This window comes from Mugil cephalus, chromosome 21 (genome assembly GCF_022458985.1).
Source record: "Mugil cephalus isolate CIBA_MC_2020 chromosome 21, CIBA_Mcephalus_1.1, whole genome shotgun sequence".
NCBI classification, from domain to species: Eukaryota; Metazoa; Chordata; class Actinopteri; order Mugiliformes; family Mugilidae; genus Mugil; species Mugil cephalus.
Genome location: NC_061790.1, coordinates 12,803,745 through 12,947,923, shown reverse-complemented (window position 1 = coordinate 12,947,923; position 144,179 = coordinate 12,803,745). Strand labels below are relative to the sequence as shown.

At 43.8% G+C, this 144,179-nt stretch overlaps 5 protein-coding genes across 11 annotated transcripts; 3 read left to right on the top strand and 2 right to left on the bottom strand.

Annotated features, from left to right (window-relative positions):
- The first annotated feature begins 75,312 nt into the window (after positions 1-75,312).
- dll4 (delta-like 4 (Drosophila)) lies at positions 75,313-85,149 on the top strand. Its single transcript, XM_047573875.1, has 11 exons — positions 75,313-75,767; positions 75,962-76,222; positions 76,601-76,658; positions 77,302-77,565; positions 79,573-79,633; positions 80,789-80,919; positions 81,134-81,303; positions 81,409-81,628; positions 82,121-82,859; positions 83,209-83,317; positions 83,774-85,149. The coding sequence occupies exons 1-11, from the start codon at positions 75,714-75,716 to the stop codon at positions 83,777-83,779; spliced, it is 2,073 nt and encodes a 690-aa protein (XP_047429831.1). The 5' UTR covers positions 75,313-75,713; the 3' UTR covers positions 83,780-85,149.
- Positions 85,150-88,944: 3,795 nt separating this feature from the next.
- chac1 (ChaC, cation transport regulator homolog 1 (E. coli)) lies at positions 88,945-90,678 on the top strand. Its single transcript, XM_047573876.1, has 3 exons — positions 88,945-89,586; positions 89,705-89,740; positions 89,865-90,678. Exons 1-3 carry the CDS (start codon positions 89,416-89,418, stop codon positions 90,249-90,251), a joined length of 594 nt encoding a protein of 197 aa, XP_047429832.1. The 5' UTR covers positions 88,945-89,415; the 3' UTR covers positions 90,252-90,678.
- A 2,010-nt stretch (positions 90,679-92,688) lies between these two features.
- On the bottom strand, positions 92,689-129,088 carry ino80 (INO80 complex ATPase subunit). Of its 7 annotated transcripts, none has more exons than XM_047573870.1 (37): positions 128,910-129,088; positions 127,632-127,692; positions 127,065-127,256; positions 126,626-126,783; positions 126,426-126,493; positions 126,076-126,222; positions 125,846-125,966; positions 125,557-125,762; positions 125,373-125,426; positions 125,042-125,245; positions 124,736-124,940; positions 124,413-124,480; positions 124,125-124,328; positions 123,686-123,766; positions 123,130-123,225; positions 122,264-122,323; positions 122,007-122,149; positions 121,410-121,494; positions 121,206-121,323; positions 120,483-120,568; positions 119,398-119,565; positions 119,136-119,269; positions 118,716-118,783; positions 118,450-118,543; positions 117,394-117,610; positions 115,149-115,289; positions 114,443-114,668; positions 106,543-106,670; positions 101,580-101,674; positions 101,019-101,091; positions 100,445-100,603; positions 99,992-100,094; positions 99,786-99,874; positions 98,768-98,920; positions 98,164-98,374; positions 96,138-96,353; positions 92,689-94,279 (listed from the first exon to the last, which is right to left on the bottom strand). In XM_047573870.1, exons 3-37 carry the CDS (start codon positions 127,214-127,216, stop codon positions 94,065-94,067), a joined length of 4,746 nt encoding a protein of 1,581 aa, XP_047429826.1. In that variant the 5' UTR covers positions 127,217-127,256; positions 127,632-127,692; positions 128,910-129,088; the 3' UTR covers positions 92,689-94,064. The 7 variants fall into 7 exon arrangements, with proteins under 7 accessions (XP_047429826.1, XP_047429824.1, XP_047429827.1 ...); XM_047573868.1 differs by having other exon boundaries at positions 98,768-98,923; positions 128,910-129,087; XM_047573871.1 differs by having other exon boundaries at positions 98,768-98,923; positions 126,632-126,783; positions 128,910-129,087.
- A 555-nt stretch (positions 129,089-129,643) lies between these two features.
- Positions 129,644-135,359, bottom strand: vps18 (VPS18 core subunit of CORVET and HOPS complexes). Its single transcript, XM_047573624.1, has 9 exons — positions 134,904-135,359; positions 134,644-134,785; positions 134,423-134,514; positions 133,814-134,064; positions 132,809-133,162; positions 131,410-132,672; positions 131,119-131,328; positions 130,676-130,912; positions 129,644-130,451 (listed from the first exon to the last, which is right to left on the bottom strand). Exons 1-9 carry the CDS (start codon positions 135,004-135,006, stop codon positions 130,155-130,157), a joined length of 2,949 nt encoding a protein of 982 aa, XP_047429580.1. The 5' UTR covers positions 135,007-135,359; the 3' UTR covers positions 129,644-130,154.
- Positions 135,360-135,755: 396 nt separating this feature from the next.
- On the top strand, positions 135,756-138,744 carry rhov (ras homolog family member V). Its single transcript, XM_047573625.1, has 3 exons — positions 135,756-136,112; positions 136,271-136,329; positions 136,933-138,744. Exons 1-3 carry the CDS (start codon positions 135,908-135,910, stop codon positions 137,377-137,379), a joined length of 711 nt encoding a protein of 236 aa, XP_047429581.1. The 5' UTR covers positions 135,756-135,907; the 3' UTR covers positions 137,380-138,744.
- Positions 138,745-144,179: the final 5,435 nt, after the last annotated feature.

Below are 144,179 nucleotides of genomic sequence, written 5' to 3'. Positions count from 1 at the left end.
ACACAATGGCGAGGTGGCATTCAAACGTTGTGGTAGTAAACGTTTCTTTCATATCTGTCGTGGCTGCTGTCAGAGCCATGTAAAGCATTATTTACTCCGGATGACTGTTCAGTGGTTAACAGCACCAAGCATAAACTGTAAAAAAGAAAAAGGAAGCAAACAAAGTCTACTTCTTTACACTGATTTGTCTAACCTTAAAATGATGATCCTCTCCATATATGTAAACGTCTTAACAACTATCTATTACTATATCACTGATAACTATATGGACAATCAAGTACCAGAGATATGTGATCAAAATGACTGAAAATTTGAATCTTTGTGCAACTTTTCCACACCCACGACCATCCTGAGGAGATCATGGAAGCCTCTAATGTTCCCGACTACACTGTAAAGTGAGATTAAAGTAAAAGGTTTTAAATTGTCGTGAAAAATGTCACGAGAATTATGCAAATCAAACAGCAAAAAAAAAAAAAAAAAAATCAAAGGTTAATGAAAAATGTTCACCCAAAGCTCATGTGTGCATTCCACTTAATGACCTAGGGCTGGGAGTAGATGAAGACTGTTGGGGGGGCGCTCTCAGATCATACATTTAATCAGTGACAGAATGTTAGGAATTGAAGCGTGAGATATTAAGGAGGACATTGTAATTGCCCTGCATAATCACAAACCATACCAATTTTTCTGACTGTTATAGACTAATATATATGTATTTTTTTAAGTTTCTCTTTGAAAGATAGACCTCTACTGTCGACTTTGTCCTCCGGTCTTGGGTTTTATTTTTCTAAAAACCAGACACACAACATCACTCACATTACTTTGGACGTGTCAGTTGTTTTTGAAAGTGTATCCATGGTACCTCCTTCCCAAGGACAAAGCTCAAATGAACCCAGTGTGGTTTGTTGTACCTTTATGAGTCAATAATCAAATCCAATCTAAAATCGTTGAGAGCTCTTACAAAGAGCAGAGGCATTTCATCATTTCATCTATGACTCTTTTTTTTGGGGTTCTTATAAACATCTAAATTCCGGAAATGATTTACATACAAAACTATTATACAAAATCTACACGCCACTTCCACGGAAAGAGCACAAAAGCGTTGCACTGCCAAAAGCAAACTTGGTATGTTTACTGTGCCTGTGTAGCAAAGTTTGTTATTCTGTTTGCCATCCACAGAGGGTTGTTATCTGCATGCAAGTTTTTACTTATAAGAGGGTAGGCGGGGACATTTTAACTCCAGAACAGTTAGCAATTAGCAAAAAAAATTGACAATATCTATTTAGAATATGTGAGGGTGTTGATGTAACTTTGCTGGTATGTAGGTAATCCACTTTACCAAAGCATCTGTTCAGTACCATAAGAAGACTATCATGCAATACACCTAAGCGATTATTGGAGGCAAAAAAAAAGGCTGTAGTAGGTTAAAGCTAGGCTGAGGTAAAGAAAAAAAATTATAAAGAAGGCCAGATTGTGATAATACTGTCTTTCTCTTGCTGCTCTTTGTGTCTGTCATAAGCCCTTCCATCCGGCCATGATTAGATCTCTATTATAACACTATTATATCATTATCCTTTTATATAGTAACACTATTATATCATTATGCTATTATATAGTTTGATAATACTTATTATTTATAATGTCAGCATTATATAACTAGAATTACCACACCATTTTCTTCGCAAAATTGTGGCCCTTTAAAGCCCTTTGAGAGGACCTACTGTGATTCAAGTTTATAACTACATAAAATGAGATGGTTCACTGATACCAACACATTTATATATTTATTACTGATAATCCCATGTTTTTGGGATAATTTCTCCATTTCTCTGCATTTGCACAGAGCATTGTTGGATCTAATCCTATGCTATATATGTCTCAATGTTGTCATGACATCTGAGATATTTTAGTGCATTTTATTGGTGAGATTATCTCAATTTTACGTTTTTGATGTTTAAGTTTTTGATTTTCATGTGCTTTCTTCTAGAGTACAAAGCCTCCCTGGTAGCACAACCAGAACACTGCTGCCATGGTGTGTGGATTATTTTTATAATGATAATGAGTTTATATTTATATCAAATATGAACATTCATACATTAAAATAACCCAAATAATATTGCTGCATGTGCTGCACAGAATTAGCAATACCTACAGGTTCATCTAAGCAGAGGAAGAACAAGGTTCAACAGCGCCACAGTATTTCTCTAGGTGTTAATCAAGTCCTCTTATCTTGTCTGTCCTGACAGTTATGGCAGGTGCATGGCAGCCATCACACATTCATAGCTTGCCCTTCTGTGTACGTTCCCACAGAGCTATACTTGTCTAAAAGAGAATACAACGGATATATGGCATTTTATATGTTATTAGCAAAGTGTCTCTTACACAGCAAAACATCTGTTTTAATTTGTGTCAGAAAAATGGCCCTCAGAAGGCTCATGTCCATTCTCTGACCTACACAATACTAAGAAGGTGGTCATATTGTTATGACCGATCAGTGAATAACTGTAACATAACCATAGAAAGTGTGTATATTCTTGTAACATGATTTCAAAAAGTTCAAGGAGAGATGCATTTACTTTCATGACACTACGAAACATCTTTGATGATTAAGCTCCAGTGTGGTTAAAAGCTGCTGGTTGTGATGCAATAAGAAACTAATCGTAAGCCTGACACGGCATGAATTCCACTTCTCTTTCCGTCGGATGAATCCAAAAATATCTGTCAGGAACATCTCATAAATAATTTCTAGTTCAACCACAAAGTTTAGACAGTTACACAATTAGTGACATCCACAGACATCAGGGCTTGTGTTTTCTCAAAATCCATTGTAGTGTTGACTGTCAAAACACAGGGGCTAATGAGGCTTAAAGAATTATAGTTCCTGTAGAGAGATCATCTTTTTTATTTTATTTTAATCAGAATTTGAACTGTGGTAAACCACAGAGAGAAAACCTCTGTTAGCCCAGCGTGTAATATACTATGCAGTATGGTACACCAATTGTGTGTGATATGGAATCATTTCTGTTAATTTAAAAAGGAAATACTGCAGGAAAAAACGTGGCACCAGTTGGAAATTGGTGTCATTTAAATAAGTGTAATTCTAACCTATCATTTTCACCTTAAAAAGCACAGCATGCTGAAATGTTGCTGCCCCAAATCAGCACCGGCCCATGTGTTAGAAAATATTCTTAGAGTGGACTTTAGTCTTTAATGGCAACATTTCAGTGAAAATCAAATCTCTCTGGGCAGAACAACAACTGGCGACAGAAACGTGTGCTCTTTTTGACAAAGACCCTGCTGATATAATAACAAGGCTTCATGAAATCCCCCCCAATTTTCATTTCCTTTATTTACACTTGAGGGTTTTGAGCTACACTGTAAAGCAAATCCTTCCAGAAAAGCTCTCAGGTGGATGTACTAGACTAACATGAAGGTTTTTTTTTTATATATATATATATATACACATATATATAGTACATGCCGTTGATATATCTGACAATACTTCTTTCCCTCTGCCTCTCAAACAGTCCGTCTCTCTTCTTTCACCTTTCCCCTCCACCTCAAGTAACACCAATTATGAGAACGAGAGAGAACAGCAAGAGGATCGGAGAAATATTTCAGAAATCTACTTCTTCCATTAGTGTCATAGAAATAACGCAGCACACTGCTGTGAAATGTGTCCAGCGAGAGCGAGAAGACTCAAGATACATCTACGAGTGAATGTATGTCTAGCAAATTAATGAACACAGATTCAGACATGCTGACGGACAAGCTGCCAGAAGGGTTAAAGAGCACTTTGATTCTTCTTAATCTGTTGCTTCCTTCGGCAGCACGCTTGGCTAAATTGATTATTAGAAACAGTGGAGAACATGTACTCGGTGCAGATATTCTTCCGTCTCTCAGCAGCCCTGCTGGGAGCCACTCTGACACCTGGCTTTTCTCTGCAGACTGTAATGTTCCAAATGCTAATTGTCAGGAAGGAAGCGGTTCATAATCTATAGACCTTAAACCAACTGTGTTCATTTACAGCTGATCCCACAGCCAAGGCAGACAACACTGCTGAGAGCAGCAAACGCGTATTTTTGCTGCATAGAAGGATACGCATCGTACATTTACCCTTGCTGGTGGAAAACACATTAGAAATGAAAGCGGCATCAAAGTGTAATCTGCAGTTCAGCCTTGGTTGGTACAACATAGCATTTGTTGCAGTTTATTTGCTTCAAAACAATATCAGTATTTTGCAACAGTGACCCGCATCCCAGTGTAGTACAAAGCACATTTAAAGGTCATCAAACCGTTCACGGGGCTGACATAAGAATCAATTGCACGCCGACAGTTTAATCGCTCCTCGTGTTATGATATATTAATTATGCAGACCATGTGTGCTCCCCGGAGGATTCCCGCTCACTAACCTCGACAGGTTTTACAGGCCTGAACGATCACAGAAAGGCCAGTTCACGGTTTCTGCATTCACAGGCATCTGCTGACTTGACTGTGGGCAGGCTGCAGTGCAACATGCACGAGAATATGTAGGGAAAGTGCTTGAAGTACATTACATGAATGAAACGTGCTTGTATTGCATATAAGGAACCTCGTGGCAAATAGAAACCCCACATGGACACAGGAATCATGAACTATGTTGAAACGGGCTTCATGTAATCTATGGGCTGGTAGAAGGGTTACAAGACCATGCCAGAAAGCAGCAACAAGAAAGTAGTTTGTGTAAAAAAGTAATTGCAGGATTGGTGTCATAGGGCTACTATCAGGGCTGGTTGGTGAACAGATGTCGCTACCAAGCTGGCAGCTAAATCACATGCTAGAGACATGCTACTAGCCAGTCACAGTTCAGTGGTTGGAAATTCTTTCTACTGACCTTTTTGAAGCATTTTGTCATTGCAGGAAAAGAGTAGGAGAATGAATTGAAAGATTGTTGCAATCTACTGGTTATTGGGAAACCTGATAGATCTGACTCATGATTATTGCTATCAATACAAAATATGTTTTTCCTGTTGTGCAGCTTGGTACCATCTAACGCCATATTAACGTGCCAAGTCATGCTGCATTTTATCAGTGCACATTTTCTGGCTCTGGCATGTCATTTCACGCTGTGTAGGCTCCACAAAGAGCCGCCTTCCCCCGTCCTTAGCGCTAATATAATCTTCTTGTGTGCCTCAAAATGACGCCTGAAATCTCACGGTGCACAGTGTGACACGCCACACATGTTGGTTTTACACAATGTCATGACATCAAGTACTGTGGCAGTGAGAATATCAGCGGTAGCCAACTGAACCTTTCTGTTCATTAGTGTGCATCACGCGGGCAACAAGAACAGGCCCATTGTTTCCATTTGTATTCTTTCCATTTCCCCAAAGATCTTGACTGTCGAGACAGTTTGCGACACTTCATCAACACAAATTCACCAACTTGCTGCAAACAATTTCACAGATTTACACTTCACAGCACACTGGCTGATGCACTTCCACTAAAATTAACTACTTTCACAAAGCTATTAGTTTAAATGCTGGTGTGACAATAGCTGAATGTCCTATCGCTTAGTGCTTTGCTATTTATAACCACAGGATCTAGTTTAGACGCTAATGTCGCTAATAAGTTCAGACAGTTCGGATCATTTCTGTGCTTAGACTGTATTTCATTTCTGTATTTTATGGTTAGCTTTCAAGTTGCTCAGAATGACCCACAATGTGTATTGTTAAGTTCATACTATGACTGTATTTATGTCATGTCGTTGATCTCACAGGTTCTACTCCGCTGATATATTGTGAAGGTCAATTACCTTCATTCTGTCTTCTTACTAGATATAACTTCAAGTTTTCTTTTTATCAGCAGGTAAGAAGACATCTCTATTAATCCTGTCGGATAAAAAGAAAACTCAAAGCGACATATTTTGAAAAAGCAATGTGAAGAAATGTGCATCACACTTTTGTTTTGTACGGTCTGGATTACACTTTGGTGTGACCGTGTAATAAAAGCTCATGTAGCTGTTCTGTTATAGCTGTGTAGCTGTGTGTTTAGTCTTGTGTGCATTGCTAACTGAGTATAAGCCCTTTCTAGTCCATCCCTAGAAATTGCAAAGGTTTAGAGGAGGTATCAAATGTCTGTGTACCCAGTGTGTTGTATCAACTTCCTCTAAATACTCTGCACCCCCCCCCCAAACAGACGTCTTTCTACTTCTGACTGGCTGTGCTGTGGGCTGAATGGCTGATGTATCTGGGTTTCACTTTTGATGACAGCTAGGCGGTTAGAGGCAGCTGAAGCCGGCAGAGCCCAAGGGTTAAGACAGGAGGGCCCCCACACAAAGGCTCGCTTCTCTCAGCGGGGCACAGCAAATGTTTGCCTCACAAATGAAGAATTCATTTCAAAGTCCTGGTGAAAAACCTCTCAGACCCAATTACTATAGCTGTCTGATGCACAGTCTCTGGGGACAGGGGGTGGGAATGGGAGCGGGGGATGTATGCGCTATGCTTTTTCTATTTTTAGATACTTAAAGTGTCCCCTTAGACAGGTATTTTAGAAGAGCCGCGGGTAGATATGGATAGTAGGATCCGTTCTCTCCCCCAGTCAATTTAAATGCTCTCCTCCATTTTGTTTTCTCAGTTCTCCAATCATTTCAGCCTCAACTGTGTTGTTGAATTATCACCCCCATGTGTCTGTTTCCTATACTATACTACTACTATAAGGTGCAGCTCCTTAACATAAAATAAAGCTGTTAGCTGGGGCTTAGTCTGACCAGTATCAGTATTATTGGGCTCCCATTCCTTTCACAAGGTCCTGGGTTTCTGTTATCTAAAGCCAGGCATTAACACGTTTTTTAATAAAAGCTACATTTAAGATGCACAGCTAGTTTGATCATGTGGTTTTATTAAACTAAATCTAGCCTGCATTTCAAAACACACCTTCTTATTAAATGATATGCATCAGCCAGATAATTATTGTTAATAGCTGATATGAAATTGCGCTAAATGGTGTTTTACATGATGGGATTTTTTTTTTTTTTTTAAAGCGTCTTGTTCAGGTCAGGGGCCTAAAAACATGTTGGAAATTAGTTCAAAAATCAATTAAAGCATTGAAAAGGAAGCTTTGTTAATATCCGTGACCTGATCTTTTCAAGCGTTTAACCTCACATGAATTCACTAAGCAATACATTAAAAGTTAACATTCCCCGCTGCGACTAGGAGCATAGTCCCATGGAAGCGCCCCCACATACGCAGTTAGCATCATCTGCCTCACTGATGTAAACTATACTGCACATTGTATAAGATAGTTCTTCTGTACTATGTCAGCAGCACAAAGCCTTACTGCAAATACCTCTGCACAATGCATCCACGAGCTGTCAGCGGCAGTCACCGCAGGGGGAATAAAAGATGAAAATGATTCATGTGATGTTATGTTGTGCTCCTCTGTAAATCAGCCAGAACAAGTAAACAAATTTATGTTTCTTACACAGCAGAGATGGTGACAACTAAGGGAAAAATATGAGTGAAAGGTTTTATTTCATCCCCTTTGTCCTTCAGGAGTGTGAAAGGGGCTGATTTATGGGTCTGCTGTTAGTGTTCGTGAGGCCATGTTGATATGCTGCATGTGTGTGTGTGTGTGTGTGTGTGTTGTCAACTACCGTACCAGACAGCAGGGCTAGCACTACTCTGTTCTGGCCATTCAACCCAAACAAGCAGGCTCAACAGTGATGGATGGAGGTCAGACTTCAGTACAAATCAAATCAGAAGCTACAAAAGACGCATGAACAATACATAACTGACACACACTCAAACACCTGGATCATCGGGGCTGTACGTCTCCAGCCTTCCACATCAGCTGCCCAGACCGTGTCTCCCCACTCTCATTACGCTCCTCTGCTATTTTTTATTTTATCACACCATCTTTCGTGATGCCGATGGGCTCCAGAGGCTGCACCTGTCACTGTCAAACCGGACGTGTGATTAAAATCCACTATGAATGACCTGCCATCGTGATTCGACCCCACATCTGGAGGAAGGGAAATACCATCCACTCCTATATTCCCATTTAATGCTCTCACAGTCTCATACTTTCCCCAGAGTAGTACTGACGTGCTGATATTCACTGCCCCCCACTGACTCTGCCTAGAACTACATACCACTGTGCTGCCTGCTCAAGCATACTAAAGATATGCGATATGATTTATGTGTTGTCATATACTGTAATATCCATACTGCCACAAGAATTTGGGAACTGTTCATAATTGTGATAAAGTCACACTGAAAATAACTCTGTAGCAAAATGGATGGGGTGAACTGCCATACATAGGAAAGCAGCCTTTAAATCTAAAATTGGTGCAGAAAATGTTTTATTATTTATGAGTAATTCCCTTTTTGGGGGACCAGAATTAGCTACTATGGGCTTTTTTCCACTGGAGGAAACATAAGCATGAATGATCCTATAAGCTTTCAGGGTTGAATCTTCACAGAGTTTATGTTGAAGCCCTCTCAAGGGGTCACTTATGCACTGGTGTGTTTGCATCAGTAATTACACTACCACTGTACTTCAAACAACGGGGACTGAAGCTGAGCGGATCATGTTGAAGTCAGAGAGGAACAACAAGTGCTTTTACTTAAATCACCGGAATGCAGAGAAGACATAGGAGGATATGATAGCCACTGAACCGACCTCAGGCAGAGGGAGGGTAGATTTTCTGTGCTTGTCTGGGCGAGGACCACATCGACCTGAGGATTTCATCGTGTCTCAAGTGGGAAAAGACAAAACAAGGACATACAACCAATAGTGGTTTAAGCAGAAAACTTCAAAAAAGGCACTTGGTGAGTCTAATTTATTTTAATATAAATAGAATTGATAATGTAGTTTACAAAGTGTTTGAATTATAATGGAATTTGTGTAATGCGTTACTAGCGATACGAGTGTAGGGGACACAACCTCACGGAGCAGTGTATCTGCCTGTGGAGGTGAAATGTCTGTTTGACTGTGGTATATTGTGTGTGTGTGGTGATTTGTATATTGATTGCTGTGTATTGGGTGTGCGCCATTCACGCCATGAACCATATTCTTTTTTTATTGTTGTCACGTAATAGTAAAAGTATTCGACATTCGAGATTTTTAACACTACTGTTTGGTGGAGCTATTGATTGATATGATATTGTCAGATTGGCATTGTGTGATGGCATTATTCAGCTGCAATTTTGTTGCCAGGTGCAATTTTGTCATCACTTGTTTGCTCTCAGGTGCTGTAGTCCCCTCTCTCACTTGCTACTGTCTTTTTTGTTGTTGTTGTTGTTGTTTTTTTGTGAGGGTATTGATCATGATATTTCTGGATTGCATTATTGGACTTTACTGTATGGCCCCACCAGAATTTCCAAGCCACAATTGCCACTGGTCAAGTCACAGCATTAGTTGCAGCAGCTACATCATATGAGTTGACCCAGAGGTATAAATTAAGCTTTAATATGCCTTTTTTGGGAGACTTCACTGTTTCCTTTACCATGGTGGATCCCCCAGATTCATAATAATTTATTAATAGCACATCTGTGAGGTCTTTTGTGAGCATGAAACACAATTAGTTTAATCAACCAGCATAAAGTCATCGCCTACAGTTTTATATTTAACCCCCCAAAATGACCCTGAAGTTTCTACAGGGACCACCAGTATTAGATAGATAGATAGATAGATAGATAGATAGATAGATAGATAGATAGATAGATAGATAGATAGATAGATAGATAGATAGATAGATAGATAGATAGATAGATAGATAGATAGATAGATAGATAGATAGATAGATAGATAGATAGATAGCTATTTTCATGAACTGATTTAAGAGATGATGTTCAAATTCACTCAGTCCTTATTTCCGAGAATAACAAAAAATCACTCTTCAAGAGGCAAATACACAATAAGAAAATCTCTCTCTTTGAGGAAAAACATAATTAGAGTATGAAATAATCAAGGATAAAAACAAAAGCACAAAGAAAACTAAAAGCTGGTCAGAACAAGGCTGAGACGTAGCTGGTTCCACTGAACTGGACAGGACGAACTGGCAAAGGATTAAGGGAGACACAGACAATATATACACGCACTGGGGAAATTAGGCACAGGTGGAAACAATCAGGGCGGTGAAGACAATCACAATGGCGGGAACACGCAGGAAGGGCAAGTCGACTACAACAAAGAAAGAAACTGTCAACAAAACAAAACTGGAAAAAAAAAAATTAAAAAAACACCATGCAAAATATGACATATGACAGCTATGGGTAAAACGAGAAGCAGGTTGCACTGCTGGCAGGTTGCTCGGCAAATACAGAACTAACACAGAGTGATAGAAATATCTTCCCACTCACATCAAAGAATCACTGGTTAACTTAGAATCTGTGTGTGTGAAACTGGAAGACGTCCGAGTCCCTGGACAAAGTACGGGGAAGACATTAAAAGTTCACCTCACCAGCAGCTGACCAGCAGCTTTAAAACATCTGGTTTATTTCCAGACAAATTTTTAAACAGTGATGATTAATGATTTGTTTTGCTGGAAATTTTGAAGTGGTATCTAATTTCTAAAGCAGAACCACATGTAGTGTATGCAAATGCACTATACTTCATTAACTGAGGCAGCATAAGAGAGGCATTATTTCATAGCCTGTGGCAAGGGTGCGTGTGTGTGTGTGTGCGCGCGCAACAAGGGAGGTCGTAATTAGCAGTTCTAGTAATTAGACTAAAGGTCAATGTTAACAAGACAGAGTATCTAATTTCTCATTGTATATAAATCTGCACACAGACCACAGGCAAAAGGAATGAACACACAAACACTCACACTTTCACACACTCAGACACGCCATTACACACGTATGTACACAAAAAAAAGTGAGCCAACATTTCCATTTCAGAGGTGAGGCGAACTTGCTCGTGACATTTCGCACCCGCCGCTTCATCCCCCTCCTCTTCCTCTCTTCAGCCATGGCATCTCATTACTGCTGATAGCCAATTAACACAAGCAAGAATTACTAACCTTTTCCATTTCTCCGCCATACCACTAATGACCTCAGTGTGCTCCGCTACTTATCTTTATCCTTGCTATCCACAGACACAAGTGAGTTTATTTCTCTGCCTGGAGCCCAAGTTAATGTGGCAGCACTCATGAGGAAGGAAGATGAATGTAGTTGTGGTTCTGTTTATTGTCTTAAAGGGCACTGCCACCTACCGCGGGCTTTTTGTTGAGATTATATCTAGAGGTGAACTACTCACCGATGAGGGCTTATAGCCAGCCATCTGATCATGTCTGTGTCTCTCATTTGTTATGTAGATGGTGTCACTGTCTATATGCTAACCCCTGCTTCTTATGTTCCAATGTCTCGCAAAAGATTAGTACAACAGGCCACGCACTACACCGCAAATGGTGCAAGCTTTCAAAAATATCACGAAAAGAAGCCAAATCTGTTTTTGTCGTTATGTGACATGTCTACTGGCAGGTTTTTCAGACATCGCATTTCAAGGAGTGTGTGTCGTGAAGTGTACGAGAGTGTTAGAAATCAGCACAGTCTCCTACGCAAGCAGAGAAAAAAGGTGAGAGACACGCAGCCAGGGACAGGAAGAGATATAGGGCCCCGAACCTCGCAGCCGCAATCCATCACTTCCTCAATTAACATTTGATCAGGCTAGATGGTGGTCTGTATCGACATTTCATTAGCAGCAGAGTCAGTACAGCCCCGTGTCAGCTATGTTAATGGCTTGACTAGGCTGGAGCCTCGCAGTCACACACCACAAATTGGAAAGCAGAGCTAGGAGCTGGCCCGGGGACTCTGATGAAGAGGTCCTCCTCCTCCTATTTTATCACAGTGCTCTGAAGTGAATGGCGGGCCCCCTTGCTGGACAATAGTTTCACATTACTGCCTGGAAAATGTGCATCTCGGGAGAGAGGAAAGATCAGGTCTAGACATATTGTTTAACCTGCAATGAGGTTTACATGGATGACATTTGTTCAGTACGATTGAAATAATGCTGATTAAAGATTCATGTAACTGCTTACATGAATGTTAGATGATAAGGTCTGTGTGTTTACATGCCCCAAAACATGTGCAAAGTGCCTGCTGAGGAGCGTCCAATCATCCAGTTGAAAAAGATGGACAAACCGGACCTACGTCCTTTAACGATGCTGCCCACATGGATTCCATCTTCATTTATCTTTTCATGAACTTGTGTGAATTGTTTTGCTTGCATCATGTTTCTGTCCCTTGGAAAACTTATCAACTAGGGTTTACAAAATGTGACGACAGCGCAGAAAGACCCAGCCAGACAGAAGGGATTGGATCAGTGGTTCGCATGGTTATTACGCTGATATCTTATCACCAAAAGGTTTACAACCCCCTCTCACAATCTTTGGATTGAGGGGTTCACATGACAGAGTTTTGTTCTCAATATTAGTGCAATATTAGGGTTTGTTGTCGGTTTAGCCACCGGAATAATTTGTCAACAATTTTAGCTAGTTTTACATCCCAGCACAGTGCAATGAGAAATTTTGAAAAGCTGAATGCTTATATATTATATATGTCAGTCTCCATACACTACCCTTGGGCAGTTTGTTACTCATTGGTCTTTTGGGAACAAGAGTCAGTGTTTTGTTTATCATCTACTCCTGAGTAAGCGTTCCAAAGTACTCCAACTATTTTCATCTGTTTTCTAACAGTGCCCAAAATGAGTTCCTATAAACCATGCATTCAGTAAAGCATTGATTAATTTCATCGCATCAACAAAGAAATGTGGAAAATAGCATACTTTAAGTTTGTTGGCAAAAGCTCCTTTTTGGGAATGTTTTTCCTGCTCCGTGCAGCAGTTTGCATTCACATTCAAATGTCTGCCGATGGCACAAAGCTGCTAGCACTGAGAGTGTTTTTGACGCTTTTTCACAGAAAATGCAACAGAAAGTAACACAAAACTGTAATATTGGGGCCTTTATTAAAGAAAGAAGCTGAAAGCTATTGGGACAAAAATACAAAATAAAACAAAATCCATAGAGCTGACAGGAATTACAGAGTCGGTAGTTCTCAATGAGTTTGTCACTACAAGCACCTGCTTCATATTACGCGTTGCCATTTGATGCAGTGTTATCATAAAGATATTGATTATTGCTGTTTTAACAAAATAAATGGCTTTAATCTTAAATGGTCCGGAGAAAGGACACTAAACAGAACTATCAGTCACTGGATCGTGTAGACCGCCATCATCTTGCAAACCACTCCCCATTTACCACTTCATCTGAAACTTACCAAGTGTGAAAAGACTCCTAATTGCCACGAGCAGTATAGGCCTGTAGATTATCTGGCCTGAACAATCAATAATAACGAGGTAATGCTCGTTGGAATCAGGATGTCCTTCAGACGAAAATGGGAGGCAGCTGTGAATAATAAGATGCAATTTGAATGATGCTGAAATGAAGACATCTAGAGTGAGAGTGGTGCAGATGAAATAATAGATGGAAATAGGAAAGAAATGAAAGTAGGTGGGGTTGTGACCTTTACTCTCTGCACCTGCAGGCGGGAATGTTACCCAGCGGGCCGCTCAATGAGTGGATCGATCCAGATACACAGCTGAGCTGTGATCAATAAAATCCTTGATATAGCCCATACTAAAAATTGGCTTTTTAATGAGATACCCATGGTGTTTTTTTCACCTCGCTTCTCTGGTTAGAAGCACCTATCATGTTTCACGTCAATTCCAATTGAGGCCACTCTCTGAACTATGGAGATAAGAGCCAAAACTAACATTTCATTTCATTTGCTGGCAGTAAAAGAGGGTGAGGTCTTCTCTGACTATCCTCTATGTTAACAATGAACGCTAAACTCCCTCTGGAATCCTGTGTGAAAGCGTGTGAGTAATTATGTACGTTGACGCCTCATCTTTTAGGAGCTCTGTTCTTTTTCTTCTGTCCCTAAAAACACGATTAATATAGTCATGTAAAAACTGTTGCCGTGCTCAGGCAATCGTCTAACAATGGCTCCCTCATGTGGTGAAAACCTTCCCTCTGCTCTGATTTGATCTGGATGTTTCCTAATGTGTATTCATCGATACATTTTCCCCCCTTTTCCTTGTATGTTCCATAAAGTAAAGCAGGATATCAGCGCAGCATACCGTCGGTCTCTGAAGTCGGATCACTTTTACAAAACATCAACATTTGTCCAGACCACAGAAGCTTATTCAAAACCAAAATGTCACATTTGCATTCTTTTGGAGAGCTGATTCCCCTGCAGCTCTCTGCTAAGATACTTCCTTTTACCTTCAGGCTAGACATCTGAGGGAATAAGGGCTTTCACCACGGCAATCCTTCAGTCAATAAATCTTAGGTAGGATGTGAGGTGAACTAAAATTATTCAGCAGACTATATCCACTAAACCGGATATGTCTTTGAATAAAGGTCTTTATTTCATTTACCAATTCATGTCTCTAGATTCACTCCCATCCTGTATCCATAAATTCCAAAAGGTGTTCCTTTTTAATAGTCTGCCAAGCTTTCTGCAATAATGCCAACAACAACAAGCTACAAAAAACTCTCCAACAAGCGCTCAATCTCTCAAGAATCACAGCTCATATTTCCTGAGACAAGTCTGCTCTTTCAATTCCTGGGTAAACTTTGGAAAAGGGAGTCCTTGAGGAGTACACAGGGTCTGGGACTTAGCTCATTCTTCCTGGTACCTCCTGCCCTCCTGGCATGACCTGGATAAGGTCTGATCGCACTGCCCTGCCCTGGGAAAGGGGAAGCCATTAACAGTCCCGTGAGAAGGACACATTCAAATAGGAAACCATACAGAATAAACACAGTGTGAGCGCACCGTCGCGTTCCCATGACCCAAAATGACTGGATGTGTATGAGTGTGTGTGTGTGCGTGTGGGCGCAGGCATGTGTTCAGTGTCAGCCAGATAACCAGGGGTGTCGTGTCTTGACCCTGCCAACTCCCTGAAGGAGTTTAGACTACAGGTGGCACCTCCCAAAGACTGAATCGAGCAGGAGATTTGGGAAACTGAGTGAAGATAACCACATTTCCACAAAACTGGGTTTAAACAATTCCAATATTTATACTATAAAAGTTTTAAAGCATAAGCGCACATGCTGACACATGCAAATCTTATATGTAATGGACAGGTTTGAGAAACAGGCGCACTTTAACAGCAAAATCCCTATGAAAAAAAAAACATGGTTGAATTCAAGGATGTTCAATGATCTAAAAATAATTAAGTATTAAGTTCAGAGTGAGCCATGGGGTAGCAGCAGTGTATATATAAGAAGCTGGAACTAGATCTCCTTTAAATAACAATGAATTAATTGACTAATTCTGTCACTGTCACTTTTAGAAGTTCTAATAGTTGATTGTCAGTTCCAGATGTGAAACTAAGTAAGTCTTCATCTGAGCCACCGTCCACTGAGAGGCAGTAGAGATCCAGTGTCGAGCACATCGCCCACACAGGCCTGAGTGCTGCGTTTGCCTGGAGCCAAGTAAATCACAAACACATTCAATATTTCTTGACGTACTGCAGACAAGCCGCAAATTCACCTAAACACAACACATCATGCCGGAGTCCACGTAGCACGGCTGATATATGGCGACAATATGCAGAGCCTACATCCGCGGCACATAAAGTGAACATTTCTATCAAAAGAAAAACACACGTTTTGCCCGAATCTTACAGTGGCGCTTTGATTTACTGCCATACCTTGGAACAATAACAAGTTGCTGTTCATTACTCTGTGAAGATTTACTATGAGAACAATTTAGGCTCGAGGAGCTCGAGTGCAGTGATTTCACTTGGTGATGAGCCAGGGCGTCGACATCATTTCATCATTTCATCATTTCATCCCGCCTTCCCTCTGCTCTTGAATGGCTACCGCGGGTCACAGCCTCAGTCGGCGACCTGAGTGTTGTATATATTATGTATACATAAGTAAATGTGCGCCTTGACAAAAATGTGTGTGTGTGTGTGTGTGTGTGTGTGTGTGTGTGTGGGGTGGGGGGGTTCTTGAGACCTCAGGGATTGGGGGTTGTTCAAGAAGGCTTTGATTATGCGATAATGAAGGCAAAGGTTGAGAGCTGGAAAGAGAAGGGTGGGTTTGCCTCTTAGTATACAAAACAATGGCGAGATACAACTAAAGAGCGGGTAATATTTAAGAATAAAAGAAAGAAATTAGCATTTCTAAAGCAGTGTTCTGTATTCATATATGATGATTAAGTATGTGAATTGCAATAATTTTGTGCCATTTTTGCCAGAGCTCGAAATTACGTGTGATAAAAGGTTTACAGGCTCAGCCATGGATATAATAGCATGTTTCTCTTTATGGGCCTCATCGTGCTCATCTTCATGTGTGTGTGCTTCTGTGCCCATATTTCTGCCTGCCCACATGTGTGTCAGGCCTTCTTTATATGTGAGTGTGCGCATGCATGTATTGTGTGTATATATCAAGGGGGATGGGTGTTGTCACTGAAAGCATGGAGCAGATTAAAAAGGAGGAGTGTGCAAAGGAGTAATGACAAGAAAGAGGGAGCCGAGGGTTCCCAAGGCAACCTGCTGCTCCCTGGCCCTTGCGAGCTGGCGTGGGGGGCCCTGTCTCATCTTGTGTTGTGCCTGAGCACCTGCATACTGTTTGCACAGGCAACAGTGATTATTTTGATGATCTCTTGGCTTGCTAGAAGCCCACATTCACAGGCCATATCCACTGATCTAACAGTCCCCTTATATATCTCATCCATTTATTCAGCTGGAAATGTGTTGAAGAGCTGCCATGTATGCAGAGACACAAAGACCCAGCCCAGGAGTAGAGCAACAATCAGAGCAGACCTTGGATCCACACAGAGACTGACAGTTGAAACGTGCTTGGCGTAGCCTTAAGCAATGCATCCCCAATGACACGCGGCAGCCTAATTTCTACACTTTCATCAAAGTAGGGAGCCTCAGTGGGAACCGGGCTGGCCGGATCTTAGTCGATGACATGCTGAACCCCACAAAAGCTTTTGGTATGAAACTGAGGCATGAATCCATCACTTTGCCGTCTGTAATGGCCAATATTCTGCAGACACTATCCCTTGGCTATTATATCAAACTATCTAAAAATATAACAAATCTTTTAAGAAAACGATCACAGTATGAGACTTCAGGAAAAACATGGTTGCATTCCAGTTCAGAAGAAACAAAAAGGTCTATGGCTAGAGTTGAACTTCGACAAAGAGCTTCTGTCAAATATAATGAAGCTAATTCTAAGCAACTTTTGTGCAGTAGAAACATAAGTGTCAAATCGCCACTGTTGATGGTGATATGGCTACGTTAACTAATTTACAGTTGTATCAATTTAGTTTTTATTTTTGCTCCAGTTGTAGGCTCCACCAGACCCTATGTTCCTTAACTAATGATTGGTTGCTACTTTTGCCAATTAGCCAATAACAGTCTCTGATCCAGGGCAGGTAGGGCACGTTTGGTTTATCAGAACTCAGGTTGTGGTAAACAGAGGCCCGTTGTGCCTGGATATTTATGCTGATGAGACCCGTGAGACCCAATCAAAACTGTAAAGTCGCAGGCCATAAAACCAAACAATGGGCTGAAACATGAAAAAGCTCCACAGAGCTGACAGGAACTGCAGATTTGGTGATTATTCTCCATGGATTTGTTGCCACAGAGGTAGATATGGTCTTGTCAATGCGCATTTGCTTAACTGATCACTTGTTTACATGAAAATAATATTTAACAGGGCTTTAATTCGTATTTGTAAGGTGCGCTGACGTCTTCAGAGCACTAATGACTACTGTGTGTGACAATAACAAGCCACTACGTACACAATCGCATACACACTTTAGTCATTCTGAAGACCTCTGCATTTCCTGTTAGTCCCAATAATGCAGGAACAAGCAGTTCTACTTCCTGGTTCTCAGGCTGGCGAGGAAGGAACACGCCGTCTGGTCACACGGTTCTGACTGCTTCCCCCTTACCTCCACCCGCCCTCCCTCCCGCCATTCTTCACACTTTTCTTTCATTCAGTTTTTCCCCTCTCGTTCTCAAGCTCCCGTTCAGTGTGCCATGTACTTTTTTTTTCGTATACTTACTTGTCTCCTTTTACCTCCCACCCGAGCCCACACAGATTCACGTTGTGGAAAGGAAAGACGACTACCTCTTGAAGGAGAAGGCACGCGCATAAACAAACACGCTAGGTTTTCTCACTGGCGGCAGGATGTTCCCCAGATCCAAGGATATTTTCACATGTCACTGACATGGTTTGAGGAGCGAAAAAACACTGGTTCTATATTTACAGGCTGTGTTTACCTCCGGTTGCGGAAGTGGGACATGGCAGTTGTGTTTAAAAAGTTCTTGTCCAAGTTAATAGGACAGGACAAGAGCCATCGAGGGGGTATACATAATAACAGAAGAGAGATAAAGAGAGGGCAGAGAGAGAACAGTCAATGTGCTGTTGCAGGAGAGTGCAGGGAAAGTGATATACTGTACACTCTAGTCCTAAAAATGGCCACTCAACACCCCAAAACTCTTTTATAAATCATTCAGTCGGGCCTCCAGAGTCTCATGTGGAAACTTGCTGACGCAGTTCCAGAACAAGTGCCGACAAAGTAGTGCACTGCGTGGTTATGTGTCCCCATAGACGTGTTATAGCATCATTGTCTGGCTGTGAGCGCCGTGCTCTTTGCTCCTGCTCCCCGTGGCGTGTCCCATTAGTGGTCTCTAGCAGGCCACAAACTCACTCTCAGGCAAAAGCCAAAATACTGCATTATTAAGCAGCCGCGCTTGTTTACCGTATGTGATCAACCTTCAAAGTAAACCAGTATGATATGGCCGTAACGGCACACACACGTTATTTACTCTCTGCTATAATGCCCTCAGGTCTAAAGCCCTATGGGAAAAAAAAATTGGTGTTCTGGTTACGGGCAACAATGGTGGCATTTAATATGGGTCACGGTTACTAGGCAACCACAAGCCGAGTGGACTGGTGTTGGATTACTGATTGTTTCATAATTAATTACGGATTATGAATAATTGATTGAGAAGTGTTGGGTAATTTACAGTCGTGTGTAAATGGGAGCTACTCCACTGCCTTACCCTAAGAGCATGTGTGTGTGCATGTGTGTGTCCGCATGCAAATGATATGAATTTATGCATACAGTTAACATCTCAAGTGGTGCGAGGGGTGGGTGATATCTAGAAGAAACAAATGCATTTTTAAAGGTCTCAGTAAGAACTTTAAACATATCTCTGCATAAAAATAATCTATCGTCATGCACAAATTATTCCATTTTTCTCATTTCCTCATTGTTTTAGTGAAAATACTGAACCGATATCGTCACTTGCAGTTTGTGGTTTATCCTGCAGCCAGCCGAGATCCTAAATCCAAATGACACAGAACGAGAAGAACGTTCACCAAGTTTACCTCTGTTTATTTTGTTTTCCCCCCTCTGTGATATAAAGTTATAAGTGGAGGCTGTTGTTGTGGATGTTGGCATAGGAGCATCAACGATAAGGCTGCTGAGAGGGGTTTGGAGAAGTGTGCATGTTAACAGATAGAAAGAGAGGCAAAAGAAGAGAGGAGGATGTAGGTGAGAGGTAGATAAGTGGTGCGTAGGAGTTTGAGTGGGCCGAAGAGAGAGGGAGGGATGGATGGAGCTGAAAGCAGAGCTGGACAAAGGACCAGCCAGCCTGTATTCCTCCTTTCGGGCTGAAATTAGATGAAACATTAGCTTTTGGAAACACACCCATAAATCCATGTGTAAACATCTCTAAACAGACATGGATGGTTAAAATCAGGACTATTTGAATGGTTTGGATCATGACATAAGTAATTAACATTGCATAATTTACAGGAATATGCTGTTCTGGAGGTGACCAGCAGGGGTCAATGACCATCACAAAGTCTTCCCGTAATGGAGTGAATGGATATTGTTAGGGTCCAACTGGCAGAGGGAAGGGGAACATGGCTCATAGATAGATAGATAGATAGATAGATAGATAGATAGATAGATAGATAGATAGATAGATAGATATGTAATCAGTGATAGAGTAAGGGTTGAGAAAAGAGAGTGGAGAGACATTAAAGAACATGCACTAATGTGCAGTTCTATGATTTTTCAAGTCGGCTATCCTCGAGCGCTACAATCCGTTACTATGGAAACACAGAGATATGTCAAAAATATGTTTTGACATCGGCATTATGGGTAAGGAGAATGGTGTGAGGCTCACAAGGATGCTGGAAAGGAAAGATGTGTAAAAGGGAAAAAAATAAACCTTGCATAACAATGGTCTCAAGTGCAGGCCTCACAACTCCACTTCCAGTTCTGTGTTTTCGTCATCGTTAAAGCTTTACATGATGAATTCAGTAAAATGTAACTCTTTAAACATAATCAACTGCAACAAAAACACGTGGTCAAACTAACAGCAGCTTTCATTATTTTCTTTAAAAGCTGATACATTGCTTGAAAGTCAATGTCATGACAGCTGGGATATTTAAGGACAAGCAGCCAAAGAAACCGGTAACTTGTTTTCACTTCTTCTGAAAGCACATAAAACATGTGCTCTGGAAGGAAGGAGAGAACGAAAGAAAGGCAACGGAAAGAAACAGACACCAACATGTGTGGCATGAGCGGGAGATGCTTAAAAGGCGAGGGGGGGGGGAACAGCGGCACCTGAAAGAAAATAAAGGAGGGAGGTGAAAGGAGAAGTAGATTACTGCAGTATCGTTTTCCTCCTTCGACCCCCGCCATCACGTCTCCAAACCCCACTCTTTTGGCCTCACACAAACACAGTAAATAATATGCGGTCTACCCACTGTGATTACTTGGTGATCGTTGGTGAGCTCACCTTTATGATATTTAAGGGGGCGGCATAGAACAAAACCAGGGTTGTACGGCTCAGACACGCAGGTACCTATCAAGTGTCATCACTGAGGTGTGCGCAAGTGTTTGTGCGAGAGGTTGACAGCCTGGACGGAGGAGAAACATGAGACTGAAAGGACGAGCTGATGAAAACATTTAGAAGTGACCTTTTCAGCATGCAAAGTGTGGCTGATTCCGACATAGACGGACAATAGTCGAGGCAGAATTAGCTCAGCTTTTGTTAACTGAAGTCCACTGGGATCCTTATAGAAAATGTGGTGTTTGAGACAATGGGATTGTAAGTGTAAGCAAAATAAGTGAACAAAATATAATCCTTCACAGACAATAAAAGACAACCAAAAATGACCAAAACAAATCATGAAAAGCAAATATGAGTAAAACATATTGAAGTTTTGAGAAGAAATTTAAAATTGGGTTGAGTTGATGATTGGAGACTCGACTGGAGAGGACTATAAAGAAGCATTAGCTCAATGATATATGATGGAGACAAGTGGTATAACATGTTTAAAGTAATCAGGGAGGATTTGAATTCATTTGTAAATTTGACAGAAAGATAGAGCACAAACGGAGCCCTGGGGGTGATATGGAATCTTAGTCTTCAACCGTGCAGCAGTATACAATGATTATATACAGATATATGCATACTCATTTTTCATTCTTTCATATCCTGTAAGTGTGCCTGTCAATGTGCAATGCTCCTTTCAATCCAACTACATGTACATATACTTAGATTTTTCTTTATATACCTGCCGTTTTTCACTGTCTGCATCCCTGCCAACGGGAGATGTGTGAACATATACATGTATTTATAAGCATACCCACTTTCTTACTTCAGCACTGCCTTGTTTGGTTGTAATATTGCTTTTTATGTTTTTTGAAATTCCCATATTATATATGCAGTGTTTCCACTGTCTGTTAACAACAAGAATTTCCCCCATTGTGGGATGAATAAAGGCTTATCGTATCTTATCTTATCTTATCTTATCTTATCTTATCTTATCTTATCTTATCTTATCTTATCTTATCTTATCTTATCTTATCTTATAAAGGAATTCATTATTTTAAATCATTTATTTTGTCACACTATTTTCACATTGCCATTCAGAATGGACATAGAAGTGGTCATCATCAGCATAGTAACAACAGTCAGTGTGACAGATGAAGTAGCATATGAGAGGGAATAAGAAGGGGCCCAGGACTGATTACTGAGGAACTCCACAGCTCAGATTAGAACAATCTCCCGCTCCGTCAGAAACAACTGGAAACAAATAACTGACTGAGACAATGAGAAGACAGATAAAAAAGTGTCAGGAAATGAGCACAATTCTTCCCTACTGTCATAGCGCTTCTGAATAAATGTATTACTGTAACTGGAAATGACAAAGAGTTGAAGTGTATGTGACTGTGAAGAAGGATGTTGCTCGGCCACACGTCATAATACATTCAAATTTAGAAACAAAACCGGAAATATTCAGCAAAGAGATCAAAATAATTACAGACAGACTAACAGATGGGGTTTCGTGATTGTATCTGGGGAGTAAAATAATTGAGCAGTGAGGCGCAGGCCATAGACTATATGTGTATATTTACCAAGCAGTAGTAAAGCTGTCAAGGTCAAAGTACGGACGTAAAATACTGTGACAGCACCATGGATAAACTGCAGACCCACTGTCCTGTCTATTTGTGTGTGGCTTGTTTGTATACGGGCATGGATTTAAATCTAGGCAAAGACACAGCCTCCATGTAGACAAGTGATAATTCTTTATGACTGTTGTTCAAGTTCCAAACATTGTGTAACGTCTGAGTCCGTTTCTGATTGTTATTAAGTGACAACCAGGAACAGAATTTTAAGTTGTAGGATGTTTGATTCCCATTCACACCGGTTCCTCTTTGTTGAGGCCCATGTAATAGTTTGTCACGGGAATGTCCCGCATAAAATCAATGAGACTCGCCCTTTACTGCAGAATGTCTGCGTTTATCTCTAATGGGGAGCTAAGTGCATGCGTGTGTCACACTGACATCCTGCATCCTCCACGCTCATCTGCTTTTACAACCTATTAATTACAGCGTTTCTATCTCAGAGCCTGTGGCAGTCCCTCTATCAGTCCATCATCTCTGTCTCTCTCTGGACAAGTAGATTCTCTTTCGATTTGTTTCCCTTTGACTGCATGAACACTGCTTTCTCTGTCATGTCAGTGATTTTCTGTCACATTTATTCACCCTACAGGCTTACATTCAGGAAGAAAGTAGTCATATTTTTCTTTTTCTTTCTTTCTTTCTTTCTTTCTTTCTTTCTTTCTTTCTTTCTTTCTTTCTTTCTTTCTTTCTCGTACAGTCGTAAAGGTGGAGAGATAACACATGATGACTACAGGTTTACTGGCAAAGTCAGGAAGGATATACCTGAATAAACATACACTGTTTGAGTGAATGTGTGTGTGCATGTGTGTGTCTGTGTCTGAACATGCATGTACATAGCCTACGCAGTCCTCCAGCGGCTAATTGAACTGTACCCATACGCATGTGTATGCATGTCTATACATACTACGTATAGCACTACGCATACTCTGCTACACAATAATGTGCTCTAAGACTTGGTGCGTATGCTGGATTGTGTGTACTTGGGTTGATGGGTGCATATGCCCATGAGTGTTGTGTGTGTTGGACAGGTTGTAATTTACAGAGGGAACATGGAGGCTCACAAAGGGGCAGGACCCAGGGGAGCCATCAGGCTGAACTCGCTGTTCCCGGGACGTGCCCTGGGAAGAGACCCGATGTCACTTGGATAAAAACAACACACACGCCCTGTCAAACAGCAGGGAGGATGGATGGATGAGAGAGAGGACAGGGGAGCGATAAAGGAGGCGGAAAAGGGAATAACGGCCGGCGGAGTTAAATGCACAAAGAGAGGTATGAATTGGTAGAAGGAAAAAAGGAAACAAGGAAACAAGACAAGGAGTGATAGGAAGAGGTGGAAAAGACAAATAAAAAGAAAAAGTGGAGAGTGTGCAACCTATGCTGCCCTGGAAATACCATGCCATGACCTGGCAGAGAATGGAAGAGACACTGTAATGTTTCATAACAATACACTGAACCCCTCCTGGACTCCCCAGTGCATTGCTAATGGTTAACAGGTTATGGCTCAAACCATTGACTGAAGTGAGATTTAGAATCTGTGTAACTCTTCAAAGACTTCTTTTTTCCTTTTTTTTTACTTAATTGTCATTTTTCCCCTTTCAAAAAGTCTGCCTAGGGTGGGGCACCAGAGCAGCTTAAAGAACTGGCATCGGTAACAGCTGAGCTGGATAACACGACAGCTCGAGATGAGTCAGTTTATGTGCTGTCATTCTCACACGTCTCTCTTTATCACCGACGAGCCCCAGTTGTGTGAGAGGAATAAAAAAGGCAACATCTGTGTTATGGTTACAAGCTGGGTCTGGAGGTATGGGATATGTGGCCAGCCTTATATGCCCGGGAAACAAGTTCTAATTCAGTTTAAAAACTTGTGTTTTCTGCTTTGCTGCTCTGCATGAGTCTTTGCCTCCCACTGCACCCCAATTACAGAGACTTCCTAATGGATATCCTCTTGTCTCTGCTCTCTGATCCTTTACTGCCCCTCTGGGATGAGCGCTTGTTTGTGCTTTTGTGTGCACGTGTGTGCGTGCATATATGCGGCATTGCTATACTGTATGTATGCACTGTAATTGGATAGGACTTTTACACACATCCTCAGGGTTGTTCATTACAGGCTGCTCTGTGTGACCTGGCGACCTGGTTATTCCAACTGTTATTTGACCCTTTGCAGTGGTCTGTCAAGTGAACCACCTCGTGTATGCTGCGGGTCAGCCAAGACGTGCATTTTTAAGACATAATTAAACATGTAATTTTAGCTGAACCCGTTTATGTCCCTTCGCGATTGCATTTGATTTTTAAGAGGCATCCATCAGACGTGATATGTGGGACACTGGAGTTGTTTTTCCGTGCTGATGCACTGTTGGTTACCTCTATACTACTAAATCTCTGTCAGTGAGGAAAAAACACTATGTGACTATGAGGAACAGGAAGAATGATCAAAGCTTCTTCCTTTTCTCAGGGATCAAACAACAGAGCGATATTTATTGCTTTGTTTGGTACTATGGCACAGAGTCACATCATTAGATCACCACAAATGCTATAGCTACGGTGATAAACAGAGAAGTGTGACTACAACAGAGACAAATTACCAATTACTCAAAAAAGCTTCAGTTGAGTGTTTGTTCTGCAATTTACCACATACAGAAACAGTCACAGCCAAGGCAGGTGTCAAAGAGGCACAAAACAGGAGACAACCTACAGCAAATTGAGTGTATATATTTAAATATGGCAGACACACTTACGCATCAAAGTCGGTTTCAAAATTAGCATACAGCGTTATCATTTAAATCTGTAAAACAGTTGTTTATTAACAAGTCGATTATAATACCATCAACCAATCCTTCATCTGCACCACTAATCCTATTCAGTGTCACAATCACTCGTTTGTTAATAAACTTGAAGTGACAAACCCCAACTATGGCGAGTGTGTGGACTAAAATTCAGTGCTTGAACACATCACAGAGACTTTAGCGAATGGACAGGTAGTGTGTACGTTCCCCATGTTATAATTTGAGGTATTTTGAGGGCAGTATATGTTTCTTTATTCCAGATGACCATGTAGTTGCCTGTTTACTTTCTCGTCTTGCCTGAATCGCCTTAATGCCAACAACAGGGGCCCAACTGTGCCAGACAAACCTCAAAAAACTATGACAACAAACACTCACAGAGAGCCTAACATTTGACTGAAGGCTGACTATTGACTGGGAGAGTCATTGAAGACAGACATAGACACATTCTCATTCACATTTTGGTTCTAATTCCTCTAACCTGCATTTTTTTTTGGACTGTGGGGAACCAGGGAAACTGGAGGACCCAAAGAAAACATCATCCAGCTAAGCAATGGTATAAACTGCTGAACCACTTTAACCACTGCAGCAGTTCAGCTCAGCAGCTCACAAACATATTTGTTACTTTCCAAAGCACCAAAAGGGGAACTATGAACTCTGGTTTTAGTGTAACTCTATATGAAAGTAAATCACAAATCTGGCGAAGCAAAATATATGACATCAGCTGCTTTCAAGGCATTTGTCCACTTACTGAGAAATGGACGACTTGGATGAACCATCCCCTGATATAACTTTCCCTTTTGCTTGATCTTGCCTTCCTTCCGTGGCGGCTGACAAAACACTCACTATAGAAAAACACAATCAAGAAAACAGACAAGCAATATATTGCTCAAAGAGGAACATATGGGCAGTAACTGTTTAATGGAGGACTATCTGACAAAACATATACAGAAGTATTATTACGAGCAGCAGAGATGGGACGCCGTTTTATGACTTGAGTGAGCAGTTAAACACACCTGTGTGTTTTTCCAGGTTGCAATCAAAGCCCAGGGTAATCACTGTTGTTGGTTCGGTCGTACCGTTTTATGTTGTTATTGTGAGAGAAATGGCAGGTGTTTCATTATGTCTGCATCGCTGGTCATTATTTGTCCGAACAAGTGACAGTGGCAAACGATAAAATAATGGGACAGTAAGGTTTTATAACTCTGTTTTGTCAACACAGTGACGTATTTCAACTTCAGTTAACCTTTATCAGAGATGATAAATATAGTGGGAAAATCAAATTACGTGTCCAAAAAATGTAAAATTAAGCCGTTATGGACCACAGCCATAAAAGTAGATTAAAAAGTGAAAACATATCAATACTAAACATCACCGTGTTTGTTTTTCATATGTACAATAATATAAAAGGAGGTGGGATACATAAATGTTGTTATTGCTACGGCTTTTCTCTGCTGTATGTAATATTTCTATGTATCAACATGCCTGGTTCTGTTAATCATGAATTGCAATCAGACTAAAATGTTTTTTGTAGTCGTCTATTTTTGTTTTTGTTTTTATTTAGTCGCCTGAAAGTTATATATATGTCTATTATCAGTGTCTCAATACAACATATTACATTAAAAGGCAAGGCATTGATTTAGTGGCAACATAAATTTTGTGATTCTTTTTTTGTGGCTTAATGACCCCGAAACATCGAGCCTTTTCTCTGTCTTGCCCTTCTCGTCCTGCTCTGGCAACAGTTGGGGAGCTTGGCTGCAGTGGCCATCTCATCATCCAGTTGAATGGCGGCCATTCCAACGAGCAGCCATAGGCTGTCTGGGCCCCAGGCCCCGGGCCCCAGCTGCTATCTCGGCTTCACAGTGAGTCTGCTGTGTGTGAATATTCATTAAGCTGGCCAGATAATCATAGGCTCACCAATGTTTGTGTTGCTGCCTCGGGGGTTGAGGGGCCCATTCAAACACATGAGGTTCCGTTTAATTGCCAGCAAATAATTTAATATTTTTTAAGATATGTCTCTTGCAAGCAATATGTAATTGCATCATACACACTGGCTCTATGGAAACATTACCTAATAGCACTGGTGGTGGGCTCTTATTTTGCCCATGCCCTTGGGATGCTATCTGACGAAAAACGAGAAAACCTTGCACAGCCAGACAAGGACGATAGTATAATACAGTAAATTAAAACACTTATCCTAAATTCTCCTGGAAGAGTTTGCCACTAAATTTCATCAAAACCATGGTGGGAGCTGGCAGGGTAGAATAAGTAGCTCTAGGTCTTTTTGGCCCTTGTGAGGCATCATGATCCTGCCGGCCTGGATGGCGCTGTGATGTTGAACAGCCACAGCATCCTGCTCTACTGAACCAAGTAATTCCCTGCCAGTTGGAGGGTTATAGAGAAACTCTGCTCCCTGGGAAGACGCCTTTCACTCCGACAACACCCACAAATCATTGTTGTCATGGCTTGACTTCCCCCACAGAGCCAGGGCTTTTGCCCCCATGGTATACTTAGGGAGAGGGTTAATTTCCAAGTGTCTTTTGCCCAATGCTGTTAATAAAATTGAGACCTCTCACTGGACAGGAAAGGACTATTTTGGGGGGGACCAGATGGTCAAATGCCCACAATTTTCTCTCCCCTGCCAATTAGGTTGGATGAAATCAAGGCAGCTGCTGGAGAACCATGGGGGATTAGGAGGACATTGGAAGTTAACATTGAAACCATCAGGACCACACCTATTTCTGGAGGAACCACTGGAAAATCTTAAAAAAAAAAAAAAGTTAGGAAAACAAAATGAAAAACAATGACAGAGTTGATGCTCTGTAATGTAATCCCCACGCAATCTCTCTGCAGGTCCGATAATTCCTCTACATGGCAACGAGAGCTTTGGAGATTTACAAACAGCTCCTTAGGTATTATACGCCATCTCTGGATAATTAATTCGGACTGTTTAGGTGAACATACCACAGAGAGCAAGTGTAGTATCTCCTTTCCTTTCCAGTGGTCTCCTTCTCCACTGCCCCCCTCCCCCTTTCAGGGAAGCAGCGAGTGGCGGTGTGCATGGCGGTAGAACGGATCCTCCAGGTGATTGAGTTTTCAGCCACAGCACCTTGAATAATTAAACGTGTGGTGGGCGAGCCTGCTCAGGTTTCGCAGTTGATTCGGATTACCATGTGTATACAAACAGATGGAGGCGCGTACGTAAGCCCGCGCGTACGTAAGCTCCGCGCGCACTCACACGAACCCTCCTCTGCACAAAGTACACACGACTACAGACACACTTCCCAGTATAGCCGGGCCCTTGGCTATGCAGCCTTGTGGGAGGCTATCTCACACCATTATCTGGCTGTAGGGGTCGGCTCCCTCCCTCTCACTATCCGTCGTACAATCAACTGTGGCTTCAAAACAACTTAATCCCTCTGACTGGCACACCGCGCTGTGTTGTTGCTATGCCGGCTAGATGTCCTGCACCAGGGTACAATTTCACACCATTGTATCCCACTCAGTCTGGTGGTTATGTTTATTCTTAAGCGTATTATGGAAAAGCATTTTTCTCTAAGAGTGAAGCACACCACTTCACTGGTGATTTAAGGATACTTCCCTAGTGTTTCTGGGCTCACTAGATTTATGTTGCCAGGAACAGGAACTGGGGGGTCTTTTGTTTATCAATGTGGCTTCATGGCTCCAAAGGCTTAAGTAAAGCCTTTGTATGCCTGCTTACATGTGTCTACATATGTGCCACATAGTGTGAATGCATGAGGAGAATGTGTCATAATGATCCACTGCTTCCATTGACCTTTTCTCTGCACAGTGTAAGAGGGTGCTGTCACTTTAAGATGCTGTTTCCTTCTTCAGGCGACATGCAAGTTAAGTTTGGCTTGTCAGCCATTATCGCTGAACAAAGTTTACGGGGTGCGCATTCACGACTCAAGATTCAAGATTATTTACTGTCTTTTTACACTGAGTACTTGTGTATGCAGAGAAGAATGAAATATTGTTTCTCATCAGTGGTATTTAACATTGAACATTTCATCGGTGAAGGAAGACGTCTTCCTATGTTTCACTCAAGGAGATGAGGCAGTCTCATACTATACAGCAAAACACCTGCAGAATTTGGGAGGCAGGTCAACACCTTGTGCTGTTAAGGTCATGATGTTGTGGCTGATCGGTATATATTTATACATATTATACAATACATTATATATATATTGTCTTGCTCCTGCCCTCCTGCGTGCCATGCCACATAGCAGCCCGGCTGGCATCACCGCTCTGCGCTGTGATACCCTGTGACGTCACGCACCTGGACAGCCTCTGCTGCCGCTGCGACACCTGATCGTGTTTGGCATGGCCTCGGCGCTGTTCAGTGGATGTTGGTACAAGTGTAATGTGACAGCTCATTCCTTTCACATGGCATGCGTCTGATGTCGTCTCCGCGCACGCCGATAGGCTTATGCTACTCAGTTACAACACTCTTCACTTGCCAGGACACAGGAAATGCAGATCCAGTTGGATCACTCCAGTAAGTTGAGTTGGACCAGGAGTGCAATTTGGGAATAGCAGGGGATGATAAGTTCGATATGTGCATTGCATGGAAGATGCCAAGAGGGGTTTGTGATCATGTATCAAATGTAATGAAACAAACTGCAATGGCAGCACATTACAGTTGCACAGTCTGTTCACAGAATACACTTTAATATTATTAACTTTTTCCCAAAATCAGGTTTCATACAAAAATGGACAAGAAGTACTGGAAATACTCAAACTAATGTGAAGAGTGAGCTCCCACGAAACTGAACAAACTCCATCTGCTGCTCAAAAGCTGGAGACTAAACTCGTAAATTAATACTCGGAGCTGAGATTGTGCTGTCTCCAGCTCAAGCGACAAACAAACAGTCTACAAACTAAACATTATTTACTTTTTGAAGCATTCCAATGCAAATTAATTTTAGGTTTCTGGAGTTGCTGAGCCTCTGACATACGACCGTGTGTGTGGGCATTCATTCATGTGACATTTGCTAGAGGCCTATTGCTTCAAACAAAAAACAGCACAAAGATGAACTATTTTTTGCTTTTGAATCTTTTAGACAGTAACCTATTACCAGATGCTTCTCTTTGAAGCAACATTTGCACCACAGGAACTTTCTCTGGAGACCAGGAAGCTTTAAAGGCGCTCAGTGTGGGGAATAGCATCTAAATTTAGTTCCACATAAATTACTACTACTACTACACTCATGCTACTTTTTCAATACACTTTGCTCCTTCTAATCTCTTTAACAGAAGTGAATGATCCCATTTGCAAGTCAGGAACTCATGATTAACAGCACCTCAGTTTCTCTCCATGTTTGTGGTTGTTTCAGTGTCTGTGCTTCACATGGAGTTATTGTTTTTGTCTAGTCTTCTGCGTTACAGAATCCGGCTGGAATGGAGCGAAGCAGGTGCTTGTATAGTCACCAAAGGTTTGAACAAACTTACAGTTCCTTGAAAAATGTTGCCGAAGCTAAAGCTGCGGATACTTTAGGCGAAAACACAGCTTAATTCGTACATTTTCACTGACGTCTTTTCACAGCTTTCACCTTACAAAAGATTTCAGAGAGAGCTTCTCCTTGAGCAAGATTTCTACTAGACTTAAGTTACATACCTGCCTCTGTAGGAATCTCATCCATCACAGTGTCAAATACTCATAATAATAATAGCCTGGGTTTGTCAGGTGCAAAAACAAACTATTTAAGCAGACTGTGGACAACAGCAATATTCTCTGCAGGTGTTTCACTGTTGTCAGTTATAGTGTTGACACTCAATACTGGACTGATTCCAAACATCCAAAAAAGTTATTGATGTGACCTGTCCTCCAGCTCCATCATATACGCTGTCACATTTTCCTATCCACGGTACATTTTCACACCCGTGTCCAACCGTATAACTTTATTTCATTTTCCAGACAGTCCATGCTGTCACACAGACAGGATGACAGAGTGGAGCGATTTGCACCTGGTAAGGAAACAACCATTGGCTGAATGTTGCGATGGGTATGGGAGAGCCTCTGGGCTTCCACCACCTGCTCCATTTCTCACATTCTGTCACACCTTAGGGGACATATCTCATCCGGTCCACAACCCAATTACTCCACAACACGTTTAACTGCCATCAAACGCTGCGCAGCAGGGGTGCAAGGGAGCCGCGGAGAGCCGGGCTGTTGCCATGGCCACTGTCACTCAGCAGATTTCCAAGGATGGAAAAAGATAGTGAGAGCGCTCTGATTGGTTGCTCGACTATTTTGACCAACAGAGACGTAGCCAGTACTCACAACAATCACAGACACTGTTGTTATATAATTGAACAATTAGAATATGCACATTTGTGAATACTGGCTGGTCCTACTTGAGCGGTTGGAGGCACGTCAGAAAAAGTGGTCAGAGAGAATTTGTAGTATCTCTCTCTCATTTGCATATCAGGCAAACCATGAATTGAAAGCCTACCATGTGCTCCCTCATATGATCTGTGAAATTACAGTATTCCGGCAAGAATCGGTTGTATTTGTGGCTGATAATAAGAAAAATGACACAAAAAGAATAGAATGTCTGAAAAGCTGAGACGTTATGTCTATTCAGGCAGGTAGTGTGTTCCTGGAAACAGAAAGATCACCTGACTTCCACTCAGGACCTCATGTGGTGATATAGAGGCAAGATAGACGTGTGGAGACAGACAGGAAGAAACTGAAGTCGTCCTCAGCCCTTGAGACCACACACACGGAGGTTTTCCACTTGAACAACAATCAGATATGCACTGTACATCAAAAGCAGCTGATAAGGTGCTTGTCTCAGCAAATTACCCCGTCTAGTTATTCTAACTTATTCCTTTTCCTTTCATTCTACTCAAACATGTTCATGCAAATTGTTACTTTATTTTTTTTAGTACAATAACTTGTTGATTTAAGTCAGAATCCATTTCAAGTTGTGCTAACTGAATACACCTCTATGTTGAGTTAAGGCAGAAATATCTATTGTGTTATATCTGTTATAATGTATATACAAAACATCTGATACAAAAACTTATATAATAGAAATGCCACCACATAAACCACTTGGCAGAAATATGAACGATAAAGACTCCAAAATATAATACACCTTTCATCAGTAACATCAAACCAAACTAAATGAAACCGCAGCACGGATTATCTTTGCACTCCCCTTGTTCTGGCACTAATACCTGATACGTTTGGAATAACCGAGAAAAGTCGATGTGACAAGTCCATGGTATGGGGATAACGTGTCTACATCCAGGCTGATCCAGATCCTGTCAAGGTGTGGATGTGTAATAGTAATGAAGTCATATCCATATCCGTACTTTTTTGCTATTTGGCAATCACGATGACAACATCACCAACAGGAACAGGGCCTGACTAACACACTCATTTCCCCCGAGCTTGACTTCCTCTGACTCAGTGTCTTGGGCCATGACATCAAGACACTCAGGGACACACACAAACCCAGCTCACTTGTTAATACTTTAGTATATTCAAAGACACAGTGACCCGAACAATAATCCGTATTTGTATCTGTCTCAAAGTCAAGAAAACAGCTCTGAAAGGGCGAGTAATAAATGTCACAGTCTATCTTTTTTCTATCAGGGGACCTTTTTGGGCATCAAAGCAGTGGAAACTCAGTGCTGCTCAATCATCGTGGAGTGCTGCAGGGCAGCGCCACAAACACACTGCAGAAGCCAGATACCAGGCCAAAACTAATGCGAAACGGAACCCGCCGGGTCTTTTAACCATAGAACTCAGAGATACTGTATGGGGTGGGGGTTGGGGGTGGGGGGAGTAATGGGGACCAGAGGTCTGCGGTCTACGTGATGCTGGCCAGAGAAACCAGACGACCGATGACTGATCTGGAGGGAGTGGGTAGTAATGAGGGGTTGGGGGGGGGGTCATTAAGGAGCTGCTCCAGTTCTAATCGTAGAATAACACTCCTTCTTTTATCTACCTTCAGGTCCATCTCACAATGAGAAAAACCAAAAAAAAAAAAAAAAGAGTTGTAATCCAATCCCCAGTGGAGCAGGGGAGTTCACTGATGAGTCTCGGTGAGGAAACATCTGCAAACCATCCCCTTGGAATGAGACTCAAAAATAAGAGGAGCCTGGCCAAGAAGAGGAGGAATAATTGGATTATTTCGCAGAGTTGTCGTATGCCTCTGTCATTGTTTATATTGTGCAAGAAAGGCATGGGTGCAATGTGTCATTTCATGAAGTAAATCTTATTCTTTTTTTTTTTTCAAGAAGTTGAAAGATAGTGTTACGTTCGCAGCGAATAAATGTTTGGCTGAAAAGTGTAGAAACTAGCTGTAAATCTACTTAACTTGCTGTGAATGGGAAAAGGGAAAGGTCCTCTTAACTTTGTATGTTCGAATCAGCATGGCGTCAGGTCGCATTGCAAATCCAGACACTAGAAAGCACAATGACAGCATAGCCGACATATACGCCGAGGTCTGACACGACGATCCGGTCCGAAAAACGCACACATGGGATGTGTGAATTGTCCCATTCAGATAATTTGCTTTGACGTTTTCATTCCTGAATGGTGAGTAGATCCAACACAGATCTTAAACTGATTAAATAGGCCCAAGGAGAGAGAGCGAGGAGGGCATTAGTTAAGAAAACAAGGGCCGAGAGCGGCAGGGGTTTGGCTTATCGACGCTGTGAGCCGGGGCACTCTTAATTCACTCCGAATTAGCCGAGTCGTGTGTGCTGAAATAATCACCCCCTTGTTTATTTGTTCAAGCATTGGCACAAGCCTTTATCTAGCTGGCTAGCATTTGCACCTCCTCCCGAGCTGTGCCTCCCTCCGCTCGGCCTGTCTTAAAACTCAGCATGAAAACCAAGCAGGAAGCACAGGACAGAGGGTGACTGGGACCAGTCCTTACAAAATCACCACTTGTTTTCTGTAAGCTGTAACACTCCATCAGCAGCTGGAGAACATGATTGGGCCGGGTAACTGACAAGCCCCGCAGGGAAAACCTGCCTGTCAAACAAGTGTTTTTCAGAGCCTTAAAATAAAGAAACTCCGCACAGACCGTCACACTCAGACTGAATTAGTTGGCCTTGGCATGACAGGAAAATAAGACTGTGATTGAAATGTAGTTATTACTCCGTACGCTGAGTGACAGCGTGTAAACTGGAGTGAAAAGTTAATTGTGACTGCAGCATCTCAGCTGTTAAACGCAATAATACAGCGTCACGTTCCACGTTTGACAACCTGCCTCACACTTTGAGGCAATATACAGATATGTCAGTTGTGTTTTTGCAAGGAAAAGACCTCAATCATAATCTACGACATATTGTCATTTGAAATCTCTCTGGATTGCCTACATCTGCAAAAAGGAAACCACAAAAATTGCGCGCGGCATGCCTCATTAATTTGCACATGTGCTGACTGATTCACTTATGAGGCCATGTAAATATCCCAGAGACCGTACAGAGCAGATTACGTGGACAATCCAGACATCAGTGCTAATTATGGTCATCACTCAATAGCAGAAAGTAGACATCTGTTACCACACGTTTAATGAAATAAAACAGCCGAATAATATTTTGGGATCTAAAAATAAATGAAACGTCATAATATTTGAACAATATGTTGAACAAATGTATCTTGCGATAATGCACCGAAGCTCTCTGAATGTGCTCAGGTTGGCCTTTATTACTTTTCAGATTTGTCTCCGAGGCCCGATCCTCACCTCTGCCCCCATGAACTTGCAGTTTGCATGCATATCACATTGGCACAGAGTCTCCATTTTGATTTCCATTGTGGCGGAGTCTGTCATTAAGAGCGCAGAAACAATGGCTAGAATAAGTGGTGCCACAGTAAACAGCTCCCCTGTGAATCCAAGCACAACAGTTCCACATTGCAGGAATGGGAGCTTGAGGGACGACGCCATACTCGTACTCGAGCTGCAAATCATCTAATGACATTATTGCAACCAGTAAACGCTCATTCCCACACAATGGCTTTAAATCACGCTGAAACGGAAAATGGTGGGTGTATTGCAAAGATGATAAGTGAGAAAGCAGCCTGTGTCTTTTGGCCCTGCGTGACCTCACTGTGACCTCTCTGTGGTTTACTGGGGTAGGGCAGATTGTTCTATTGTGGGTGTGGAGTACCAAATGTTGTCTGCCAGTTGCTCAACAACAAAAAAAAAACCTACCTATCAATTTTGGGGCACTCCTTAGAATAAGTGCAGCAACGTGATATTTATTGGCAAGGCCATGTTGACATTACTGTGGCACAGAGAATGTGCTTCGATGATGGAAGTCAGTGTGACTTGGACGGCTACCTCTAAGCTTTCACCAGAAACGTTCTGTGTCCTCTTCTGTGTCTCAACCAAATTCCACTCTGCCATCACTTCTCCACCCTGTTGTTCCTCCTCTTGGCCAGCATCACTAGCCTGTTACAGCAGATTTAACTGGGAGCAGGTCACATTCACAAAATAGTTCACATTCTGTGAAATGTGCTAAATTACATTTACCAAGATTTACACTGGGAGATTAATACATTTGTCAACCGGTGAAGTTATTGTAAAAAAAAAAAGAAAAGAAAAAGAAAGAAAGAATAAACTTTCAAACGAGCCCGTTTAAGCTAATCAGCACCAGTTAAATCTATCTGTATTTCACAGTGTACACGTGTTTTAAACGTAGTGTTTATGGCCACATTCACACACTAGCACACACCAGTTGTGATACATGCTATCTCAACCAGCAAAAAGTGAAAGCTGAAGAGGTGAGCAATCATGGAATAGTATGGCTGACAAAATGAGGGTTATTAATGTAACCAAGGCTCTATGATTTCATTGCGTCTAATGACACTCGAGATAAAGGGATGAAGGCTTTCTAACTGTAATAAAAAAAAGAAAAAAAAAGTGTATTATTTGAAAAGCTTAATACTGAATGCGAAATGATAATAATAATAATGTATATTTATAAATAGCCCTAGGCCGAATTTAATTTAGAACACATATAGTAGGTAGAGGATCCCAACTGAATCTCTCTGTCAGTTTGGGGGTCCTTGTTGATCAGTGACCAGTCCACATGATGCTTAATTGGCACAGCAGTGAAGTCGACAAACTGTCTAGTCGACTAGCCTCTACAATCCCTAGTAGGCATACATTGCACGCGCTTGTCGGCACTGTGTAATTGCTCTCATTGTCAGAAGGAGAAAGCAAAAGTTCCACTCTGTAGCTTCCTTTAAAAACAGCCAGCTTGGCTGTGGTGGATATTAAGCTGTTCATGAGGTGTAAAAGTTGCACACTGCAGTGAAAGCTAGTTGTGTCATCAGCAGCTCACAGGTGGGCCTTTGGGGCTGGACTCAGCAGTCAACAGGCAGAGATTAGATTCTTCCCTCTGGGCAGCAATGGCAAAGAAAATTATTTACGATAATGAAAATGACTTTGACTGGAAAGAATCTGCTTTTTGAGTGGTCTAAGTATTTTTTTTTTCTGGAAAATAGGCTTTTTTGTTGAGAGTTAGATGAAAAGATCAAGAAACCAGTTGCTTAGCATATAGACTGTACCAATCTACCAACATGCATGAAGCATAATTAATATGTAACATTGTCTAATCTGCACTTTACCCAATCTTCTCCAATCTCCTCAAGAAAAAAATAGAAACATTCTTTTCCTGTATTTGAAAAGAGATGTTGAAAGCACTAAAACAACAAACTCCACGGACTGTCGCGTTTCTGCCATGTTTTAATACATGCCTCAACAACTGCTTCAACAATAAACAAAGGTTCAGCTGCAGTACGAACGTAACAGTGTACGTCAACCGGTAATTCTCACACACCTTGTTGTAGCCATTTTCCGCTGTTGGAAGAGGTGAAGCATTGAAATGCCCATTAATGAATTGGAGCTTGAATGCATCAAGGCCCAAGTGAGACGTAAACTCCTGCTGTTCTCACCTGTCACCAAACCCCAAACATGGCACCGCGTGAACAAGCTTTTCCACTCAATTACATTCGGTGGCCCTGTAGCGCCCGCCACTGTCAGCAACCAATTTAATGGCCCATTTCTCTGCATACTACACTCAACACTTCTTGTCCTGGCTAAGAAGCGGTATACCGTTTAGCTAAGGATCAAGGGAGGGGATGAATTTCCAAACACGTAGGTGCAGACAAAATATCCAGTGTTTCATGTCCTAAAAGTCATATCGATACAAACGGTCAGAGCATGATCATTAGGTTGTGTACTTGCTGTCTGCTGACTTCGCCACAACTGCCACTGCTGTACACGCTGTTGGATTATCTCCTAGTCAAATTCACAGGGTGGCATTGAGGCGCTGTCCTGTTAGAACTTGTACAGAGACGCGGGCACAGTCAGCCTTGAACACGATTTACTAAATGCTAGTAATGGCACGACAAAGTTATATATGGGCGTCTAACAAATGTGCTGAATTAACATAAAGGCCCAAAACAAAACAACTGAAAACACTGTTTCATAGCACTATTACTGGCCAGAAAGTCCACCGAGTAGCTAAAACATGCAATTTTCTTCTATTCTAAATTACAGTTTCAACATTCACGGTTCATAAACAAATGATGGAAGAATGGGAGATGATGAATTAAGAGGGATGGGGAATGTTGAAAATGAAACGGACACACTTCCAAAGTCCGATCAAGATTTGAATTACAGATTCAGCTTGAGACTTCAGTTTTTGTAGACAAAAAGCTTTCGTTATTTTAAGAGCATGACAAGAAGAAGGCATTAAGTGGGTTAAGAAGTACCAAAGCCAGTTCACTGAACGGCCACTTCAGGCTGGCTCCAGATGCAAGTCGGCCCCCGTAGACCTCTACGTTTACCTAAAGCAAACTTTCCAGCAGAAATAAACAGGTTAACAGCTCTGTACTATTAATGGTTTTGGTATTTATGTGGTAGATCTTTGCCAGAGCGTAATCAGTACTCAATAAAGCAACCCTCGACCAATATTCTGTCACAAAAATATGTGGGTGGGGAAGTTGCTCTGGCTCCCAGGCTAGCTAATTTCCTCATTCATGACATATGTGCTGGGGTTTATTTTATAACTGCACTTCTAATTTTTGCAGTTATAGTTATAGTTTTGCTTAATGTTGTGCATAAATAAGGCACGAACGCTCTGAGTGCCAGGTTGGTATCTACCAAGCCAGAGGTGAGTAAGGAAAACTTCTTTTGAGCTTGATCCTGGTGCAACAATATTTTGTTAGTATGTTTTGTTTTGTTTTTTAGTGTCTCGCACATGCCCCAGTCACTTTTAAAATTCATTGTTACAGCATTCTCATAGTAATGAATTAAAGTGAAAAGTATATAAAAGTTTGAATCATATTACTTAGCTGTTATTAGTATATTAGCCTTAATCTGACACTGCAGCAGTTTGTAGAGAAAAAGGCTGAAGTTGCAATTTCACACTTTCCACCGCAGAGAATAACAGCCACACAGTGCCCAACTGTGAGATATTATTACAATGTGGCTTTAATTGTCATGTGAAAATACACTGTTGCCATGTTCTTGTTTTACCGTTATTTTTTTTGACAGCTGTAAATTCATGAACATCACGAACGGCTCTTAATATATCTTCTAAAAGGCTGAATAACAGCTAGTAAAGTTCAGCATGATGCTGCTGTCGCTCATAAAGCGGTGGAAAAATCGGACACATCTTTTCAGTTACCCATGACGCAAGCGCAGATATTGAAAACGAATTGTTTCTGCGATTAGATCAAGGGTAATAAACTCTAACAATTTAGCATGAGGACCATCGCAAAGTACATACATTTTTGTCTTATTTTTTATTGAACTCATCGCGTACATACAATGGTGAGCCTCTCGTCAACTGTTTCCAGTTAAACGTCACTCGCATTATATTAAATGACCTTTTTGCATCAACAGAAGGGGCCTCCGCTGCCTTCTGCCAAGCCTGTACTCTCCCATGCAAAGCTAAATGAGAACAATGTGTATCTCTGTTTGATGATAGCACCGCTCTCAGTGGCCAGTGAAGAACACCCAAATTGTAATCCGACCTCTTCACCCGAGAAAAGTGAACATAAAAGCATGGTCAGATCACACTTTCGACCAACAAAGCTTCGTACACAAACAGACGTTACAGACGTCTCTCCCATGCACACACACGCCCTCACTGTATCACACTGTATCCCACCAGAAAAGGAAATGACACGGTTCCCGACAAAAGTATTTCCCCTGTAGGAGGACTTCAATAAACTTTAAAAAGCCTTGTGTGTAAATTTTAATAACTTAAACTATACCCACAGTAATGTCTTCCAGCCAAACCAATCATTCGAGCGTGACTCATTTCATTCATTGGCCTGGATTTGGTCACATCTTGTTTGCGGCAGGAGGCTCTCATCAGAAACTTCACCCTTATATTGGACGCAGGTGAAGACATAAGCAACGTCACCGACAACACCCTTTATCATTCCGCAACAAGAGCGTACAGCTGGCCCGTCTGGCCCGCTGCATCGACACAGTGTGTCACAAACGGTTAGAGCCAAACCTTTAAAATGCTTCCTGCATTTGAGCCAGCATCTGCTTTCTATTTACCCGCCTCTAAAAAACGCCCGACCGTGGGTAAGAAAAGTACCTGAGAAGGAAGGAGATCGTACTGGGCGAGCAGTTCTGAGAAAGTGGGAGTATGCGCTAATCACGCCGGTTTTGGAAAAGGCTTTTAAAGCTGCTAGTTTGCCTGGGTCATGACCGACAGAAAACACTTTAGAGCATGTTTTCTGTTGGAGGTTTAATGCATGCAATATAAAGCAACAAAAGAGGGGTTTCTGTTTCCAACTTTTGCTCTTTAGTAGTTTTTCGGTCAGACATCTATCGTCCTAATTAGGAAACAACAAAAGTTCTAAGATAGCGTCTTTGTGTGAGGGACATGTTTCATTTGAAGTGATTAAAGGACAAGACTTCATGGCCATTAAAGAACTAGAGGCAGAATGTTGCACTTGAACACAACCCAAGGACTACAGCCAAAGACCAGCTAGCACATACATTCTGGCAGAGAAAAAATAATTCTCCATGCCAGCAGGTGTAAGTCATTCAATAGAGGAACTCGTAACAGCTACGACTGCCAATATACAAGCCATCATATGAAACTGGCCATTTCTAAATTTCTTCACCCCAGGTTATGGCATGTAGTTGTGACACTCTCACAGTTCTTAGTAATGTGTTAAAAAAAAGTGAATGAGTAATGCAAAATTTTTAAAAAATTATGTCATTGTCAGCAATATTTAACTTACTTGACTGGTCAGCTTCAGCTTCTAGAGATGCCTGTTGATGGTGCATAGTGATCATTGCGTGTACTAAAATTATTCTCACCCCCTGACTGAATGAAACCAGACCAGAACTAACTGATAGGAAAGAATAATTATAAATTGCAGAATTGGAAAACCGGGCCCCGTCCAAAACCATCTGTCCATTTTTCACACGAAAGGAAAAGCCCACTTGTTTTGCATCTCTGTGTTGTTTCAGCTGGTGATCTGTACTTCATGTACCCTGTATAATACCTATCTTATACCATCACCTTATACCTACACAACCGTGTTTATTAGCTCTAGGAGGGGATGTGAGTGGACCAAAAGTCACAAAATTCCTTCAGTGGTTGTCAAAATATTCCACTTAAATCCATAAATGTCCATTTCACGTTTCAGATTAAAGATCAGATCATCGCTAACATTAGTCGACTTCATCTTCTGGGGAACATTAATAGTCTGTACCAGAGTTGTGAACTCACTTGCTGCTTACAAGACAAAAATGTGTGTGCTGTTTTGGCAGGCAAGAGAGGTGGAAATGAGGAATATTAAAAGACTTTTTTTTTTTTCAAATCTCAACCACATGGACTGAAAACAAGCACATCGACTGGTGCTCCTCCAAATGTTCCTCGTTCCCTTCTATGACAGATTGACCTCTGGAGGCTTCGTACATGCGAACCATTTTTCCTTGCTCAGCTTGTTATTTAAGACTGCTTTCGATGCCTGAGTTGCCGCGTCTCTTTTCTAGCCAGGTTGCTCAACAAGCGATGAGAGCTGAGCGGCGTGCTGGCTCATCATATTACAGCTGGGCAGGTGAGTCAGGTCAGGCACAGGTAACACCTCAGACGCCGCTTCAGTGGAGGGGGGGCAAAAGCGAAGAGAGCGCATTTCATTTTAAAAGTTCAGAGGGACAGGAAGCAGACGTCTCTTACTGTTTGGCCATTAAACTTAACGAAACTACGATCACGCTGACCTGGGGTCATCCATTGCCGAACATTGACGTGCGCTGTAACAACTTTAAAAGACTTATGATTTCCAGACTTCAGCATCGTGGGATCAAACAACGTCGTGTCTAGCTCTGTAAGCCACCTGAACTGCTCTGTGCTGAGCTTTCCATGTGTGAGTTCCCCCTGTTTTTACAATGTATAGAGCTTCAAGGCACTGGGAAAGCGCCATATAAACCTACCCCATTATTGTCTGCATATGTCGGCATGTATAGACAATAATGGAGTCCCCATACACTTATCGTGCTCTACCAGATTTCTGCACTAATGGATATAACAGGAGGAGAGCCACCTGAAGGAGAGAAGCAGGCTTTTCAGACGTGCTACCACATTCAGAAAAGAACATTCCCGCAAAATCATTCAGCTAGGGGAAGGCTCATAAAAGGTGTTTAACGGAAAACCTTTACGACGTGTGTATAGTGTTGTGACTTTAATCCACCACGCATAGTTGCTAAGAAATGCCCAATAAGCTGAAATCTAATCACAGGAGCTGTAGCCCGGCCAAAGGTACAGAACTTTCAGTTGAATCTAGAGCTGCTTCGTTTGCTGCTGTTCGATGGAGCAGAACATTTTCACGCTTGTCACCCCCCCACCCCCACCACCCTCCCAACCCCCACAACTCGCGCCGAGGTTCCCGTCTATGTTTTCACTTTCTAAGTATTCTGCGTGCTCTGTAGCCCCGAGCTATATTTACGATAAAATATTGGAAAAATAAACTGTCCTTTGACCCGCTGTGTTGTCATCACCATCAACAGGTTGAGTTCTTCTGCTCCTGCACAGTACACACAGGTATACATGCACACAGTGTAATATACGCTCCAAAAGTGCAATACTATACACAAAAGCTAAAACACACAGTTCTCAAGGGCAACCAAAGATCACACTTTGTTTCCAATGTCTCTCTCTCTCTCTCTCTCTCTCTCTCTCTCTCTTTTTTTCTCTCTTTTTTTTTTTTTTTTTTCAAATCTCATTGTGCCCGAATCTGTTTGTTTCAGGGGCATGGTGTCAGGAAGATAAGAACAACAATTCATGAGGGAACACGAGTGGCAGGGAACAGTTTACGAGAGTGTTTCTGAAATGCGCATGCCATATTTCGATAAGAGACAATGTAAACTATTTGGAGAGTTTGCAATAAACATGCATCCATGCAGCGAATTTCTACTGAAGGCAGCTGAGCTCGGCTCACAAAGCAGACTACGGCATCTTTAAAGAATTTTGGGCCAGAGGTTTTTTTTTTTTAGCTTTCGGAATCAGGAAACCGAGAGTAATCAACTGGAAATCATTGGCCGTTTTTTCAGTGACTTTCAATGTTCAGACACAATACTGCAGGTTTTGTTTTGTATGTGGCATAAATATGATATGAATATTTAAGCGGACTCCTCCATAGAGATCTTGGCAGCTGGGTTTGCCTATGAGGAAATTCTTCGTATATTTCTCCAGGAATGTGAAACATTTTGGCCGGCGATAATTAGATTCAAGCTTTTTAAAATTGATGGCTTCATTGTTCTAAAGCGCTCCACGCAGAGCGGCACGTTGTGTATTTGCAGAAGCACTTACTGTCAGAGAAGGGAAAGCACGCTCAGCGCGAGTGCATTTTTTTTCCCTAGAAGCCGTCGTTCTGTATCTCAAACATTCCCGTGACTTAAATGCACCATAAATATTTATATTGACTGTGAATTTTAAAGAACAGCTATTTTTTTCCCCATCTTTAACCTTGTAGTGCGAAGTTTTTAAAAGCCTCCCTCGTGTTGATCTTTGGCCTGTTGTGTTTTTCTCCCACTTCCACCCAAAACCCAGATCCAGACAATCACCAGGCGAGCTGTCATTCTTTCAGCCTCTGGAATGTCTGAAAACCTCCTCGGGATCTCACACGTAAGAAACAGAGAGAGTAAAATGTGACCACTGGTTGTTTGCGACGTCTCGGCATAAACTCAAAAGGGAGAAGACATTAGTGTGTGATGTACTGCTATAAAGAAAACTACACTGGGATACAGGAAGGGGACTAATCACTTTGACTTCGGCTGATTCAGGCCAGAGGCAGCTCTTTGGGAGTGGCGAGGGTTTGCTGCCACACACGATCCATTTACACTTATTCATTCTGGCTGCTGCTGTGACATTCTGAGAGCCTAGAAAATCTTGCACAGAAAAACCAAAGCACAACACAAATTATGGATGACAACCTTTTTGAGTCTTCCCATGTCGGAATGTCTCTGAGCGCCGAATTCAATACCGCAGAATGTCTTCCAAATTCTCATATTTATGGGCTGATGCAGGTGCTTTGTTTTTATATATGCGCGGGGTTTGTGGATGTTTTATCGTTTTTATTCTTGGAGCAAAGCTGGAATGGAGAAAAAAAACAAAAAGCTCAAAGGGACAGAGCGCAGTGAAACTACACACAGAGCTGTCCATGCGTTTGACTGAATTCCTCCTCGGAGAAATACCCAGAGCGACACAAAATCCCCCAAGCTGTGTGCAGATTGCAGATCTGTGCAGTACACGTATGGAAGGCGCAGATAAGAAGTCTCCAAAACAAGATCGCACACGCAGGCCAAGAGATAAGGAAAGTGTCCATACCGCGCTGCATATGTAGGACTGCAGCGCAGCCGGGAATAAGGAAAGCACCCTGACATTGATCTATGATCAATTAGATAGAAACAATGTTGACGTGATCCTTATGCCAGACGCGGTGCAAGTCGGTGCAGGACAGTAGCTGTGATGTTGAAACTGTTGCTGAAAGAAGAAGGAGGATGATCTAGACTGATAATGATTGAACTTTGTTTCGTTTGCGCTTTGGAACTAGAGCCTATGCGCGCTGCGTACGTGTATCTGCATAGATCTTGTGCGTATCAAAGTGAAAGTACAAAAGGTATGTTTTAATTATTAAATGTGACACGCATGCTAAATTATGTGATGTGGAGGCTTTCGAGTACGTCAGTCACAGGAAAATTAACAAGATGAAAAATTAAACCAGAACATCTATGAATGAAAAATAAAGCAACGTGAGGCTGCCAAAAACTGTAGTTCCTGGCCACCTGTGGCTGGCTCCAACAAAAAGTCAATCACCGTAGACTCCAGCTTTACACGAGAAATAAACATTGTTACAGTGATAAATGATTTTGCTCTCCATAGCAACTTTCGAGGGACTCAGTCACCTAACCGCCTCAGCTCCACTCATGTCCACCTCCTTGTCTATATTTTTATTAGCCTAGAGTTAGACAACCAGAGCTAACACGCAAGCATAACTACAGCTACTCAGGAAACCTATGTCAGTGCATGGAAATAATACTGCCACACAAAATCGTGTACTTTTTTCACAGTCTTATCCAATTATTGCTTGTATTTTGAATTCTGGGTTTATTTTGGAATCTCTAGCTTTTCTTGATCTATATCAATAAAAACAAGTTCACAAATTAGTCTATTTTAAGTGGTCACAACGTGAGCAGATATTTGCCCCTAGAAATGCGCAAAACCTAAATATTGCAACAAAAAACTGATAATGGAAGCGGCTACATTTTGAAAAAGCTCTCAAATCTCCCTAAAACACTTTTACGCTCTCATGAGGTGGTTTGTCAGACGTATCGATATAAAAATTTAGCGCAAAAGTGCTTTTTCCTGTAATTCCCCATCACCTGTGTCACCGGAGATGATGCAGGGGGTCAGTCTCACATAATGAGAATTTAAGAGAATTAGGGGATATCACAAAACAAGACTTTATGAGAGTTGCAGCTCATTCGTAAAACACCTTTCAATGGAAAAGTGGTAATGGAAACGCAGCTATTGTTTTGGTAAGGATGCAACTGGTCCACACAGTCAAGTAGTAGTACCCTTTTTTTTTTTTTTTTTTTCTGAAGAAGAAGTGACATGACACATAGATGAAATGCAGAACTAGTAAATAAAGATTTATATCCAGGTTGAAAAACACCCCAGACTGTTATGAGTCTGTGAAGTTCAGATGACATCACTTTCCTGTTAAAAACTCCCTGTTCCATTTATAAGGAAACTGCTCCTCAGTGGCTTTCATTCCACAGGCCCTCGCTGAAAATAAGTGCGTTAGATTTCATTTCAAATTAATCTATGTCGGCCAAATTACCCATGAATAGGAGCAGCGCAGGGTATCAACAACTCGGGAAGTTTTAGCTCCTCCAGACGTACACTTTCCAGAACACTGTAGGAAACCTCTGCATACATAATTCTGACATCACGAAACTGGTTAAATATTTGTTTCTCACAGCTGGGTTTTTTCAAGATAATTGGGCCAATGCGTCAGCACAGACGGTGCTTCTACTGGGGTAGAGAGCTAAGGCTGAAGACTGACACACCATTCATCTAAGCGAGGCGATCGTCATTACGTTTTCTTGTTTTTTTTATTGGTGTTAGTGGAGGCGTCTTTCATCCTCCACAGGTAAGCTGAAGAAGAAATGCATTGCTCATTTGTCTCCAATACCGCATACATCATTTTTTTAAATGATACTATGCCATGAGTGACGTGAGGTGAATTGGATGTAATTGACGTTTGCCTTGCCCAGATGGCTGTGTGCATGAAAGGCCATGTGTTCCACTGTATGATGTAGAGGTTGTGTTTCTCCCACCAAATCACACTCTGGCCAATGTCACTCCTGTGCCTCAGGGGGTAAATATCCCTGGGAACTAAGCCTCCAATGAGGGAAAACCTCCATGACCGAGCTCACACATGTAAGCACATCCATTTACTGAAAGTCCCAGAAAACAATGACACAAAGAGAACGTAGGCAAAGACACGAGAAGTCTTGTTTTTGTACGTTCTGCTGGTCAAATGATCGATTAGAAGTGGTCCATATGTCACTATATATGTCACTTCATCTGACTAATCTGAGAATACAGACAATGCAAGGCATCAGATGCAGGGGTGACTACCTAATAAGCTTGAATATAAACCTGATCCAAAACCAGCACCACAAACGCACACACACACACACACACTTTTTTTTTTTAACTTAAGCCCTCTCAGGATCTGAAGATCACTTGGGACTTGAGAGAAAGGGGGAGGGTCCATTCACAGAGAGACCATTAAGGGCACATGCCATTTACCAAACAAATGGCATCAAACCATTGCCCATTAAAAAGGAAATTGCACAAAAATTACCCCCAAGTCAATTAGGCTCATTATTTTTTCTTCAGCATTAGGGGGATGGGGCACCATAAGGGAAACCAACCACCTTCGACAGTTACTTGTTTCAGTAGGTGTGTCACAGGAGGTCAAAGGAGGAGGAGTTCGGGGGAAGGGTTGAAACACCTGCTCGATGACAACACGGACAGGAGCCTGAATGGTGTACGAAGTGCCAGAAAACAGGCCACTTTACAAGAAGGAAGCGACCGGCTTTGTTGTGTACCGTGTCCGTGCTGTTGATTAGAAACAGAAAACAACATGTTGACAAAGGCTTCTGCGATTGTAAAGGGAGATTTAGTGAGTCTTTGTTACAAACCAGACTGTAGTGACAACATCAGCAGATGTGATAAGGCTCTGCTCCGGCTGTTGCCCTGAAAATGTCGTACTCTCCTGTCTGCTTATCTGCCATGCCAAGCGTCCTGGGACCAGCATTATTACACTGCACATATTCTGTGTCCTGTACTGCTCTAAAAATAAACAAAAGCGAAGAAATATAAAGAGTGACTAGCAGTAACACACCACTTCAGGCACATTTGTCATGTCCTGTATACAGATTTTAAGCTTTTGAGATGTCATTTTAAAGTGGCCTTCGCCACGTGGCATGTGTTACTTAAACATAGTTTGATGATAGTTTGAAACTCCTGCTCTCATCAAATGTGAGGACAGATGTGAGAAAGGTTTTGAATTTGTCCTAATGCTGGTATGAACACAAATAATGAATAAGACAATTTACCAAAATTGTTGTACGTACGTTCTGTTTCCGTGTGAAAGGAAATGACACTTCGGACCAGCAGGTGGCAGTAGTTTGTGTTTGTCTTTCAAAGGGAAACCCGAAAAGCTCCTGTTAGCTGGGAGGCTAGCAAGCTAGCAAAAGTTACAAACTGCCATTCGGCCTCTTCTGAATGGTGCTGTATTGTCATGCCTTTCTGAAAGTATTTCTCTGTCGCAACACTTGGGTCAGAGAGAAGGAGCCCGGCTACCACCAACAGTGTGGGATACGACACAAGAAAACAGTCCAAGATGTTCACTGACGACCCAACACAGGCAATTAACCCAATGTCAGCTTGTTGTGCCTATAGCCATAAATGTAAAGGATGAACACAGTATTACATCACCCTATTACAAATTAAAAGACAAAACCCTAAGTCCACTTTTAAATCCTTGTCTGTATATTCAGTCGACTGCTGATGTAAATGCTAAAATTTCTATCGGTATCCTCAGTGAGAGACAACCCTGCCAACCAAACAGCAGTAGTATGAGGGTAATAAAAACAGAGAATGTGTCAATATGTTGTGATCAATACACACAAGACATTAGCTTTTACTTATCTTTAAAAGGAAAGACAAAACTGAGGGCACTTTAGGCTATTGAAAAGCCCACTCTTGTCCCCAAATATAGATCCCACTGCCCTCCTTAAGTGTAATGACAGGGGGCTATTCAGATGGCTTTCTTTACAGGCACCATGCCATTAGACTGAGAGAAAAGAAAGGGCAAGCTGTGTCACACACAAAAGTAATTGAATCACTTCCTTTAAGCCATATTCAATTACTGCCACTCATAAATGCACTTAGGTTAGCTGTCCTCTGGTCCATTTATCAAGTCAGGGGGGCGGTCAGGAATGAGGAATAAGGAAGGAATACGGCTACGTATAATTTAGCAATGTGGGATTGTCAGTGAATAGTTATTGTCCAAATACATTGTCATAAGGGGTTTTTATACATCGCTCTTCGGTGAAGGGGAGGATTTGTCCTTGTCCAGGCAAGGACAATAAAGAAAAGGAGCCTTTTCAAGCGAATGATCATTAATACTGACTTTCTCACAGCTGCTCCTCTCCCCTCGTCTGACCTTGACGACAGCATGATGACGGATTCACACCACCAAAAAAAAAGAAAAAATAACAGAAAATTGAATATAACTAAGGGTTTGAAGGTCCGTGCACAAGAACATAAATACTTGAAATCACAGTTTTCAAGTTTCTTCAACAAACATCCTAAAACGTCCTTTAAAAGAACTAGCTGCACTTCAAGGAAATGCAGTTTGTTGATGTGCACGGCACTCCTTGAGAAAGGGACCAGAAAATGCCATCACATGGTTCAATACATAAAACATTACCGTGCAGATTATCTGTCTGTTTATGGAGGAAATATCGCCACACGAACATCCGACTGCGTCTGGTGGGTTAACATTGGACAGGGGACGGAAGGAGAGCTGGGAAGAGGTTTGCTGAGACATTTGCTGTTTCTGTCCTCCCAAAAACATCTAAGTCCCCAAACGATGTGTGCAGTAACCCAGCTGGTCTCGGCCTGGGTTTGGATCAGAGAATACAGTAGGCCTCCTTTGAAGGGATCAAGGAAAAGACTCCTGCTGGTAAACAAACACAGTTCAAAACCTTCGCTGGATGGAGGTTAGAAAACAGGGTAGATTTGCAGTAAGCAGAACTAATTTAAAGAACTGTGGCGGCTTTCATGGATCACTGTGTGTGTGACAATAAGACAGACACAGGGCAGGAGGAAAAGAGGAGGAAAGGTGACGGCAGGCAGCAACAGTAGCAGTACACAGAATCTGAAAGAAGCCAATTATGGAAAAGAGCCAGACAGCATAGTAATCACAACAAGGATGAGACATTTGATGGAAATTAAAGGGGTCGATTATGTCTCTGTCGTGTCTTGTGCGTTAAAGAAAGACTGCAGAGACAGTGAAGTATTTTTCTCTTGTATTTAGTCATCTCGTCTCCCATCTCCACCTCAAGGTGTTCTCATATCATATGAGACAGATGTATGCTGTTACGTTCCTAGCATGCTCTGGGTCTACTCAAGGTTCCTAAATGGCTCATTTCCACATGAAGGAACTGTGACTCTGTCTGGATGTCTGATATGCTCACACTATAGTCGTCATCTCCATCTCATCTGACTCTTTGGAGTCAACAGCTGCATTATAACAGGGAATAATCCAACAGTTTTACATGGCGCCATGTTTCGTCAACATGTGAAACTATAGAACAAACAAGACAATGATGAACTGCAGGTGTGTGGCAGCCAGATGACAGGTTGACATTGATCACACTTGGACTCACAGACAAATTAATTATAATTAGGTGTTGACAGACAAAGGGAAAGACTCTCAACAAGTCATACTCTGCTAATTAAAATGGATGTCTAATAATTATGAAGTGACATATGATATTCAAAAGGTTGACTGTGAGATCATAAGGTTCTGGAAAAACACTTACCATTTCCTACTGTGTATTATTAGAGTCTGGGCAGACATTAATGAAACATACAACTCAACTAGTTGACAGAGGCATACAACTACAAGAAATTCCAGTTTAGTTGGATTCTCCAGATGCACACGCGCACTAATTTGGAGAATGTTGATCAGGGTTGTTCCAGTGCATCCCACAGACACTTGATCAGTTTGGAGTCTAGTGAGTTTGGACACCAGGTCGACACTTTGTGCTGTTTTCTCTGTTTTCTTAGCAGTGTCACTGCTGTGGGGTGGGGGTGCCTGGTCTGGTCTAGGTGGGTGCTACGCTACCAGTCAAAAGTTTGGACACAACTTCTCATTCAATTCACTGAGAAGTGTATGTCTTAGTAACATGAATTCCAGTTCTTAAAGTTTCCCAGCAGATGGTCAGTGTTATTTACTTCTCCTGTCAGAAGTCATAATGTTAAGTCAGTGTACTTTGCTGAACATATCTGAACCCTAGAGAAGCTACTGTTTATCTAAAAGCATTTATGCAGCCATGTTGCTTTCATGCCATAATTTCAGCAGTGAGGCTCGAATGAAAAACAGCAGTCTGGGCCTGGAAGCAGTGCGAGGGAGGCGACAGCTCACTAAAGATCAATGAGCACCAGGAAAGGAACAGGAGGAGCCTACGTTGACCAATACCTGAAGACCTTGGGGAGCAGCATCTGACGCAAACCAGGAAGCCACCTGATGTGAGAGGGGTCAGATAAATGCAACAGAACTGACGGTCACACGGGACAGGTGCTTCCTTAATGATACACATCACACTCGCGCACACATATACAAATACACACTTGCATACTATATTAGGCCTGTTGCTCATCTCCTCCCTCAGCTGTGTCAGAGGCTTTCCCAGACATCCAGCCCACGCACACACACGCATCCTCAGACAGCGAGGGCGGGGTGGGGAGGACAAGCAGGCCAAGGAGGACGGAGGACAGGGCACGCACGCAGACGAGTCTGACAACAGGCAGGAAACTCTAGAGAGCAGCGGCTGCTATTTTCTCTCCTCTCGCATGCTCTCAATTTCCATTTCGGCCAAAACAGAGAAGGGAAAAAAAAACATTAGTGGAGGGGGGAAAAAAATCCAAAAGATAAACAGGAGCACAATTAAACGGTCAAATAAACCTTGAAGAAAGTACTAAAAAGGAGCACCAAAATAGGAATGTCTCCCTTTTTACGTAGGAGGGATTTCGATGGCTCATCCTTCCTATCGTGTTTCCTCCTGGTCTAAAAAAAAAAAAAAAAAAAAAAGCACGGAGAACAGAGTTTTCTGCCAGGATGCTTGGTAGCAGCTCTATGCAGCGCGTGAAGTATGTTGAGGCAAAAAGGAATGTAGCGTGTGAGGTGTCCATACGTGCAGATTGCGTGGCGGATTAAAACAATGGGGCCAATACAACTCTCAAGGGGTTACGAGAGGGGACAGTCGGGGATAAAGACGAGAATGGGGAGGAAGAGGATACTCTGATGCTGTGCCAGTAGGAGCACGTATACGAGGCTGCGTCCCCTATTAAATATGCACAGAGACACACGCATTTGGAACTTATTAAACTTCTGACCCGAGGGACGCAACCAAAGACAACTGCTCGTTCTGATCTAAACTGGGCCAGAAGTCTTCCTGGCTTCGCTGAGTCTTTGTGGAAGCTTGAAAAAAAAAAAGCCCAATGCTGCAATTTACAAAATCAGAGGAAATAACTAATTACATGTGACAACAGAAGCACATCCCTTTGTCAGCGTGTCATCCCAGCGACTTTAATAGCAGCTTTTGGGGCTACAGAAACAGGCCTCTGTCATTTGGTTCAGCGGCGTGGAAATATTTTTAAGATATGATTATAGGCACTAGTTTGGCTGTTCAGGAACTCCTTTGGAGATATGGGGCAAAATGGGTTTGGCCGCAAGTCAAAGAGGCTACTGCCAAAAAAAAAGAAAAAAAGAAAACAATAAAAAAAATCTGAAGATGCTCTGCAAACAGTCATTTAAATATCCATGCATGCACAAACTGTCCAACACGCATCAAATGTAATCAAAGTTTGCCCCAAGGAAACATTCAAATGCACACGCATGAATTTTTATGAGAGTGTGGGCGACAGAAAAAAAAACAAAAACTTATGGTTGAAGGAGCAGCAATCACTTTTTATGACAAGAATGTTTCATTGTTTCTACAACAAAACAGATTATGCTGAGAAGCAGGCAGGCAGGCGAGCCAACAGCCGGCTGCTCAAGCCCACTTAGAGTGATATAATGTCAGCCTGCCGTTTGTTTGAGTGAGTGTCAGTTGGGCACAGTGGGATCTTTTTTTTTTCCCCCCTTTGTTTGTTTTCAATGGCCCATAAACAGTCTGGATAAACCAACAGAAAAAAAAAAGACCTCCTCCTCTTTTAATTTTTTCCTTTTTTTTTTTGTCTCTCACTCCCTCTGTCCTCCCGTTCTGTGGCCTACGTTGCCGAGCCTCGTACCCACAAACACTCTGGGATTGTTTTGAGCTGTCTGGCGGAGGAAGGAAAGCAGTGTGAGAAAGTGGCTGTTTTTTTGGAGCGGACAGGAATTGGCCTCACGGCGCACGGTTCCTCTCCTCGCAGCGGGAACAATGCCGTGGCGTCACACCCCTGCACTGACCCTCGCTGTTTCACATGGAAAAATGTTCCCAGAATTCCGCTCCCAGGCTTGGAGGTATAAGGCCGGCAGCGGAGAGGGAGGGAGAGAAAGAGAGAGAGAGAGAGAGAGAGAGAGGGATGTAAGGGAAGGTAAGAGGGGAGAGGAAACCTATGCTACCGGGAGCATTTGTAGCCATGGCGACATAAGCTACGACTCCTGAAGCTGATTAGTTCGATGGAGACGGGAGGAGGCGTGGCTTTAAAATCACGCGTCCCGGCAGCCAGTCACATCATGGAGCTGGGAGTCCAGTTGGAGCACTCGCTCTGCCAGGTGAACTGTAGTAAACTACAATTTCAACTTCTTGCATTGTCACAGGGCCGCCCCCTTCAATCCCCCCCGGCCTGTTTCTCTTCACTCCCCTGCTCATTATTACATTGTTGCCCCTTCCCGCTCTTTGTATAAAAACTAATCAGACTTATCAGCTGTTGTTAGCGAAGATGTGATATTGGCACGCAAAGTTTTACTTCCATAATAGGCCCGAAAGAGCCGCATTAGGGAAGCAGAGCTGAAAGAGCCTTAGCAACGTAGCTAGCTGCTCATTGACTGGTGTGGACGCTGGGCTTATGACGCCGTGGCAGGCATCAAGAACCTTGGCAAGGAAAGGCCTCTCGGCGAGTTATTAACTGCTATACTGCAAAGAAGAAATGAGCGGGGGAAAAAAGGTTTGGGCCAGATTTCTCTGTCAGGAGAACTCAAACATAATGATAACAAAATAAACTTTTTAACGAAAATGTAGAAGATTTTGGCCAAATCATCCCTTTGAGTTTGTTGCCCCATTAAACATAACTGAAGCAAACTTCATAACTAAGTAATGCAGGTGCAATCAGTGCATATATATGGTGATGGTCAAAGTTATAGAAATAAGACACAATTAGTAATAAGGCAACATCATCCAACTGTTCAAAAAATACCTCAAATGTTCTGTATTTTACGCTAAAATGAATTAGACCGTAACACATTTTATTTTCAGGGATACCATTGCTTGCTTTTAGTTTGGTTGGGATTCCAGTTCAATAATATATGCCTATATGCTTCTAGTGCAGCGCAGGGCGTTTAAACATGCCTGAAGGGGATCTTTAAAGTCCTGCTTCAACTGTCACATGAGGTTTGCATCTTAACAAAGCATTGATCGCTCCTCCAATGAATCAGAATGAGATATAACACAAGGCCTAGAAGATCTACCGGCAGGGTAAAACGTTGGACAATAATTCATTTACAGCAGCCACAAAACTATGCGGTTGTGCAGCTTTAATGGCCTTGCCAGTAACAATATATCCCTTGTGCAGCGTATTCAGCTTGCCGCACACAATAACCATTTTATGCCCCTGTGAACCTGAAGTGTTTGCATAAAACTCCAGTAAAATCAGTGCTGAACTTGTAGAAATATCATAAAGCACGCAGAGAAAACGTGGCACCGCGTGTTCACGGCTCTCCCAGGGATGATTTGGCAGCCTCGTATGCATTATACTCAAAGATTATATATATGACTGGGAGAAATTTAGAGTGACTTAAGAGGAATGAGGCGTTGTTTTCCATCTCACGCCGCGAACTACAAGAAAGAAGGTAAGCAGATCGGGTATTTGTCGTTACATTAGCATAAGTGTGATTTACTGTCATCAAAAACCATAACTCTGCATTTATTTTTCCATGGTGAGCTAAACAAAAGCTGCTGTGAATTTGACGCCCATTACTTGAAAGCTACGCTTCAGAGCCAGACAACGAAACATGCTGATTGGGACAATAATAGGGGTAATAAGGGCAGCACAGTCCAGCAATGTGAGAGGATGACTTGGTATTTTGATTTGTTGAACATTGAATCTTGAGAATCAAGGATGACTGGTACTGAAAGCACAGTTCTGCATCCTTATCAAACGGACCCACACAACCAAACGATTAATCAGTCAAACCAGGATTTGCTGTCCCTCCCTGTGTACCAGGGGCGAATGGTAGAGCTGGACCAGACTAGGTCACGCCAAGGGATTGAAAGCTGGCTGCGGTTTCAGAGGATGTGGGATGTGGAATGGGCGCAGGACATTTAAGGTGTGAGAGGAGGAAAATGGGGGGGCTGCCTGTATCTGCCCCACTCCTCTGTTATGTTTTAACAGCAGTTGGCAACACAGCGCCCGGTCTCCACCCTTTACCGTTGACTCACTGGAGCCAGCGCTGCCAAACTTTCACTCGTTATCTGCAGCGTTTATCCAAAGTACACCATGATCGTCCTTTCTTTTACAACTACAGCACGGAACGGACTTTTGTTTTCAATTATTTTAGCTCAAATATTTGTTAATTTTGCATTAATACAGTAATTGTTTAAGTTTTGTTAAGGCTTAGATGAGATGAGTGATTTTGATATGATGGCTTAGCCGTAAGACTGAAAAGGAGGTAACTACTTCACTGGCTCTGTCCAAACAAAGCACATTAAAACTCTGAACCTTTGCGGTGGAGAGTTGATCTGGAGTCCAACTCTGTTGGAAACAAATTATGGTCCAGCAAAGTTCTACCAATCGAATCGTTTGATCACGCTTTGTGCAGTGACAGTGACAGAGAAACGTCTGAACACCATGGAGATGACATTGTTACAACAAAAAAGCTCTCATTGACTGTAGGTTTATCCAGTTGCATGCGGAGGTATTTTTTTTCTCCTTGTATGGTCGTAAATCCGTCCCACAATAAATCCAAATGCTGTGTTACCAGACTCTGATATATTCTGATAAGAATTGTGTCAAGCTACACCGGGCTGCAAAAGCAGATAGTTTGTGCCAAAAAGAAAGATTTAATATTTTTCCTCCTCCCACCAGATATCTAGAGAATACTCTTACAAAGTCCAACACTGACCGACCTCCATCAGAATCCTATTTACAAGCCTGGTTTTACTACAGCTAGGAGGCTCCCTCAGCAGTTACAAGCTGTCGACAAATAATTTAGAAGAAAACCTTTGAAAGCGCAGTGCAAACGTGGGTCTTCACCACAAGAAATGTAAATTTAACCGCTCCGGAAAAAAACGTAACATTTTCAAATGCCATTACTTGGCCACAAGTCGCATAAAAGAGTGAATGGAGAAAGGAGATTGTTTTCTGATCAACGACGAAAGAATCAGATGAATGTGTAGATCAGCTGTTACAATGTTCACAGGCATGTGGATTTGTAAAAACATTTCCTCTGAATCTGTGGTCTTCCGCTCTCCCACAGTCATGCTGCCATATCAAAAAAATACTACGGTTGGCTTTTATGGGGTCAAAGGTGAAGAGATGGCTTCACACTCCTGGTAAAGATAGCTTACCTTGGTTCCCACATAGTAAACAACCTTGTGATGTCAGTGATGATCCCGGGGCCAGGATGAGGGCAATAAACAGGAAGTGGCTCAGCAGCAAGCTGCATCCCATAATAATCACGACAAAAACACACACAAACAATCCCAAATCACCGCAAAGTGACAGATAACGCAGACCAGCGACCCCGAAACCCAACACAAACTTACAACAATTCCAAAAACAACACTCGGAGAGAAACACAAACAACACCCCTACATGCAACGAGCCTTTCAGCTTCAGAAAAGAATATCAAATCCACAAATTTATAAAATCAAAGCTTTGGATACCCAAACAATCCACGAAACAGAGAAGCAAAGATGGAGAAACCACTAGTGATGCGTGCAGAGAAGGACAAACAGGCATAAACAGAGGATAGTGTGACAGAACTAGTGAAAACAACTGTGAGCCAACCTCACAGTATATCACATCGGAGCTTCACATTTCCATTACATTTAGAAGAAGCCAACAGCAACAACTCCCTTCGTACCTCATTTCAACAGCAAAACTTCAGCCACCTGATCTGTGTCAAGGCCGCAGAAATCCATTCTGAAGCTATCTCACATTAAACAAATGGAGCGCATGTTTTAACTGCACAACATATACAGAGATAGGAATATACGGCGCGGGAACTCGCTGCTTTGACTTGACCCTGAGAGGAACCATCTGCACAGTTTCTCTCAGCACTTGTTTTAGATGGTTCCATCTCTCCATCCCCTCCTCATTTCTGAAATATGAAGTGTCACAATATGCTGGATATTTTAAGAGCTAACAAAATTTCATTCTACAACTCTGGAAGAGCGCTGAAGCAAGTGGACGTTAGATTGTGTCTGGTGTGGATGCATGAAATCTAGAACAGTCCTTTTATAGGCTTACTAACTGAACAGCTCTTTCAGACAGAAATTAGTGAATTAGCATTAATAACACCATGCTAACAGCTAGCATGGTAAACATTGTGGGCATTATCCCTCCTAAACATTAGCATTTTAGCATGACATTATTAGCTTTTAGCTCAAAGCTCCAACATGCCTAAAAACAATCTCATAGTGCAGCTGGCATAGCCGTAGACTCAGTCTTCAGATGTAAGCTTTTCATACTCACCCTGCTGCCCTGATCTTATCTAGACATAACTCAGAGGAGATTTAAGAGAACTGGACATCAAACAGACTTTGCACTGCCAGCTTTCTATTGCAAAGCCGTGCATTACCCGATTAAACATAGAGCAGATACAAACCACTCTAAAAACATGTAACTCCTTTACACTGACATGAATGTCTACCATCAGAAAAACGAAAACAGATTTTTGTGGATTTCGCACGGTCAAGCACAATTTCAAGGAATGGCTGAAATCATAAAAATTGTCCACTTATTGTTACAAAAACAACTGATTTCCACAGCTTATTGTTTGCCTCATGCTCTGGCTCCTGTACACTCAAGCTCAGCCCACGCAGGTTAAGAACTTCCAGAAGTGAAAAAGTATCAGATTACATCACGTATCAATCTCTGTCTGTCTTCACTATGTCAGAGGATAACTGTCCAGAGCGCATATGAGAAGAAAAAATGTGTTAGTGTTAGGAATGTTTACTGTGGACATTTACTATGGCTAGCTAAAGTAATAATATTAATAATAATAACAGCTTGGAAAGGTAATAAAATTAATTTCCTTGTAATGAGCATTGATTGGAAAATATTCTCCTAATATATTCAGTATGTTCAAGTCAGTAAATCTCCTCGTTGATCATCTGTGATTGTTACTGGCTGTGCAGGTATATGTGGTACATCCAAAAAACACAAAGTTGATCTGGGCTTGCTGGGTGCTTCAGGATGTTTTAACTTAGTTTTTTCTTTTTTTGTTCTTTTTAATTCAGGGCGGAAAGAGGTTTTTTTTTTTTCAATTTGTCTGTAAAATTGTGCTGGACTCATTTCACCGATGATGCTACGGTGGTCTTAGGTCATGATGCTACTCACTGGAGCAGACGTTTGTTCCACAGCCCTTCCTTCATCTTTGGCCGACATAGGCAGGCCAGTGCAGCTGTTAATCCTGCTCCCTCCCATCTCCGACTATTGACCACCGTCACAGAGGGAAGGAGGAGGACTTGAAAGGCAACCTCTGTGACTGTACTTCACACCTATTTCTCTGTATTACACACAAGGGTGCTTGCGCACACACACACACACACACACACACGAGCTTCGTCTTTCTCCCCTTTACCGCACACACACACACACACAGACAGACAAACACGCAGCTGCCTGGACGCTTAAGATAAGGAGCAGGAGCTGTGAGAGGTGGTGGTGGTGGTGGGGGGGAGATCAAGTATGTGTGTACATGTTTGTGTCTGTTTGTGTCTGTGTGTGTTTTTCTTTTTCGGGGGGGGTGACGCGACAGGACTTCCTGAGAATGGTGAGCTTCTCAAACAGGGGACAGGTCACACAACACAAGTAAAAAAAAAAAAAAAAGAAAAAAGAAATATATATAAATATATTGTATGTATGTGTGTATGTATGTATGTATGATCACAATGATCACAAACCTCCCCGAGGCTAAAAAGAGAAAAATGGCCCCTCCATCAAAACAGACATTAAATATCAATAAGTTAATGACTGGGGAATTGTAACAGTAATCTCCATCTGGCAGATATTCAAAAGCAGCTGTTTATGTTAATGAAGGGAACATGGACTGTGGCTGACGCTCTAATCGTGGCCACTGGTTGGAAAAACAGCGGCGGCAGCTAAACAGTGTCAGAGGGCCTGAAGATGTTGTTAGCAGCAGGAGTTCGCTGATGGAACTGCTTCTCCATTTCCCTAATGATTGCGCCATAGGAAGAGAGGCAAGGTCTTCTCAGCACTGATTTTCCTCCTGGGTCTGTGTGTGTGTGTGTGTCTCTGAGCATGTGTGTGTGTGTGTTTGCGAGTGTGAAGAAGGTCTCAGCAGCAGCCTTCCTAATGGGATGTGTTGTATACAGGCGGCGGGGGGGTGGGGGGTGGAGGGGGTGGAGGGGGGGCTGGGAAACAACAGTGTAACCAAAGGGAAGAGCAGAAGGAAAACAAGGACCCCTCCCTGTCCGAGTATGGGACAAACATGTTCGCCGCACACACATTAACACACATGCCTCCTCGCTGTCCTTTCAGGCAGATCGGGAGGAGAGCCAAGTTCCTTTTGGACACCTTTCTCCGTGTGTGTGTGCTTATTGGCTACGTGTCGCATTTGAAGGATGTGTTTTGATGTGAGTCCAGACGCTGCAGTGAAGCTCAGCTTAGGCATCCTGGGCTTTAAGTTTTTTAGATTATGAGGGCCACGTCTATCTCTGTGTACACGCGCTTTTCATCTTGTTTATTGGCCAACATGCCCTGTGGTCCTGAGAGCCGTCAGCCAATGACGAGGCCGGGATAGGAGCTGGCACGGTGCCCCGCCGGAGCAGGTGCAGTCAGAATAGGAGATAAGGAGGGCACGCTGACAGATCTGCCGATCAACTTAAAAACACTGATTGGGACTTGATGCGAGGCTACTTCTTTTGCTGAGGGGGACACTGCCGCTTTACAGTGGGTGGGTGGCCCTGTTTGTTAGAGGGGGGTGGGGGAGGGGTGAAATAATGCATATATATATGTATGTGTGTGTGTGTTAGTCGACTCTTGTGCCAGGGCTCCTGTGCGACATCGTGGAAAATCCTCCTCAGCAGTTTCCTGTGGGTCTCCATTATCAGGCCTCGTTGATAGACCAGCTTTTCCCCCCGACTTCCTGGTTCTCTTCCTCCCCTTCCACCCCACTTCCCCTCCCACACTCTCCTCAATCACATGAATCACCACTGCCATGAAGAGGGCCAGGGCCTGGCAGCAGCTATAAACTACCCTTCGGACTAACGTATAATCAAATTAGTATACTTTTCACTGTGCACAGAGCTAATTTCTTTCCTATGATGTCATGTAAAACAATGCTGGTCAATCACATGCATCACTGCATCATTCGGGACATTATACAATTACTGTCCCGCGATAACTGTGCTTCTTGTGCACAGTTTATTACTTAAGACAAAAGTTGAGTCACTTAAACATGAGGTCATTCCTCCCCTTCCCAAAAACCAAGATGCCAGTCAGGATGGAGCTTTGCGTCCCACAGTAGAAACAGCATTTGGCAGGATTTTTACCAAAAAAAAAAAAAAAAGGAAGCTGAGGATAATGTACTTGATTGATAACACCGGTCATGGTGCTTACCCTGATTGCTCAACCTCAAAGAGGAAAATTAAACAAATATTGCAGTTTGAACATTTCAGCGTTTCCTCATCCCTTTTAAATCTTTTCTAATAAGACAATTTGTTTTTGCAAGTTGTGGGCATTTTAAAACACAAAGCCATCTTGATCCTTTTTAGCAGTGGCTTGTGGCTTGATGACTCTTGGCAACCCATGTTGGTACTAAGACTACATCAACAAACACGGTTTTACCTGATGATGATGGGGGCTGAAAGGTGGTTGCCGGTCAGTAAACACACAGCTGAAATAAGAGGGAGCTTTTTCATTAATTTAGACACGCACGATTACTGCGGGATGGAAAGAAAGAAGGAAAGAAAAACAGATAAGTAAAATGTATCTTTAACCGTGTCTTTGTGGGTGGAAATGGGAAGAAAAAGTGTTGAGAGAGAGAAAAATGAGGCTGGGGGGGACAGAACATGACTAATCTTGTTGTCTTCCAAACTGTGCCCACACTAAATCTTTCTCCGAGCTTTCAATCAGTTCTCTACACACGCAGAGGATTGATCTCTGGCAGGGATCAGCGTGCCTTCCAGGGTAGGTAGGGCTGTTGTTCACTACAGGACGTGACACAGAGCATGTGTGGGGGGCCAGATAGAGCGGCAGAGGCCGATGAGAAGAGGAAAGAAAATAAAGAGAGGGAGGAAAAGGAAGCACTTAGGTGTGCTTGATATCCTATCAGCACCCAATACCCATCTCAGGCATGGAAAAACACCACGAGCATCATGAATGAGATTCAGCATTCAGTTTAAAATGAGACGGCTTGAGCGGGACCGAGAGCATTTCGGGCCCTGGACGGGAGCGGAGATCAAATGTGGATGGATAAAAGCTTGGAAACAATACCCAGATCCCCGTGTGTCCGAGAGCCAAATTCACAGCGGCAATACGAGTTCCTTTTTGTTCTTGAAAATGCTCCTCAGATGTTTGACGCAAGACTGAGAGTGGGGGAGAGGAGGGAGACAAAACAAACAGCAATTAAGGTAGTTTGTGAATCTATTTGAAAGGCCTTGTGATCCATCCTTAAGGAAACATCTGCCATATTGATGTATGAGTCCAGGAAAAGACAAATTCCTCCTATGCCTGTAAAACAAACCGTGGCAGCGATGAGTTGCCCAATTATCCATTTCCAAGCTGACACTGTGAATCTGATGTTCTGGCACACATACGTTCAATGCAACGCACACTCGCACACCAGCCCTGTGGTTTGCTACACTCCAAAATATATCCCTCAAAAACATTTATAGTCTAAACACAGATAACACCACCCCTATCACTTTGCTTTCAGCTAGAAATTCCAGACAACAGTCCGATAGGGAGAGGGGATAAGAGCATATGCCTTGAAACAGAAAGCTCTTGCCTGCCTCGGGAAGAAACATTTTTCATAATCTCCGGCAAATGCTACAGCGTTTATCTTCTGTCTAGATAGAACTGGAATGAAAGAGTTCAAACGTCTCAGCTGTCGACCCGAATATCCCCGAAAGTCCCTGAGAGTAAGCAGACAAATAGAAAATATAAGATTTACTGTGTGCGATGTATGGGAAAGATACAAACAATATTGTCACAAATTTACCATGCATTTTCCTGAACATGAATGCCAAATAATAGCAAAAGCAGCACTGTTATTCTCTGGTCTAGTCTTTGGGGAAATCCTCCTTTTTGGAAGTGCTGGAGAGACTCATCAGACTATAAATCTGATAAATTAGACGGCGTAAAACACTCCAGAGCAGTTTGACGAAAGCGGACGATAAGCGGGAGAGTCCCCCCACACCGAAGCAACCTGACCCAGGGCTTTACACACCTTGTGTGTTTGTGTTCGTATGCACGTCGGTGTGTTTACACTCCACATTAAACAACATTGCTTAGTCTCTAAGCTAAAAAACTACAGACAGAGGAAAAATCCAATATGGCGGTGGCTAAAGTGACTTGTTGTGCAGTAAACAGAGGAGCAGTCTGCAGCGTGCCTCTGTTTTTATGTCAACACTGAGTTGTTCATCCAGAATACCAGAGGACACACACACATATCTCTCTATCTTTCCCTTTGACCTATTGTAGCTGCTCTTAATGAGGCTGACTCCACTAGAAATAATTAAAAATCGTTCAGCATACTTCTATTTGCATTCTGGCTCAAATTAGATGAGAGGACTGTTAACATTTTCAAGTCTTTCAGTTAAATACAAAACTAGGATGTGATGAATCAGCTTAACACAAACACTTCGGGGGAAAGTCGGCTACGTCACAAAGCAGCTGGATTCTCCAGAAATCAAATATTACTTCGACCGACTATCAGCAGTGACTGTGTGTTAGGTGTGACGACGATGGTGGGATCAAACTACTGATAAAAAAGGGATGGGCTACAAGGAATCTTTGTTAGATGGCAGCAATGGGGAGCTACAAACTACTACTTCTTTCTATCTCTGTGTTCTGTCTGAAAAATGTTAGAAAAACTTGCTGGTAAGCAGCGCAACAAAACCCCGTCCATTTTACTCACTAACAACAATAACTATAATACAACATTATTGAAAAGGATGCAATTTGGCAGAGGGAGGTAACTAGTCTGATATTAACAGGTATGTACAGTATGGACACTTTTAGATGGACGACGACACTAAAACATCAACAATCATTTGGGCATCAAATCAGCTTGGTCTGTTTTGTAACTTGGAATGTGAACATCTCTTTTAGGGGCAGATTGTCCAGCCACATGTTGACTACACAGCTTGTTGTAGTTCCTCTTCAGAGTTTTCCCACTAAATCATACCTCTGAAGTATTTTTTTTTGAAAATGTTTGCCCTTTGAAAAACTGGAAAGTCTTACCAGATGCTTCTGTGCAACAAACAAACGGGAGGTTAAAGCGATACCCTGACTGTTACTAAACAAACAACATGCTGCATGTTGAGGAATTAGCTTTAGTGGTGCTGGTGATGTTTAGACAGTAACTGATTGTCTTCTCCTACTTCCTGTCTTCATGTTAGCTGCAGATTTAGCATGCAAACATTTGAGTGGAAGCTCAATCCCAAACTATGACACTCCGCTTTAACGGCTTTATAATATCAGCATTTTTACCTAATACCTAGTACCTAATGTATATATACTGTATTGATTAGTTACTTTTGAAAATCAGTGAATTAAACAGGAAACAGATGTGAAAGAACAATGGAAACAATGAATAAACCACATCATGACCAAATATAGCATCCACAAACACATCGTGAGCTGAAAAAAAATCCATAGAGACATGAAAGAGCGCGCACTGTAGTGCACCTCTTCCTTTTTCAGTTCCACTTCAGTTTAATTTCCCTGAAACTCAAACACAAATTCAGCTGTACTTTGTCCCCCGTTTGTTTCAAACAACGTGAGTCACGTAATGCTGTGTTTGGACTGTTCGGTAAAGGAGAAATGCATCACTCGCTGTTTCTGTGCTGTAAAAAGACAGGAACAGAGACCGGGGCTGATGCTGGAGGGCCTCAGGCATCCCAGCAAGGTTACAGCTCTGGATGAGAAATGTGTTTTTGTTCACGACTCTTCTCCTTTCAAGTGTTTACGATAACGTCAAGCAATCGAGATCAAACAGCAATGGCTGGACAACGGGTGAAATTTAAACATATAAACATTTCCAAAGCGAAGAACATCGCAAAATAATCCAATAAATTTGTTCTTTGACCTTCTAGCCAAATACAAATGCCTCCCCGCACGCCTCCTTTTTTTTAACTTCCAAAAAAAGCAGACTTTATAAAAAAGGATTAAACAAGGCACTGACAGATAGGATAGCCTGTTCCAAGATGTCAAATACAATTCCTCACCGAGATCAATGTTGGATCAACATGTGCGACTGCTTAGCAACAGAATGCAACGGCACAAACTCACCATGTTGTTTATGTGATGTTTATTGCCCGACATGCAACCACATGAAATGATGCTGCGGGGCCGTCACGGTGATCGCAAATGACACGTATGGATCCGAACCTTGTGTTATATACGTTTTCATCTGGGATGATTGCGGCTCTTTGTTATTTAGATGAAAGTGGGGTTAATTTACAGGGAAAGATGCGGAGTAATTTGGCCTGCAGCAGGGCCGTACAGTTAGATCAGAAGCCAGACTCAGACACCATTGGCCAAAGCAAAGATCCATCTGTCTGTTCCTTGCTGAGAGGAGCGTGTAGGGCATAGAGTGCATACACACACACACACAATCACACACACACGTACACACACCTCCCATCGCCAGCTGGATCGGAGAAAGCAGCACTTGGGGAACAGTTGACACGCTGATCTCTTTAATGGTTACATCCTCCACACCCAACACCCAAGACACACACGCTTTCATTAGTTTCAACCGACTGACAGAAAAAATACATATTGCAACATTCCTTCCCCCAGATTTGCAACACACACACACACACACACACACACACACACACACACACACACACACACACACACACACACACACACACACACAACTCCCTCCTGCTCGCACACACATGCATACACACTATCCTGTTAACCACCCCCACCTCCATGCAATCAGGGGCTCAGAATAGGAAGGAGGGAGAGGAAGCGGCCCTGCATTCACAGGCTGGGAACAAGGAGAAGGAAAAACAGCCGGAACCTGGAATTTACGAAGGAAAAAACAGCAGCCATCCAAAAATACCCCACAACCATCTCCGCAGATAAACAGAAATATCATTACTCTCATCCTCCTGCTCAGGAGTTTTCCTTGCATACTTCCTCCATGTCATCCTCTACTCCTCGGCTCTGCTTTTGGCCACTCAGCCTCAATCAAGGAAACGTTTGCTGCAGCAGCAGGGCTTTTTTGTTATTTGCCCAGTGTGATTGCCCCTCAGATCTTTCTGCCCAGCCTTCCTCGCTCGCTCGGGTCAGGAAAGGCCCTGAGCTAATCAGTGCTAAGTGGAGCTGTGTGCCTCGGCAGACCAGACACCAAGCGGGTGGTTCTCCTGCTGATGAGTCCACCCTTATTTCGCTCTTTCATTCTCCTTTATAGGGACATTTGCACATAAAGTGGGGTACTATGGGTTTGTATAACATCATGTGTCTCTGAAGGTGAAGTGGTCGAATCTGAATCACATTCTAATATGTATGAATACAAGTGCTGTATGCGGGAAAGGGTTAAAAACAAAAGACTGTCAATAAAGTCAATAAATCACAGAAAATGTGTTGAACTAAGTTTCCAGCTCCACTGGGCTGCATAGTGACAGAGCCCTTCCTGTGGCCGAGAGGTGGGGTTCACTGACCCTGAGGTCATTTCCTCTGACCTCTTCTTCCTAATTGATTCAATTTCCAAGCCATTGGTCTCCTATTAGGATGTTCTAATAGACGCATCGCTCTTTTTCAACATCCCTTTCTTTCGTCTCCAAAGAACAAATTTCTATCCTGTGCACTCGGGGAAACACACTTTGTGTAACTAAACTCGTCTTATCCGCATGTGATGTCAGTTAAATGCATTCTTTCCTACCCAATAATTCTGCTCCCAAAATGCCCGTAACCTTTAAATGACATGATTAACCTTTCGGTGACGTTGTGACGTCACCTGCTGATGCATAATAGAGTAGATGTGGGACTGGAGATGGAGAGAAAAAAAAAAGGCGGGGAAGGAGTCATCTCCAGTTTACCTGAGCTAAATGACAGTCACACTCAAAGCCTCTCGCCGGACAGCCTGGGGTGCTGCTTTCAGTTCGTCCTTCAATATCTTCCTCTCTGCAACTAAATTAACAATAACAGAGCCACATGCAGACCAAGGCTCCCGACGTGGCTCATGTTCACAAACATTAATATACTGTATTTGCTATAGTTTATTTTTATACAGTGTATATTCTGCACAGCAGATGGTGTATACTGTATATGTGTGATTTCCTACTTAACTGAGTTGACTAAAAAATCATCTGTATATGTTATAAATTATTATTAAATTATTATCCTGAAATACTGATTTGCAACATAAATGAATCTAATACTTAAGTATTATTTGCATGCATTACATAAGTAAATGAAATACAGCGTGTCTAACACTGATTCCACTGTAATGTTGCATTTCATCCATGCATTGTTATGTAATCAGATTACTGTAAACTAACATTTGATCACTTGCACATCACATCATGTGTTCTCGTTCGCAGACAGTCCACTGACAGGCACCACGTGTCCACTATTTTGCCTTCAGGCGTTCCCCAAGCCTGGCTCCAGGCTGACTGTCCCAGGCGCCGGGTAAATAACAGTACGACATCGTCAGTAACGTGCACATGTGATTACTTCAGAAATGTAACTTGCACAGTTTTGTTCCGCTAACAGTACCACGCTAATTATTTGTAATTATTTTTCTGACTGTTAAAACATCGATGAAGACAGACTGTATATACAAACATAACTGGTCCCAGAGTGGGTTACTTTCCATAATGAAGAGCAGCTTTAAGAAATATAAGATGTAAGACTAGCGTTAACATCCCTAAACAATTTATCCTAAGTCAGATCCACTTCTGCGACTGTAACATCATCATCATGACATCAGGGTCATTACACGAGTCATAATGGCTTCAGATTCGTCTCCTACTGTTTGTTCCTATGACTGTTTATTCATTCCTTTATTTTGTACTTGTGTTTGTTTATGCGACTACTGAATGAATTTGACAAAGTGTCTTATGAAGATAGAATATGTCATTAAAGCTGAAAGTTGCATGACACGGCCCAAAACAAGTTTATTTTGAACTCCTGGAACTACACTGAAACTCACATTTGAGCTCTAATCGGAATCATTAGGGCCTCGTTCTATGGCCTTGATCAGACTTTGAGAAAAATGTGAAGATTTAGGCGTCAAGAAAAGTACACTGACAGAGATCAATCCTCAGCTAAATTTTGTGCAGTCGTTTGACAAAAAACTACAGACCACACAGTTGCCAAAAATAAACAGCAATTGCAATTTGCTGCTGGCACTCATCCTGAAGAGGGAGAATTATTTTGTGGCAATTACAGGGGATGCATCATAGAATATATAAATTCCATGTTTGCTTAGATACGATGGACTTACAAACATCTGCAGCGTTGTTGAACATCTCTATTCCGGCTGGAGGTTAGGACAGAAAAAAAAAAACCTGTGACTTCAAGTAAGCCATGACCGGTTGCTGATGCAGCACTTCCTCTGATTGCGTTGCATAGCTCCAGCTTTCACTAAGTGGTGTCTTCATCTGGAGCAGTTTCTGTTTATTAGCTTAAGTGTTTGACATTTTCCCAACGCAACGTCTTATTCAAACAAGCCTCCTCAGAGCACTCTGCCTTAATCACAACGTCCTCTTTTGAGGTAAATACAACTGTCAGCTTGTCAGACATGCATTTCACAAAACTAAGTTTGTGTTTGTTAGGTATGGCATTTCATATGTGCACATGGTCATTTGTGTTTGCATGTCTGTGTGTGCGTGCGTGTGTGTGTGTGTGTGTGTGTGTGTTAGCCCCACTGTGAGCGTTATTACAAAGAGCCAATAGGAGCGAAGGACCACACTCTAGCACATCCTGTTTGACTTGACCTCAGAGGATATTCTCCTTTCCCAAGCAAACAAACCGCCGGCTTTTTGGATCGTACCAACGTCGGAGGGGAAGGGAGGAGACGGGAGCCCGGAGATGTCTCTGGTGAGGAATCAGTGGGTAGAGCAGAGTTTTTGCAGCATGGAGAGGCCAAAGAGTCAAAGCTTTGCCAACAAAGCAGCACAAGTTTAATCTCTAAAAAAAAAAAAGAGAAATAGGTGTGTTAGTAAACTGCTGTTCACCGGCCAAGTCTTTCAGTGATCAAGTAATAACTTACGTTGCTCATATTTGAGCATAATTTAAAAGTGTACTTTTGATTTTTTGGAGCCATGCATCTTCACTAAAGTCCTGTTTTTTTATATTTATATGAAATAAGCATTTATGACAGTGTTATAAATGTGTTGCTAGGGGTGATATATAGGCTAGGGTATTATATTTGTTCACTTGATCGGTTTTGTGCAGAAATAGCGTTAAATGCATCTTTTCTTTGCCACAGCGCAGATGTATGCGTACCCACAATCCTAAACCCATATTTTGTTATCCAGTTGTTCGTGTCACTGCTTTTCCAAAGTACAGAGCGTTTCCGTGGCAGGTCGGTTTGTTTGGACTGGTGCGAACATAGAAATCACACTCTTTTCAAGGACGAATCAATCAAGTTCAGACAAGTCAGCCGGGTCCCAAGCAGTTTATCTGATGCATCTCTGTGAAAGAAACTGTCATTGCGAGTTGTTCTTTGCCTCCAGAGCATCTACTCCTTTGAAGGTGTCTGGCAGCACCAGGGCACCTTCCCAGCATATCAACGCTTGAAAGCACAACCAAAGCAGGGTTATATCCAACATATTTTAATTACTACCAATTACTACCTGAATCAGAAATATAGGTGAAAGCACCCTAAAAGCCCTATTATGCTATTCACAGCATAGTCAATCAATCATTGTTGTGTAATTCATGCACACATGAGGCGTAATATCAGTAGAGCTCCCAACAGGACACACATCTCAGAATCACCATTTCTGGGTGTTGGAAGTATTTGTGTCAATGGGATTAGTTAAGCCTATTTTAGGGTCACACCCTAGAATTATAAACATTTCACCAATGCACCCACCACAATATCACTCAGACCGCTCTACGCGACACCATTGTATTGCTGGTATCCCAGCATTTATTTTGCTTTACACATTATGCAGAGAGACGTCTCATTGGCTAGCTGTATCTGATTAATCCATTATTTGGTTAAGTCCCTGCAGCCCACTCCCTTCAGTCGCCCCTCTGTGTTTTGCTCGACTAACGGTGGGCCAGCTTCATGCTGCTGCTGCTGCTGCTGCTGCTGGGAGACTATTGGGATTAATGCTGCCGACTGACACTAATCTCATTCTGGTTAAGGCTTTGGACAGACTGCGTACACCCACTTCACTCTCCCTCCAAAACACTTGCATTTGTGGCACCAATCCGTTGGGACGCTCGCGCCTGAGGAGGGATTTATGTAGTGGATTCAGCCGCTCACTGCTCATCTCATGGGTGGTTTGATTTTTAAAGGGCTGGAAGATGAACTTTTGTAAACTACATAGAAAATACTAATAAATACACCCAAAATATATCACAGCTACGTCTAAAAATAGTAATAATTAAATATGACACAAAAATCAAATAATGACAGTAGCTAAGTTCGGTATTAACTTTGTAATTTATACTTTTTATTCCGATCTATTCTAATTATTAAAGTGCAGGATTTCTAACTAACCTATGGTCTTGATACTGCACCAGGTATGAACTTGTTTTGAGTGGCGAGAGTCCTTTCACTCATCTGAATGGACAGTGATGGCTCTTGGTTTGTGGTGAATGATATCCTCTGCTTTCATCAACTTCGGGAGCTGCTGTCACTATATTTAGCATATATAGCCTGTGTTTCCATGGCTACAACGGTAAAAGTGTGGTGAAGGCAGCAAACCTATGCAATCTACATTCTCTGAAACCATGCCAGCAATCACAGCATGTGTGTGTCTGTCCACCTGTCCAAGGTCTCATATTAAAATCTCCATCTAAACGTCATCAACGACAAGTCTTCCAAAACACTATATGGCTATTTTTGAACAGTTTACAAGATATAAAAATATGAGTTTGACTCTTTATTTGACTGTTCTTTTCGTTAAACTGTTCACTTTAAATTTAAACTGATTCTTCTAATCACTACAAATAAGAATGTGCAAGTTTGACTTCAAGTAAAGCATCTTTTCATTTGCCCCGACTACGCTTCATTTAATTCTCAGACTTCCATTATTGTGATTTTAACTATTAAAATAAGGGCTTAATTGAGATCCCATGTGAGTCAGGTAAAGGTGAACTCGAGAAAGGGCGAGTTTCTGAGGACGATGGCGATGCGACACTTTCCCTGCGGTTTGCGGCACAGCTAAACAACCCTGTTGGTTCATGTTGTCATTGTACTCGTCCAAATGCCAGGTCGGTGCAGGTACAGTTCTGTTTGTAGTAAACAGCAAGAAGTCAGAGAAAGGAAAAGAAAGTTCCAAAACAGAACATGACGAACAGAGAACTTCATAGAGGTGGACAGAGCAGCTTTAGGGGCAGTGTGCTCCTTTGAGGTATAAATATCACAAGGAAATTGAAGAACTTGAGAAGAGTTTCTTGTTTTAGATGGTGCCAGGTCATACAAACGCCCTTATTCCTATTAACAAATTTATAAAATGTCAGGATTGACGTGCTCCAACAGAATCTGGTTGAACTGAGTGGATGGTTATTCTGTTGTTAGAAAACTAAAAACCTGAGTCTTCATAAATTTGTATCCATAATAAATCACTCTATGTTTTATGCTTTACAACTTAATTTGGCTTTCATCAAAGTATCAGTTACTAATCATGACTAGTTCACCTCTGCAGGTCATTGTCTTCACCTGTGTTTGGTGAAAATGAGAAATCCAGAGAGACTCAAAAGTGAAAGCTGATTTTCTGTGACTTTCTTTTTTAATGCAGGTCACCAGCTCCTTAAAGGAGCTCTTTGAGGCGCAACTCCAAGGGACCCGGTGTACAGCTGGGAAATGAACCTGTGCCTCCAAAGAGCAGGTCGTAAATCCACCTTCCTCCTCTGGTCTTACTGCAGTCATCACTGCCAATCTGCCACGACATATTGGCCTCCTTTCACTTAAATCAAGATTTATAATACATTTACGATAAGCCCAGCTGGACTTCAAACATGAGCTCGAAGACAGCAAATATGCCCGGGGCCTCCTGATCAATATAACAGCTGGCCTATCAGCCAGCTTAGCAGGATCAAATAAACATAACCGACCTGGTACACATGTAGTATTTAATACCGACTCACTCTGCTGTCATATACCCATAATGTGAGACCTAAATGTGTTTCACCCGATGCACTTCTGCTAATGTTACTTTTCTGTCACATGTGTACAAGTCAGGTTTGGAGTTAAGACATGTATAACTGTCAGGACTATAAATGAAAGCAGGTGTTATCTGTTCATGTCTTCTCCTCGAAGTCTGCAGTCTATAACGGTAAATACTTAGTATGTCTATATGAAAGGAGTTTTTTGCATCACAAAAGATGAAGAATACTAACAAGCAACGCCTGAAGAGAACACATTTATTGATATTATTTCAATACAAGGAAACACAGTTGAATTTTTAACTCTTTAGAAAAAAGATTAGACTTCTTAAAATGAAAATATGTATATTTTTCATCCTTAGTTGATTCTTCAGACCCAGTACTATCAAATTCATACAGCGTATTACCCAGTATCTTTGTGTAAGCTTATATTGACTTTGAAAGCAATTACATTCCTCCTCTACTCATTACCAGCAACAGCTAAACTCTCTACTCATTTCTAGAGCAGATGTTTCTTAATACTTATCACCTGAGGCTGCTCCCATTAGTTTTAGGACTGCTGTGTTTGAATATTACCTTAACTTAGTTTTAGTATTTCCTTGTCATGATGAAAGATGTGAAAATATCACAGGGGCGTGCTGTGCATCAATTAAGTACATTTATGATTTGGGACCATTTAAATAAAACTGAATTTATTATAAGTTGGCTTGTATATAATTGTTTCTAATTACAATTACAGACACACTCACATAGCGTTCATTTTCCGATGACTCACAGAACGCATGTAACAAAAGAACTGCCTGACGTCACGGCGGCGGCGTTGTTTCAGTTTTAATATGGCATTCTTCACATTCCACCGACAACAATCGTGTCCGCTCTCTGACCGATCAACCTGTTTACGCTTCCTTGTCAGATCACGGTTTATTCATAAGAACTGGCCAGAACGGTGAGAACAGGAACTGCTGCTCTCCCTGTGGTGTCCCTCAAATCCACAAACAGCTAAACACGCATCTGAAGCCGTCGGGGAAAAAAAATTAGGTGCACCAAACAAAAAGCCCGTGGGTTTTCTCGCACAAGGGAGAGCAGGGGAAGCACGGAAGACGTGAGCTGATACGCTCTCCTCAACTTCCACGACACTCGCATACAAGCCCGTAGCCACACACACACATTGAAACATCAAAGCTGCTGGAGGAAGGCTTGAGCCTGAACTGAAGTCTGGTCAGTCAGACCCTGCTGTGTCGCTGGAAAGTAAAGAGCTTTGATGCACCATCTTAATATATGCGAGGTCCCAGCTTGCGGTTTAGAGAAAAGGTCCAAATAGCTTTGGTATGAGCCGCACCAAAGCAGTTGGTTTGTTGCAGGCTCCAGTTGCTGCCTGGCATTGCATAAGAGCGCGAGCATACAATGCTTTTTCAGCGAGGCATGTTATAAATAAAACCGCAGAAAGCATTTGTTGACAGCAGCTCTACTCAGCCACAGCTCCTCTATTGGAAACGTTTCTGACCATAGAAGTGTTATAACTTCATAAACCGTGCTTTACAGTTTACTCATGTTAGATTTTCCACAAATACTTTCCCCTAAACCGTGAGTGGGCTGGGTTTTTTTTTGACAAACTATATTGTTCAAAAAGAATGAATAGGCCATTTGCAGGTAAATCAATATGTGAGATGTGTGCACTATAATAAAAGCAAAGGCCATCTGACACTGACAGCAATTGATAAAGTATCGCTGGTTTGTTTCAGCTGTGTGAAAAGGAACATACGGCCCACATGTCATCCCCTTTTCTTCATAGTTTTGTGTTATCAGCTGTGCTCACCTGTTAAACCTACTATAAACCGCCTTTGTCACACTTTTTATGGCATGTCATGTTAGCTGGACTGGAGACATATGGCAATAAAAAGAGATAAGTCACATAATAATCACGATTAGAAGCCATTACTGGCAGGATACTCAAGGCAACCCTGGAATCACAATCTGATCCATCCATCCAGGACCAAACACATAAAGCGCAGACGAGTACAGCGACGCCAAATTTTTGATTCTAAGATTTCACCTCATTAAACCACAAAGAGTCATCAAAATAGTAATGTCAACATGTAACAGAAGTAGCAGCTGAGGGCACAGAGACACAGGAAAGAGCTGTGCGGCCGCGCCGCTCGAAAAGCCAATGCCATTGTGTCTCTGTGGACCCATTGCAGACACAACAGGTGTGTCAATATGACAAGCATTCAACCGATCCACCATGTCTGCCTCATATAAACACTGAATAAATATAGATGCTCTCCATTTTCACTCTCAGCCATGCACAGCTACCATACGAAAACAACAGATGAAACGCAAACCTGCAGAGATCAAGGGGAGTTCATAGGAAAAGGATAACCGTGTCATCCCTTTAAAAAGAAAAAACAAAAAAAAAGCTAATCGGTTTTTACAGCAAGTTTAATTTTTTTAATTCGGTGATAATGTGCAACCCCAAGGAGGAAAAATCAGTGACTGAATGTTTTATAGGATTAATTCTTTTAGGCATTCATCAAAATTATGAAAAGATTCATGTCATTATAACTTAAGTATTATTAGTGTAAAAATAGTTACCTAAAAATGTCTGCTCTGGTCTGACCTTATCATATTTTATAGATTGGGGCTCTTGATGTGGGGGAAAAGATACTGCATGGAGGTTTTGTGATATTCCCTAGTCTTCACAACATGGGGAAATAACGTTACTACACGATTACTGTAATTCCCTTTCACAAACGCGCAAACGATGCCAAAGAGAATTTAGATGAACAGGTTGGAGAAAATTGGCTTGGCCCCTCCGTGAACAGACGATAGAAAACGGTGCGTCGGGCTGCCAGTCTCCCACCAGATGGTAAATGAGAGAGACACGGGCGATCGAATAACAAATACAACCAATCAGATTATCAAAAACAAACCAGTGTGCATTGGGAGGAAACGCTGAGGAAACGCGTTGATTTGCCAAATATTTCTACCATTCAAACTGCTCATATGGAATTTCTTCTTTATTTCTCTGGGGATTCATTTCAAGTGATATTTATGTATGACTCAAATCCGGTGTATTCATTTGAGGGAAGTGTTTAATTAATAGTTTTGAGCGTTTTGTGGGCGACCGCGGCTTCCTTCGCCATTAGAGAGACGGTAAAGTTATTTTCCAGCGTCATGCGGATTCGAGAGTGGAGAATTAAACATTTTTGCCTCGATGTTGGACCTTTCAGGTTCAGCTCTTCAAGGCCACGAGCAGAATAAACCATTTCTATGGATGCAGGTGATAGCGTGCGCGCAGGGAGAGAGGGAGAGGGAGAGACGGCGAGAGGGAGAGGGAGAGAGAGCTCATTTGCATACAGCTGAATAGTTATGTCTCCCGTCCCGCACTTTACACCCGCATGAGGGCGAGAGAGGGACACGCGCCGCAACAATAGGAGGCACGCTGCCATTAACCGTAAAATGCATGGGTGGGCATAAGGGGCACAAGCCACCGACGAGATGAAAGACACCCGAAATATAAATAACGTGAGCTTAAACGCACCATAGGCCTGCGTGTTCCTGGTTACGCTCTCGCCAATTAATTTATTTTATTGGTGTTGAACACGATTGTTCGTTAATGTAAAAATTTAAATGCAAAGCGAGCGTTAAATTTGGACTGTTGCATCATTAAGATGTTTGGTGCGTTATGGGTTGGACTCGGTTCCAAACTGCGTAAAAAAAATATATAAAACCATAAAGAAAGTGAAATTCAACAGCGATTAAAACCACCTCCTTTAATCGCATTTCTGCTTTCATTGTTTGTGATACATCCCGAGGGAGACGCGCGCATATGACCCCACAGAGAGGGAAGGGTGACAGTGCGCAAGGCTCCAATGCCGTAGTAAGAGCTAATTAGGCGTGCGATTGAGTGGAACCGAGGGCAAAACGGCACAGGGAGTAAAAAAAAATAAATAATTGAATTTCTTATTTCTTTCCCCACAAGTTTCGGCTCTCCTGTTTTGTCTTTCTCATTGTGCCTAATGTGCAAATGTGTGCCCGGGCATATTGTGCGCTAAAAATAAGTCAACAGATGTTGTGGCTTGTTAATAATCGCCCAGTATCCATGGTGGTCAGTCATCACAGTGCCAGTGCGTATTAAATCTGGATAATTGTTGTTGGGGTGGAAGGGAAGGGGGTTGAATATGTAAAGTGGGCGGTGTCAGCCGGGTGAGTGACAGTTTATGTAATGAGCAGCACAGTCTATATATCTGGGAGGAGACACACTACGGTTCATTCACTAGTAATAAGACGAGTGATGAACATCCGTGGCGCACTGACGCACCGAGTTCAGCACCAAAACAAGCTCTGAGACGCGCACACACAGCGGAGTGACCATTGTGGAGTACAGTACCATGCAAGGAGAGGACGCCTGCTGACAGAAAGACGCACGGCTGTGGATATTGGTCTTCCCTCACCTTTGGATAACTTGGAGATTGGAAACGCTTCCTCTGGACGTTTTTGACGCACAGCAACAAGGATCTACTGAGAACTCCCCCGGAGTGGAGGATTTATATGTGTTTTAGAGATTTTCCCTTTCTCCATTTGTTTCCCTCGGCGTAAATACTTCGGAATAAGAAGGTTTTGCTGCGTTATTGGCTGGTGACGCGGCTGCCCTGGAGAAACGAGAAGGATGGCAGCCTGGTTCACCTTTACCATCGCATTCAGCACCACGTTAATATCACAGGTATGAAGGTGGACGTTCACCTCCCCCGGTGATCTCTCCCGGTGGTCCTGAGACCAGGGAGAAAACACATGGAAAGCGCTTGTTTTCTGTATTTTTTTTTTTTATTATTATTCAATATTCTCCATTTTCAGAATGCGCAAAATGTAACCGCACTCATGCCCATTAAATAATTTTTTATTTTTTTCTCCTTTTAGGTATTTGGATCCGGAGTTTTTGAGCTGGATCTCCACGAATTTAAAAACCACAGAGGTTTGCTGGCAAACGGAAACGCGTGCAAGCCCAGCTGCAGGACTTATTTTAGAGTTTGCTTGAAGAACTATCAGGCTGTGGTTTCGCCAGGTGACTGCATCTTTGGAAGTACAATGACACCAGTGCTGGGGACAAACTCTTTCAGCGCCAAGGACAGTGGCACTTTACCTAGACCGATTCAAATACCGTTCAACTTTGGATGGCCGGTAAGGGCGTGGAGCAGCACATCCACCTTATTTGTTTTTATTACGGCCACCCTCTATTATGTTGTTTTCAAGGAACTGCTATGCATTTTGGGAGCGCACCGGTTATTGGTCAGCTCATCTAATCCATATCATTAGGTAATACTCTGGCGACAAACAGATTGGGCTGCTGCGACGTCGTTCATTTCAAAATCCAGAAGGCCATGCAGTGATCACTGTAACACACATGTCTGCATGCAAGTGTAATTGAAAATCCTCTTCGCGACGAGCAGCCGCCTATTAAATGCAACCAAAACAAACGAGATCTACCCAGTAAAATACAGATCTGTGAGTAAAAGAAAAATGTATGATACTTATTAACTGCGTGTGTTTTCTCTTTAGGGGTCGTTTTCATTAATAATTGAAGCCTGGCATTCACCTTATGGAAATCTACCTGTAGGTAAGTGCAACATCTTTTTACCACAGGAGGGAGCTCTGTCTGTACATTCGGCACATGGAGCTCTCCAGTCAGTTTACCATTTTGCACAAAAAGCAAAATTTGGGTTCTTAAAATGCAGCTTAGTCACTCAGCATTTTCCTGTTAATTGTTCATAATTTCAGACCATTTTCACGCCTATTCATTCCTTTGTTATGAACTTCAGAACACCTTTTTCATTCTTATACCCAATACAATTGAACTTCCTCTGGTTTATTTTTGGCGTGGGAAAGAGCTGTGGGCTTTGGTGAGAATACACAGTGCCTGCCAAAAACCCCTGACTACATCTTCCTGTATTTTACACCTTACTCTGTTCCGCCCTTTGGAAGAGGGGACTGGGCCTGGGAATGTTTTTGCTGACGGAAAGAAAAGAGGAAATTTCAACCTGGGTTTATCTTTCATCTAAACTGTATGGGATTTGATAAGGGATGCAGCTTGGTGCTGGGCAGATTATTAAAGTGAAAGTGAATGACTTTTGAACCGACAAGCCATTTATGATGCAGTTCTAGACATAAAACCATAATCATCCCAGGACATGAGCAAACTTTAACCTTAACGTCCCCTATCAATTCTGACTTCCTCCTTGTTTTCCTCCTTCGTCTTTCAGATGCCAAAAACCAAGACTTTCTGATAGAGTTCTTCGCCATCCAAAGGCAGCTGGGAGTAGGAACCGACTGGTCTCAGGATACGCAGTCAGGAAAGCAGACAGAGCTGAGATATTCGTACCGGTTTATCTGCAACGAAAGCTACTACGGCGAAAGTTGTTCCAAAAAGTGCACGCCCAGGGACGACCGATTCGGCCACTACACCTGCACCCGAGATGGGCAGCTATCCTGTCTGCCTGGCTGGAAGGGGAAATACTGCGAAGAACGTAAGCAGTCACTCACTGTCTCTCAGTAGTCTGACAAACACGGTTGCTTCTGTGTCTTGTGATTGTTTCGGCTGCTGTTTTGGTTGTGAGTTTGAGTACGGTAATGCATTTTTCACTATGAGAGCAGACAGCTCTTACCTTAAAACAAATGCTAATCTCCACAGCCCTGATGACTCTGTATCCACTGTGACTCATGACCTTCGCCGCCTAAAGACAGAAAGGATTTTTCAGCATGTAGGCGTTGCAGATTTCAGATATTCAAATGTTTGATGTGTACACCCATGGGTTATCATCACAGAGGCTGCAGGATGTTTAGTAGACGTGACCTAATCATGTCTGGCAATTTTGATAGGCGATGCTGGTGTGCGTTTTTCTCAAAGCTATTTACCCCATGTAATTTGTAGTCATATAATTCTGATGTCTAATTGGTTGTGGGTTTGTGAGGACGGTTTTGGGAACAGACAGTTTAGCGTGACAACAAGCACATCATCGTTGCGCAAACCCACTTGGCCGAACCGTAGACCAACACTCCCATGATCTGGGAAGCTCTGAATTAAGCCTCGGAGGAGACCCAATGCCATTTGGCTCCACAATACCGAGGGCCCCCTTTCACCGAAAACAAATTAATCAAAGAGTAGATTGGAGGAGGCACCAGAGAGAGTAATAGTTACCATGTGCTGGATGTGTGACCACATGGGTGATGGCGGATCTGTCATGCATGTCACTTGGCGGTGAAAGAGAAATTGGCATGTGCTATTTTGACCATGGCGCCAAATTCTAACCAGATGGGCTCACGTGTTGCAATTACAGGCACATCAATCGCCAGTGACTACAGAAAATATACAGGAGAGAGACAGATTGAGCATCTTTCAGTCACCATAATTTCCCTTCGCTCTAACACTCCCACGCATAAATTTAAACAAGCCTGCTCGGTTGGGTTTTTAGTATATGTTTTGATTCGTTTTGGAAGGTTGTAGGAGCAAAGTTTTGTGCGGGTTAATGCAGACAAGCTGATTTCAGCTCAGAAAAGTAGGTAGCAGCAGTCAAGACAAAGTTAATTAACAAATGGCTAATTAACACAAGCTGTTTTTTGTTGGTACTCATATTACCCCACCCACATGAGCAGTCACCTGTTGTTTCGCTGTTTGTTTTGATAGGACGTGGAGGTCAAATGAGAACTACGAGCTCTAAAAAATAAATGCATGACCTTTTTTTTTTTTTTTTTGAAAAGTTTCAGAAAATACTGTGCTGCGCGTGCCCGGTAACATAATCCGCAGGCGGAGGGTGGGGCGCGCGGGCACTGATAGGAGGAGCCCGAGCGACTGCACGCGCCAAGGTTAATCGCGGCATTATTATCCGCCACGCGCCACCGATGTTTAGTCCCCTCCATTGTTGGGCGCGCGGCGGTGGCAGCTGCAAATATGGTTGTGGCGGACCACAAACAACAATAGTGACAGCTGTCTGCTATTGAGAGCGAGCATCTGTTCGGGACTAAACCGGCCGCTTACTGTCAAGTCGCCTGATATGTGGTCCCGCGAATCAGTGTCATGAAAGACCGGTACACTTAAAGCAGGACAAACAAACTCTCAGCCGGCGGCAGCTGGGGGGTGTGTGCCGGACAGGTTTAGATCAAATGAGGAAAGTTGAGACTCTCGTGTACTCCAACATACTGGCCTAGGAACTGGCTATTTCAAGAAAATGTAGGCCTTTGTAGCCTTGGTGGTTATTATTATATCAAAAAGGCTATTAAAAAAAGGCAACGGCAGTTCTTTGAGAAAACCTAAACAAACAAACAACAACAACAACAACAAAAAAATCAAGTCTAGTTGCCTTTTTTCAAGCTTTTTGGATAAACTATGACCCCGTTACTGAGAACCTTCACAGGCTAGACTTGGAAATAGTGTCACAAGTAGTTGTGCTTTAACAATGTGATTTAAAAAAAAAAAAAAAAAAAAAGAGTAGCACACTTATTTCAATGTCCGTGTTTTTCTCTTTTCCTTTCTCTAGCTATCTGTCTGGAAGGCTGCAGCGAGAGTAATGGAAACTGCTCCAGACCTGGCGAGTGTGTGTAAGTATTAATAACTGCAAAGTGTTGAAAATAGGTGCGGGCTTTTGTGTTGCAAGAAACACATGTGGGAGCGGTGGGAGCTCGCATGCAAAAGCCGCGTCCCTCTGAGAACATTGCACTCATTTGCCAGTTCATTAGGTACACCAGTGAAAACATGCAGTCCTGCATAAATGTTAGCTTCACGGGGGCCGTTGGTATTCAGCATTTGTTTCAAATAACTGAGAGGGCTGTTGATTCAACTGTGTTTCCATTTGGGAGGCTGTGGTTTGTTTTAACTATTGAATTGTATTGTATTGTACTGACACACGTCTTTTATGTTGGCAAGCCCATTTTAGCCAGTGGACAAGGCTAAATAACAGAAACGCTTCTGTGTTTAATTCAATCCAGCTTAATAGCAGCACAAACTAAACTTTATACAAAGCGATACAGTTGAATTACCATCTTTCTGATGCCGTTTCAACATAAACTGAACATTGTAACAGCCACAGAGGAGGATTTAGTGCAGGACTGTTATACTGAACGCATGGTCATTTGAAGATTTACGCCAGCTGTTCAGGCGATTCAGGAGACGTTGAAGCTCACCAAAAAAAAATTTTTTAAAAAATCAGTACCAGGCCCGTCTCTGTTCTCTTCATCAATCACTGGCTTCTCTGCTTCCCATGTTCCCATCATGTCACTACCCTGTCACGTTCCCTCACTCGCTCACTCGCCAGCAAGGATCATTCGCACACGCGCCGAGAAATGCTGCCCGACTTTCCCACTTTGCCCTCTTCTTAGGCGCAAATTTTTCTTTCCCACCGCCAAAACCGACCCAAACTGAGGTTAAACCCTGCAGATATCAAACGCAGCGAAGCCGCTCCCATGCCTCTGCTCACCGAGCAAAAGAAAATAATAAGTAATAGGTCTCGGGGTGGGATCGCACTGTGCGGAGAGACAGATATTTGTGGGAACCGTAAGAAAAAATGGCTTTGTCATCTTATTGTTTTCAATAAATTATATGTAATAAGGTAGTGACAAAGATCCGACCCGTGATTAATTACAGGCATCCTCAAGTACCAGTCAGTTAAAGCACAAATTAACTTCAGCCATGTGTTATTAGGATGCCTGCAACACGAGGAAAACGTGAATAATCAACCCATTTTTGTTGCTCTTCAGATGCAGAGATGGTTGGCAAGGCACATTCTGTGACGAGTGCAAGAAGTACCCGGCCTGTAAGCACGGTACCTGCCAGCTGCCGTGGCAGTGCAACTGCCAGGTGGGCTGGGGAGGCCTATTATGTGACCAAGGTACGCCAGACAACTTGAACCACTGCTGCTGCTCCTTTTTAAAAGACGCTCTCAGATTACTTGTTTTCATTTGAATCAACTTGAAAGCATTAGTAAATTAGGTTTCCTCTGAAGTGCTCTGTTCGTAGCTATATACACATTAGCGGGGAGAGTTCCCCCCCCCCCCGTCTCTCCTGCAAACATCCTGTAAACAAACACTCTTCTCTCCCCCCAGACCTGAACTTCTGCACCCATCACCGTCCGTGTGTGAATGGCGCCACCTGCATGAACACGGGCCAGGGAAGCTACACCTGCACTTGCCTGCCAGGTTTCACGGGAGTCAACTGTGAGCTGGAGATGCAGGAGTGTGACAGCAACCCCTGCAGGAACGGAGGGATATGCAAGGTAGGTCTGAATGATACTCGTCGAGCTTTTTGTGAGTTTGTGATTTTTTTTTTTCTCTCTTTTGAAATGCTGACTCATTTTTGCTTTCTCTTTCCATTTCCCAAGAATCTGGAGAATGGCTACATGTGCACGTGTCCCCCGGGTTTCGAGGGCTCCCACTGCGAGCACAGCCTGCTGACGTGCAAGGACTCCCCCTGCTTCCACAGCGGCAAGTGCTGGGAGAAGGACAATGGCCGCAGCTACATGTGCGAGTGTCCCCGCGGCTACACCGGACTCAACTGCGAGAAGAGAGTGGACAAGTGCACGTCGCTTCCCTGCGCTAATGGTACAGTCTTCCTCTTGTCTTTGCCCCCCTCCCCTCTCCTTTCTGAACTTCCCCTCGCTCTTTCTCCCCCCTTCGAATTCCTGCAACTGGAAGCAGTGTGGAACAACAGGAATTGGTGGGAACTTGGTGTCTATTGTCCTCCATATAAACACTCGGCAGCTCAGAGCCGCAGCTTGTAAATGTCACCACAGCTTGCTGCGGTTGTTGATGAAAGGGGACAAATATCCAGCGCAGTTCAATTTCTGTCCTCTTGTAAACACGGAGGGCTCCGGGATTGTTCTGCGTCGGCAGAACAATACGCGACGCTGCGGTCGCGCCGTAGGTTTTGATGGAGATGTGTGAACCCCAGCGGCCCCCGCGGGAGGGTTTGAGGAGATCCTTTTTTCTGTCCGGTTTTGAAATTCCTTGACGTCGAAATATTCGCCACTTGAGATGCTTTTCGGTTTCCGGGCTGTATTTGTTGATACTTACCGTCCACCTCCTCCTCTGTAGGTGGTCTGTGCGTGATCCACGGGGGCCAGCGTATGTGCAGCTGCCGCGCGGGATTCATCGGCCAGCACTGCGAGATCAACATCAACGAGTGCGCCGGTAACCCCTGCCTCAACGGGGGCACCTGTCTGGACCGGATCAACGACTACACCTGCTCCTGCCCCGCGGGCTACGGGGGGCGCAACTGCGACAGGATCCTGGACGAGTGCTCCCTTCTACCCTGCCTCAACGGGGGCATCTGCACCGGAGGGGGAGGCCCGGGGAAGCCCCCGGCGACGTGCGTCTGCCCCTCCGGCTTCACCGGGCCCCGGTGCGACATCGTCATCGCAGTGACCTCGCCCGTGACCAATCAAGAAATCCAAGATGGCTTCCAGTGGGCCGCGGTGTCTCTGGCCGTGGGGCTGGTGGCGCTCCTCGTGCTGCTGTGCATGGTGGGCCTGGCCCTGAGGCACATCCACAGGCAGTCCCGGAGGCAGCGGGGAGAGACGGAGACCATGAACAACTTCTCCAACGTTCAGAGAGACAACCTGATCCCGGCGTCCCAGCTGAAAAACACCAACCAGAAAATCAGCCTGGAGGTGGACTGCGATTCCGAGAAATCAAACTTTATCCATAAAAACTATCACTTGGACTCTTACAACTCTAAATCAAAGGAGTTCAAGGATGAAAAATCACAAGAGGATAAAAGTCTTATTTACGACAAGTGTTTAGAAGATAAAATGCCCTTGAGTAGAATGTACAGGTAAGAGGAACCCCCGCTTTTAATCACGCACATTTAACCATCAGCTGTTCTCTATTATATTTCTATCTGGGCCGTGCTAATGTGTTTTTAAGCACTACAAATAGCTGTTAATGACAGTTCTCGCTGATTAAATGTCATGAACTGGCTGGCTGAACAAAAGAAAATGTGATTTTTATAAACTTAGAAACTATGCATCGTTCTTCATTTTGTTTATATGTGTATAGCAACTGCTTTGCTACAAATCGCCCTGTTTTCCTTGCTGCGATTTCCGCATGTGTTTACCCCTGAATCATAGCTCTGCCATGTGCTTCTGGTTTGGGTTAACACAAAGTGTGATTTGTGTTCGCAGCGAAAAGCCAGAGTGTAGGATATCTACGATATGTTCCTCAAGAGACTCCATGTACCAGTCGGTATTCGTTATAGCGGAGGAGAGGAGGGAGTGCGTCATAGCAACAGAGGTAAGTCCAGAAAAAGTTCCTCAGCGTTTTCTGAGCCCGTTTGAGGAAGCATTACATCTTCCTTAGTGCGCCATCCCTCACTTACATCAACAACGTGTTTGACAGGGAGAGATGCCATTTGTAGACCGTGGTCTGGTATTGGACCTAAGCTGGGGAAAGCCCAGCCGTACGCATTATTAGTCTCTGTAAATTATGTCAGCTATTCTTTATCTTGGCCATACAGTGACCTAAAGTCTGAACTTCTGATGATTCCTCACACATGTTTGGCTCTGCTCGGTCTCAGAGGTGCGATGTTTTACTCCTGTGGCATTTCGAGGAATTCTTAAGATGTTTATTTCCAAGCTAAATATAACGGCCGAGCTCAAATAGCGCATAAAAACCGTTTTGCTCTATTTACATCGTCCAAACGGCAGCATTGTTTCACTCCAACTCCTTCCTCTTTTTTCTCCCGTATAGGTATAAACTGTGAGGGGTCAGAAGGCAAGGGAACGAGGAGAGGAGAAGAAGAAGAAGAAGAAAAAAAAGACACAATCGAGGCAGAATATAATATTCTGGATTGTTTACAAATGCTGAGAAGAGACTGGAGATTGTTTTAGACGTTCACTGCTGCTCTGGAACACTTGAGAACTGGAGAGGGCGGAAACCTCCGCTCTGGACTGAACTGAGAAACTTTATGTCGACCGAGTGTTTGTATGCAAAACATGTACAGTGAAGGACCGTTCTCAGTCGTGACAATGGCCTAACGGACTGGCGAATAGACTCAAGGTGTGAAGACTGACAGAGCATCGGTGAAATATTTTTTATTTATAATCTCGGCCATCTTGGACAGTAAAAGGGAGGAGAAGGTGGATCGCTGCCCCTCATATCTGACCCGGCCTTGTGTGATAATCATGATGACTTTGACAGCCAACCAATCAGTATAAAAGGTGCCTAAGATTTGACCCCTCGGAAACCCCCCAACACACACACACACACACACACACACACACACACACACACACACACACACACACACACACACACACACACACTCACTCCTGCCAGTTTCGCCTGCTATGCAAGACTCAGGGTCGAGATGAGTGAACTCACCCACTGTCACAATCCAACCTCACCAACGTTGAAAGTTATGAATGTCTGAAAGGAAATCTTCAACTGTCAATCGCGTGAAAAGAAAAACATGTAAAAACATGTTTAAAAAAAAAGATGACCGGTTGGACTTGTCGATGCAAAGGGTGAAGATTGTATGCAGCCCCAATTCACTAGAAGCCTTAAAAAAAAAAGAAGAAAAAAAGCGGGTTTGAATGCTAAATTTTGTGCCCTTGTTTGTTCTTGGATCGTTTGCACTACTGAAAAAAACAAACAAAAAAAAAAAGACAAATAGCAAAATAAAAATACGTGGGGGGAAAATACTTTTTAATCAACGGGGACTCGGGAGAGAAAACCACAGGATAGTCAGTGCAGTGCCAGCAAGATCCAAGAGAAAGGAAAAGTGCGCATAGAAAACGTGTTGTTTTTTTTATGCAACCCGACATGAGGAAAACAAAGAGACTCAAAACAAGGAGAAAAGACTGTCACACCACTGCCTGCCTATAATAAATTTCAAAAGTACAGAACCAATAATGTAATTTTTTAAAATGATTATTTCCAGAGTTTAATTTAAATATGACACACTGCTCTTTATATGTTTTATAATATTATTTTGTATATAATGCATATTTATAAGGACCAAACTTCTGAAGAATAAAACTTCCTTGGAAACTGTTTGTCAGTAAACGGAGAGAAGAGAATTATTTTTGAGGTGTTTTTAAACAATGACTGCAAACGATGATCAAATGTGTCCTGTATTTATTTATTTTCGAGCTCAAAGCCGCCCGATCTGGATCCAGATTACGGGGACGGATTTGTTAAATTGTGAGCAGATTTATGAATATGAAATTCAGCTGCTCTCCTGCAGCTGAACACACACACACTGTGCGGCATGTTTTTGGACATCGGAGACACGAAGCCCCCACCCTCTCGACTGCAGCATCACTACCTCGAGTAATTCCTGGAAGCGCTCTAGGCCCCGGCCCCACCCCTCGTTCTCTCTCCGGCCCTAAATTGGCTTGAAATTCAAATCCGTTTCCACGGATACCACCCCCTCAAGCTGGAAACGGTGAAACAAAGCCAGGCGCAGGGCAAAGGGGACCCCTCCAACCCACCCACCCACCAACCACCACCACCCTCCCAATAATGCTCGCGCACGCACCCGTGCGCACTCACAGCCAAGCAAACAGATGCCGTGGGGGGAGCACGGAGCGAGTCTGCAGTGCCATAAAAACAGCAGCATATGCCAGGCCTCTCGCCCCGTGTGCATGACCCACAGACCTCCTCCCATAAAAAAAAAAACAAAAAAAAAAAAACACACACTCAGGCACTCGCAGGCTCCCCAACTGCTTGCCTCCCCTTCAGGGTTAAGAGCAATATTTCAATGCCCGGTCCCTGTACCACCCACTCCCCGCAAAAAAACAAAGCCAGGGAAAGGACCTGGCACGGGGGGCCGTCAGCAGAGGGGAGGGCCCAAACCAGATGGGAACCAGCGGAGCTGTGAGGAATCCACATAAATAAAAAGATGTCCATTATAGGAGAGTTGACTTGTCAGGGCGATCCGATCGGCCTCGTGACCGTTTGCCCCTGGAAAATTGCCACTTTCCCATATGGTTTCAAACAAGGGAGCGGAACCCTTGTGCGTTCGAATTGTTTTTATGTTTTTTTTTTTCCTTTGGCCCGACAGTCCCTCGTTCGCATCACGAAAACGTCTCCTGCCTCCAATTAACAGAAATCCTGCAACAGTCAACACCCCCTAATCAGCGGCAATCAACACCCGGCGGAGAATCTGGACGTTTTTTTCCCTCGCACACATCCTGTCAGCCTGTTGACCTAGGCATCCTCATCTAAAGCCTTATGTGTGCGTGCATTTACAAAAAAAAAAAAAAAGGAGGTTTGGAACAGAAAGCTTCCGGCCTGGTTCAGGAAAAACATACATGTTATCACAATGATTAATCGCCTGGTTAAAGCCCTCCACCTTAAGATTTCTACATGTTGTCTGACCCAGCCCGATAGCAGCAGCAGAGGAGTTTCTTCCCACCATCATCATACTGACACCTATACGCAGACACACACCCTCATTCACACTTGATCGCACATGCTAGGGCCCTGCTCTTTGGCCTCTGGCTGTCCGTAACACAGCCGAGCATTTTCATTGTGTTATAATCACAGCATCCTGTTTGTGACCCAGTGACATCAGTTCCTGTTTCCTCCCCTGATTAAAAAATGCAGAACATGCCGGTGCGGTCCGGCGGCTTTTCTCACGCATTGGCTTTTCTCGGTTCTGCGCTCGCTTTCCTCGCACAGAAGGCCCTGGGTATTCAGGAAACAACCTCCAAACAAGCGAGTGCGGAGGGGAACACCGCGATCACAGCAGTTTATTCCTAATCTAGGAAAAAGGAGAAAAGGGGCCATGAATTGATGTCATAAGCCAAGCAGTTTTTGAATTCTAGATGAACCCCCCACTTTGTTTTTTCCCCCTTCCAAGAAATGTAGACGTGACTGTGCATCACATTCAAGAGTCTAAAGCTTAACCACACACACACACACGGGAAACAATTGATCAATGCATGCCAAAACAAAAACCTTGAGTACTCTCGGGCTTAACTTCATTTGACACCACAGGCCTATTTCTGCAGTATCTAAGCATTTGATATGAGACGTACATTTAGCAAAAACGAACATAACCCTGCGCGTGACGTGCTCCGTGACAGGATGTACTTTTAGACGTGACCTGCCCCAGTAATCAGACCTCGAGCTCCTGACCTACAAGGGTTTGTTTGCAACATCCTCAAACACAACCGGTTCTGCGGGAGTGATACACGCAGCACGGCCCTGCTCTTTAACCACAACGGCGATTTGTTTTTCTGTATAGGTTTCTGCATAGGAAAAAGACTTAAATGCATGTAGATAATAACTCAAATTCCACACTGTTTTATTCATAAATTCCTATACAGGTCATGGGCTCGGATAATGACAGCAAAGACAAGTTGGTGCCGGGTAAATCTACACGTCAAAACATGAAGCGGTGCACAAAATTGGTTACGGTATATATAGTGCTGTAAGTCAACTCTTCGGCATGTGGTGGCAAGAGCTGCCCCGGGACACTGCAGCAGTGGGTACGTACGGGGGGGAGGATGGACGCCAGAGGCCGAGGCGTTACCGGACGGGGTCGCTCGACGGCCCGGGCCCCGCTGCGCTTTAGATCGATGAAGAGCTGATACAGTCGCCTGGCCTCTTATGAAGACAGATAATGCCAGCTATTTATAGATAATCTATTTATTGAGCACAGATGAGCCTCTGCTCTTATCAGATCCACGACGAGTGGTGGGCATTTTTGCACATTTGACCGCTACTTTCTGTCCACCTCTCCGGCTCATTTTCCCTTCACCCTGGCTGCCATTTTGGAACGTCTCATCCTCACTCCACCCTTTTTTCTTTCGGACTTTTGGGGTTTTTTTGGGGGGGGGGGGGGTTATTTTAGAAGTGTGTTGTCTGAATCCAGTCCAAACCTATTGATCTAGGAAAACAGACATCTCTCATGACGAGCAACTTGGCTGCCAAAGTCTAATGTTTGTCGAGTCCAGTGTATATAAAGGAACCTGTGTGTGTGCGTGTGAGCATGTGTGTGTGTTTACAAAGCTGGAATCACTTGGCAAGAGTAGGTTTCCTGATTACAACAGGAGGACCCACTGGATAGCAGCCGATACACATGTGGTGTGGCAAAGTGACCCTCCTTGTTAGATTACAGTATATATCCAAACTGTGGTCCTACTTTAAATGTGGAGAGTTCGTGCTTGAAAATACCTTCATGTTTCTTCAGGTTTCTCTCCTGGTTCCAGAGGGCCACCGTGTCCTCACTGCTCGGTGACCTCTCTCTTGGATCTGTTGACTGTGGGACTAGATTACGGTTCGCACATGTTGGGCCTCATGTAAACATTCCCACTGGAGAATAATTAACTCCCTCACATGTCAAGGTTGTTTCCCAGTAGACCCCTGTAAGGAGGACACATCTTATCACACAGAAATATTTGTTTTTGCTGTGTTGTTGAACTTCAATATATATATAAATTGCTGATTTGACTTCTTCGTGAAGTCAAATATTTAGACATGAAACACCCCGCTCCGTTTGGGATTGTCTCCTAAATAATCCGGTCTGATGCAACGCCTTGGTTTGTTGCTTGGTTTCTGCCGTGGCCCTGAAACGCTGTGGGAAGTTGCATCAGCCAGATCAAGCCGGAGTCACTAAAGGGAGTGACAGAGCGGGCCACCAATCACAAATCGAGTGAGTTTGAGTGACAGTTCATCAGCCAATCATATCAAAATATGGAGGCGGGTCTCAAGCCACGTTTCGACCAATTATATAACTAGTTTGTGTTTAAATCCCGCCCCCATTCGGCGCACCGAAGTCTGTTTGGTTAGAATGTGTTGGAGGGCAGGTCTCCTTTAAATATGATTGGTTTGAGTCACTCGGAAGGACACGCCCACACCTACCGGAGTGTATAAAAAGATGAGCGACGACGCGCCATGTTATCGAGGAAACGCGTCAGACGAGAGGAGAGACAGGGCAGAGACGCTAAGAAGCGACACGCGTTTTTAAACGGTAACACCTCCCAAACCTCGATCTTTTAATTAGTTAATTTTAATCTGATACTGTCAACGGCTGGCGTATCGGCTGGCCGAGACGGTTTTTCGATTTTTTTCCGCTAATTTACTTGAAGGCCAAAGCGGCGGCCATGGATTTTTAAGGCATAATGCGGCACTTGTAATGCAATGGCGATGCATCAGGCAATGCAAAATCAACCGCGAAATTCCATCTTCGCAACTGCCAAGCAGTTGGGCTCAAATACCGTCCGCGGTATCCCTGCGAGCCAACCCGTACCTCTGCTCCTGGACCGGAGGAAGCTAACTCTAGCCAGCTAGTCACCTTGGCTTTAGTTACCAAAAAAAGAAAACAAACAACAAACAAAAATAACATCGATTTCATCTAAACGTCAACACTACCGATCAAAATGAAGCCTCAAGATATTATCGCCGGGAAGGCCAGCCTGTGGATCTTCGGGTACGGGTCGCTGGTGTGGAAGCCTGACTTCAAGTACAGGAGGAGCGAGGTCGGCTACATTCAAGGCTACAAGAGACGGTTCTGGCATGGAGACAACTTCCATCGCGGGAATGACGAGTTGGTAAGATGTGTGATGGGTTTACTTGATGGGGATGCTTTGGAAGACCGGCTGGATGTGCTCGGCTCAGGCCGTGAGGCGTTGCCCGTGACGTAACTTGTTTCTCTGCCTCTCTCCGCAGCCCGGAAGAGTGGTGACGCTGATCGAAGACGATGACGTAAGTGGAAAGCTCATCTTCCTATTGGGGTTTTACTGCAGCTGTGGACTTTCCAGGCTTGATGAAATGCAGCATACAGTGGTTTAACAAGCTTTTCCTGTTTCCCCCCCTCCTCTTCTCACAGGCGAGCACTTGGGGTGTGGCGTTCGAGGTGACCGGCTCGCAGGTGGAGGAGTCCCTGAAGTACCTCAATGTGCGCGAGACGGTCTGCGGCGGCTACGCCACCAAGATGGTGGATTTCTACCCCGAGGGGGGGGACGCCAAGACGCCCGTCCAGGCGCTGGTGTACATCGCCACCTCCGACAACCCCCTCTTCCTGGGGCCGGCCAGCCCGGAGGAGATCGGCGCCCAGATCGCCGTGTGCAGAGGGAAGACGGGCCACAACCTGGAGTACCTGCTCCGACTGACGGAGTTCATGAGGAGCAGCTGCCCGCAGGTGGAAGACCACCACCTGTTCTCCATCGAGGCCGCAGCTCTGACCGTTGTGTCCTACCTGCTGGCAGCGCAGTAGCTCGTACCCTTTGTTTCACTAGCTGATAGCGGATGAATACACTTAGACATGACTCTTACCTGTCATGAGTCTGTTTATGTTCTGTTTACACTACATCCAATGAATGCTATTAAAGAGATAAAAGGGAAATTCATTTTTTTTTTTTTTATTTAAAGCATGTTCACATGTCGTAAACCGGTTATAAAATGTGTGCACCATAATGTTGACTGTAAACATTTGTGGGGTTTTTCCTTGAAACAGCACTCCAACTGTTTGTATTTGCACAGTTCATCTTCCGTCCGGTTCATTCAGAAGGTACGGCGGGTACCATCTTTGGGAGTAAAAGAAATGCATTTCACCAGATAGCTGCTGTTTTGTTCTCAAAGGTGCTTCTGACAAATCTTTCCATCAAGTGTGAAGTGAAATGCCAATAAAAAAGTTGAAAGGATTCTCATTTGTAGTGGTGGTTTCTGATGTGATGGTCTGCTGCTCTAAACTTGATCCCAGCCAATGAAATGCAGTTGACAGTTTCTGTGAATAGGAATATCCTGACCTGATCTCATGAGTAATCAAAGCACATAACACAAACTGATGGCTATTCCCAATTGAGGAATTTAAAATATTAAGTAAAGACTTTCACATAGAGGTCTGAAAGTGAGGGGGGTGTTACTCACAAAACTTGTCACGCACCTCCAAGCCGAGGGATATAACCCGTGACGAGGGAGAACTGAACAAGAGCACACATACCATATGTCGTTCACACGCAACCTGAGGATTGTTCCATGAAGCAAGTTGTGGAACATGAGACCAAGTTTAAACTGGTTTGCTGAAGCCTTCTAGTAACTGAGTGAAGCAGTTGTTTTGTTTTTCCTTGAGCGTATGTACAAACATACAGCACAACGTAGCCCCGGAGCAGCTTGTACCTTGGACGTGAGTCAAGTAAAGCGCGTTATCTAGGTGTACCGGCTTATATAACAGCGGGTCCGGGAACAGGCCCAGACCTGGAAGTCCTGTGTTTACAGGTCTGTGCTCCGTGGTCATGTCGGAGAGCACCAGGAAGAACAAGCCGCTGCTCATCGAGATGAAATCTCGAGTGGGTCTGCACCAGAGCCTGAAAACACAGGGCTATGGACGTACATCATATCTTTATTGGGATCATCATTATATACTATGTATTACTTGAACAATCACTTCACCTAACTTACAATTGCAGAGGTTCTGAACGTCTATATTACATATTGCTGTTGGCGAACAGTGCTCTGAAGCAATAAAAGTAGTTCCATTAAATCCTTTTCCACTATATGGTCTCTAGGTGAACAGCTTCTGGAAGAACTGCATCCATAAATAGGGATAGATCATTTGGAAGTGAAAAGTGAAATTTAATGAGGCATGAGGAGCTCGGTGGAGGAACAACATCACAGAGCAGGTTTCCAGATTAAGGGAGTAGACAGGGACAGGAGTCTAGACACAGGTGGTGGTAGAGTAGATAAGCAGATGGAGAGTTTATCTTATGCAGCCTGACATGGGCACACACCAACGGTTTAGGAAAAACTGGAAAAAAAAAAAACATGAACAGCACAAGGTGTTGACCTGGCCTCCAAATTCACTAGATCCCAAACTGATCACGTGTCAGTGGGATGATCCACAGAGGCCCCTCCCCTCAGCCCACAAAGACCCCCAAGGTATTGTCTCAAAATGAACGCTAAGTTAAAGTATTTAAAAATGTTCATGTATTGAAAGTCTCAACTATAAAAAGCGCCCAGATTTCATTCTGATCTGAAAGAAAGTCATCGAGAGAAATCATTTCTACATCTGTCAGGAGTCAGTTCTTCAGCTGCGTCTAAAGGAACAGGTCTGTTTCTGGATCTCTAACCTGGAGCTGCATGTCTCTCATCTACGGTCCCTGTCCTGCTCCTCACCTGCCCAGCCTTCATTACTTACAGTCCTCCATTCCTCCCTAAATGTTCTGCTTTATTCTCCCGTCCCTCATGATACCCCAGTTCTCGCTATGGGGGTTTCAGGCTCAAGGCAATTTCAATTCAGTTCAAAGAAAAGCAGAGGGGTAACTAAAACTAAAATTATGGTTATAAAAAAAATAAAAGCCAAGGGTGAATCAGAACTTATTGCAAATTCAAAACATGTGCACCGCAATCACCCCTGAGAAATCGAAGAAAGTAACCTGAACCGCTTTCTCACCCCGGCGCTGCGTAAAGATGGATTTATTTCCAGGGAAAGCCGCAGGATTCTCCTCCGTTGGCCGAGTGATGCATCCACCTGGCAGTGGTCCTGCAGTATATTAACTTGACGACTGTTCTGCATGGACGCACGCGGACGCACGGAGCAGCCAAAGAACACGAAGCTTTACATTTCTCTGCCCGTTCCCGTCCTCGCTTCCATACGTCCGAGGCACCCCAGCACATTCTTCACTGTAATAAACACAAACGTACACAGACGCTGCTCTCGTTTAGCACTCCTCTTTATTTCCACAGGATTCGTCCCGTTAATAAAATGGCCGATGCATTTCTTCATATGTACACATGACCTATAAAAATAGACAGGCAAATGAGGGAAAAGCCAGAGGAAACGTCATCATTATGTACATCAATATAGAACAGCATATTTTCAATAACACTATAAACACAAAGGAAACAAACCTATGAACGGTGTAGTAGTGCTCAAACTCAGGACACTGATGCAAACCTTTTTCTTTTTTTTTTTCTTTTTTTTTGTCTCCTAAAACATCAATGACATCGAAGAGAACCACGGACTTCTTATCACAGAAAACATGTATGGAAAAAAAAAATATATAGATGGCTTCAGAATTCACAATTTACAGTTTTACAGGTGAACATTGGCGCAATTATAAGCAACTGTCCGCTATTTTTTTTTTCTTCTTCTTCTTCTTTAACATAACTCAAATAAATAGTCAATTAATAAATTTACGGTTAGCAGCATTGCCGTGTCAACCCTCATTTTGGAATATAGTTTACACGTCCTTTACCCGTCGGACAAAAAATATAATCGACCTCCGTTTCCGTCTGTCAATTCGTGGACAAAATCTTTTCAAAATCCTTTACACCTGCCATGTTGGTTTTGGGTATACTTTATTACAAAAATAAGAGCTTTAGTACAAAAGCTGTCGGCGTATTGTTTGGTAAAGTGTGAGCGAGCAAGGTGTGGCTTCACATTGAGCTCCGTGAATTGCAGAACCATCCGCCGGTTTGCGCTGAGCATCACCTACAGAACAATTAAATAACCTAATGTACACCTACGAGAATCAACGACACCACAGAAAGGAAGACGTGGCTCAGTGCGACTGACGGTAACGCCCCTTCGCCCCGCTGCCCCGGCGGACGCGACGGATTGAAGAGCCCTTTAAGCTACGCGTGTTGCTTCTTTGTTGTCGCGTCGCAGCCGGGGCAGCGAACCGGAGGAGATTCTCGTCACCAATAGACAGTTTGTCTTCTCGAAAAAGCACTTGGAAGTACTCCTGTCTTAACGCAAAAACAAAAACAAAACAAAAAAAAATATTCAAGGCAGATTCTGTCCGGCGACAGGGACACTTTACGACTAAACTGGACCAAGAGATGAGGAGGCTGGTAGAGAGTGTACCTTCAGATTACTGTGTTTGAATGAGTGTGAATGGGTAAAGAGTTTCTTGTTAAGTGCTGCGTGGTCCTCAAGGTAGCGAGCCTCAGCTACTATAAATACTGTATTTATTTATTGGTTTAGGCAAAGGGCGTCTGTGGGGATCACAGTGAAGAGTAGGTCAGTTATCTTGTGTGTGTGTGTGTGTGTGTGTGTCTGAGACGGGCACATTCGTGTTAGAGTGCATCATCGCGCCCCGGGACCGCCAGGGCCCTTGCCCTTCCTGACTGCGCCGTGGCCGCTGTGGTGGTGGTGGTGGCTGTGGGTCAGCTGTTTGTGGGGGCTCGGGGTGGAGGTGCCTCCTTTGGCCTGGGGGGAGGAGCTTCTGCTGGGGTTGAAGGCGGGGCTGGTTCCGGACCGGCCCAGGGAAGGCTGCAGGGGGCTGGACGCGGACAGGCCAGCTGAAAAGGGAAAGGGACGCGGTTACTCCTCTCGCTAGCACAACAGTGTTCCCCAATAATACTACACAATAACTCTCTAAGGAGTTTTTAGAAGTTACTTCACTAAAATGATTTATCCTTAAAGGAAATGATGCAATGCAAGCACAGATGTACGTCAATCACATTCAATTAACCTCACAAACAGACAGCTTGTTGTTTTTTCTCCCCCCTTTCTATTATTTAATGTTTCTTTTTTTCTGTCGTATTCTTAGTGACACGTCTCCGCCCTGCATAGTTTGATTTAATCATTTCAAGCTGGGAGCATCTCATCCAAAGCCACTGCAATGCACGAAGAGGTGTCAAGTGATGGCACACTCAAAAAAAAAAAAAAGTCAGCAAATTTTTGTCCGTCTTCCAGGATGAAGAGCTAATGCAAACACAGTGTGTAGCATGAAGTCAGTATCAGCCTTCAGGCCTGAAAACTGAGGCCAACACAGGCGTGCCAAAAACATTAAATTAATGCGACTACTTAAAGGTGCGGTTTGAAGCTGCGTCCAAAAACGAGTCAATCACCTGGGACGGCCCATGTTAAAACGTCCATCTTTACACCGATGTTGAGATGTACATCTTTGTATTCCTTGGTGCTCCATATGTTAATGCAGAACAGTCGTCATGTTAATATACTGCAGGAGGACAACCAGGTGGAAGCATCACTCATCCATCTGAAGGGAATCACATGACTTTCCCCAGTATAAAAAAATGGTGCTGCTTTCTCCCTCATGACACTTGTACTGCAGGTGAATTTTATTCTTAGTAACATTTTTTTTTAAAATATATAAAAGTGACTTTTAAATGAAAAGGGTAAAAGTTAGACGTAATTAGGGGTCCTTCAGGTGGGAGCCATCTCAGGTTGCTAGTGGTCTATCCTAAGCGTCGCCTGTCCGCCTTAGCTCCACACAGGCCCCGCCCCTTTGACTATTCTTTTTTTGGAGGTAGGAGGAGACAGAGAGACCCACAATAAGCTCTTCAGGTATCTCATCAGTAACGTCACAGAGACTTGGTCTTTCTTCATATACAGAACAGTCAGTGTATTGTAGAATATGAACGGTGATTCTGTAACATAAGACTGACTGGGGTCCGTGCGACGTCTACGCAAGATATTTGTGTTGTTAAAAATCAATAAAAGATCCTAATTTAGAAATATCTGTCATCAACAGCCAAAAAATCTAAACCACTAAACAAGAAACTTTGAGGCCAAGAGAGACGCAAAGAGTTACGTTTGTATAATTGACACAAACACAGCTCCTACGTGTTCACTAACAATCTTGGGCAAGTTATTCAAAAAGGTAATGTATCACTTATTACTTGTTACAATCTGACTGTTTTTGAATTGTCATTACTTTTGCATTACTTTTAGTTACTTTCACCAAAATAACTGGACATAAGGATTTTGCGTTCCCAGTAGATCTTATTGCATTCAGTGTAGTTCATTTCCACACCAGTAGAAGATGATGTGGAATCGCATAATGACTAAGCTAGGCTTACCGCTAACCATAGTACAATATAATGGGCACAGTTATGGCTCATGGTGGAATACATATTGTGATAGAGGTACTGTCAATTTAGGTGTATTCATATTGTTCAATACTGCTAAAAGCTACTCCTGTATATTGTAACTAAATACCTAAAGAAAGCTGCACGACGCTCGCAAATGTAGAGTCCGACTCATTACTTTTGTAATGCAGTTACTGTTCAGCGACACTGTTCACGAACAAAACCCTCAGTCTTTACTTGTAACTGGAGTTCAAAATTGTTATCCTATTAACAGTCAACAAGGGACATTTAACTAACTATTTGTGTCTGTGTAATGTTTGCTCACCTTTAGCGACACTGTAGCCGTAAGCAGCATAAGCTGCTGCTGAAGCAGCTGCCGCCCCGGCCATCGCTCCCGCCATTGCTGCCGCGCTACCCGCCGTCGACTTGCGGCCGCGACCTTTCCCCCCAGACTTAGCCCCGCCTCCGGATCCTTTGGGCCGCCCACGACTCCGACCGGACCTGCCTCTGCCGGGGCTGATTGTGTCAGAGGCCGAAACACCTGAGCAGAACGAAAGGAGAAAGAACAATCTGAGCCGTTGCCATGGCACCCTGCTGGATACCCACGTCCAGCGAACATATTTGTCTTCAGAAAGAAATAAAAGTTTAAAAGCAGTAATACACAGCGCTGTGAGAGTGATGATGTTTGGATTGGCTCGGACTAACGCTACTGTGGTAATTTTACAGCAATATAGATTTTTTTTTCACATTAATCATTGCTGCTCATTACTCGTAAGTACAGGCTCAGGCAAAAACTACCGCTCTCATTTTCCGTAACGTTTCCAGAATCGGAGCCAGTGTTTGCCTCAGTGGTAATGCTACTAATCCTCCAGTGCCTTCTCCTCTTTCTCTGACTCCCCATATCTCCCACTCGTCTGCAGTTTTTTTTTTTTTTTTTTTTTTTTGCATGTTTCCCCGCAAATGCTGAGGTACACAAGCTTTCTCTGGCAGGAGACGGGCCCATCCCATCACTGAGATCAAGGCACGCATGAAAACCCTTCATTAAATCCTCACTCGAACCCCCTTCAAACCTCCTTTTTCACTTACTTGTCTAAACTCACCAACTGCCCCTTCATTATTGACCTCCCATCTCGCTTCCCCAACCTTTCATTATAACATCGTCTACATCCCTGAAGGAACCGACTTTTTCCCAGCTCATGACCTGGAAGTCAGGGGTCGTCAATAATCTCACTGGCTGGAGCCTCATGGCATGACAGCAAATATCCCAAATGGGTTTGAGTGAAGCAGCGTGTATTTAGGAGGGATTACCTTACTGCAGCAAATCCAAAGTACGGATATAGAGGCAAAAAAACCCCCATACATTCACTATCTACTATCCACTATCTGGATTCCAGAGAACAGGACATACTGACTCACTGCATCCAATCCAAGGCAGAATAAGCCCCTCATAAATCTATTAAAAAAAAAAAAAAAAAAAACCCTGCCGCATATGACTTATGAGGTATGAGGTTACGAGGTTTGTCTAAATGGACGCGAGCCTATTAAAACAACTCATGATAGCAGGAATAAGCCAGAGCTTTCTGTGCAGTAATGACCTTCATGTATGTCACGCTGATTTGTTTTTCTAGCAACAATCTAACATGATAATAGAGCCTGTCCCAGATCACACCGGGGTAGGTTTTATCTGCCAAGTTTGGAACTTGTCAAATAAAGGGCAGCTGCTGCACAGATAAGATACGTTTGGCCAAAACATTAAATATGGGTATTTTGATAACGTTTAAGAGACAGGTGGTAGGGTGGACTCAATGTTTGAGACAATGCACTGACAAAAAAAAAACAAAAAAAAAAGGGTGCAAGGTGACCCTCTATTGTCATGATTAGAAGAAGGATAACTGAGCTAAGTAATGCATTGTTTTTTAATCACAGCAGGATTTACATGTGACGTGTGTACGTGTGTAGCTCAACCAGTCAAAAGTAGAAAGACTCAGCAAGAGACTGGCTGCACCCAGTCTCTTGCTGAGTCTTTCTACTTTTGACTGGTTGAGCAACAGCTGAATGTCTTCCATGTGGGAGCAGAATGTGCTGTAATTTTTAATATGTCCAACTATTTTGCACCCAACATTCAGCAAAACCTCTACGAGCCAGAAAAACGTAGCAGCGGCCAGGCTACGTAGCTGATGTTGATTACATACTGTTACCTCAGCTTCTATGAGTACAGACTTGGCATTTTGCCAGAGAGTGGTATTAGACGTGGTTGTAACGGAGCCATTTTACAGCTACAACATAATTACATGAGCGCAGTTCTTAGGTGAAGTGTCGATGAATATACCGTGAACGCTGCCAAAACTCACCATTCATGTTGTCAGAGACTGATCCCGATACAGAGGCGGGGGAGTTGGTGGCGCGGGACTGAGGCGCGGAAGACACCGGATCGTCCACGATGACCAGCATGTCGCTGCTGCTCTCGTCCGCGTCGGCGTCCGGGGGTAACGAGCCGGGCTGGAGCTCGCTGCTCAAGGAGATCTGCCCACGCATAGGATCACACACAGACACATACACAGGCTGGGGGTCAGCGGAGGACCGGGAACCGGGACGGTACAGCAACGGGTAAGACAAGAGAGGAACGACGCCAGGAGCAAAGAGTGTAACAAGGAAGGAAAGGAAGAGAGGAAATAGTCGGGATGCATTAAGTGTAGGAAGCGAGAAATTGCACGGGGGTGAAAGGGGGCACATTAAAAGGAGAAGAAGATTAAGTAGAAAGAAGATAAGGATCCAAATGGAAGGAGAGGGATCAATAACCGAAATATATTAAGAGGAGACAAAGGAGGAGAAAAGGAAGGGGTAAGGGAATTTAAAAGCACAAGATGCAAATTAAGAAAGTGATTTTATAGACGCAGGGCAAGGAAACATAATGGAACATCACAGTCACACACACACACACGCGGAGTCCCTCACCTCGCTGAACGGACTGGGCATGGCCGAGTCCATCTCAACACTGATGAACGAGTCATCTCCATCTGCAGACAGGTTGGAGTTGTCGGCTGAGGGCGCATGGGAGATGACCAGGTTCACTTCCTTTTTCTTCTTGTTCTCCGACTCCTCGTTCTTCTTCTGGAGCATAGACAAAAAAAAATGAGCAGAGGAAGTTGGTGGGACAATGTGGAATGGGAAATGTAACATTCACGTCCCTCAAGTAAAGATCTGTGGCCTGACGTAAACAAATTGTTCGTCTCCATTTATTAGTAGGTTCCATGACACCGTTAAGCACTAAAACAGTTTTGCTGGGTTTTCCTTTTTTTTTTTCAGGTGGCCTGAATCACTAGTTTAATAAAGCACATTTTTGAGTAATTGTGGTGTTCAGCTGGTCGACGTGTCCATTCGCCCGTCAAGTCTAGAGTCAGATAATACTCTACAACTACTGTCCAGATTGCCATGAAATCTAGTATGGATATGTAGGGTCCCCAGTGGATGATGTGTAATGATTGAGGGTGAGCCCCTGACCTTTCATCTAACCTGAATTTAGTCCCTGACAGAGATCTCAAACAAGTTTCCTATGAAATTAGCTGGGGATGTGTGAGATCCCCAGAGGATAAGTCTTTCGACCTTTCCTCCGGCTCCATCAGGTCAAGATATATACGATATGATAATAACTGTGTCAAACATAACAAACATCAAAATCCAACGAGGAAAATAAGCGTTTCAGTAAGTTCATGCTCCCCACAGGAGCAACAAACAGTTTGCATTTTGGAGCAAAAATGACAGATTTTTTTAAAAGAGCCTTGTGCATTAAAAAAAATATTTTTTTTGTCATAGTATCATGAAAACAAACCCTCAAAATGCCACATGTTGCTTAAATTTCCTAAGTTCTATCCTTGGTGGTTTTATTCTAGCCACTCTTTTTCACCCTCTACCATGAAGGCGCCTTCAGGTTTACACGAGCGCTGAGGTTTCAGCCGACCACCTTGTACTGTACCTTCTCTGCATACTTTTCCCTCTTCCGCTTGCGTTCCTTCACCTTGCTGCTCTCCTCCTGTTGCCTCTTCTCCTCCTGCCTTTGACGCACTACAGGGAGAGACACAAAGCAGTTTTTTTTTCCCTTTCCGCCCCTTCACTATGCGTGTGGTAAAAAGTGTTTGTGCTGAACATAACCGAACTGTCCGTGAACGTTTAAACACTCACGCTTCTTTTCCAGCTCGTCGTCGTCCAAAAGCAGGCTGACAACCTCTTTGGGCTTCAGTGTGTCTGGTTTGAAGTTGCCTCCAGAAATCACCACCCTTTGGATCTTGTTGCACAAAAATAATAAAGTGGTAATCAACTCAACTAGATGATTCAACTCGATATAATGAAAGAATTGTTTATATTCTCAAACTGAGACAGATGTGAGGTTTGTATATTATAATAGTGGAGAACTAAGCTAACACACACGGTTTATCAGTGCTATAAAACACCAGCAATCAAGTGTGGTGTATTAACTACATAATGATATGAAAAATAAATGTGGACAAAAAAAAAAGAATCACGGTGAGTGAAAAATAATTCTTTGTTGCACATAAAAGCTAAATATTTTCTGCAGCCGTTCTAAACTGAGCTGAACTTTGGCCGCGGCGTGATTGAGCGCACGTTTTTCCAGACCTCGCTCTTCTCCTTGGCCCGCTGCAGGATCCTCTCCTCGATGGTGCCCTGGCAGATGAGGCGATAGACGGTGACCTGCTTGGTCTGACCCAGCCTGTGAGCCCGGTCCATGGCCTGTTGGTCCACTGTGGGGTTCCAGTCGCTGTCATAGAAGATCACCTGTAGGGGAGAAAAAACAGTTATCCTCTGATCCTACTTTATGGAAGGGAAAGCCCCTCCTACAACGAAGTGTTATCCCAAATGAGCTGACTTTTAACATGACAGATGTCCCGTGTTAGCGGTCGCTTCAAACTCATCGTCTCGAAAGCTAATATCACTTGAACTGGGCCGCAGGGACACGAAGGGAGGCTAATCTGACACATGTGGAGAAACACGGATTTTATCGTACGTGTATGTTCATCCAAATTTATTAAACACACACACATCGTGACATATCGTTAATGCTGTCATATTCCAACTAATCTATTTAAAGACAGTTATTAAAAGATAGAGACGCGACGGAGAAATCACACAAGCATTAAATATATTTAGAAGAAGTTGATTCTATATCAGTGAGAGCGTGTCAGCGACTCACGGTGTCAGCAGCAGTCAGGTTGATGCCCAGCCCTCCGGCCCTCGTGCTCAGCAGAAATACAAAGATATCCGTTCTGTGGAGAGCAGTGGGACAGGGGTGAGGGAGGGAAGGAGGGAGGGAGAGGGGGAAGTACAGAATTACAACTACAGTTATAGTCTCGTCCAAATATATACATGCAGGCATAAAATGAAGTTACGGTGTAAGTTAAGAACAGAAATGTGAAGACGTAAGCGTAACCCTGGCACGACAGCCCGTTCCAACTTTAAAGGAAGAACTGCACAGGAATGGTCCTCCATTATAAAAGTGCTTCTATAAACTTTAAGCTCTCCCTGCAACGAGAACTAGAATAACGCTGGCGCCTGAGAGCTATGCACTAATGCAAACCAGAGCATGTGGATTCATACGCACACACATACATACAGATGTTAAGATTAAACTGTTCACTGATTGCTGCAATACACAAAAACACAGATTTGTAGTCGGTTACTGGCAGAGACCAGTCGCTCGGTTTAACACCCACACACACATTCACACCCTAGATGGTATTAAATTTTCACCCACCGGCTCTGGAAGTCGGCCACCATGTCTCTGCGTTCAGAAATCTTGGAGGATCCGTCGAGACGCATGTAAGTGTGCTTACGATAAACCATGTACTCCTGGAAAGATGAGACAAGACAATAAAAGAAAACAGCTATGAATAATGGATGCGGCTCCCCATTTATTCTGTCAGAGCAGTAGGTAAGTGCTGTCCCAGCTTGGAGGACTGTCTCCAAAGATGTCTCATACAATCAGTCGGACAAATGATGCAATATATATATATATATATATTTTTGTTTTCTTTTGAAACAACTTCACTGGATAAAATGGAGTGAGTCTGCATTAAATTAATGAACAGGTTGTTTCAATTTGTGGATTTGCACTTCTGAACCTTCCTGGATTACCTACACCACTGATTTCTCAAACCAGCAACCACAATGTTTGAGATCCAAACTATTTGAAATTCAAACCACAAACTCATTTTTTGGTTGCTGCTTTGGGAATCTGCTTAGGTCCTCTAAAACTTCACAATCGCATTTAACAAGCTCTCAAACATGCAGTTCTATTTAAGTCCATCTCCGCGGAGAAGACAAACCCTGAAGGTTTACTTGATAAACACCACGGGTAAAGAATGACTAATCTCGAAAACGTTAGAAATTCTCAGCGACGGCGAGTTCGCATCCAAAAAAAAAAAATCAAAATCCCACATTTCTTATGTGGGATTTGAAACTTCAAATTACAGCCCAGAGACACCGTCAGATGAAAAATTGATATTCGGTCCCTCCAAAAGTCTGCTAAGCTGTTTGTGTGTGGGTTTGATGGGGAGGAGCTCTTGAGTGAGAGCAGCAGCAGTGATGAGGTGACGGGCTGATCTCTCTTTAAGCGCTGGGGCCTGAACCCTCGACCTCCTCGGCGAAACACGCCGGTGCCCCTGAACCAGTGATCCGGCCACAATCGCAGGCAACACGTCTCAACGCACCTCACGCAATCATCATCATCAATGACACTGATGATTTGACACTATGTTTTCAGTGACCCCCCCCCCCCTCCCCAAACCCGTGTCATGACACTCGGGGGGCCTCGGTCCTGGCAGGGCCAGCCCTCCTCTCTGGGAGTGTCTGGCTCAGGTCCCAGCAGCCCCATCTGCTCCGAGTGAACACTGCATTAGGGACCATTAGGCCGCCGCTCGCCAAAATGCTTCTAACCTTGTTGAATTTGGTTTTGATGGCTCGCCAGCACAGTGCTGCAGACACTGTTGCTCCAGGGAAAGTCATACTCAGTCTTTCTAATCTTCCAAATCTAAAGTTTAGAGGAGAGCTCCAAGTTTTAGAAGAGGATCACCTGGGACGTCAAAACCTCTGCCACCCTTTTTGTGGTTTGCTTTTTCAAAAGGTGGCAAGTCCACAGGACACGCCGGCCGTGTAGCGGTGGTCTTCCACCCCCGAAGCGCACCGCCACGGTGAAAGCTAAACTCAACAGCTGGCAATTATCTCTCAAACCGTTGCAGTCGGCCTAATCAGTAGTGACGCTGCTATATTTCTGCAGTTTTTCACTCATTCTTCTAATGAGCTCCACTGCAGATGTTATAAATCAATGTATAGGTTCAGGTCAACCTGACTGGACAGAATGTTTATTGTTTCAACTAACAAACTGTCATCAGCCCATTATGAATCATATTTAGCCGGTGAGGTATATCATTTCCATTAAGTGATATATGGAAAGAGAGACACGGGGGGAAACAGAAATGCTAAAAAAAAAAAAAATGCTAAACTTTCCTGTTTCCTGCTATATATTTCTCTCTCTCTGTGCTTTAATTGCAAAGTCTTTGGAGTCGATGCTTGAAAGGTGCACGAAAACCATCTCTCAATCTCTCAGAACAAACAAGGACCAGCAGCCAGCAAATAATGAGGCCGCACGGTCAGGAAAGAACAAAAAAAACAAAAAGCACGGTCAGTATTTATTGCAGTTCTGAAATGAGGAACACCCTGTACATGGTCACACAGTCTGCTGCCAACTCAATAACTGCAACAGCTACTACTTAAGGAAAGCAACATTTTTGAGTTGACCATAAGGCTGCGACACTCACTGTCTGTGATCCCTTTTTTTAAGGCGATTTCCACACTGCTGACAGTAGTTGGACTTTCGTGTGTAGCTTCATGGCGGAATAACTAAGATGAATATCCTTTATCTAATCTGGCATCATCATCTAGAATGAAAAAACCGTAGACAGACTGAGATATGAGCTAGTTGGACGCTGGCTGTGGCCTTTGAGGTGTATCGAGTCCAACATTTCTGGCCCAGGATACACCACAGACGGCTCTCAATGCTGCTACTCCTTCGACGTTGGTTTGATGCGTCCATATGTTTCATAATAGCAGCATCAGCCACAACATTAAATCCACTGACAGGTGAAATGAAGAACGCTGACAATCTCACTGTGTTCTGCTGGAAAATCGACAGACGCGTACCACCCACATAAACGTTGTTGCTAACCCCTTTGGACCCCATAGCAACCGCACTCCCCAGCCGAAGCAGCCGTCCCCGGTAGGACAATGCGGCCTCCTACGCCACAAAAAAATAAACTGTTTAAGAACAGTTAAAAAAAAAAACATTAAAATAACACCGGCCTGCAAACTCCCCAGATCCCAAACTGATCGAATTTCTGCATGATGCACTGGAACAATAGGACCAAAACTGCATGGTTAGTCCTCCCAAAATCCACATTTTCTGTTGCGCTGAAATCACAGTGCAGCGGAAACACATAATATATAATTTAATACTCAGAACGAATCATAAAAGGATTACAAAGTAATCCAAACTGAGTCCATGGTTTGTATTGACTAATGAGTCACTGTATCTCACTTCAGGGTAGCTTACAGGCACTTCAAATCCCTTAATTCCTTCATTAAACCTTCTCCTGAGTTTGTGCCAGGAGCACCAAAAAGTCAGCGCAGGCACTCCCCTCAACGCCGCAATCCACACCGCAGACTTTCAGGACGGCAGAGCGCCGTCTAAGCAGACAGAGACACACAGCTGAAGCAGGGGGGCCGGTGACTTGGCGGTCCCGCTCCGCTATCAGCGGCTGCCAGAGAAAGCAAACGGTGTTATTTTTCGTTGGGCCACCCGGATCTCGGCGATCCATCACCCGGGCCACGTGATGTCACCAGAAGAACCGGCAGCCGACCGGCGACAAAAACAATGATGTTAATGACGGAGATTAGCATCAGCCTCTCCTCTGCTCTTTCTCTTAGTCACAGTCACATTTTCAGGAAATCAACTCCATCTGCAGTTGCAGTCTCCCCCCCCACAACCAATAAGAAAGATAATATGGTTGTGGAAAACTGAAGCCAGATTGGGCGAAAGTATGATTTCACCCATTGCTGTCTTTAGCCCATTAGTTTGGGAGATGCTGTCACACCCCCCTTAAACCATGCGCCTGCCATTACACCATGAGGTCACTTACAAACAATCACCTCTGCGATCCACAAAGCACGGTAATATCGCCTCATTAGACCAGGAAACCGTAGCTGGAAGGGACAAATAAAAGGTGGGACAGGCAATGAGAAGAATATTAAAACAGAACGCCCAGCCCGCATTATCTAAACCATCTCGACCATTCTCGCCACCGCTTTCTTTCCTGCGGCCTCAAACACAAGGCATTCCCATTGCTCCCCAGACACACAGGAAGACAGTCCTTAACCACCTGGGCCGGGTCCATCTGCCATCAAAAGATTTGGCTGTGGAAACGGCCCCGCACTGTGTGAACGGGGAAGGAATTCCCAATGACATCATGCCAGAGGCTTTTGGCTCCATAGTGATGTTTGCAACAAATATGGATGCAACAATGGAGCGCTGCACCAAGGTTGTCAACACAGGAGCACCGTCAGGACTGCTCTGCGCCATTGTTTTCCTGTGGATTGTGCAGTAATGCTGATTTTTATCTTAATTCAGCTAATAACCTCTGAAAGCCGAGGCTCAAAACAGAGAGAATACAGTCGCTTGCCAGTTCATTAGGTACGCTAGTGAAAATAAATGCGTTCTAATATAATAATCCTGCACTAAATCTTAACTTAAGGTTATGGTATTCATTTTAGAGGTTGTGATTTATTGTACTTTTGAATTATATTGTGTTGTACTGACACACGTTTCTGTTACTTTGACAAGCCCGTTTTAGTCAGTGGGTTAGGCTGCATTGGAGAAAGACTTTAGTGTTTAATTTGAGTTTAACTGCATCACAAACTACATCCTGGAAATGATCACGGTGTTGACTCACCACCTTTTTGATTCCGTTTCAACTTAACCTGAGCATCATGACACAAAGGGGAGTTTAGTGCCACAGCATTACAACAGAATGCATCCACTAGTTTACCTAATGAACGGTCCAGTAAATGTATTTATGTGTAGTGGTTTTTTACGACTTAGCTCCAGTTTTTATAATATCCAAACAGATATGTTACCATATTCCATTAAGTAGGTCTCTGGCAGACATAAGTTCCACTGCTGCTGATCACAGTCTTCTTCTTTTGGCTTTGAGCTCAGTGAGAATCAAACCAACTTTGAGCTCATCTTCATTTATTTGCTCCCATCTTCCCTCAAATTTTCCACTCCCATCTCCCCCCTCCCCCGCACCTCCCCTCTTTCTTCACTACTTCCAGCCTCCTCTCCCATCTGGCAGCCTCCCTGCAGATGAGACCCCTCTAATTAGTCCTGACCTGTTAATTAGCCGTCTAATGAGTACACTAACGAGGAACAGGCAGGGTGATTAGTGGTACTGGAGCTCAATCCTTAACCAGTGAAACAGGACCAGTTAAACTACTTACCTGGAACAGCCCAGTTACATACAGAGGCATAGACGTTTATTTAAAGGGCATTTAATGGAGGAAATGTGAGGATGAGGAATGTGCAAGAGTTATGAGAATAAATGGGAATAAATCACAGGGATTAACGAGTGGCCTTGTGTCTGGATATGTGTTGTGCGTATTTGTACCTCAAGCAGGTCTATCATGCGTGTCATCTGGGAGTAGATGAGGACGCGGTGTCCCTGGGCCTTTAGCCGACTCAACAGGATATCCAAGGTGTGGAGCTTGCCACTCTCTGTGATCAGGCTCTCCTTATCTGAAAGAGGAGAAGACAAAGAAGTAAAACCACCTGGGAGAGCAACAGGCGGACGTTTCAGTGTCACTCTCCAGCATTTGAAGATAAATTCACGGTGCTTGTGTCCTTATGTGAAACGTTGGCACGTTTTCCTTATTGCAAATATTTACTGAGCTAACAAGCAATCACATATAGATTATTCACTCTTCCCAGAGCAATACAAGTCTTCAATAAGACTGGAATAAAGAGCCTTTCTCCAGAGTGGATGAGCCTGGGGATGAACCCTCTTAAATCTGTCCCTAATCTGGTGATTGTTTAAATAAGGCATGTGCCCTTATTGACTGCACTGCTGATGAGAGCGGGGAGAGCGACAGAGAGCGGGAGGGAGAGCGAGAGAGAGAGAAATTGCGAGAAAAGGTGATTTACACTCGATTTCACACAATGGCACAAAAGATGAATAAAGAGGCCTGGCAGTTGGTCTTGGTCACGTTGCTGCTGACGCAACATCAGGTGTTCTCTGGCCAATGGGACCGATCTGGGGGGGGGGGCAATCCAATCGTGGGTCTGTCGTTGAAGTGGTTCCCTCAGTGTCCAGCTGATGAGGAATTAACGTCATCTGGCACAATGGCCGAATGAGAAAAAGACCAGGGCTGCCATCGACCCGGCGACAGGCACACTATGGTGTTTGACCGAGAGGTCACGGCCCTAAGTGGGGAGAACCTAAGGCCAGGTCCAGGGTCAGGTGACAGGGTCGACCCGGGGTTACGAGAGAGTCCCTGTGGGAGGATGAGGCTTGGCCGTCTTACAGTCGAGTTGGACACTTGTTCTCGGGCCCTTTTGTGTGGCGAAATCTCAGGATTATAAATATTTCCCAGTCTTATTTCCTTGCTTTGTCAACGTAACGTAACCGGCCACATTAAAATCACTTTCCATTCATTCGGAGCGCACGCCGCAAAACTTTAAACTGAGCTCGCGACGATGCATTCATATAGCATTGTCCTGTCACATATTTGAAAAATACAAATGGAAAAAAAAACACAAGCATCACAATGAATTTCGTCGTCCAACAAAACCTACGAAACCGAATGACTCTTCCTCGACTTTTGAGGGCTACCATTCTATGCTAATATGGACTCAGGCTGAACCTTGACCTGTGGCCTTTTGGTACAGCCCCTTAAAAAAGGTCAGGGCCTGTAGAGGTGTTAAAGAGGAACTAATAGAACAGATGAATAGGTGAAAAGCTCTGGGGAGGTATTGGAGCGCTCACCTCCGGGTCACTGTGGAGTGGTGTCAGCCTGTCAAATACATTCAGTCCTGGTCACACGCACACCACGGACCAGGATTAGTTTTGAGTCAGGCTAATATGTGTGTGTGTGTGTATATATATAGATATATATGCCTTATTATTTGTTTAGTTTCCTAAACAGCTGATGTGTCGACCTTCTGTCTGTTCAGGTGTCTAATTAAGGCATTACAGTGAGCAGGCACGCACCAATACCAGGGCTCGAACCTCTGGGTTTTACTGGAGCCCAAATGCATGCTGAGAAGAGAAAAGTATATGTGTCATTCAGCACTGTACTCATTTCTTGTTATGTTCCTCAAGTGACTAAAAACAGCTAATTTGGACTGGGTTAAAATAGTGACACACCACACAAAAACATAAGTCTTCGGAGGATAATAAAAGATACAATAATAACAAGAGAAAATAAACAAAATTCGAAGCGGACTTCAACTCTAGATATATAAACTTGTGGCTTAAATTGGCGTCCGCTAAGAGCCTAGGGCACCGACGTAAAGACAGCATTCTGCCTTCAAAGCTTTATAATTGGCCCCGGTGTCAAAAACGCGAACGCGCTGAGAGCGAAAGGAGGAGAGGCCGAGCTGATTAGACACGGAGAGGAAGGAAAAGGGTCCAGACAGAGAGGGACGGAGGGAGAGCGAAGGGGGTCTGTGGTGGCTCCGGCTGCAGCCGGGCGGTATTCGACTGGCGGTGACGGCGGCGATGTTGTGGTTTAGATCAGACGGGGGCCTCCTCACCACAGGTGCCAGTCTAACCAGGGCCGCGGCTCAGTCAAGGGCACCGAGTAACGCCGTCGGTCGGTCGGTCGGTCGGCCGCCCTGCCAACCACCCAGACGCTAACCGCCGCTTGGCAACGATGCAAGCGCTCATATAAGGCAATGCTGCTCAACCCCAGCCATTGATCTGTTTCTGCTGAGCAGATTATATATAAGCCTCCAGACTCCGATGTCATGTTTGAAGACGGGTTAAAGTCCCTATCTGAGGCTTTTTGAGGCCAAACGTGACTGAATGTTGCATGTGTTTAAACTAATTCTTGAAGGGCACGGACCGTGAATCTGAAAATCCCTCATTACACAGACGGATACTCTCGTTTTAGTATGTGGAGATGTGTCAGTCAGGATAATCCTTTTGTTTACGCCTGGATTATGAAGGAGAACATTAATAGGGAAGCTGCTCTGCTTGTTAAGGGAGCAACCTTCTGACATTCACTACACTGGCGATTTAGGCGTCATCTAATCATCATCGCAGTGGTCAGTGGCACTAAACCTACGGGGAAATCGCCAGAACAAAAGAAAAGGCCAAACAATCCGAAGAGACCGGGGAGAAATAGAAAGAACAGACTAAATAAATCCCACCATCCTAACTTCCCCAAAGCCCAGCGATGTGGCTTAGGGAGAAGCGAGGTGGCCGAGTTCAAAACATTTAGTGCTGCATACAGAAAATCCTAGTTTCTAAATATTGCTTTCCCCCCATAAAGGGAAGCCAAAAAAATGAATAATTGCGATTTGCGAAGGCTTTGGTGGTCTGTCTCATTCCAGTATAACACTTATGGCTTACATTATAAGCTACATGTGGCTGCAGAGAAATGCATGACCATTGGTCATAAAAGTGAGCAAAGTGGATGTTGTAACCATGCATGTAACATGAATTATGGAGGGCTTAGAGGGATTAAAATAAATGGTCCTATACGTCTAAAAAAAAAAAAAAAAAAAAAAGATTTAGTAAATGAATAGCATCATTACTGTGTGTAGGCAAAGCAAAGGGAACCTTACATCATCTTAAGCAGAGACAGGATGGCGAGGAACGACTCTCTCCGAATGTGACTTGTACATTGAAATGTGGATTAAAATGCGCTGAGACGGACTTTAAAATCACCGACCGACAGGGATGAGGGCTGCGTTAAGACCACACCCCAAAAACACGAGCAAATCCCATGTGGTGTCACACCACTCTGCCGTTACTATGGATACACATATCAAGCTTCACCACCTGCCCTGCCCCCCTTTTCATAGCACCCACCACCACCACCACAACTACCACCACCACCGGCTTCAATCCAATCCAGCCTAACAGCGGTAGCCAGCCCTCCCCGTCTCCTCCTATCCTTACCGCCTGCTGGCAGATTAAGCTACACTCCCCTGTCCCTCCTCTCTCTCCCCCTTTCTACCACGTCCAATGCGCCCTCTCCATCCTTCGCTCTTCCATGACTACAAAACTCCCCCCCTGCATACCCACTCTCTCTCTCTCTCCCTCCCCCTACTGTCTGTCCCCCAACGTTGTAATCCAATCCCTGTAGGGCCAGAGCCAGGGGCCTGACATGGTCCTGACCCAATTAGAGGCCTGCTGCCAGCTAATTAACCCCGGCCCAGCCCCGGTGCCTGGCGCCTGATACTCCCAAACCAACGATGGCGCTAATTTCATTAATACGCCACTACGATCTTCTGTGCTGCCCTGTCCCCTTCCCCTGTACTGCTGCTGCTGCTGCTGCTCTGACCAAAAGCCGAGTGTGGAACTGCCCCGGACAGGGAGGGACGCAAGACAGATGCGACTTAAAAAAAAAAAAAAAAAAAATAGAAGACGAACGACAGCGTGACTGCAGAGCAAGACCTGGTAAAGGAAGATGGATGGACGGTTATGTGAGAAAGAGAGACAGATGGGGGGCCACGGAGCAGGTCGACCGGGCGATCGAACCGAGCATCAGCCCCTCACTGTATAATGACACATTACACTGTGCAATCAATAAGTCAATGAGCAACACTTGTTCATGAGGGAAATATTAGCCCGACACTACTTTGCAGCTCCTGCACGTATTGACTAAAAAATCAGACTTAAACTTAATTTTCTCACTGTGACAGCATCAGGATAGCTAAGAGCCAGATGCCAGTGGGAGGATTTGGAAGCTGGGCGAGGAGAGGCCGTCGGGGAAAGCGGGAGGATTTAGCTCCTCGTTAGAGAGCGGCAAAGTTGTGCAGATGCTACCCCCAAAAAACGTGTCTGCTCCTGGAGAACTCTATCTCTGCTCTGAAGATCTGGAGGGGAGCCAAGCGGACAAATATGTACTCCCATAAGGCCAAAGACGCGTCTGCGTGACAAAGTGTGACAGACGGCGCGACTGATGTATATACCGTGTATGTGGGACGCGTCTGCACGTGACTTTCTCTCCCTCAAAACATGCGAGAGGAGCCCTTGCGTCGGTTCTCCAGGAGATGTTAAGTGAGGGAAGAGACAGACAGTCTGATGAGGACTCCCGAGTTTCACAGGGGAATGTCACCGCACCGCAGCGGCCCACTGTGAACTCTGTCATTAAGACGGATCACTGCTGGTTACCCCCGGGCCAACACCGGCTGGAGACGCACCACAGATGAGAGCTAGCTGGATAAGGACAGAGTGGGATAGACGTTACTTGGCTTCCACACGCAAAGATCTCGCCGTAGAAGGATAAAGTGGCTAATGTCTCCCCCTTCAGTCTATTTTGGATTTCGGGTGGCGTTGTGTAATTTTTTTCCCCCCTCCTTTTAGATGCATTAATAGCCGTAACGTGGCCCAGGAAATCTCCATCCTTTTACACACTTGGCTGACAGTTCTGTTTTGTTTTTCTTTGCTGGTTTAAAAAAAAAAAAAAAAAGAATCTAAATTCCACAGACAGTCACCGGTGCCAATTTAATGCAGATCGAGCTGGGCAGAGTCAGACGGTGATGTGGAGAGGCAGGCCGTCTGTGTTGTTTTGTGCCCGTCTATCAGAGAGCCCGGGGAAGCTTCCTGCCATTTTGCTGGAGAGCAGAGTTTCTTTGAAGGGACAGGAAGGCAGGACTGCATTTCCCACAGCCTAATGTGAGCAGCAGGGCCAGAGCCGACCTGCGTCTCCTTCGCTCTCTCTCTCTCGTAGTCGGATTGATACGCGGACACAAACGTGCACCTGAATGCATCGTTAAAAAGCTGCGCAACACAGGCGCGCAAACGCCAAGTTCTCCAGTGACAGTTGGTTCCCAGGACACAATAAAGCCAGAAAAAGAGTCTAGTGTCGGTGCTATAGTGAGAAGCCCGTCATTTTGTGGAACGGTTCCTTCTAATTACCCTTAGAGAGGCAGGGGCCACACAGACAGAGAGGAAAGTTATTTCTGCGACGCGCTGAAAGAACTATTTCCAACTTGACTTGAAATGTGTCGCCGCTTGAATATAAGGTAAGTGTGTGTTTACAAGAAGCAAAAGAGAAGTTGATTTCCAGGATTAATTTAGCAAACAAAAAAATGACCAGAATGTCTGTAATTACAGTCAAAACAATCTTTGTCCATCGCAGCCTGGGAGACCAAGACTGGGCTCAGTGTGGTGGAGCTGTAGTACTTTGGGTGGGAGATTTAGTTGCAGGGCAGTTGCATTAGAATGCATTCATTTATACTGGTGTACCTACTTGGCCAGAAAAGCTGATTTAAATTCATATTTCTCTGTGATCACCACTGATGGGGTCTCAAAGCGGAGCAGCAGCTTCCACATTATTGTCAGTATTACAGTTCACACCAAATAACTGTATTTTTATCTGTCATTATACAAATTTTTAATATACAGACACACCAGTGTACTTGACTACACAGCGTTGGAACGCTGCGCCGCGAGACACGGTTTCAGACCGGACCATTTTCAATGTAGCGCTTCTAAACACGCATGGTGCGACTGCATCACTGCAAGGCGTGGTGAAGATGGAAAAGTTGAAGCGGCAGAATGAGAAGACTTGTGTCACGGGTGTCGGTTGTTTGTTTTTTTTTTTTTTTTTTTTAGGGTGACCAGAGATCCACGATTACTGGGAACAGTCCGCGTTTTGCATGACCTGTGCCTTGATATACATTTTTGGTCATACTGTCCAGCCCTATATTAACTGTTGACAACTCTTTCTTTCTGTTTTTTTTTCTTTTTTTTGAATGAAAAACTTATTTCCTTCGGGGATATTCTGCCACCGCATTAACATCAAAAACAAAAAAAATCTGAGGCCCAAAATGTCACAGGCTCAATTGTTTTTTCCTCCTCCGTGGCCCGATTCCTAATAAGCCCTCTGATTAGATTCCTGCGTCGATATCAGCGGGCAGCGTACTCACGCCATGGCGCTCAAAACAAACAGTTATTCAGCTCTGCCATTTGTTCTAAAGGTGTGGGGCTGGGAGTGCGGAGGAGAGCGAGGGTGGGAAACTTCAGCTGGGCTACTGTACATATCTGAGCCTTGATGTGGCAACAATGTGTTCAGCGGAGGACGGGTGCCGGAGTGTTGGGTCACTTCCTTCCTACCGAGGCTGAGAAAGAAGCAGGAGACCAGACGGACTGAGAGACCGCAGCCAGATACTGATTTCAGAACAGCGCGCGGTCCTGTCTGTTAGCGAGGGGGAGAGAGGTGAAGCTCGTCCCTTCGGCCCGCGTTTGAGGAAAGGCAACGCCGGCGAGCGTGGGAGAGTGTGTGCGGAGAGAGTGAGAGACACCTAAGGCCCCCGTGCGAGCGCGGCACAGTTCCCTGAATGGGCTCGATGGTACACAAACAACGCGCACAGACACACACTCGGTCACACGCGGACAGACCATCTATTAGTGTTACCTAACTGAGCTCTCGAACAATGACCAGTAGCTAAACTTCCTCGCTTTGTCTGCCTCCGTATAACTTCACAAGAGCTTTCAGGCTGTTCTCACACAGACACAAATACTTGTTTTGTTTCTCACTTTTATACTCAAACGCTCGCAAGCACGTGAAGTGTGTGCGAAGATGGGTCAAAGAAAAACAACAACAAGCAACACAACACTCTCTATTCACAGCGTCTCTTTTGAGAGGATTTAAAGGATTTCGCAGCAGCGAATGGAACTAAAAGTCATGGAATTTGTGAGCTGCGCACTTATCAAACGACAACACGTGGGTCCGCTTTCTGTGCCGGGAACCTTATAAAACAAAAGGGGAGCAGTCATCATAATCGGTGACACAGACAGTTTATCAGACGCACGGGGGGGTCGCGCGGGTCAGTGAGAACGGACGTGTTGTCTGTAAAAAGGTAGCGGCCCCTGTCGCCCCGCACATCCATCACTCATCTGAACCCTGGCAGCGAATCGCGTCTCCCCTCCGCCGCGGCTGACCCCGCGCTCGACAAATCAAGCTCATCTGATAAAGTGTCGCGAGGGCCGACAAAAACACGCGCAATCGCGCGTTCGCACCTTGATGGGAATCGGCGGTACGTGTCCGTGCGAGCGGACCTCGGAGCGGGAGAAGGCCTGCATGTCAGCTGTTCCTTTTCGATTGTTGGAGGGTTAGCAACTTGGCAGGCGGGCAGGTAAAGAGACAGAGGAGAGTGATGTGACCCCCCCGACTGACCTCAATGGATTCTCCCACGGGCTCTAAATTCTCATTTTACACCAAAACTGAATAAAAATGGGACTAAAACCAATGGATAAAAAAAAAAAAAAACGAATGATAAAGACACCACAGCGATGATACACAATAAAAGGCACACACACACACACTCCTCACCTGGTATCCTTATGAAGGACCATCCGTTGCGAGGGTAAAGGGCCATCACACCCCCGGGGCTTTGCGGGTGGAAGGCGTTAGCCCTCACGCTCCAATCCGCTGCGAGTTCGGGGGAGCCATACAGAAAGCACTGCTTGTAGATCATGCCCCCTCCGCCGCGAGTCACCCACCACTCGTACTCAGCGCTGCGGTCGTCACAATAGCGCTCCATGGGCACCGCCGTCACCTAGGAAACCAAAGATAGCATTGTGAGATGAATATCAAGTCTCAAAGAGTGCATGTTAGCACGAGGAGGGTTTCTTCTTTAGAGAAATGGAAGGCAGCTTTATTGTTATATGTATTAACTGCGTGCATGCTGGTTTCACTGAATCAGCAGCTTCTGCATGTGTGTGTGTTTGAGTGCAGGACGGGGGCAAGAGGAAGCTTGACAACTGGTGGAATAACCTGTGCAAGAAGCTCTATTTAGAGGCTATGTTTGTTTTAAGTGAAGCTGGGAAACGCAGCGGTAACCCCCACATCCCAACCGCACAAACGCCTCACAGACAAGAGCCTCTCATTGTTGAAAAACCCATAAAAGAAGCAGCACCGCTTCCCTCGTCCACTTCCACGACCACCCAAACGCCCGCCTGCCTCGCACGGGCCGGCGCACGACACCGACCGTCCCACACAAACACGTCTTTCTTTCGCCCATTCACTGTTCTCGTACCCGAGGCGTGGCGGCCAGCAGGAACTTGGGTGGCAGTGCGGGCTGGCTGGGCCGCAGGGTGGAAGCGGCAGAGTTTCCTCCGTGGATCTTCACGTCCGTGTGTCCCAACGTGCCGGGCCTGGAGGCTGTGAACACCAAATCCTGAAAAGCACACAAACACACAACTGCGTTTTATTAAACTGCCAAAGCGATGACTGATGACATGTGTTAAAATGCAGTATTAAATGTTACTCCAAAGTTGCACTGAATTGCAGCAAGGAAATGTTTGTAAAACCCTCAAAGTATGAAAAAGAGCCAATGTGAACCAGAAACAAACAAAGTGGGAGCGCACAGAGGTCACTGAGTGTAAGGCTCGTGTGTGTTATAAACTGCTCTGGTGGTATAATTTAATTTAAACTGGCTATATTCCCAAAATGTTATACAACGTTTCAGCTAAATGCTTAAATTGTTATGTAAAATGTATGATTACTGCAGCTTACGTGATTTAAACGTTTCCTGGTCATGTAATCTTATATCCGGGCAAGTCCTGATGTGCAGCATCTACATCCATTTTGAACAAAGGTTACCGCGGGGAAGATCATTTAAGAAATACGACGATGTGTACTGGATGTACTAAGTATCTTGGTGTGTGTATGTGTGTGTGTGTGTGTGTGTGTGTGTGACATTGATGGTTACACAGTGCCATCTAATGGTGGATCAAATAATCATTCTGTCTCAGAGAAGACGGAAAATTAAGAGATTGCGTCGGCTAATGGAAAAGGGGAATTAATGCCTGTTAATGTTTGAGTGCTCTACTGTGTGGGAGCTGGAGCGTCATTCAGCGTGTGGTGCAGCAGTTTTAAGACGATGATGAAAGAAAATAACAATGTGTAAAGACAGAAACAACACGAGAGCAGATAAAGGTGAGGTTAATGCACACATAACTCTATTTAAATGGATACAAGATAGCACATTACGACTTTTGATATTTTGCTGTGCTTGGATAGACGGAGAGAAGCCGATTCGGCTACTTGGGTAAAAGTCAGGGAATATAGCAGGATGAGTTTCCTGTTTCCCTCGGTCCCTCAGCAGGAGCAGCAGGAAAGCTGAACGCAACACTGACCACACTGTCGAGCACAAAGCCAGAGAGAGATGAGCCAAGAGAAAGATGTGGCACTGAGTGCCAGCATCACGCAGCTTCAAAAGAAAAACGAGGAGCTGAATGAAGTCAGCGGAAACCGTGGGTGTGAATTAATCCTAAAAGCTCTAGTGTATGGAGAATTAGCTCTGTGGGTGTCTGCGAATTTCTGTTTCTCGCTCATATTTTTCTGGTCTGCTCCTTAAGACGCTCCGGGGGGGAACCTAAGATGCTGGGCGGCAGCCTGACTCAGGCTGATGAGGCCAGCAGAGGAAGAAGAGGATGGAATTACCCTGACAGCATTTTCCACCCAACAAGTGAAGTCAGAATCGGTGGAGGGCGGTAACGCGATACGCGGCCGCCATATCTTTCGATCAGATGCGTTTTAGTGCTCTTTAGCTGATGACTGAAGCAATCTAGTGTATCAGCAGGAGCTTTTTTCTCTTTTTTTTTTTTTTTTTAACTGGCACGCACATATGGCACGGCATCTTCCTTACAACTACAATTAGATTTCCGTGCTGCCAAGTAATACAAAATGTCTCAATGTGACGCCGTAGGATCCAACACATATGAAAACACTTGAGTAAAGAAGTGCGGCGAGCTACATTCATCCCCGAGCAAGATGCCAAGCCGAGAAACATTACAGACAAGATAAACAGGAGTATTTTCATTTGAAAAAACAAACGTAAACCACCTAATACCAAATACCAAGTGATATGACCTTTTGTCTCCTTTAAATGAAATAATCCTAATTTATGAATCCTGAAAATACATTTGATGATTCTTAGTCCTCTGCCACATGTCTTGACGGTAGAGTGGTGATAGCTGCTGGTCTGTGCAGGCCCTAGAGACTTATACTGAGAGGGATGTCAGCGTTATTGGGTCACAGGCCTACAAGGGGATTAGGTTCCGCGCCGTATCCCAGAGGAGGGACACGAAGCCCGGGGCAGAGAGCACGATGTGTGGCCAAACACCGACCGATGCTCTGGGGAAAATTTCAGCACCGTCAGCAGCACATGCCTCCCTACTGGTGTTTCACACTTCTGTCACGCCCTAATGTACGCTGCAGATGGCTGCTGGACATTATCCAGGGGACGGATCACGTAATTGGCCGCGGACGCCTCTTACCTGCAGGACGGGACTGGTGCACGTGTTGGGGAAGGCGACGGGTCTGTTCAGCCACAGAACGAGGTCCTTGCGCGACAAACACTTAACGCCAGGTTGCGACGTCCCCGCGTCCCCTTCGCTTTCTCCGGCTTTCTCCTGAGCCTCTGCTTCATGGTCGAACAGGCGCTGATAGTGGAGCCGGTACGCAGCTTTCAGGGACAGAAAAAGGGCTAACCATCTGTAGAGAAACGCGGAGGGGGGGAAAAAAAAAAAGTAGAAAATTGATATCCTTTCAAATTCACACCAACACCTCTATTAATGATTCAATGTCACTTTCTCTACAGGGAGGAGATGAAGGAGAAATAACCATAGAATAAAGATCGATTTATGGTTCAGTGTCAGATCTGTGACGTCCACTTGCTAAGAAATTTTACATGCGGCAGTGATCACAGAGTGGCCGGACAAGGACAAAAACAATTCACCCTCCTTCTGCCTCCAGCAACTTAAGTTAAATACTTCCAGTCATCATTGTTCGAAGCACACAGAGAAACCCGACACAGAATGTAAATACTTACAGCAGCCCACCGCCAGCTGGATGTTCACCCGGTCGTAAGGGTAAGCTGGACGTAAAATTAATTTCAAGTCACATGGAGAATTAGTACCTAATGCAGCATCTAGTCATAGAGCTACATCTGAGATTTCCTGTCAGGGAGGGTTCAGGTTGTGGGCGATGCAGACGGGGAAACTAATTGATGCGGCGGCTCAGCGGGTTAAACCCACAGACACTTATCTGGGATGGTGAAAGCGCACAAATGTTTGTTTCACAATTTGAGTTATTAAATTTGCGTTTCTCCGACTCGGCCGTTTTTTTATTTATTTTTTTTTATTTATTGACATAACTTAAGATAGGGGGAGTAACCATAGCGACGTGGCAGCCATGGCAACAGCAGTCTGCAGTAGAACATGTCAGCCTGGACACGTGTCGACTACGCTCAGATTAGCTTACACCCAAACCTTTTGCCTCGGCGGAGCCTCAATCGAGACAAGAAACGTGAAGAAGTAAGATGCAAGTCCCACCTCACTAAGGTGCCTCGCAGCATTAGGTTGGACATCTCAGCCGGCGACACGTCAATGAAGCGCAAGAAGGAGAAGCAGCTTCCTTTGTCGTCACCTACGGCAGCAAAAATAAAACACTGGGTAAGGAATATTTTAAAAAATATATATAGAAAAAAGTGAATGGTAAAAATATCAAATGTGGAAGGGAAGAAGTGAGACGATGCGCCAAATTCCCGGTTCTCCCAAGGCCTTTGTGAGGTCTGGGACAAAGTTTGATCTGTGCTCACCTTTCCTGTGAAAAAGAGACTGCTGGATGTGATTTGGAGAGAAGGGAGAAAACAGCACCTGAAGTAATCTGAGGAGAATGTGGAGAGAGAGACCGGGTCAGACCACAAAACACGAGAGATGGCAAAAAAAAAATAAATAAATAAATAAAAATAGGATCATAATTTGATCCAAAGCAAAAAATTCCAGTGTTTAAAGCTATAATTGAGATAATAGCCCTTTGAGAATCCCAAACCAGCAGAGGTCCACTCGGACAGAGATTTGCAGAGGAAAAGAAAGACACGTTTGACAGTGTTCACACAGTCATTTAAACCCTGTTCAAAACCATGAAAGCAGAAAACTCTGATATGATGTGTTTTCATTGGATTTAGAATACAACTCTGGAGATTAAGTGTGAAATGTTTCTGCGTCGAATGACTTACTTGTTCTTGGCTTGATTGTGTGCGTGGAGGAGGCCACAGCGGTAAAGGAACTTTGACATGACGTAGGGCTTGAGGGACATGTGGAAAGGGGAGCGTGTCTCCTGGCGCTCAAACAAGTCGGGGTGGTTGCAAACCTACACACAAACATACCCGGGATGCTTATTTGTTGTTTCACGAATGTAGTTGACTTTTTTTTTTTATATCATTATTATTATTTTTACATTGGGAACCAAAAGGAGGGTTAAAGCTGGAGCACTCCTACCTTCCTAAACTGCATGACCAGGTTCATGAGGGAGGAGGTGGTGCTGTGGGCCTGCTGGGCCGTGCCCATGGACGACTGCAGCAGATCCTCGATAGAGATCTTGTTCCTCAGAGCCTTGTAGAGCAACCTCTGCCTGGACGTCAGCTGGCAGTAGGTCAGGATCTCAATCTGCACAGGGAAACACAGAGTACGTGTGAAAAATTCTCATCCAATTAACAAAAGTAACGACAACTTAGTTAATTGGTTCCTCTTACTTCTCTTATGTTACGCTCACACTAGAACACACACAATGTTTTAATTTCAGAGGATTTATGGGTAAGGACTTCACATCCAGGTTGACCAGCTTCTTAAATTATATCAAAATCTCTGGCTTTATCTGGTGTCACGCTTTGAGGGAGGCAGCGAGAGCGGTCGGCAACAATCCATAAAACCCAACCATGAACCGTGAGTGAACTTCACCGGTTAGCGTTGGCTTAGCAGACAAAACAAGAGAATCCAACAACAGCGGAGAAGGACAGGAAGTGGCCTGGCAGGAGTGCATGTGGGTGCAAAGAAAAGCAAAAAAAAAAAAAAAAAGACAGATGTGGGGGAGTGGTGAACTCTACCATTCCTCCTGCTCCGCGTATCAAGACTCCCACAGTGTATGAGTGAGTATGTGTGCGCCGCCTGTGACAGCCGGAGACCCCAAGCCAAACATCTGTCAGGAGGATCTGCCAGCACAGGCATCACTCACGGGCTTATTACAACACTCTGTGTGTCAATGAGGTGGACGAGGAGACAGATGGAAGAAGGGAGCAGGTTTACCAAGGACATGAGACGAGCACGGCTACTTGTTGGAAGGATTTGGTATATTTTCAATCGAGAATTGCTCATAAAAAACGCAGCATACTAACAGTGTAATTCTTTGACTTTTATGAGTCGAATGAACTAGTGGGAACTTACATGCTAGATTTGGGAAAACACTGCCCTTTTACCCTTTGGAAACGTCATATTTTGTTCTATTTGCATGTGAACGGAACTGTGTTTCTGGATTCCTCACGACAAAAGGCTGGGAAATACAGAAAAAGGAAAGTTTGCTCTCCCACCTTGTCTGAAAGCTCGTTTTCCACATCCTTCTTGATTCTGCGTAACATGAAGGGCTTAAGGATCATGTGCAATCTGGAAAGTTGGTCTGAAAAAGACAACGACAACAACAACAGCGATCACGGATACAGCGGCGAACATGTTCCGAAAGGGCTCATTAACGGCGGCCGCGTGCGGCGTTTCAGCGCAGCGGCAACGGTAGCGCGGCTGACGCAACTGGCAACTCAGACGGCACAGCTACCGACGCTGCCGATCAAATTTCTATAAACAAGCGAGTACAATTTCATAGAGAAAAATATTTCTTTTTAATTACAGATTGTGCCTGAGAGAACAAGTCCAAACAATGAATATGAAACAAACATTGAACTGAAGCGTCCCACCAGCAATGTGTTTAAGTGAATGAAGTAACAGACGAGGAGGAAGATCACAACAGGGTTAACTTATAAAGTGATCTCTGTTTTTTATTCTATAGCTATACAACAACATATTTATCTTGGGAAGTCGTAATAAATTGGCAATAAATTCATTCCAATTATCATCAGTGAACGCGTCTAGAATCAAAACGTATTACATGAGTCAGTGAGCAGGAATAAAAGATCAGTGTTGGCACACAAATGAAATAACAAGATTAAAATTATGATGTGTTCCCAGCTGGAAAATCAGGAAAAAATGAACGGGCAGGTTAGGTGAACAGTTTTTTTTGTTTTTTTTGTTGCTGTACTCACTCTCGTCGATGGCAGACTTGTTTTCAGCGTGGCTCTCTATGTCCTTGGAGAACCACTCGTTAAACTCTTCGTGGGAATCAAACAGCGTAGGCATGATGAAGTGCAGCAGGGCCCACAGCTGAGAGACGGGGACAACAAGCCGTCACTACGAGGTCTGATTCGGTCACACGTGACCACACCGACGCGCTCATACTAGTCGCTCACCTCGGCCATTGTGTTCTGGATGGGCGTCCCCGTTAGCAGCAGTCTGTTCCGGCACTGAAACTGCAGGAGGATTTTCCATCGGACGCTGAAAAGAAGCGCGAAGCAGAAATTGCAAATTACAATCATCTATCATCTGTATTTAATGTTTAATGCGAATCAATCAAACCATGATCGCCATCTGGGTTTTGACTATATGCTTTCGAGATTAAACCGTTTTCCGAGTGGATTTTGGCCGCTCTCCAACGGCAGCAAACGGCAGTAACAATATTTTTGCAGACATTTTCGATGATTTTCAAAATGATTTAAAGAAGTTTGTCCTGCATATTCAAGCAGATTCATGTGTATCCGCTTATTAAATGTGAAGACACTCTCTCAAGCATGCCACATCTTATCAGCTCAGAAAAAAAAAACACTCTTCCAAAGTGGCAGCAGGCCCTAGAAAGTTGCATAAAACCTTAACACATCTTGCAGAACCGTTGCAGGAGTATAAACCCATAAAACGAAGACTTCATTCATAAATAATAGGATAAGACATGAAAAAGTGATATTACCATATACTTGTGAATATTGGACACATTTTTTTTTTTTTTTTTTTACCTGGTGCTGCTTTTCAGTGCCTGGGCTTCATCCAGAACCATGTACTGCCACTTGACCCTCTGGAAATACTTGACATCCTGGACCACCAGTTGGTAGCTGGTGATCACCACATGGAATGGTGCATTTTGGGTGTAAAGGGTTTTCTATTCAAAAAAACAGATTACAAGGGAGGGTTACAGACTAGAAGGAAATGACAATAACACTGCATCACACTGCACTGCCATTATTGACCAAACGAGCAATCAACGGATCTTTACCTGGCTCCAAAACTTTCGAATCACTTTGCGATCATGAGGGTTTCCCCAGTACGGCAACACCTGATGGACACATGTGTTGGGTCAGATGGAAATGAGAAATCTGCGTCAGCTCATCCAGTAAACATATGTGCACACAAATAATCACTGTGAGAATCTATTTCACCTAACCTATCTCCAAGCCAAGTGCTTTCCAAAACTCTGGGCAACGAGCGAAAAACAGAGCGACGGCGACGCTCTCCGGAGGAAACATCCAGGCATAGCATCGCGTATGAATCACGGCAACGCTTGTTGACGCAGAACGCGATGTGAACAGATTTACACATCATTACATCCCTCAACGCAAGCTGGCATTCCATTGTTTTCAGTCAGTCTTGCTTTGAGTGTTCAGGAAGCTTATCTTCAAATTGTGTAATAGAGTCTTTTCACACCTCATTAGCAAAACAAACTGGAATTGATTTATTTTCAGACGAGCTGAGAAAATGGGCATGTCGAGCGCGGCACGGAGTTACGCGTAGCACGGTGCGTGTGTGCACTCGAGCACGGCTGACGCGTTGATGTGTTTGATAAATGATTTTTTTAGCCTACACACAGGCTGTCAAAGGCCAGTAAAGGCATGCAAAAAGATTTTTGGAGAGCATCTACCCAGCGAAAAGTCTGAACATATTAACAGTCACGCCTGAACCTAAACAACGCTACAATGCTGCCCCCTAATGGAGAGATGATTCCATCCCTTGTGGTGTTGGCTCTGAAACACCAAAACTGGAGTGTTTTAACTGTTTTAACTGAGTCTTAACTAGATGAGCAGAAACTTCAACAAGTATATGTTGATGCTGGTTTGCTCGCTACGTGGTATTATTGATTCTCACCTTGAATTTGGGCACAAAGCGCGTGAACTCCTGATGCCAGTTGTTGAGCGTTGACGCCGGGGAGATGATCAGGAACGGACCCCAGATGTTGTCTCTCTGCGGCGGAACAGAACGGGAGAATGCACAGTCAGCCGCTGCAACAGGTGGTCTTTGTATGTGCAAGTCTGAGCAGCACCCAATAACAGGAAGCCCCGGAGGAACGCGCCATGCATCTTCCTGTCAGCGCTAGTCGACTGAAAAGCTCACATTTCCCCGAATTCCATTCTTTTTTTTTTTTTTTTTTTTCCACAGCTTTGGAGTTGAGAGACCAAAAGATCTAAAGAGCTGGCAAATCAGCTACTCGGAGCTACGAAATCGCTCGTGTGACTCATTCAGCGAAACGTTCCAGCACCTGCAAAGAGCCAGAAGCTGGGGAGCGCTGTAAAGGATGCAGGTGCTCGAAAAAAAGGCGTCCTAATACGTGTTTTCACAAGTTAAAGACAATGGTACAATATTCCATAAAGAGTTTGAAAAGTGCGCGGTAAATGAAACCTTTTGGCCCAGTCCTCTCTCTCACCTCCGCTAGGTGTGCCAGCAGGGCGATACTTTGAACCGTCTTCCCCAGTCCCATTTCATCTGCCAGGATTCCATTGATTCCCTGCAGAGACGAGAAGAATACAAAGGAAACATCCACGTGAGCGATAACTCAAAAACTATTACTGAATCGCTGAAATGCCACATAAACAATGAGGGTCAAAGAGAAAAAAAAAAAATGCTCATGTTTTAATTTATGCTCAACATGCGTGATGTCTACAGCCAAAAATCAATGAGCGCTGCATTATTCAAGAGGCTTTACGCCATAAATTCTTAAATATCCCTCCAGCAATTCATACCCCTGCCCACAAAACGTAACCAAAATACAAACTTAAGACAGAAAATCTTGGAATATAAAAGAAGCTGCATTTTTGCCCCTGAAAGTGAGACGGCTCCCCGGTGTGAGAGACAGATGTGGGTACCTGTTCGTAGAGGTTGGCCAGCCAGTTCATGCCTTTGAGCTGGTAACCCTTGAGTTTTCCGTTGAAGATGGTCGGCTGAGGGATTTCTTCGCCCGCGTGGATGGACGGGTTTGACAGGCTGTAGCTTTCTCCGAATCCGGAGCCGACGGCCGCGTGCAAGGATGCGCTGCGGCTGTCCTTGGCCTCCTCGTCAAACATTCGAGTCTGGAAGGGGGAGAGATTTGGAGATTACCCACGGTGCCGATGGAGTAGCCTGAGTGGTGTACGTGCACCGCTGCGTCCACTTACTCTCTCTTGATGAATCTGGTAGGCCTCTTTGGCGTTCCTCAAGGCCTGGGATTTGTAGTAGTCACTATCTGTAATTACAACGATAGTGTACAGATTCTAACCTGTATACAAGACTAATTCGGACCAAAGTATTAGCGTGTATTTAAGAATTATGAATCAAATGAATTGCAGAACACACGACAAGCAAACAAAAGACTGTAACAAACTGCTCCTAAATGTCCTGTTTCATAATAACACTTTTTAAAACATTTCCCCAAAGAAAATGACCAATACTGTGTTTTAATTCCTATGTGGCCCAGTAATACATTAAACCTGATTCATACCATAGTCCTCCTGTCCCATGTTGACCATTACTCCTCCACCAATGTCTATCTGTCTCTGAGCCGCAGTGTCTTCCAGCTTCCTCAGAATTTCCTCCTGAGCTGTGTCTCCTGCGGGACCTCCCACGTTGGCCTTGCCGCTCATAAAGTGCGCATACAGCTCCGTCTGAGTGATCAGGAAATTCAGCTTACGCTGCTGCCGCTTGGCCTGCGAGAGACGGAGAAACGGCACACGCGGAAAATCTGTCACCATCTCAAAATTTTTTTAAAACCACACTTTAAGTGCCCACGCATGCAGCCGGTTCCTACCTCTCTCATCTCTTCGTCGAGTTTGCGTTGTTCCAGGGCCTCCTTCTCTGCCCTCTTGCGGTGCTCTTTCTCCACTTTGTCGTACTTCTTCCAGTAGAGCATCATCTCCTTGGTAAGGCGCCGGGCGCGGGGTAACGTCTCCTTGCAGTTCTTCTGAGCCTGGATGGCGGCGCGGCGGACCTCACGCATGCACTGGTGAGCCAGCTGTAGCAAACACAACCGAGTTTACGCTTGTCATTAGGAAGGATGAAAGTCAACCACCAACTGATGAAATGATTTTATAGTGTCATTAAACATTCATCTGAACCACACAGTCATACACATTAATTACCTTTTTTGCATTGGTCAATACCAGGTTCTTTGCAGAGGTCTTCTGCTTGAAACACTGCAAAATGTAAAAAGGATAGTAGTGATTGATAAATGTTAAGAATTGGAAATGAACCTGAAACTGACCCACAACCTGCAGGAAAAGCGCGTGTGCATAAAGCTTTGTGCATTTCTTTATGCAAACTGACCTTAGGTATCTCCTTCTTCGCGATGGTCAGCCAGACCTTGCGTCGCCGCGCGTTCAGCTGCTCGATAGTGAGATGTTTCTTCTTCACCACCGGCAAAGGAGCATCGTGGGAAAACTTAGCAAAGATCTTGGTGACGTAAGCGCGCTCCTCATCCAGGAAGTCTCCCTCTCCCCGTTTCTTCTTCTTCTTGACTTTTTTCAATTTGCCTTAAAAGAAAACACCATTAACAAACAATTACGTAGTTATATTTACCTCAAACAAATTACATTACGACTTTTTTTTTTCCTACCCTTGAATTTTTTCTCATCTTTTATTTTCTTTTTCTTTGGGCCCAGCAGGTGACGCTGTTGCTCATAGAAGGGGTCATGGGTAGACAGGAGCCCAGTGCTGTAGTACTGATACTGGTGCAGCTGCAGGAAAGATTCACATGAATGGAGAAAACAATGACACAATTGAAACATATTTCACTGGTGTTCTGAATGTTAACAGACACCGCATTTATGTGCGCGTGGTTTGTACCTCCCGGTCGGAGTAGAACTTGCTCTGATGCTGCCTGGTGAAACGGTGCAGCCTCAGCATGTCATGCAGCTCGTCCCGAGACAAGCTGAAGTCATCATCATCGGAGTCTGTGTCCGAGTCAGTAGTGTCGTCACTCAACAGGATACTCTGCAGGAGGACATGGGAGGAACGTGATCAAAGGAAGCTGATGTGTAATAAACAATGCGCTGTGCGTGAAAGGAGCAGTGAAATGGTCTGAACAAGGCGGAGGGGAACCATTAATGGAACGGCTGCAACTAACGATCTTTGAGGAATAATTTATTGGGCAATACATTCAATCTGTTAAGTGGTATATTTGTCCTTGTAAATACCTTGAGCCATTTCCTATTCTTCTTCAACTTGGAAAAATTGTAGAGGCTTGTTTTATCTGCCTTTTGGTCTGTGGAGTTTAGAGGAAGAGAAAGACATCACATAAATATGCAAGAACAACACAAGTGTGGGTGTGTGCATGTCGTAATATGTGACTAATATCAATAAAAGCCTTTCTATATGTTCAGTATGTGCATCTTACCTTTACCTTGCAGAATGACTCCATTTAGAGGCTTGCCATCTGTCAACACGTCCCCTTGCTCACATGACTCACTCTTCACTGTCAAAGCTGCATGCTGAGTGGAGGGTTCCAGGGACAGCCCTGTCCCCAGTGCACCATCACTGTCATCGCTATCATCACTGTAACAAGAAAAATATGTAGCTGTGAGACCAGTATTTGCATCAAGCATGTGCTATTATCTTTTCTCTCAGAGGCGTGTAGCAGCAAATGTCAGAGAAATATTGTACGTGTGCAACGTAAAACATTCGCCAAATAGCAGATCAGATATGCAAACATTTGATTTTTGATTATGGCAAAAGCAAAGTTTGGTCAAGATAAGGCGGTAAATGTCTGAAATACTGCAAACTTGTGTTTAAGAGTAAAAAACGTGCGGCCGTATTTAACTTGCATTTGTCTGTACCTGGTTATGTCTCTGTTGAAGACAGTGGCAGTCTGGTGCAAAAAGCTGTCCAACTTTAGGGATCTCTCTAAGCGCTGCAGGTAGAGAGGTTTGGCCAGGCCAGAGATCCCTGATGGCCCAAGGTCCAGCCGGCCACCCTGCCCCGACGCCATGCAGCACAGACACCTCTGGCCTGCAGAGCAGGACCTTTTACTGGAGAGATACGGGTGGAAGAAATAAAAAGCATGTGAGACCACAGGACAAAAAAGGATGTGTTGTTTTAAGGTTTTCACCTAAAACATAGGAAGAAATTGAAGTATGACGCTTCATATGACTTAAGAGAACTGTTTCTTATGCTTTATAAGCAGATGCTCAGTTTCCATTTCATTTTCTCGATCCGGATTTTCCTATCTAGCCTGGGACAAGGGGGACAGTCACTCCCTCTAGTCTGGATCAAGACCTATCAATCACTGTCCACATCTCAAATTTTTCACCACTTACTGCAAATACCAGACCACCGTCCTTCAATAAAGGAGGTACAAGTAAACAGACCATTCTGCAAAATAAAAGTACACGCAGCGGACCTACCTTCTCAGTAAAAGATGCCATTGTTCTTGTTTCCAAGATTAACAATCAAAGATGTAAACCCCTACAAAAGAAAAAAAAAAGTTACACAGATATTTAAATCCACAATAATATTGTTTTATGGGAGGAGAGGAGTTTGTTTTATTGGGCTGTAATTACAGCGTGGGTGGCGATTTGGGATCCAAAACTGTGTTCATGTAATACACAACTTAAAGTAAAGGAAAATAACTGTAGTGACTGTCTCTGAGCTGGGATTTATTCAGTTCAGTAATGATACTAATGCTACTACATACCATTTCACATCAGCTGATCCAAATGCACCCATCTAAACACTTTCATTTCACTCCTTATCGTTAACAATTCTGCTATTATTTCATTTCTTTGTGAGCAGGTGGTGGTTTTGACAGTGTCAGCCAGTGGTAACCTTAAGGGAGTTGTCCACAGTAATTACTAAATAAATAATCGTTGCACTTTCACTTTACTTTCTTTGAGTTCATAGCCTCGTCTGAAGAGGGATTACCAGGGACTCACGATGAGGACGAACAATAAAATGAGCGATTTTAAATGACAAAATTAGATACACTTGCCATTTTGTACAATATTTAAATATCTCCGCTATCTCGCCGTTGTGTTATGATGTGCTATGTAGCTAACAAACCCAAGTTGGTGTTAGCGAGGTGTTGCTAGCTAGCCTTCGACTGAATGTAGCTCGCAGGCTAACGGCCGTTAGCTGCCTCTCTGTGTCATTACCTCCTCCTCCCAGTCAGAGCAAAGGCTCAAGGTACTGGCACACACACACACATTTTGCCACCCTTCTGATTTATGTTGCCCACAACAAATGTATCAGTTAGGGTTAGGTAGCCTTCCTGAACTTTTAGTCTTGGGTACAGGACAACAACCTTCTTGCAACCTCTTGTCCAATGTAGCTTTATCAAAAAAGCTAGCTAGTTAGCTTATCAAATAGTAAGCGTAGTGACAGAGGTCCCTTGCACACCATTAATATGAAGTATTCAAATCGGCCCTGTCTCTTTAAGGCCACCACCTCCCTGCCTAAACAATGTATTAAGATATGATATCGGTTTAATTGCAGTTCTTTAGCTTGTTTGTCGCCACGCAGCGACAGCGAGGCCCACCGCGCGCGCCTCTCGTACCCTTGTTGCGGACACGAGCAGAGACTCGGTTGCCTGGTGAACGCACGATCCCCATCTTTTAATTCTTTCTCCCTCCCGGCCATCTTCCCCACTGCTCCTTCGCCATAACAACCACCATGGAGTCTCTCACCTCGGCCCCGTGTCCCCCTTTGAGTCTCTCTCGTCGCTGCTGCCGACTCTCGGTTCTCTGACTCCAAAATGGCGGTTTGAGGCGCCGAGCGAGTCTGTGAGCTTTGAGTCGGCAGCAACAGCAGAGAGGCGGCCACTTTCTGTTACTGAGAGAGGAGAGACACGACGCCATGGCGAGGGTACAGCAAGGAGCAGGCGTTTTAATCGATCGCAGATAGAGAGGCGCTAGCCTATTCACATCTCCAAAGACACGGCTGTGACAAAACACCCAACTCCATCTTTCCCTGATAAAGATAGATTCTCAGTCAGTAAGAGAGCCATTTTGGATCCGAATATCTACAAATAATACAAGCACATCGATGAATTTCCGATGTCGATTGGTAGTGTCTGCTCACTGCGAAGATTGCCGAGCTGCGTCTGACGTCACGAGAAGGGAACTCCGTTTTAGGTAAGAATGAGGCAGCTGGATACCTGCATAAAATTTAAGAATGAAATTGTTCACAAATTTTAGATTTCAAAAACCCCATACATAAACCCCCAATAAGTTCACACTTATTTTTATGTTAACATTTCTTTACACGTATATTGGTGATTATGTGATGTACAGCAAATTGTAGTAAGAGCAGAGGAGTGGTAGTAATCCTGAGCCAAACACCAAAACAACAGTTACTTATTCTCTCATTTATGTGTTACTTGTTATTCTCCAGGGATCGAAGACACTTTGAGACACAAAAATGATTTGTTAAACATTTATTACACTTTAAACCAACAGAACAATCAGTCTGACAAGCTTTAATGGTCCACAGTCAAATTCTATATGTATATGAAATAACTTCCTCCAATTTAACTGTTAGATGAACACAAACTTATGGATCAATGGAACTGCGCTACGGTCACACAGATTTGTTTTAATGCAAGTTATGTTTTCAATGAACCAAACAAGTGAGTAATAATGCAGTTAATGGTTTTAAATAAGTATAGTGCAGTTTAGGCACATGTATGCAACATTTGACATCACCGTAGACTATTGCCCACAATGTCCATTTCTCTACAGATAGTGCAAAGTTTATTCAATTAGCTCCAAATGATGACAACAAAATAAGTGTATTGTAAAGAGCTTTCAGCAGTAGGCACAGCCAACATTTGTTCAGGCGATTGATTGTATCCACTCCAATGGATGACGCGTTTTCACCAACATAAAGAAGGTGGTCTGTCATGTCTCTTTCACGCTGAGAGAAGACCGTCTTCACAACCAGCTGGATTTCTCCTCCTCAAATTTCTGCGGGTCAATGAAAGGCTTGTCGATGGTTTTGATCATCAGTTCACCGCAGTACACGCACTCAGACGCAATGATATCATCAATGTCTGACTTTAACTGCTCGCGGCTTGTGCCTGCACTGCCCTTTCCCAGGCTGGAAGTGTCTCCCTCGTCCTTGGGCACTGGACGGTGGCGAGATTTGGAGGACTGCGTGGTTGCGGCCAGCTTTTTCTGGAGCTCCTCCAGGCGATTCTGCTTGTAGGCTGACAGGTGAGGTGTCACTTCCTAGAGGGTGAAAGAAGAAAGGGACACATGTAAATTTTACAGAGTTCATATTTTTGCAGTATATCTGTGAAGACTGTCAAACAGCCAGGTTTATCCATGTTTTTTGAATATCTTTTGCAGTCATTTTCAATACAAGCTGAAGATCATTACATGGTAAATTAAATTTCTAAACTACTACTTCATAGTATAAACTACCAGTATGGAAAGACTGTTCTGTGAGTTACCTGGAATAAGCAGTCATAGTGGAACATGTGACCACAAAGGAACAGATAGAAGGGCCTGTTGAGCAATGGGAAGTCACAAGCAGCACACTTCTCTTGGGAATCCACTACGCCGTATTTGTTCCTCATTTCTTGGATGTCTTCTCTGATACGTTTGGCACTTTCCGTGGCTTCTTCCATTTCCTGCTTCAGCTCTTCAATGTGCTGGTTGTACTCTTCCAGAGAGCTGCAGATGGCCTCCTGAGAAACCACGACGAATATTAATTTGGGACAAAATATGATATGTGTTTGTATATCAATAATACACTCATCTTATTTTCTATGGAAATCAAGAAGAAATGCTGAAGGTAACCTAATGCATGGTAGTAATAGACACATACATAGTTTTACCTCTGGATTCAATTAACTAAGAATACACGAGAAAGGAATTCATTCTTGTTCCAGACCTTAAAGTGGTCAATGGTGACAAAGTCTGGGAAAAAAGGCAGGATGTCTTCAATCTTGAGTAGGTTGCAGCTGGACAGACAGTTCATGGCCTTCTTCACATCTTTCTCCTCCTGCACCACGTGTCTGGCAATCTTCAGCCACAACTTTTTCCTCATCTCCTCGTCATCCTCAGGCAGGTCGGCGCATGACTTAGCTAAGTCAACATCTACCTATGGACAAGAAAACGTCTGTCACTATTGGCAAATTTTTGCATTATTTAAATGCACCGCTGATCCCACACCATCACTTACTTGTAAAGCAAGATCCACTGCCTCCTCATAAAGTTCCATAATCCTATAAACCAGGACACAGGCCCGGAGGTAACCGTGCTCTGCACACAGCCTGAGTGCATACTTCAGGTCGTAGTGGATCTCTGAGGTGTGTGTACCTGCCTGTTCCAGGTACCACAGCAAAGAGTCTGGCTTATACTTCGCATACAGCGACAGCAGGTAGTTATGAATGGCCTCCTCTGTCACATTCAGCTCATACACACAGAACTCCATGTAGCGGATGGTTTCATTGATCTGCTGCGTGCTGCCCATCTGGCTGTAGTTCATCAGAGCCGGGATGAGCTTCTTCGGGTCCAGCCTCTTGCCCATCTGAATCCACGCGTCCACCACTTTTTTGGGGATGTGCTGCATGAGGACGGGGGAGAACTTGTAGAAGAGCTTCTCGTCACAGTGCTTGGCGAGCACGTCCAGAGCGTCACTGAAGTTGTCGTGCTGGCAGTAGTGGGATATCACTCTTTCGTAGTCCTGCATGACGACCGAGAAGTAAACCATGTCGTCCATGTTGCCGTGGCTGGCAAGCAGGTCGTAGATGGTGCTGCGGTTGTTGTAGAGGCACTCCTTGTGCTTGGAGCTGCTCATGAATTGGCGGAACTCATCGCGGGTCTCCAGGAATATGATGGTGTTGCCGTCGCTCTCCAGCTGCCCGAGGCGGTTCAAGTACAGCTCTGCCAGCCAGGTGACCAGCAGGGTGATCTGCGTTCTCTCACTCGGTTTCAGATTGTTCAGCTTCTTCAGTAAGAACTCCTTCAATGCCTCCTCTTGTTTGGCTTCTATGAACTTAAGCGCTATCTCTTCAAAGTAGTTCTGTGTTAGCGCATAGCATTTGGCACTCTCCAGGTATCGCTTATTCTGGAAGCAGTGCTCCGCCTCCTTGGCCAGCACCATGTCCATGCACTCCGGCCGGTCGCGGCAGTACTCCTTGGCCAGGTCAAATTTATTCATGCTCATGTACATCTGCCAGACGTCCCTGGCCTCACGCTGGATGTGGTACCGGAAAACTGCCCGCTCGGTGTAGATCCACACCAACCCACCAACTGGATCTTTGATCATTTTCTTAAGACTGCCAAATTTATCTGGGAACACATCCTCATACACCACATGTCCGTTCAGAGTGCAGATGGCCTTAACTCGGTCATGGAGCAGTAACAGGAAGTGGAACTGTGTCAGCACAATGGAGATGGGCTTGTTGTGATTAAGGTCAATGTCTGGAGTGTATTCCCATACCTGTTTGGTAACAAAAGCAGAAACTATGTAAAAACATAAAGACAACGATAAAAAGGACGAATATGAAAAGGATAGAATAAATATTATTGAGATAAATACTTCAAACTTTCTTTCACACTCGCAAACAGGCATTTACCTTCACGTCACTCAGCAGGGAATCAGGCCTGACGTAGTCCAGCTGGCCATACAGAACTCCATTACCCATCATCCATGCGAACGCCTTGGGCGACGTCCGAAGCTTCGAGGTGTAAAAGGTGATCTCGCTGTATCCCATGTTGGCTGGGAACTCCTGGAAACTAGGCAGCAGGTCCTGGTTCTGGCTGAAGATGGAACTGAAGCCTTGCTGCTCCGAGCCCTCGGCCACCTTACCCACAAACTGGAACAGGCGTTTGCGGGTGGTGGCTATAATGAAGTACTTGTTCTCAAGGCCCCGCTCCACCTCTAAGCAGCAGACTGGGGCAGGCTTACCATCCTCCTCCAGGGAGTGGACCTGCCTCATAAAAAGAATATGTTGTTGTTTAGTCACATGTCAAGAGGAACTTTGTATTGTTTATGATGCACATTTCATGGCTGAGGGTTTGAACATGCCTGGTTAAACTGCGCAGCGCCTTTATTATAGCTTTAAGACATTTTTCATACTCTTACTGCATTCTAAATATTACTTCTCTTATTGTTAATGTTTCTATTAACACATTTCTTCACACTTCCAGTATCTGCTTTTACACTCACTTGCATTAGGAAATGATATTCAGCATTTGTTTAAAATAACTGACCTGTTGACTCAACTGTGTTTTTATTTTAAAGGCTGTAAGTTGTAGTACTGTTGAATTATATTGCGCTGAATCACCACCTTCCTTATGTTGTTTCAACATAAACTGAACATTGTCACAGTGGGATTTAGTGCAAGACTGTTACTAGAATGCATCCGTTTTCTCTAGTGTACCCAATGTATTTCTCATTATTTCTTTATTTACTGAGACAAATTCCTTATATGCATCACAAAATGGTCAAATCTGATTCTGATATGCACCAGAATTTCCTCCTACTTTTGATCATAATGGTGAAAAAAATGTTCATGGCATTCATAAATGTGTCCACAACTGACTGCATTGCTATAACTGTCAGACAAGACTTCTCTGACCTGTCTGAAGTACTGATCAGGATTGTTGTTGAACAAGCTGCCCTCGTTTGCAGAGATCTCAGCCTCGAAGATGATGCCGTGGCTGGTGCCAACCAGGATGGGTCCTGTGCTGGTCTCGTTGCCCAGCAGCTTGTTCCAGCCCACGCTCTCGATGAGGTGGCCTCTCCAGCGGGACAGACTGCGCACCTTCTGCGTATTCCTGTTGAGGTACAGACACTCACTGGTGCTCAGGCTGATCAGCAGATGGGAGCCTGTTGGAAAATATGAAGGCGGAGATAGCTGTTGTTGTTGATACGTCACAGCAGTGACACTGCCTCTGTAAGCTGATAAATTATGTATTAGCACTGGTTGTGCAATTAGTCAAAATGTCATGTTGTGAGTATTTACTATATTTATGCATTAATCCTGGCTACTACTAATAGGCCTGTGCTTTTGCAGAATGCTACTGAATAACCTCAAAATACCTACTAAAGGTAAATAATGCAAAGTATAAAAAAATAATCAATGGACTTGAGAGCCTATAGAATAGTGATATAAAATATGATACGACGCAAACTCACAGACAGCCTTCGAGAGGAATAACTGGCTAACTATTGAAGCTTTTCTCACCAGTGGGGTCCAAGAACAATTTGTGCACTTTGCTGTCATCTTTCCTTCCTAACTCCGTCTGGTTGGGTTGATCTGGCTTGGCCAAGTCAATCCTGTACAGAGCAGAACAAGAAAACATCAGTATCAGCATCTGGACTGCAAGTCCTAATAACCAACAATAGATGAGTAGCAGTTACACCCATTAACTTGAGCTAACCCAATCAGCGACCATTAATACTAACCTCAGAAGAGTGTCCTTTCCCAGACTCATGCAGAGCTGATTGTTGCAGACTGAGAGATGGTTTATCTTCTCGGGGGGTGTAAAATCAATCCTCTGCTTATTGAATATCGGCTTCTCTTCCTCAAGCCTCACGTTCACAAAACCTTAACGCGAGGAAACAAAACTTGCGTCAGTGAAGGCGCACGCCGCCATCAAAAGGACGCACGAGTTTCAACGTTTATAACGCATCAATACGACAGATGTGCATGCAGAGAGACCCACCTGAGTGCGTTATCCCGATGTTAGCAGTTGACAGGCGGCTGTGCTGCTGCGCACTTTGCCTGCTGTTCTGAGAGTCCTCGTACTCATCGAGAATAGACGCCATGGTTGCATTCACCTCAACTCAAACCACCGTATTTCAATAGCTGCGGATATTTTCAAGACAGTCCAGACTATAATAAACAGATGAAGACCTAGAGCGTCATATCCAGATAGCTACCGACTAGCTGGCTGGCTAGCTATCACAACTTCCCGCGGGGGGAGAAAAAGAACCTCTCTCACTTCCTGCCTCCACGTGCGTCTAAATTGAGAATAAATACGTACAACATGTGCGCTGCAGCTTAATTAAGCGAAATAAAATAAAACGTTTCAATCATTCGTAGTGACAAAGCAGCTAGCTCAGCTTCAGCTTGAACAACACACAGGGTGCACCCGGACAGTCAGGTGACTGGAATCACGTGATGACTTCGGCCGTATTGCTTTGTTTTTAGCGCTAGGGGGCGCAGTTCGTCCGAAATAAAAGTTACATGCAGTAGGAGTGAAGGCGCATAGAAAATTATAAATGACTCCTACGGCGCGTTTTTTAATTTATTTTTTTTTAATTAAGTTTTCAAATGTTTTGGTTTTTACAAAAACAAAAAAGTGTGAATTTGTGATAAAGAATAAAGTATCATACAATTAAATCGACCTCGAATGAAGAAATGATAATAATATACTAAGTGGATATAAATAAACATGATATAAATAAATTAGTTTTTATGGGCAGTCTGGTAATCTATCTATGTCTTTCTTAGTTTTCTCGGTGGGAGTGTCTATGCAAATCACAACCTGTCCAGCAGAAACTCACTCAATATGTCCCTCCCCGCACATGTCGCCCGTCAGTCAATGCAGGACAGTCTTCTCCACAGTATGTAAGAGACAAGTCTCCTACTCAGTCGATTCCATATCTCGCAGATACAGAAGACAGGGGGAGAGTTTGCAGCCAGAGGTTTAATGCTTTGCCCGACATGCCACCTCACATGGATTACTTCTCCCACGAGTCCCGAGTCCCTTCCGCTTGCGGGCTGACCCGGGAGGACGAGCTGGACCCCGGTGTCATCAGCTGTATGCTGGTCGGAGACGGAGCCGTCGGGAAAACCAGCATGATCGTCAGCTACACTTCCAATGGATATCCGACGGAGTACAAGCAGACTGGCTTTGACGTCTTCTCCGGTGAGTGATTCAAATTTCCCTTTGTTATTATGCTTTTTCCCACAAATTTGATCCAGTGGTATTTCGTGACAGTTTAGCTTAATATTGAGTTACATTTAAAGTATGACGTTAAGTAAACGCTTGACACTCATTGAAACTGACTGATTTCTTCCCAACAGGTCAGGTCCAAGTAGAGGGGTCCCCAGTCAAAGTTCAGCTTGTGGACACTGCTGGACAGGTATGACTAGTTTGTGTTTTTAATAATAAGTGATGTCAAAAAAATTAATGCATGTTGATTCAATTTTTTTTTTTTTTTTTTTGTCTTAAATTTGTTACACAACATATGTTTCCCCAAATTAAAAATGTCAGATCCCTATGTTCAGTCTGTATTGTTAATATGTAGCTCAGTATAAGAAGGTTTCACTGTGAGTGTTGATAGATATATAAACCAGACATAAGAATAAGCATCAGTATCAAAAAAGAATTAAAATAATAAAATAATTTAAGATTATTTTATTTTGATTCTTATGTCTGTGTCTGGTTCATATATGTTCTTTCTTATCTTGGGACTCTCGAACAAAACAGTTTCCCTTTGGGGATCAGTAAAGTGATCTTGAATCTTGAAGCTAGATGATCTGGACACTTTAGTGAGTCAGTCCCTGTCATTCATTCTTTACATTTTTTTGTCTGTACAGAGCTTATGAGCTATGTTTTCTTATCTTCAGACGTAAGATTTTATGTAATAGTACATACCTTACAGAAGAAAACATAATGAACCTCATCAACCCTGTACAAAGCTTGTTTGTCACTAACTCATGTTCTGTTCTCTCCTTCCTTACAGGAAGAGTTTGATGAATTCAGGTCTCTGTCCTATCGCCACACGGATGTCTTCCTCCTGTGCTTCAGCATGGTCAACCCCACGTCGTTTCACAACATCACCACCAAGTGGGTTCCGGAGATCCGGGCTTTCAACCCCTCCGCGCCCATCATTCTTGTGGGAACTCAGTCGGACCTGTTGCTGGACGTGAACGTCCTCATCAACCTGGACCGATCCAATGTCAAGCCAGTTCTGAGCTCGCGGGCGCGGAGCATGGCGGAGAAGATCAGGGCGGCGGAATATGTGGAGTGTTCGTCGCTCACGCAGAAGAACCTGAAGGAGGCGTTCGACGCCGCCATCTTCGCCGCCATCAAGAACAAAGCCCGCAAGAGCAAGAAGAGGAGGTTTTCCGACAGGCGCACCAAGGCCTTCTCCAGATGCAGCTGGAAAAAGTTCTTCTGTTTCGTCTGATTGTCGACCCTGTGGGTCGTGGACAAAATTTATTATTTATTTATCACATATTCTTTCTGTGGCAGTTTAGCGTCCTTCCTTGTTAAATATTTGGCTTCCTTTCCCTGTGATACCAAACGGGGAGAGGGACACAGAGACATGAGTACACAGAGCTTTGAGGACTAACATTACTACTGCAGAGAAGACTCTGCGTCATCTTCAGCCGGGGTCTGGTTTCACACTCTATCAGACTGATTCAGGACGGCTCTGGTGTTTACACTGTATTCAAATGTTTCATTGTTCCACGGCACACTGAGTGGATTGAGCCTTTAAAGGAGGTGACCATATAAGCTGCTAAAAAGCCAGAGGAAAGCCAGACCGTCACGTAAAAGCAGGGATCTTCCACGGTGTGTTTGGGCTACCAAGTGCAGCCTTTAATGTGAAGAGAAACAGAAAGTGTCAGGACAGTGTTTGGCCAGATGGGCGTCAGCCCCTTCTCCGCCGTATTCCCGCTGTCAGGCTGCTGCAGCCTATTTATATGCAGGAGCTGCAAGTTCAGGTTGCAGTGTGAGGAGCTGCATTCTTACCTGTGTGTGAAAGCTCCCCTGGCTGGTTTGGTTGGGTGTTTTCCGCTCTCCGAGGAAGTCATCTGACAAACGCGCAGTTTATTTTTAATCATAATTTTACCACGTGCCACGATTTGAAGAGTCCAATTGAACACAGCACGCGGCTGATCGTGACAGACATAATTGCGCTGTCGTAATCTTTCCTTTTCCTGCACGGGAACTCGTTTGAAAATGCTCCCGTGTGAGGTGAAAGGTTTGCAGGGGGAGCAGGCTTTTTGTTCCTCTTCCTTATCAATCTGCATTTGTAAAAGCAGGCACCGCAGGAGTCTTGACTCCCACCCTGCGTGTCCTCCCACCACCATCCATCGGCCTTGCTTCTTCATCCGCCCCTCTTTGTTTATGTGCCCAATACACTCCTTATCTCCTCTGCAGCCCCGTGTGAACAGAGAATGTTAAACAGCCTCTGTGTGAATGTAAGTGTAAAGTAACACACTTAGAAAAAAAAATGAAAAAGAACTGTGCACGCGAAAGTGACATGTGGCACTCCAGTGTATTCACATCTGGTGCGTATAAAAGTGTAAATAAGACTTTACTATGCTTCTTGTGGAAGTCAACTATGTGATATGTATTCTGTTTGTAAAAACAGCTCCTTTTGTAATGTGCGTGTGTACATATGTGTACATGAGATACTGCCTTTAAAATCATTAACTTACCGCTTTCACGTCATTGTCACTGATCTGAAAACATCTTCTCCTCTAACCTGTGTGTCTGTTTTACACGGCGGCGTGATGTGATGCAAATAAATGAAGTGCAACTTAAAGCTCCTGTGTGACGTATATTTTTAGAGCAGCGCGCCCGCGGCGTCACGACTGCGCCGTTTAGCGACCACTCATCACGTCTGATGGTAACGCAACTCACTTACGCCCGGGGGGGATATTTTAAAAAAGCACCGTGCTCTGTGGGGGGCCGCGATGATCCTCCTCGCCACACCGGGTACTTTTCCTGAACCACCTCTCTGTCCACACATATGATAAGCGCCTCTTGGCCTCCTGCTGTGAACTGGGTCGACCACTTCCAATCCAATCCGCATGGCTGTTGATGAGGTTTGGCAGTGCCATGCTGTGACTGATTGGCATGTCTGATTGTGCCTTTTTTTTCTCCTGAAAAGGCCTGGGAGACGTGGTATTCAGCGGAGAGTGATTGAGTCAAATCCACTGATTGAGAATAAGCAGTAGCAGTTTATCACAACAATGGAGCACAGATCATTGTTTTTTAAACTTAAAAACATCACTGGCTTCTGGCCGGAAGGTGTGACCATGAAAACTGTGTTTCAAAAAAGTTTTTTGTGTTTTGAGCAAGGATGGAGGGCTGTTTGCACAGCCCGAACTGAAGCCAACACGACGGGGAAGGACGGAGCAGAGAGGGGTTACGAAACACCCAGGACCCTGACAGCTCTGGTGAGCAAGGAGTGGGGGGATGAGTCACAAATGAGCGAGAGCATAACAAAAACACACACTCCCCCCACGATACATCAGCAATCTGTTTGGCATTAGTCAGTGCGTCGTCCATCACACGGTGATGTGTCAGGGTTCTGTTTGAACGCCTGTTATGGATGGGATGAAGCGGGACATCCTATGTCTGGGTCTGCTGACCTCGCATGGAGGGGTCACATAAGGGAGCTGTTGTTTTGTCATCCGACACAAGTGGACCCGCTCTGAACTTTGATTTGACTCTGGCTTGTTCGAGCCACGACAGCTGGGAACAGTTGGGCGCAGTTTTATTCTGGGAGGCAGACGCGTGTGAGGGTTTAGTGCTGCTATTATAAATATTACACGGTATATTCATGAGAACATTTTCAACTTTCTGAACATGACTCACCGTGGCTGACATAAGACCTGTTGCTTCGAATGAAGATCCCGCCGACTCTGCAGCTACCCCTTCACTCCAGCAGGGTATTTTTTTTGTGTCTTTCAGGTCATTGTTTTGGTTTTACTGTTTTGGTTTACTCCCATACCGTTTCAGGTTCACCTGGACATCAGTTTTTAGCTAGAAGCGCTAAAATGTGACCTGTGCGATTCCTGCTCAGCACCACACATCAGGCAGTATTAGCAACTAACTAGAAAACACACAGTAGCGTTTAGGGACTAAAGGCCACGCTCTCTGCCCCAGTGTGTTTACAAGTGTCGGCAAAGATCTCTGTGTAGGTTTTGTCTCAAAAACAGGAGATTATCTTAGAAAAAAAAATCTTGCTTTGAGCCAGTGCTGTGCGAGGAGACTTGACTGTTACCTATACCTTTAAAACTCAAATTCTCTAGAAATCCCCTGCTAAGTCCACCCTTTGTGTTGTGGGAAGGAAACAAACGCACAGCTCAGGAATAATTATTGACACATTGCCACGGCCCAACCTCTGACTCTCTGCCTTAATTTGGTGTGAAGATCCTGTTGCTAAAAAAGTGAGTCATGACCAGTCTCCCAGACAGATGACTGTTTCTGTGTTCCACATAAAGAGCATTGATACTCACAATAATACAATGAAACCCTGCGCATATAATATGTGATTCATGTCCCATATTGTCATATTCAAAGAACAGAAAACAAATGTTTGCCTTTCTAGGAGTTGGTGGAGCCCAGCGCAGGGCCAAAAGAGTGCGTGCTGCCCTTTAATTTATCATACGGACTCAAAAAACCAGATGTTACCTGTCGTAAATAAAGGCCAGTATAAAACATGATCACAGGTGTAGTTTTATTGTACTAATTTTAGTTTTAAAAACTAATAAAATTGTTAATATGAGCTGTTTTAACCGGTGTGGTTATATACTTGATAATCTACACCTTTTTTTATTTAAAGGATTGAACATCATATGTCTTTTTTTTATTATTTTTATATAGTGTCTTATTTTTTTACTATTTTTATTGCACAAAGACAAATTTCGTGTACATACGTGGCAATAAACATGTTGCAATTCAGATCATCTGGCTGCTTGTGTTTCTTTCAGTAACAGACTTCATTGCTCTTCTGTTTTTGTGTTCCCATATGTAGCGTTTTTTTTTTTTTTTGTTTTTGTTTTTTTAATATACCGAGTGCATTGTCGTTCTGACTCATATGTATACTTTGGGAAATATGTGTAGGTGAAAGCAAGGTTGGAGTCCTGGCTCAAGGTAGACCATGACACTCCTTTGAAAAACATCATTTTAAATTTATTCAACTGTTTTTTCCACCGAAGTCAAACAATTAACCAGGAGGTACAATCTCGCAAAGTCATTAACATTAATGAAAAAATAATCTTAAATATGAATGAGGTTATGGGAAAGTCTGCACCGCATGTTTCGATCTACACTCATGCATGATGCAAACACAGACATTGACAGATTGTGCAGTCACAGCGCACGTATTGAGCAATCGTGACGGCCACAGTTGGACAGGTTTTAGGTTCCCAGGAGTCGCTCTCATTCGCTTCTCATGGTTAGTCATCTACTCTTCACTCAGGGCAGGTCCTTCTCCCAGGATCCCCTGCTTCTAGTGATTGTGTGAGGAGTAGTGAACCAGCTCTTCCTCTGGCTCTGGGCCAGTTTCGCTCTTGCTGGGTTTCACTCAAGTCAAAGCCTGGCAAGGAGGCCTGGGAATCAGCAGGTGCACCAACAGGTCTGCCGGGCTGCGGACAAAGCCTATTGGCTTATTATTATTATTGCTGCTCCTCGACCATTTGAATTGACAGTTTGAACAGTTATGCCACGGGACTTGGCATCACTGGCAGCGACTAATTCCCACAGACAAAAAAACTTCTGTTGTTATTTTGTTGTCATTGTTGTATCGCGCCCTTTACCGTGTGATTGTGTATTTCACAGACTCCTTTTACACAGTATGATTGGTTGGCAGTGTTCAGAACTAAGGTTCGGTGCAGAGATGACCCACACCTGGAAATAATTTGCATTCAGGCTTCATTTGTATAAGAAAAAAAATGGCAATTACAATAATAACTAGAACATCTGGCACACTAAAAAAAGAAAAAAAAAAAAAAAGAAACTCCCAGTGTGTCTGTGAAAACATAAACTGTCAGTTTCGATGTCAGGCAAAGCCAACAGGAATCGTCCCAGCTCCTGAGTGTGCCTGGAGGCAACAACGATTACTCCTGTCCCACAGTCAACAGCACAAGTTGAGTAAGAAAGTGCAGACGCTGAAGTGCAAACAGCCCCCGACAATCTCAAACAACGCTGAGAGTAATCAGAAGCCACTGCTGATTTATGCATAGGAGCACTTTAATGTCATTCCACGTCAGCCGTCCAATTCATTATCAGTTTAGACCTGTATCTCAATCTGCGGTCGTCAACAGGCACATAATGAGCTCAGAGTGACTGTCAATGACCACTCATGATCAAAGTGGTGCACGGCCGAGGTCACGCACGGACGAGACGAATGATCAGATGATTACCGCTTCAAACAAAGCCTCGTCCCAAGGCCCATTACCCCTCTGACGACACAAAGACGTAGGATGTTATCAGCCCCCCAAAGGATACTAAAGGAGGGGGAAAGGAATGAAATCAATTGCTCGGTGTATAGTGGGAAACGTGGATTGCAAGCTGTTTTTTTAATGTGCGTTCATGTATTGTGACATTTATCGTTTGACTTTGTAATATGACAGGGAACAGCTTTATAAATGCAATAAATGCAAATAAGAATCAATACGTGCACTTCTGTGTTCTACGAGGAAACAAAAATTTGATTTATTTTTAAATTCTAATTACTGTTTTTTTTTTTGGCTCATCATTGTTGCAGACAGTATATTGTTACATTGTTTCCAAGCTCCCATGACGAAAAGTGTTTGTGGGTCAAAGTCTCACTGTTGTCTCCGCGGGACACACGTGTCACACTAATCGTCAATAGGCCCCAATAAATAAAGAGAATAAAGAGTATGGACGAGTGTTCTTAGCACATTCATGGCGATTTAAAGGCCGTCTGCGCTGTGAAAGGCCCTGAGCGTGTTGGTTGGCGCCCGTGGGGAGCGGCGCAGCTCGGCATCATTGCGATTAAGTGTGAGATACGCCTCGGTTGTGGATTAATACAGCTTTATTTTGTGACAGGTAGCTTGTTTTCTTGATTTGTTATTTCCTGTATGACCAGCGCACGGGCAAAGATTTGCTTAAAGCACACATTTTGCGGGGGTGTGTGGTAGTTTTGTGTAAAAAATTCAAGTGGAAAAAACACAGTGCATTAGCACGAGCACTGATTTGATAACATGGAAAGACCCAGTCTTGCGTTGTAGAGACATCATTCAATTCAGATTAACAGACGTGGTTTAATTTGGGGTGTTTAAAGAGGTATCGTGCCGTATATTGCAACACTCAATCTGGTTTCACGCTGTTTATCATGCTGGCATCTTATCTTCAGTCCAGCACTGGGGTTGTGACACAGGAGAAAAGAGGACTGTTATTGAATATTACCATGTCAGTGTTTTTGATTCGCAGTTTTGAAAAGTGACAGTTATCCCTGTTTAGGAGGGAATACTGAGTATCGGGACGTCTGTGACTTGATTGGATGTGAGTCTGTGCACTGGGTGTGTCCACGTCTGGGAATCAAGGGGGTGAGGTGTTCTCACAGTGGCGGGGGGGATGGGGGGGGTGTTGTGACATCCACGCGCGGTGACAGTAGTGAAGCGAGTGAGTGCATGATGCAAGCCGACACATCTCCCCGATTATGCATCCGTATGCTTCCGTAAGCGAATGAAATACGAGACAACAAGTCGAGCACGCATGTGGGTGAACACACATGTGCACGCGCTGATTTGCCAAAAGCCTGACGAGCTCTAGTGGGTGCAACAGATATCGTGTGTTTTTTTGTCAACTTTCTCAGATGACAGAGAGCCGTGTCTGGACATGTTCAGCCGAGAGTGGCTGGTTTGCTGTCCGATTACTCACGGCAAGCGCAATAAGTAAATCGGCTTACTCAGCCTGTTTGTGTCACCTCCATCTACACAGCTTCCGTAGCTGGGGCACCTTTATTATGACGGAACAAAAGCAGTAGGTTTACTTAGATATGAATCAGGAGTTCTGAACATCCAGACCGGTCTCAAGGGAGATTGTGAAATAATGACAAAATGGATTTGTGTTCCTGACACAGGGCACAACTATAGAATAATACTTAAATTAGGATTACGTGATTGTGACTGTGGAAAGGGTGTAATTAAACCGTTAATGAATGAAACAATCGATTAATTCAACCGTTATACACCTTAGTCAGAACAGACTGCTCTGGACTAA

Bases quoted from the DNA above. Each gene is read 5' to 3' on its own strand.
- dll4 (XM_047573875.1), top strand. From the start codon at position 75,714: ATGGCAGCCTGGTTCACCTTTACCATCGCATTCAGCACCACGTTAATA. The intron at 76,659-77,301 runs GTAAGTGCAACA...TTCGTCTTTCAG, and splicing joins TTATGGAAATCTACCTGTAG to ATGCCAAAAACCAAGACTTT. The intron at 81,304-81,408 runs GTAGGTCTGAAT...CCATTTCCCAAG, and splicing joins GGAACGGAGGGATATGCAAG to AATCTGGAGAATGGCTACAT.
- ino80 (XM_047573868.1), bottom strand. From the start codon at position 127,216: ATGGCGTCGGGGCAGGGTGGCCGGCTGGACCTTGGGCCATCAGGGATC. The intron at 125,427-125,556 runs GTCAGTTTGCAT...TACATTTTGCAG, and splicing joins CGAAGAAGGAGATACCTAAG to TGTTTCAAGCAGAAGACCTC. The intron at 119,566-120,482 runs GTGGGAGAGCAA...TTCCCTGTGCAG, and splicing joins AAAACGAGCTTTCAGACAAG to ATTGAGATCCTGACCTACTG.
- chac1 (XM_047573876.1), top strand. From the start codon at position 89,416: ATGAAGCCTCAAGATATTATCGCCGGGAAGGCCAGCCTGTGGATCTTC. The intron at 89,587-89,704 runs GTAAGATGTGTG...CTCTCTCCGCAG, and splicing joins ATCGCGGGAATGACGAGTTG to CCCGGAAGAGTGGTGACGCT. The intron at 89,741-89,864 runs GTAAGTGGAAAG...CTCTTCTCACAG, and splicing joins CGCTGATCGAAGACGATGAC to GCGAGCACTTGGGGTGTGGC.
- vps18 (XM_047573624.1), bottom strand. From the start codon at position 135,006: ATGGCGTCTATTCTCGATGAGTACGAGGACTCTCAGAACAGCAGGCAA. The intron at 131,329-131,409 runs GTAAGTGATGGT...TCTTGTCCATAG, and splicing joins CAGTGGATCTTGCTTTACAA to GTAGATGTTGACTTAGCTAA. The intron at 130,452-130,675 runs GTAACTCACAGA...TTCACCCTCTAG, and splicing joins ACTATGACTGCTTATTCCAG to GAAGTGACACCTCACCTGTC.
- rhov (XM_047573625.1), top strand. From the start codon at position 135,908: ATGCCACCTCACATGGATTACTTCTCCCACGAGTCCCGAGTCCCTTCC. The intron at 136,113-136,270 runs GTGAGTGATTCA...TCTTCCCAACAG, and splicing joins TGGCTTTGACGTCTTCTCCG to GTCAGGTCCAAGTAGAGGGG. The intron at 136,330-136,932 runs GTATGACTAGTT...CCTTCCTTACAG, and splicing joins TTGTGGACACTGCTGGACAG to GAAGAGTTTGATGAATTCAG.